Source organism: Bos indicus x Bos taurus, chromosome 2, assembly GCF_003369695.1.
Source record: "Bos indicus x Bos taurus breed Angus x Brahman F1 hybrid chromosome 2, Bos_hybrid_MaternalHap_v2.0, whole genome shotgun sequence".
Lineage (NCBI taxonomy): Eukaryota > Metazoa > Chordata > Mammalia > Artiodactyla > Bovidae > Bos > Bos indicus x Bos taurus.
This window is the reverse complement of record NC_040077.1, coordinates 19,419,682-19,563,860: the sequence shown is the minus strand read 5'-3', so window position 1 is coordinate 19,563,860 and position 144,179 is coordinate 19,419,682. Positions and strand designations below refer to the sequence as shown.

General features: G+C 41.3%; 2 protein-coding genes, 1 long non-coding RNA gene and 1 pseudogene across 7 annotated transcripts; 2 read left to right on the top strand and 2 right to left on the bottom strand.

The window, feature by feature from the left end:
- The first annotated feature begins 66,864 nt into the window (after nucleotides 1-66,864).
- HNRNPA3 (heterogeneous nuclear ribonucleoprotein A3) lies at nucleotides 66,865-76,506 on the top strand. 3 transcript variants are annotated; one of them, XM_027557039.1, is made up of 11 exons: nucleotides 66,865-66,959; nucleotides 69,007-69,129; nucleotides 69,218-69,364; nucleotides 69,445-69,655; nucleotides 69,981-70,070; nucleotides 70,154-70,249; nucleotides 70,338-70,418; nucleotides 70,874-71,017; nucleotides 71,837-71,959; nucleotides 72,055-72,124; nucleotides 72,219-76,504. In XM_027557039.1, exons 1-10 carry the CDS (start codon nucleotides 66,954-66,956, stop codon nucleotides 72,105-72,107), a joined length of 1,074 nt encoding a protein of 357 aa, XP_027412840.1. In that variant the 5' UTR covers nucleotides 66,865-66,953; the 3' UTR covers nucleotides 72,108-72,124; nucleotides 72,219-76,504. The 3 variants fall into 3 exon arrangements, with proteins under 3 accessions (XP_027412840.1, XP_027412834.1, XP_027412824.1); XM_027557033.1 differs by having other exon boundaries at nucleotides 66,885-67,025; nucleotides 74,924-76,506; XM_027557023.1 differs by having other exon boundaries at nucleotides 66,885-67,025.
- Nucleotides 76,507-80,837: 4,331 nt separating this feature from the next.
- NFE2L2 (nuclear factor, erythroid 2 like 2) lies at nucleotides 80,838-113,581 on the bottom strand. Of its 3 annotated transcripts, none has more exons than XM_027556983.1 (5): nucleotides 113,303-113,581; nucleotides 84,681-84,947; nucleotides 84,024-84,113; nucleotides 82,981-83,169; nucleotides 80,838-82,569 (listed from the first exon to the last, which is right to left on the bottom strand). In XM_027556983.1, the coding sequence occupies exons 1-5, from the start codon at nucleotides 113,345-113,347 to the stop codon at nucleotides 81,337-81,339; spliced, it is 1,824 nt and encodes a 607-aa protein (XP_027412784.1). In that variant the 5' UTR covers nucleotides 113,348-113,581; the 3' UTR covers nucleotides 80,838-81,336. The 3 variants fall into 3 exon arrangements, with proteins under 3 accessions (XP_027412784.1, XP_027412795.1, XP_027412802.1); XM_027556994.1 differs by lacking the exon at nucleotides 113,303-113,581 and adding an exon at nucleotides 112,128-112,318; XM_027557001.1 differs by lacking the exon at nucleotides 113,303-113,581 and adding an exon at nucleotides 91,327-91,425.
- Nucleotides 91,758-93,315, bottom strand: LOC113901928. Its single transcript, XR_003513598.1, has 2 exons — nucleotides 92,203-93,315; nucleotides 91,758-91,807 (listed from the first exon to the last, which is right to left on the bottom strand). It is a non-coding gene; the product is annotated as an uncharacterized LOC113901928 (long non-coding RNA).
- A 6,768-nt stretch (nucleotides 113,582-120,349) lies between the features above and the next one.
- On the top strand, nucleotides 120,350-121,197 carry LOC113880655 (annotated as a pseudogene).
- Nucleotides 121,198-144,179: the final 22,982 nt, after the last annotated feature.

Here is a 144,179-nt window from a genome sequence, read left to right as displayed (position 1 = left end):
ATAGTTTAAGCCGATCCAAAATGGAATTGAATCCTTACTTTTCCTACTACCTAGGGCTTCCCTGCTGAGTCAGTGATAAAGAATCCGCCTGCCAATACAGGAGCCCTGGGTCGGGAAGATCCCCTGGAGAAGGGAATGGCAACCCACTCCAGTATTCTTGCCTGGGAAATCCCATGGACAGAGGAGCCTGGTAGGCTACAGTCCATGCGGTTACAAAGAGTGGGACATGACTTAGCGACTAAACAACAACAAATATATACCTGAATCTTAAAGCTGCTGCTTATAAAATATTCCACCAAGTATTTTTCCCTTCTTCACCCAACATTACATATTACTAATACCTCAGAAAAGTAGTCTTACTCTTTCTCTGTTCTTTGCACTCACATATTTTCTAGATGAAGGAACTTCAGCTTTCTCTTTGGCAAAGTTATGTCTACTACTCAGTGTAATATCAGCTTCAAAATACAAGGCTTGGAAAGTTGTACTCCTGACTGATCCATAATCACTTCCTACTTCATGTTTTCAAGTGTATTTTATTTAGGGTTGCCACTTGTCTCTGATTTCCTAATGCTTATCTCCACAAACCATTCTTTTGTGTAACCCACAGCCTCTAGTACAGTAGAAGAGCCTATTCAGTGTTGAATAATTGCTATGACATAAGTAGATGACTATCTGGCAAGATCTGCTCATAAATCTTCTGGTTATTCTGCCCTTTTTGATGGGTTAAATGTACCAACAGAATCTAACATTTATTGAACACTGCTTAAGTAGACACTGTGTTAAGTACTTACACATTTTCTTATTGGGTGCTCACAACAGCCCTGTGAAATAAATACCGCTCCTGTCCTTATTTATCAGCTTCTTCATCCTGTTCATATCAGCTTATTTATCCTGTCCTTATCAGCTCAGGATAGCTGAGTCTGAAAAGTTGAGAAATTCACCCAGATGACATAGGGAATAAACCTAGAATCTGATCTCAGTCTGTCTCAGAGCCTGTACTCTGAACCACTATCATACTTTGTCTATATTGTTATTTTGTTATTTGTCTATGTTATTAAGTATACAATACACTGTGATCTTATTACCAGTTGTATTATATTTCGATGATTCATTTTACAAAAATTAAATAATTATGCAAAATCAGTTATTCCAGATAGTCAACTAAAATCAGTTATTTTAGATGGTCACTAAAAATTATTCAAGTTGTTCATTTTTTTTTTTTTTTTTACCATGTTTGTTCTTCAAAGAATGAGCTTGCTATAATTAAAAGATCTGTACAGAGGAAGGAAAAGAAATTACTTTGCTGATCAAAGGACTGATGTAGGAAAATATGTAAGCTGACTGCCTTTAGCTAAGATCGCAACAATGAAGTGGAAGAGCTAGGGGAAATGGGAGATCTGGTAACAACTGTTTCTTTGTTTTTTCAGTTCACCTGACCTCTTCAAACATTTTAATTTAGAAACGCCCCCTCATAGTCCTCAAGCTTGGCCTCATGAGTAAGCAGATCAGGAACCTCACAGGAACCACCTGTGGGGTTTCAGTTCCAGAAGATTGGAAAGGGCTCCCAACCTCCTAAAATATTTTTAAATGTTTAAAAGCACTTAGAGTTTCTCGCCTTCAATTTAATTTTAAAAAGGACAACATTGGTCTTAATCGCTCAAAACTAGGAAGAACTCACATGTCCCTAAACAATAAAATGGACAAATAACATGGTATATTCATACAATGAAATATTATTCAGCATTGAAAATAAATGCAATAATGCCACACACACCATGGATGAATCTTATGATTTTGAGCAACTGAAGCAAGACACAGAAGAACACACATAATTTCATTTACCTAAAGTGCCAAAACAGTTCAAACTAAACTATGTTGTTTAGGGATACATAACTTAGATGAGAAAACTATGGAGAAACACCCAGGAAATAATGTCACAAAAGTCAGGCTAGGGGTTGCCTCTGGGAGGTGGGTAGTGAGATAGGGAGGGAGACTGAGAAATTTCTGGAGGTTTGGCAATACTTAATCAAATTATACAGTCATGTTTTGTTCCCTCTCCTGTTTGTACATTTCCTACAACATATTAAATGAAACATTAAAATTATACAACAAAAATATAAAATCAGCATATCCAATGATCATTCCAAAAATGCATTAAAAAAAAAAGAACATATTAGGCTTTATCCATCATTTGTGCTTTTGTGAGAATGAGTTTATTAACTCTATGAGTGCAAGCAGACTTGGGAGGAGGCCAAGTACAAAGACGCTAAATTCTAGACGAATGCAGTGGCTAGAGTGTCAGCTCTGGAATGAGACCCGAACTTGGCCTGGAGCCTTCCTACTTGCCAACTGTGGGCCTTGGGCTGATGAACAAACCTCTCACATCCTCCACTCTCTGCCTACAAAATGAAGACCATACTTCCACCATAGGGCAAGTCACTGGAAGGCTTACACAATATACTGGTTTTCAATAATTGCCCAGGAAGTTTTTTTTTTTTTCCTTTCCCTGGATTGGAAGCAAAGGAAGAAATCAGCACAGGGAGTAGAAAAGGAGAAAGTTCATTGTACTTCCCACTCATCCGTGGTCACTTAGCCCCACTAGCTTCTTCCTGAACCACTCACCAAGACTGCTCTAGCAAATCACCAGGAACCTACCTTCCAGTTACTTAACCCAATGAACAGCTTTTCTCTACATTGTTTGACACTGTTGACTTTTCCTTGCTCCTTCAAATTCTTCTCTTGGTTTCTTCAATACCCTGAGATATCATCTTCTTCCCAACGCCCACCATCAGGAGGTCATTTCTCTCCCATCCTCCAACCACCTACTAACTCGTCCTTTCTAGTGTGATGCCTCCCCAAATCTTTCCCCACACTTTAGCCGGACTGGTGTCCTAACGTATAAATCCTACTATGCTTCTTCTCCAGAGCCTTCATATGGACCTCCAGGATCCCAAGCCCTGGAGGACCTGGTCTGTATGTCTGTCTTCAGGCTCATCCATTGCCCTGCTAACCTACCCAAAGTCATTCGGACTATCTTGCCTTTTACATTAGGCTTCCCTGGTGGCTCAGACAGTGAAGAATCTGCCTGCAATGCAGCAGACCTGTGTTCAATCCCTGAGTTGGGTTAGGAACCTTTTGGAGAAGGAAATAGCAACCCACTCCAGTATTCTTGCCTGGAGAATTCCATGGACAGAGGCGGTTTACAGTCCATGGGGTCGCAAAGAGTCAGACACGACTGAGCACACAGGCAGTCTTTATATTAGCTGCTCTCTCTGCCTGGAAGGACCTACCCTCCTGCCTCACACTTCACCATTTTGCCTGCCTCACAAATATCTTCAAAATTCAGGACAAGTCTCCTTCCCACAAACCACCCACCCCTTTCTAGATTACTTACCTTCCTTTGTAATCTGTACAATCCCTGACAGTTCTTAAACCGCCGCACCATTTGTGTGATGGTCTATGTCCTCAGAAGACTGTAAACTCCTTAAAGGTAGGCATTATTGCTTACTCACCTTTGCATACCACCACCCAACACAGGGAACAACAAACAGCTAGGTAAGTGAACTAATGAATTGGGCAAATAATTGAAGGTTCCTTCACAGTTCTACAGGACTACCATTGCAATCTCTTCTACTCTGTCTCACTCCTTCCGAAGGGGAAAAGTGTTATGTGTCATATACTTGTTCCTCAAACCCTGCCTTCTAACATTTCTTGGCTTATCATAATTATTATATTTTTAACATCATATTAACTAACCAAAAATTTTGCAGGTAAATTAAACCTCTCTCTCTGTTCAATATACTCTGTGTATCTAACTGGACAACCGTAGGTTTCAAGCCCAGCTCTACCACTAACAGCTGTGGGAACTTGAATAAGTCACTCAACCCCAAATTTGTTTCCTCACCTATTAAATGAAGGTAAAAGTAACTAACCGGTGGCTTTCTTGTGAGGCTAAATGAACTAATATACCTAAAGCACTTAGCGTACTGCCTAGCACAAATTAGTATACAATAAATATCAGCTATTATTATTATGCACAATTAAGACACTCTATAATTTATCATTAATTATAATGCTCTGTACTTTTCAAAACTAAGGGTTACCTTGTATTTAAGATTATGGCCTCAATAATGAGAGAAATAGATTTTTAAAATATATAATATATATAGATAAAAGCTAAAACATACAATTGTATTATATACTTTAACTGTTGAACTACCTTGCTTATTTTATAACTGAAAAATAACTGAACTAGAATACATTAACTGAAAATATAAGTAGATTCCAGTCAGTAAATGTTTGACAGTAGCATTTGACAGTGGAATCCACATCTTTTACTAAATACACATTGATCATTCATGACATTCACTGGTAAAACATGCTTTCAGTATATAACTTGAAAAATCTGACACTGCAGAAATTAACCTTTGATATTCCTATTTTCTGTGCTTACTACTGCAATTCAAATTTTATTAAATTTAATATTATGGTTTTGAAGACTGCAAGAAGAGCAGGAAAAAAGTAGTGAAAGGAAATAGAACTATTTAGAACTATATGAGGACACCCATACGGTCTTTGTAAATGTGAGGAAAGGTCTTTAGAAGACATTGCTCATCTTTAATTTATAATATAAATATTTTTGTATTTTAAATATCATTACTCTAAAAGTAAAGGGTCTGTTTCTTTTAGCTACAAAACTTACTTTCCCTCTCTTAATTGCCCTCGAAAAAAGAAAACACCAAACATAAATCACTTTATTCAAGAAGGAGAATCTCTTGACAATAGGATTATTATGACAAGCATTTTCCACACTTTATTCTTCATGCCCAGAATGACATTGGTAAGATAAGACATTTTAAAAGTCAATAGCATTTATTCTGAAGTTTAAACTATCATGTTAAAAAAAAAAAAAAGTCATTTCCTTAAACAGGAAATGTATTAATAATGGCACAAAAGACAGTACAAGTCTTACTATAGAGTACAATGTTCCCCTTCAAAAAGAAAATATCCTAATCCTCAAAGGGTAGTAACTCTTTAAGTAGTTGTTTAAACAATAAATGCTGGAGAGGAAATATCTTGGCACCCTTTACCTCATATTTGCATATATTTTGCTTAGTTCTGATCAAGATTTAAACAGACTAAATCTTTAGAAATTTAAAGTTTCCTCAATATTCTCTGGTTCTCACCAGTCAAACAAGTTCTATTTGCTTTATATTGAAAATATCTATTTTTTACACCAATATCTCCCAAACTATCATCTTTTTGCAGGTGATCCATTCTGGAAAGCATCATACCCCAGGAAACTCTGCAAAGAATGACTTATTAAAAAAATGTTTGTTGTTGTTTAGTTGCTTTAGTCATATCTGACTCTTTGTGACCCCAGCATGGTAAGCCTATAGCCCATCAGGCTCCTCTGCCCATGGGATTTCCCAGGCAAGAATACTGGAGTGGGTTACCATTTCCTTCTCCAGGGGATCTTTCAGACCAGGAATTGAACCTGTGTCTCCGGCACCCCACTCCAGTACTCTTGCCTGGAAAATCCCATGGACGGAGGAGCCTGGTAGGCTGCAGTCCATGGGGTCACTAAGAGTCGGGCACGACTAAGCGACTTCACTTTCACTTTTCACTTTCATGCATTGGAGAAGGAAATGGCAACCCACTCCAGTGTTCTTGCCTGGAGAATCCCAGGGACGGGGGAGCCTGGTTGGCCGCCGTCTATGGGGTAGCACAGAGTCGGACACAACTGAAGCGACTTAGCAACAGCAGTTCCTGCATTGGCAGGCGGATTCTTTACCACTGAGCCATCAGGGAAGCCCCTAAGACACATTTTTACAGACTTGTTAAAGTTTTTAGACTTACTTATAGATCAAGATTTTAAGTTGGAAGCAGTTTAGGCATTATTTAATTTGTATTTTATTTGCAATGACTTTGGATTAGATAGTATGGGAGGATTCCAAGTAATGTATTGTACCTGGATTCAAAGTCCTGAGGTGTCATAAACAATACATTTTAATTACCTATTAGTTAAAAATACATAACCTTATATTCTGTTTCAATTCAGTGCGTAACTCACTCATTCTACCATCAGGCCTGATTTTCCCATTGTTATCTAGAAAAAATCTCCCCATTTGATTAAAACTTTAGTTTTAGTGTAGCCTATTGACTGAGAGAGTGTGTGTGTGTGTGTGTGTGTGTGTGTGTGCGCGCGCTCATGTGTATGGGGGTATGTGTGTGCTTAGCCCCTCGTGTGTTGAGCAGCTACTGGTCAATCAAAGGCATTGTCAAACCCATCCTGAAATACAATAAACAAGACTGTGTCTGTCCACTTCAAGAAATCCAGCTAGATACATCAAAATTAAGGAACTTCGGTCAAACATTCCCAACTCTTATTTCCAAAGTAGCCGACAAACAGATTTCCTGGAGCTAACAGAGGCTAGCTAGTGTGGCTACTGTCTCCATGGAATGAGTCAGTTCAAAGTGTCAGCATGATTGTGAGTAAATGGTTACTTGAAGACGTGAACCCAATGGAAGTTCCTGATTTTCCAGGCTTAGGTTATAAATGTTTCCATTTGTCTCTGGAAACAAATGGTTCTCTACTTCCTTCAACTAACTTTCTAAGATGGGACATTCCCAGGTCTCCAGACTTGTCATTTCACTTTTGAATCAGCACCCTCAGGATCCAGGATGTAGATTATTCCCTTGAAAATAACTTTTTACTAACAACTGATTTAAGCAGTGATTCAGAAATGCTTCTTTTTAAAGTCTCATTTTTATGAGCAAAGAGGATCTGTGTTGACTGGGTAACAGAAAGAGCAAAGATGTACTTTTTATTTTTCCATAAAGCAGAAGGTTGCATAAATACATCAACATGAAAGGCACATCTTTTTTAATGTGAATTACCTAAAAATGTGATTTTAACCAAATGATGAGTAAGAGAAAGCATGGTAACATCAAACCCACCTATCTACTAGACCTGGATTCATTTGAGTTGAGTAGGAGGAAAAAAATCACTCCATTAAGTTGATTTAGTAAAAATCAAGAAATAAGCCCTGAGCAGAATGTGGGTGTAAGGATGATTCAGTCTTCCACTGCTTCTTGAACTGTTTCAAGGGCAAAGATGCTTGTTGTGATTGACAGGGATTTAAGGAATCTAGGCATTCCTCATTCATTTAAAAAACAAATACAGCCCCCAAAAAGAATTTTTCCTGTCCCCAAACATCTACCTTACTAATGTGTGAAATTTCACCACTATATTAAAGTAAATGAAAGAGTAAGCCTACGCTGTAAGGAGACAAAAGGCCCATCTTCCAGTTCCATCCCAGGACGAGATCAGTACCTGGCACAGAGGCTGATTCATAAATACCTGTTGAATGAACACAGTTCCTGATATTTTTATGCAAAGAAGAGTTTTTTAAAGTTGTTTTTTACTTAAAAAAAAAACCAATTCTCTTCCAAATACGCAAATTAGATTTATGCTTAGAATAAACAGAAATTATTGAAAAGCTAAAAAAGAGGGAACTTCAGGGTAAACAAAGTATACTTATTATTTCTACATAAGAGAGATGAGGGCAAATTTCCCATTTGTAATATTTTTTTGGCCAGTTTGGTTGCAATCTAATAAATAACAGGTAGAGAATGTGTTCTCTTGCAATACATGAATTTGGTTACTTAATAATGGAGCACATTCTTTGTCATCAAAATTTTGTGATCCAAAAATCAGTGGGTGGCAGTGTGTCCTTGTCTTTATAAGTTCCTATAAATCCTAATTCTAACCTTATTTAATTGAGCTGTTAGCGTGGGAGTGGTGGGTAAACTGACAAAAAATTAATCTAGCACACAGATTTTCACTATCCCTCCATATTAGCAGATTTCATAGTAATAATGTTTATTATTGGCATTGAGCACTAATACACTAAAGAAGGACAAATAAGTAACGCCAGAGACAGAGTTTAATCTTTATGAAAATTATTACAAGAATAAAGGTTTTTTTCACCCCAGGGTCCTGTGGGCCTGTGTTAATTTGCACCATTTGTAACCTAAAAGTCTGAATGAGGCGTTAGAATAAGTCAAATGGAGAGCTGTGTACTGTAGTATTATGCCAATGATTAGATTACCTTTTACAGAGGGAAAAAATATATGGCAGGTTTCATTTCAACACTTGAAGGGAAAGGCAGCAGGATTATGTTAAACTCAGGAAGGAAAATTGTTTAGTTGCATCTTTGTTAACAATTTGAAAGTATCCATTGTATTACTTCTGTAATGATATTGAGCTAGTTTTATTAAGGCAAATTTATAGCAATGTTAGAAATTAATACCACTCTTATTTCCTCCACAGCCTGACTTTATTGAATGCCATGGGGCATATTAATCAGTAAAGCCAAGTAGTGCATGAAATAAAAGTATAAATTAACCTGTAACACGAATGTAAAAAGGGCTTAATAAAATAGAAATAAATAACACTTTAATGATAATCAACCTGCCCTGTCTGAGCCAAGCGAAAATTGTGATAATGCCAAATACAGGGTCTAAAGAGCCCTATATGATTTTATAAAGTTAGATGGAAGTACACATGGACATAGACGTCAAAGATGACAATTACAGCTGTATAAACCAGAAATAATGTGTCGCTTGAATTGTGGTGCTATTGGTTCAATGGATAAACATATGTATCGCATTGAAAGAGTTTGAATAGTAAGCACAGCTAATTATTCTAAATTCCCATTTTGTCAAATGGTTTCGAAGAAAATGATTGTCTTATTGGACTTTCCTCCTCACCCCCAAACATATTCAGATACTTTTAAAAGTATAGTATGTGCATGCTAAGTCACTTCAGTGGTATCCAACTCTTTGCAACCCTATGGACTGTACACTCCCAGGCCTCTCTGTCCACAGGATTCTCCAGGCGAGAATACTGGAGTGGGTTGTCAAGCCCTCCTTCAGGGGATCTTCCTGACCCAGGGATCAAACCAGCTTCTCGTATATCTCCTGCATTAGTAGGTGGGTTCTTGACCACTAGTGCCACCTGGGAAGCCCTTAAAAGTATAGTATGCAGCCCTTTAATTTACTGATATAAACTATGTTTTATATCAGTTTTTTTAAGTTTTAAAATCTGTTACCGCTGCTGCTGCTAAGTTGCTTCAGTCATGTCCAACTCTGTGCGACCCCATGGACTGCAGCCCACCAGGCCCCTCCGTCCATCTCTTCTCTGTCTGTAATTAGGATTCCCTTTAGCTTCTTTCTTCTTATTGTACCTTACCTTTCTGGACAAAGTAAAATATACTGTTAATATTGATATTAATGTAGTATGTCTATAAATTACCAGTTTTTTAGAAAAAGGAAAGACAATACTGAAAACACTTACATGTAACTGGATGACACATCTATTTTCCTCCAAAAAGTGTGTTTCCTGCGAGGATATATAATTGAATCAACTGTAATACTGTAAGACGCCTACAAAAAGTGTAAGACGCCTACAAAATGAAACTCCAAGCTTACTTAAAATAAATATCCATAGAACAATACTCTGAACTCCTGACAGAAAAACTGAAATAGCTATAAGATTCGACAGTCTAATCTATAAATCTATAATTACATATGCAATCAAAAGGAAATCATGGAGGTAAAGGGAGGGGCTTATAAGCCTGTTATTTTTATAAGTATCTGTTAACCTTACCAGGTTGATGGAAGAACAAAACAAAATAATATGTTAGCATTTGGGACAATAAAATAGGCTCCCCAAATGCACAATGTGTTATTATTAATATTGAAGGAACAAAAAATCTCTTTCACAGCTCTACTCATATTTGTTCTCCTAGACTTTAGCATTGACTATATTAGTCAAGGGAGATGACATAAAAACACTTTAAATCATATTCTAAAATTATGTGAACAGTGGCTTTTACGTTCTTTATTTTGCTTTCTAATGCTGATGCTAAATCATTTTGATTAAATCTTCAAGGATCCTGTACCCTGTCATCAAATTAATCTTCCTGGAATATTATTCCTATTATGTCTCTCTCTCTAAAACCCTCCTTGGCTCCCTCTGCCTCCAGAATAAAACCATAACTACTTAGCTAGACATTAAAACTTGATAGAGAGCCTCCCATTCCCCTTAGTTACCCGAAGTTCCTATGTCCTGGTCTAACCAGGGCCCCTTTGTTTATGCTCTTCTTTCTGCCTGAAGTACTTTTCTCTCTCATCACTACTATAGCCCTACCACTAACCCCATAAAGTTCTTCCAACTTCAAAGCTTTGTTCAAATACTACTCCTTCCTAAAGTCTTCTGAGCACTCTGAGGTTGTATATTTTAATTTCAATGCAGGGGGAACCAGAAATGCGATCCACAGAATTGTCAGTCCATCATAGATTTTTGTTGTTGTTGTTGGTCACACACTGGGCATCTTGCAGGATCTTAGTTCCCCAACCAGGGATTGAACTCTGGCTAGCCAAAGAAGCAAGTCCTAACCACTGGACTGCTAGGGAACTCCCATCATAAAATGTTAAGCCTTCTACTGTGTTACAAAAAAAAAAAATTAATTCTTTCTTCATTTACAAGGGATTGTATGTGTTGTACCAACATTCCATACCCTTGAAAATGTCAAGTTGATGCTTAGTATTAAGCTATTTCTTATGAAATTCAAAAAGTATTCAATAGATATTGTTTAAATTTAGAAAACACTTCTTAGCATAATTATAGCCTCACATTAAGAGGTGATTTTTCTGACAGTATGGGCAAAATCACCAATTCAAATATGAGAGTATTAGTCTTGAGTTCCTTCCCCTCCAATAGAGCAGAATAATCTAGAATGGGCTGCAATATATAAAATGTATGCCCAGAGACATTACAATGGCTGTTTACAGAGTAAAAAGTCATTCAGATATTGTGAATTATTTTATATAGTGAAAACCTACTGACCCAAGGACCTCATCAAGCATAAGAAAACAATATTAAAGGCCACTGGGCTTTTGCATTTTATTAACTTCCTGAACTGAACTGAAGTGAAAATTAAATCTGAGTCATATTAGAACACACATTGATTGTGTGTTCTCACCATCACAATCTCAAATATATGTCAGATGGTATATTTTAACTTACATGCTTTATTTGGGGTGGTGGGGGGAGGCTGTAAAGGCCAGAGAAGAGCCACGGAGACTACATAAAGATTTTAGCTGATTTCATTTTTCAAGAAATAAAAGAATTCTAAAAAATTTTTCCCTGGATTAAAGAGAGAAAATAAAACTCTCACTGTCAAATTCTTGCCTATCAATTATTCCTGCTGCTGCTGCTGCTGCTAAGTCGCTTCAGTCGTGTCCGACTCTGTTCGACCCCATAGACAGCAGCCCACCAGGCTTCCCCGTCCCTGGGATTCTCCAGGCAAGAACACTGGAGTGGGTTGCCATTTCCTTCTCCAAGGCATGAAAGTGAAAAGTGAAAGTGAAGTCGCTCAGTTGTGTCCGACTCCTAGCGACCCCATGGACTGCAGCCCACCAGGCTCCTCCGTCCATGGGATTTTCCAGGCAAGAGTACTGGAGTGAGGTTCCATTGCCTTCTCCAATCAATTATTCCTAGCAGTATCCTAATAATTCCATATAATTAAAGAATAAAATTGGACCCTCTGGGACTTAAAATTGTAATAGTCCAGCACATGGAGATTTTCTGTATTCTAACTATGTTATAAATGCATATGGACTGTAAACATCTTTGTTATAAATGTAAAACAACAACTATAATAATTATTATAATAATAATCCAGCCAGAGAAACTGCAGAGCATAAAACACTATGGGCTCCCCCTGCTGTTTCTACTGCTAAACTTAACTAACATTTCCGGATGCCAGAGCTTGGTGCCCCGATTTTAAGGTTGATTCATAAACAAAGAGTAAACAAAACAAAATTAAAATGCCATTATGTCAATAAATCAGTGGGTCGAGGGGAAGAGAAGAAAAGAGACTGTTGATGCATTGAGTGTAATAAGTAAGCAGGTACATGAAGGTGAGCATTGCCTGGAATTCCAAAAGCTACTCATGAGCTTCTGGGGAGCAGCAAGACTGTCCTGCCACTGAGTTTAGATGAAGAAGTATTCCAGATCTGACTTGCTGTGTGGAGATTTGTCAAATCTGAAAATTGTATAATGCCCTTTGGCGAATTGGCCACAGTGCCACAGTCTCAAATCTCTGCAAGTGAGACGCGTAGACCAGCTCAAGCCCAACAGGGCATACTAAGGAGAGTATTTCGGGGAAACCATAATGACATTGAACAGGAGGCTAGCTTATCATCTTTTCCAAGAGAGATCCCAAGCCTCCTCCGTGATGGCTGCTTGGAGTTCTGTAGGCTAATGAGGAGAACCATCTGTATAGCACTTTGCTGGCAGATGTGTCCCCCTTTACTGTGCCAGAATCTCCTAACAGGGAGGTCTGTAGAGCGCTCCAGTGTTGTTCTGTGAGGGGAGTTTGTGCTGTTCAGCAACCGTGTAATCTGGAAGCCAAACCAACATTTAACTATTCATAAATATGCATTTTAGTATACCTTGTCTTTTCAAATATGAATATCCAAATGAGGTGTGAGTGCACTTACTTGTAAATTTGTTTTCATGTTGTCACATTCAGGGAAACCAATGACTAAAAATGATATCCAACATGTATTACTTTTGTAAAAATTTTGTAGACTATTTCAAAATGAAAGGAGGAACCAAATTGAGTGAACTGGCTATTTGTTGATATGATTACAGAGTCATCAGAGAAATCTCTAAAGAGGAAAAAAAAAAAAAAAATATATATATATATATATATATATATGTACATCCAGGTATGTTTTCCTTCCTTTCTTCAAATGCATTCATTTTGCAATATAGAGTTAATTTCTACTTTTATAATATCAAAAAGTAGTAAGAAATTAAATTCAAATGCTAAATCTTAAAATCTGTATGAATAAATTTCAAATTATGATGGAATAACATTTCAAAGCATTTACTTGGCACCATATGGGAAGTTACATAAGGATTATAGTAAGCATCAAAATATTTTAAGGCAACCATTAACAGTTCTTAAGATAGACCTAATCACAAACTCAGCATTTAAAATAAGTACATACATACTCACATACTATGAAGACGTTTTAAGAGCACATAAACTATTTTATCTTGTTGTAACTCTCAAAATTTTATGACAATTAAATTCTATCATTCTTTTCAGTTTCAATTAATCTACTGTCATTGAAGGCTGCTCTGCTGCTCAGTCGTGTCCAACTCTTTGCAACTCTATGGAACGCAGCCCTCCAGACTCCTATGTACACGAGTGCATGAGATTCTCCAGGCAAGAATACTAGAGTGGGTTGCCATGCCCTCCTCCAGAGGACCTTTCCAACCTAGGGACCGAACCTGGGTCTCCTGTGTCTCCTGAATTGCAGGTGGATTCTTTACCACTGAGCCACCGGGGTAATAATAGCCACCTATCATTAAAAGAGCCTTGTTTATGTTAATTTTCTTTTACAAATCCTTTTCAGGTACTGATTTGAAGTGAAAGGCGCTCAGTCGTGTCCAATTCTTTACAACCCCATGGGCTATGCAGTCCATGGAATTCTCCAGGCCAGAATACTGGAGTGGGTAGCTATTCCCTTCTCCAGGCAATCTTCCCAACTCAGGAATCAAACCCAGGTCTCCCACATTGCAGGCGGATTCTTTATCAGCTGAGCCACCAGGGAAGCCCACTGATTTGAAACTCTTATTCAATTATATAAACTCAACTTCCAGCTCAAGAAAAAGATAAAAGAGACACAAAGGAGACCAGATAAACTAAAGATTTTAAGATTTTTAACCAGGGTCTTATTATTCATTAAAAGTTACAAGATGCTTAAAATCAAAGAGAATACATCTACACTTTAACTTGACTAACAAGGTTAGGTGAATTTTTAATATGAAATATGCAGCTTTTAGCAAAAGTGTAAAATAAGCTTAAAATAGTAGCTTATGTAAATTTCACAGAGCAAAACCATGACCAGCTATTTTACCATCTATCTCACATAGAGAAGATTTTAAGTATATCTCCCTAAAAGCAGGGTAACATAAATTAGACTCCCAGGTAAGAGTGACAATTCTTCCTGCCTGAAACTTCCTCTAAATTGTTTCTGCCTTCCAAAAATATTATCACAAAAAAATTGCAGATCAGATTATTATCTATAACTGATACAGATACAGACATACAAATGACATCTAAACAGGAAAGTTCTTCCAAAGCTTCAACTTGTTTTCATAGTAAATTTCACATCGAATATTAGTACTAGTAATTGATTTTAGCAATCATAGAGTTATAAACAGCTTCTGCTATTTAATGAAAGAAATGTCTCAGCTTTAGACTTTATTTATTAGCATTTAAAGTCCCTCCATAACCCTAGTAAGATCAGTTATGGCTTAATTAAATGAGAAAAATGGCCTGCCAAAGATTCTTTGTTCTTAAAATAAATACTGCATGTTTTCAGTTTTCTTGCAAATCATCAGAACCTATTTCAATTGAAGAGCAGACTGGGCATCAAGACTAAATTTACTTCATGCAACCCAAATAAAGTGTATTTTGCCTGGAATTTTTATATTTTCTTCATAGTGTACCAGCTACAAATATCATCTTAAGAGGTTTCTGCTTTATTAACCGTTTGAGAGTTTTTCATCTTTGAGTTGTACCAGTATGAAGGTAGCAGAGCCTATTCACAGTAGAAATTTTTGCTACTAAAAAATGAACACAAATTTAGACTTACAACGTGTCTGTCCTCAGTTCTGTGTTTGTGGTGATACTCCATAGTTATTACGAGTTCTAATTATATAGTCATATATACATACAAACGAAAAACAAAAGGCTAAACATCCAGTGGCAAAAGACTGAGCTGCTGCATCAACCTGGCAAGAGCACTTCAAATAAATGATCGCTTCTCAAATCCTTTGGAAAAACGATTGCATTAATCTGGCTTTTCCTCTCTGGGCCCCTGCTCACCACTTTCCTCTCCTTTCATCTATAGTCTGGTCTGCCCCTCTCTGGCCACATTGCAATGATCCCGTTATACTGACGGGCGGCGGGAGCGGGGGGCGGGGCGGGCGGCTAGGGAATGCGGAAGAACGATGGTTAAGGTGAGACTAGATGACAGCCGCTTTCTCCAATTTGGGAGCGAACCACGCGTCTCCCCTCTTCTACCACTAGCTGGCGCCAGAGCTCTAAAGATACATAGATGCATTGCGTCATAGCTTGCTAATCAACAAAGACGTTTTCAAACTGACCAGAGCTTTCCCAGGAAAATAGGAAGTGATTTTAACTGTGAAAAGCAGTAGCATAGGAGCTGCGATTCCGATTAAAATAACCCAATTTTATGCCTCCAAGCTATTGTCTTCAAAAAAGAAAGATGCCTCATTAAACAATTGGTGGGTTGCTTTTTTTTCCCCCCAATTTATTCCAAACAATAAACAGAGGGGAAGTCGTCTTTTCCTTCACAAACTATTCACTATACACATAAAACTGTAAAATTTTCCGGTTATATAATGCTCTGTTAATCTAAGTAAAGTGGCTTTTTTTTTTTTTCTTTTACTATGCCTTTAGTCTAAAAGAGAAATGTCTGATACATCAAGGTCACACACAGAAAGGGACTTTACAGCTTTAGCTCCTAATTAACTCCTACATCTTCCTCTCTTGTAACTAGCTTCAAATGTCCACTTCCTGGCTCCAAGAGACCAGCTTTCAGTTACCTCATCCTGTGCTTCCAGACACTTCCATGGCTGCAGATCTGTGGGAAGGAACTGATCAGCCATCTAAACACACACAATTGCTCATTTTAGGAAAACCAGCCCCTGGACAAAAGAACAGGAAACAGTATATTTGTTTGGTTCAGGACAGAAACTATAGATATGCAAATAACACACGCTGAGATGTAGCTCTGGGTGGGATAAGTACTTGGAAAATTCAAAATATATGCTGCCTTGGAAAATTTTTTTTTCATTTGGAATGTTTCATATTCATATATATATTCATTTTTGCAATTAGAAAAATGACAGACACCACTTATTTTGGCAAGAGAAGTTGAATTCAGACAAAACTACAGTGAAATGATGCAATTTCAAAAAGATATATAGTTTGACTTGTAAACATTTCACATAGATAATATTCATTCAGGGATTCCCTGATAGCTCAGATGGTAAAGAATCTGCCGACAGTGCAGGAGACCTGGGTTCGATTCCTGGGTCAGGAAGATCCCCTAAAGAAGGGAATGGCAACCCACCCCAGTATTCTTGCCTGGAGAATTACATGGACAGAGAAGCCTGGTAGGCTACAGTCCATGGGGTGGCAAAGAGTTGGACATGAATGAGCAACTATCAATCACTCACTCTGTACTTTTAAGCGAGTCCTTCCCCCAATCAAACATATACACATGGCACCTCACAGGGCCACAGACATAAATCCTTTCCTGAGCTGAGTTTTCCCTTATGATACCAGTGAATCATTGACCTTTAGTCTCCCAATAAGGTCGCAGAAATGAAACAGGACAGAATGTGGTCTCTAACACCAACCAATATTTGTGCTAATGACGTTTCCGTTTTCCAGTTGAAATCTTCATGAATGTTTTTCAAAGGACACCTGGCTGACTTTGAGGCAGAAGGGAACATTCAGAAGGTGAAAATAAACTTTGAGGGACATGTCAGAAATTCTGTATAGCATGGGACTTCTGTTCTGGTTCAGTGGCGAAGACCCCACCTTCCCAATGCCGGGAGCTGGGATTTGATCCCTGGTCAGGGAACTAGATCCCACATGCCACAGCTAAAATCTGGCACAGCCAAATAAATAAATAAATATTTTCTTTTAATTCTGTATAGCAAACACAATGGAAGAACTCAGTGTGTCTACAGTGTAATGCAGGGTCAGATTTAATCCTTTGTCACTAGTATCATGTTGCTGGGCCCATCCAAGAGGCATAATGACAAGGGAACTTTATTAACCATAATTTGAAATGCCCTGGCCTTCATGCTAACTACAGTTATCTTTTGTTACTTACTGGCCTTGACCTATATATAGATGGACTGCATCGGTTGCTACTGAAACCAGAAGGTTCCTCTCAAAAGCCCAGTGCAGGCCTGAGTTCAATGCACAGTTTAATTCATATTCCACTCAACATACCAATTTTATTTCCAGTGGAAATTGCTCATTTAATTGCACTGTAAGTTTTATGGGGTATGCCCCAGGCTGTGTTCTTTATGCTAGGCATTTCAGTATTTATGGGTAGAGCTATACCCAAAACTTCAAACATAAAGTAAAACCAGCAAAATATGCTCTCCTCCGGTTCCATAAATACTTTTCACCGGTTTCATTATTTTTTCCAATGAAATTAAATGAGTGTGTTAAACCCATAACTATACCTAGACTATTGCTTGGTATCTCTAGAGCTGGTTTTTGTCCTTCATATTCAAAACTGATACAGCTCTGCTTTCCTGCTAAAGAATGAGACTGCAAAAGAGCATGTATAGCCCATTCTGTGTACAGGCTAGCTCTCCAGTAACAAAAAAAAAAAAAAGACTTCCTATGTCAATAGTCTATAGAATTTTTATCCCTACAACTAACTTGATTTTTTTTTTTTTAATGAAGTAGGCCTGTTTCTAGGTGACAGCTACATATAGTAAACACTCTGAATTACAGAACTAATGCATATGTTGCAGAATAGGACTGATCTAAAGAAAAAAGTATTTCATGTCAGCCTTCAGCTACAGATGGTTTCTGTGTTTTGGGACAGGGAAAGATAAGATAGACATGTGATTTTACTTACAGCAGAACAGAACACATTACTAAACCTCTCAAATGCTAATGTGGTTCTATTGTGTTTTACTAAACCAATGATTGTTTTTCTCTATGACTATTATCTCACTGTATAAAATATATGAAAGCATGTTTCCAGGGAATTCCAGAGTTTTAGACAAACACTTCTTTTTTTTAGACAAAAAAGCTATCAGTGACTTTTTAGAACAGTTTCAGTGGAATGAAGCAAACAGAAGTCTTACTAAGGGCGGGGGGGGGGGGTGGTTCAGAAAAGGTGAACAGGGAGAGAATAAAGACAATAGCTATAAACAGCCCATTTGTCTATGTATTTAGAAGGTGTAGTAGGGTCAAGTGAAAATGATTACCAAGTTGAGGGAGGGAAGAACATATGTAGAGCAACTGGGAAAGATGTAGAACTCCAGGAGTTAGGTTTGAATATAGGAAAAAGGCAGAATTGAGCAAGAATAGACCTGTATTTTCAAAAAAATTGGAAACGTTTTCTAAGCCAAGAAGGATCTAGGGATGACAAGGTAAACTGCAGGAGTGGGAATTCTTAGAGATTTGTCATCAGTGTACTAGATCTTAACAATTCAAGGACGACTGTAAATGAGATGGGAGGAGGAGGTGTTTTTCCCAGAAAACCACAGGGAGAAAATGACCCTGCAAATCCTGCAGAGTCCAAGGGGGATCTTCAGCAACAATCTCTCTTACTGATGTGATCATTCCCATATCAGTTGGGATTCAGAAAAGTTGAACGTAACTAAAAACCCCAAATAATAATGGCTTGAACAAAATAGAAATTGCAGTAGTCATTAGGACAGTTCACATACTCTGGTTCTTCTCCCTTTGGGGCACACAATAGGCTGGTACTTCCGTACCCTCTGAGATTAGGTATGGTAATATGACTTGCATTAGACAAAAAAATGATGTGTGTGTTGTTTTCGGATGAAAGCTTTCAGTTCAGTTCAGTTCAGTTCAGTCGCTCAGTCGTGTCCGACTCTTTGCAACCCCATGAATTGCAGCACGCCAGGCCTCCCTGTCCATCACCAACTCCTGGAGTTCACTCAGACTCCCGTCCATCGAGTCCGTGATGCCATCCAGCCATCTCATCCTCTGTCGTCCCCTTCTCCTCCTGCCCCCAATCCCTCCCACCATCACAGTCTTTTCCAATGAGTCAGCTCTTCACATGAGGTGGCCAAAGTACTGGAGTTTCAGCTTTAGCATCATTCCTTCCAAAGAAATCCCAGGGCTGATCTCCTTCAGAATGGACTGGTTGGATCTCCTTGCAGTCCAAGGGACTCTCAAGAGTCTTCTCCAACACCACAGTTCAAAAGCATCAATTCTTCGGTGCTCAGCTTTTTTCACAGTCCAACTCTCACATCCATACATGACCATTGGAAAAACCATAGCCTTGACTAGACGGACCTTTGTTGGCAAAGTAATGTCTCTGCTTTTCAATATGCTGTCTAGGTTGGTCATAACTTTTCTTTCAAGGAGTAAATGTCTTTTAATTTCATGGCTGCATGAAAGCTTTAAGAGCGTACAATTTACTACATACACTCCCTTTGCCTGTCTCAGCCACGGTGGAAGCACTGATTGAGACGGAATGCTTCAGCCTGGGTCTCTGGTTACCACAATGACTGGTTCCTCCTGCTGACCAGCACTGGACAAGGTGATGTGATCAAGAAATAAGCCTGTGTGGTATTAAGCTACAGACCAAATTTCTTTCTCTCAGAAACATCTGGGTGGGAGGGCCGGAATTGACGCAGTAATGCACAGTTTTAGGGACCCGAGCTCCTCTGTCTTGCTGCTCGTGTGGGTGTGGCCCTGAGCTCAGTTTCTAGGATTCCAAGAGGCAGGAAGCAGAAGCTCCTGGAAGCAGACTTCCTTCCACTGAGGTTGCTCTGGACAGAACCTGGCCTCACGGCTGACCCAAGAGCTGCAAGGGAAGGGGAAAGGCTGGATGAGGTTCAGCCCAAAGATGGACTGTTTCACTACACAAGAGGACACAGGGTGTTGCCGCTCTGCTTCCAACTCTCGAAACTCCTTTTGTAAGTGAAGGCTGATGATAGGATTGCTCTGCACACCTCTATCACCATTTTTTATAAAAGTGAAGACATAGCTAGAATATAGATCAATATGGATGATGAGAGATTGTGTGTGTGCTCAGTCGCTCAGTCGTGTCCCACTTGGCAATCCCATGCACGCTAGCCTACCAGGCTCCTCTGTCCATGGGATTTCCCAGGCAAGAATACTTGAGTGGGTTGCCATTTTCTACTCCAGGGGATCTTCCCAAACCAGGAATTGAACCTGTGTCTCATGTCTCCTGCATTGGCGGATTCTTTATCACTGTGCTACCTGGGAAGCCCAATGAGAGACTGAGGCCACCTGAATTTAGTTTTTTGTTGGAGAGGGGTTTTTTCCCTCCCCCTCTGTTTCTAAGAGACTCTGAAATAACAGTCTTCATTATAACCTTCAACAAGATTTGAAATGACACTATTTTAATTACTTCCATGCACTTGCTTATTTGGCTACTTTAAAAAAGACACACACACACACACACACAAATCAAATTTATATTATCTGTTGAGATATCTCACTAACAGTCCCAGAAATATAAAATATAGGGATAGTGAGTTTGGCTATACATTAATTGTTTCTTACAAAGAGCAGAACTAAAGAAAAATCAATGAAGGTGATCAGTTTTAGCTTGGGAGCGTTGTTTTCCCACTGTCTGAGCTGGAGCTGGCAGCAGGAGTTGGTGCTGCCATCTTTAATGGTGCACTGATTCAGCTCCCAAGACGGCCGCTGAAGAGACACTGTGAAAGTGGTTCCAGCAGAACTATATATATCACACTGCACAAACAGCCTTGATCTTTTCACAATGCACTCAGTTCAAAGCAAAGAGAGGGTCATTAATATGGTCTAACCTCTGAGACTTTTGTGAATATTTTGGTCTAGTACATGCCTCCAGTCACTAAGTGAAAGACATCTGTTCGTTCTGTCTGCAGCGTTGGTCCTGGCATTGAAGGTAGCTTAAAGGAATGGCTCATCCCAATCATGCTCTATCCATGTGATTGAAAGGGCATATTTATAATTTCTGATGGACTTGGCTAATTGAGCTGCTCTTTTCTGTTGTTGTCATTTTAGTCTCATATCTATGTTCACTTTTGGTCACCACTCCTTGCATTAAAAAAAAAAAGAAAATTATTTTCAAAACTGATTCTTAAGTATTTTTGGTGAGCGCTACCCCTAGTCCAAGCTTCCCAGGGAGTGATATTGGTGCTCCTGCCAATGCAGGAGACATAAGAGATGAGGGTTTGTTCCTTGGGTGGGGAAGATCCCCTGGAGGAGGGCCTGGCAACCCACTCCGGTATTGTTGCCTGGAGAATTCCATGGACGGAGAAGATTGGTGGGCTGCAGTCTATAGGGTCGCAAAGAATCAGACACGGCTGAGGAACCGAGCACACACACAGGCACGCACACCTAGTCCAGGAGGGAGCCTGACCCACAAAGTATTTATGGCTCAAAAGGTAGAGAGAAGAAAGGCAGACCAGTGGGTGTACCACCATTTCTGTTCCAAATGAAACATCAAAATACAAATCAAAAGGGAACCTGAGGCAGACAGTGGCACAGAGTCATGCTCTCCTTTCGTTCGCCTTTCTTTGACCTCTGCTTCTTTTCCTACTTCCTTTTATTTACATAGTGAATATTGCATTTGCTGAGTTTCAGGCATGCCTGGGCATGTTTGTCAAGCTGACCTTGCTGCAGACTGATTTGCCTCTGGCCATGGACTCAGACTGGGTCTGCTACTTAAATTCAAACACATCCAGACAAGTCTGGCAAATGAGTAGGTGGAGGAGAAGGGGTTTGTGTGACATTCAGAAAAATCTCCCAACGAAAGAATTCATTCTCAGGGAAGAAAGGGAGCCTTATTTGTATGATACAAGGACTGATTTATTTTCCCCTTTCAAAAAATTTTTCTTGAGGTATAATTGACGTACAACATTATATTAGTTTCAGGTATAAAACATAATGATTTATGTGTATGTTGGAAAATGATCAGTGCAATATCTAGTTAACATTCATCACTGTACATAGTTTCAGAATTGTTTTCCTGTGATAGGAACTTTTCAGATCTACACTCTTAGCAATTTTCAAATATGCAGTTCAGTATTATTAACTATAGTCACTATTACATTTCATCTCCATGACTTACTTATTTTATAACTAGAAGTTTGTACCTTTTGACCACCTTCACTCAAAATAATTCTTATGATTGCTTTTCAGTCCTGGGATATTAGGACACATGGTCAGAATCTATGTCTCTAATGGAGTCATCACTGTTAGAGGCTCCAGTAGGTTTTGGTACCAGAACAAAAAAGCAGAACTGAAGGGTGTCTGTAAACATTGGATTTGTTGTTGTTGCTGTTTAGTGGTTTAGTCGTGTCTGACTCTTTGCAATCGCATGGACTGCAGCATGCCAGGATTTCCTATCTTTACTATCTTCTGGAGCTTGCTCAAACTCATGTCCATTGAATCAGTAATACCATCCAACCGTCTTATCCTCTATCGCCCCCTTCTCCTCCTGCCCTCAATCTTTCCCAGCATCAGGATCTTTTTCAATAAGTCAGCTCTTTACGTCAGGTGGCTGAAGTATTGGCGCTTCAGCATTAGATGCCCTGCATCAAACCTGGCTGAGGGACAGGCAGGGGCAGGTAACTTCGAGTGAAAACCAGACAGCCACTCATGGAGGCTCCCATTAAAATGATGTCTCTGTGTGTGTGCTCAGTCACTCTGTTGCTCTTTACAACTCCGTAGACTGTAGCCCACCAGGCTCTTCTGACCATGGATATTCATGCCATTAACCAGGAGACCCAAATTACCCAGCTCCTGCATGAGCCCAGCCACTCTCCCCACAGGTCCTGGGAAAGATATTTAGAAGCAATGAGAAATGAAAAATCAAAGGTCCATGTGCCCAAAGTCCCTGTGCAGAGCTCTCTGGTTAACAGGCCAAAACATGGTTTAGACCGAAAGGAAGTTCTGTCCCTCCTCTTCTGCCCAACTTGTGTTTTGGCCTCTTTCATCCCTTGAGCCAGCTAGCCTCATGGGACCAGAGACCAAAGTAAAAATAGCCCCAAAAATGACCTGACATTTGACCTAAGAAAGCCTGAGAAAGGAGCCACAGGAGGAGAGAGGGTGGAGACCTGGGGAGAATGATTTAACGCTTAAATCACCAACACTTGTGATAACATGATGGGCCATATTAGTTCTCAAAATACCATTTTAGGGAGCTACTTTAGCAAGCAGGAAAATGGGAAAAAGTTAGGGAGTCAAAAGTAACATGGGATAAATAAGCATGGTATTCCAATATATAACCCCTAAGAATCAGAAATGGTAACAAGAATTTAAATATTAACACTGTTCCATGGCATATAATGTGTAGAGGAATGGCATTTTTCTGGAACACATCCAGTTCTGTAATTACTTAACTGACTAATCCAATAAAGCCTAAATTGACTAAACTCCAAGCCCACAACCAAGGGTTTTTCTTTTCTTTGATGTATCTTAAAACATCGTAAAGTACTTTAAACTGTCATGTACGTGGATTTATTAGAAAGCTAATGGTATGTAATTCAACTGCTATAGTTTTAGAGACTACGAAAATCAATGCCATCTCTTAAAACAAATACCCAAGTAAATAGTAAAATGATTCATAGGTCTTCCAATTATAGTATTCACTAGGTATGTTACTCAGAAAACTGAGGCCTGGTTTTCAAGCTTCTTTGTGGCCATGAGACCTTTTTCAAAAGCTCTGTTTTACACAAACATTTCCTATAATTCACTCTTTTTATAACATAAACAGATCTGTGACAGGGGTGTGCTAGTAAATATTTAACAAGAAACACTTCAAGAAAAACTGATTTGGAAATTTGCTGCTTTTTATAGGGCAAATGCTCACCACGGCCATCACTGAAGGAAGACTTGGGAAGAAATGCACTTTATCTGTTCCTGTGAGCACCTCTACACCTTGGGAACCTCTGCACCACTCCCAGCTCTCATTCTCCTCCGCATCAATACCCCAAGGGTATCAGTCTGAAAACTAAAAGTAAGATAACTTTGTAACAGGGAATTTTTTGATGAAACTATTTTGATGGTTATCTAAGATTACTAAATTGCTGCTTATCAATACTTCGAAATCCTATTTTCCTAGTCTTATCATGTGATTCAATGACGGAGCTTTGAAAATGCTCAACAGAAATTTAGTAACCACCAGCTGCCAACTCCCCATCTCTACTTAAACGACCTTTTGACCTTTATCTTACGACATTCCCAGTGTATATTTTACATACATTTTGTCTCAGATTTGGTGTTATATGGAATTCTAAAGAGAGCACACAAGTTAATTCTTAAAAATATGCTCTGAAAATTATAAAAATCAAAGCACACAGACATCTAAGATCCACTTACCCTCCCTCTCCTTTTCCTTATCTCTTTCTCTGAAATTCCCTTTCATCTCTCCCGCCCATCCCTCCCTCTCCTTCACTATCTCACTTGGAAAGTTACAATAAATTTGGAGCCAGTCAGCCTGGTTGAAGGAGGAATTTGTACAGAATCCAGAGCATGTTCAATTCTTTACCTCTCAGAAGAGGCCTTCTGATCTGGGGGAGTCTCCTTTTAGTGCTTCAGTCTCAGACAGCCCAGCAAGTCAGAGCAGTCAGGCCTAGTCACTTGACTGACAAACGCCCTGATAGAGAATGCTGCCAGGGTGCATGACAGTCACCTGTGGATAAAGGATCAAGGGGGAACTGATCAGGAATCCCTCTTTGGGGACTTCCCGGCCAGTCCAGTGATTAGGACTCTGACCTTCCAGTGCAAGGATTTCAGATTTGATCCCTGGTTGGGAACTTAAGATCCCACATGCCCTGTGACCAAAAAAAAGAAAGAAATCTCACAGTTGCCATTTCTTAGCAATACCCATGTTTTCTCCTTTCCTTTCCTGAGTTTCCTTTCTTATTAGCAGATAACCATTCTTTTTTTCTTCTTCTTCTTCTTCTTCTTTTCACGGCTCTCTCTAGCCACCTTCTTCTTCTTTTTTTTTTTTTTCATTTTTATCAGAGCACAAGAAATATTTCCTCATGTATGTTGGGAATCTGCAGTGAAATACTTAGAGCTTTTTCCTCGGGCAGATCAAGATAACAACAGAAGAAGAGGTGGACCATAAAGAAGAATGAGCACTTAAGAATTGATGCTTTCAAATTGCGGTGACTGTGGTGCTAGAGAAGACTCTTGCGGGTCCCTTGGACTGCAAGCAGATCAAACCAGTCAATCCTAAAGGAAATCAACCGTAAATATTCATTGGGGGGACTGGTGCTAAGGCTGAAGCTCCAATACTTTGGCCACCTGATGCAAAGAACCCACTCACTGGAAAAGACTCTGATGCTGGGAAAGATTGAAGGCAGGAGGAGAAGGGGATGACAGAGGATGAGATGGTTGGATGGCATCGCTGACTCAACGGACATGAGTTTGAACAAACTCCAGGAGATAGTGAAGGGCAGGGAAGCCTGGTGTGCCGCAGTTCATGGGGTCACAAAGAGTCGGACACAACGTAGTGACCAAACAACAACAGAAAAAAAGGGTGGACAGAGTCCAGAGTGAAGTACAGACAGGAGCCCAGAAGGTTGTCCTTCCCAGACTGCAGCCTGGCTGACAGGCTGAGCCTGCTCAGGATTCCACACAGGTTTAAGGAGCCCCTACTATGCACTAGACACTTACTAGGTACAGAAGCTCTGGAAGTCAGTTCTACCTTCCAAGAGCCCCAGTTTGCCCTAATTTTAGTGTTTTAGTTGGTTGATTTTTTGTGGAGGCAGGCAGCTAGGTAGTCGGTTCTCATTCCTGGCAATATTTAAATACCTTGCATAAAACCCACAGGGACTTATTTAAGACTCTGAGCAAAAGTCCACTGGGAATGACGGTGCCCTCTGCCCCAGGGAGAGTGAGGGAAGGATGGTGGGGAAGGAGGCAGATGGGTCCTCTGGATCAAGATAGGTATATTGAGCTTGGGGAGAGGGGCTTGTGAAGAGCTGAAGACTTTCAAGAGAAACCAGAAGAGAGGCCCCTGCTGCTGCTGTTTAGTGGCTAAATCATGTCTGACTCTTGCGACCCCAAGGACTGTAGCCCGCCAGGTTTCTCTGTCCATGGGACTCTCCAGGCGAGAACACTGGAGTGGGTTGCCACTTCAGGCTCCGGGGATCTTCCTGACACAGGGATAGAACCCACACCCTTGCTTGGCAGGCGGATTCTTTACCATTGCACCACCTGGGAAGGCTAACAAACACCAAGCACAGACAAAAATAATAATAATAATAAATAAATTCTTTAAAAATCAATGGAGTAAAGCAAGTCTTAAATTAGTATATATTATTTAAGCCAAAAATAATAAATGTTTTAGAAACTACCCCAGATAAAATCCTAGATAAGACTTGTTTTGGGGGCCCCATTTTCTCTGTTTCAGCACCCCTTTCTACCAGACATTCAGTTCTTTGGGCTTCTCCTCTGTGCAGTCTCTTTACATTGTCCTATTCAGGCTTATCATTCCAACTTTATTTCTGACAGTCTCACCTATAAGCTTCCATTCTCACCAAAACCTTATTGTAATCTGTTTCTTTACAGGTAAAGGAAAGCTGAGGTCTTTGCTCCTTTCTCCTAATTTCCTTTCTGGTTTTTGCCCCAACTAACTCTGAAGGGGAAGCATTATTAATGATTGATCTGAGCCCAAGACATCAAATTAGGCCAAGATTATTTTTGGGCACATGAGTTTAAGAGTCATGTTCCCCTCTCTCTTTCCCACGAAACTACATCAATTGGGAGCCTGATTCAGGTTCCCAGCCACCTGTCTCTGATTATATTCTTTCATTTGGCCAATTAGATGATAAGATCTCACAGCAAGTTTGAGAACAGAATTGTCACAATCTAAGAGTCTAATACTCCTTAAGTTTTATTAGACCCTTAACCAGCAGTCTCAGGGGAAGTACCTAAAGCAAAATTAATGCAAAAGAAAGAAAAAAGAGCTATATTTTAGGTGTGATCCTGTTTGGTCAGGAGTGAGGTAGCCTACGGAAAACTGGATAAAGACAAAAAAAGGAGGGGAGGAGTTAATCTGAAAGGTCCGCCTTTTATGTTTTACCTAATAATAACAAGTCCAATATAGTCTAAGCTATGGTTTTTCCAGTAGTCATGTACAGATGTGAGAGTTGGACCATAAAGAAGATTGACTGCCAAAGAATTGTTGCTTTCAAATTGCGATGCTAGAGAAGACTCTGGAGAGCTCCTTGGATTGCAAGGAGATCAAACCAGTCAATCCTAAAGGAAATCAACCCGGAATATTCATTGGAAAGACTGATATTGAAGCTGAAGTTCTAATACTTTGGCTACTTGATGCAAAGAGCTGACTCATTGGAAAAGACACCAATGCTGGGAAAGACTGAGGGCAGGAGGAGAAAGGGGAAACAAAGGATGAGATGTTTACATAGCATTACTGACTCAATGAACATGTCCCAGAGCAAACTCTGGGACATAGTGAAGGACAGGGAAACCTGGTATGCTGCAGTCCATAGGATTGCAAAGAGTTGGACATGACTTAGTGACTGAACAATGAATAACAGCGACAAGTCCAATATTCACACACACACAAATATTTTTCTGTAAGAAAGGCTGAAAAGGTGTCTGGTTAATACTAGAAATTTGTCCTGGGATGGACTGAATACCATATATGAAAGTAAAAGTCACTCAGTTCAGTTCAGTTCAGTTCAGTCGCTCAGTCGTGTCTGACTCTTTGCGACCCCATGAATCGCAGCACGCCAGGCCTCCCTGCCCATCACCAACTCCCAGAGTTCACCCAGACTCATGTCCATCGAGTCAGTGATGCCATCCAGCCATCTCATCCTCTGTCGTCCCCTTCTCCTCCTGCCCCCAATCCCTCCCACCATCACAGTCTTTTCCAATGAGTCAACTCTTCATATGAGGTGGCCAAAGTACTGGAGTTTCAGCTTTAGCATCATTCCTTCCAAAGAAATCCCAGGGCTGATCTCCTTCAGAATGGACTGGTTGGATCTCCTTGCAGTCCAAGGGACTCTCACGATTCTTCTCCAACATGGCAGTTCAAAAGCATCAATTCTTCGGCGCTCAGCCTTCTTCACAGTCCAACTCTCACATCCATACATGACCACAGGAAAAACCATAGCCTTGACTAGACGGACCTTTGTTGGCAAAGTAATGTCTCTGCTTTTCAATATGCTATCTAGGTTGGTCATAACTTTCCTTCCAAGGAGTAAGCGTCTTTTAATTTCATGGCTGCAGTCACCATCTGCAGTGATTTGGGACCCCCCGAAAATAAAGTCTGACACTGTTTCCACTGTTTCCCCATCTATTTCCCATGAAGTGATGGGACCGGATGCCATGATCTTCGTTTTCTGAATGTTGAGCTTTAAGCCAACTTTTTCACTCTCCACTTTCACTTTCATCAAGAGGCTTTTGAGTTCCTCTTCACTTTCTGCCATAAGGGTGGTGTCATCTGCATATCTGAGGTTATTGATATTTCTCCTGGCAATCTTGATTCCAGCTTGTGTTTCTTCCAGTCCAGCGTTTCTCATGATGTACTCTGCATATAAGTTAAATAAGCAGGGTGACAATACACATCCTTGATGTACTCCTTTTCCTATTTGGAATCAGTCTGTTGTTCCATGTCCAGTTCTAACTGTTGCTTCCTGACCTGCATACAGATTTCTCAAGAGGCAGGTCAGGTGGTCTGGTATTCCCATCTCTTTCAGAATTTTCCACAGTTTATTGTGATCCACACAGTCCAAGGCTTTGGCATAGTCAATAAAGCAGAAATAGATGTTTTTCTGGAACTTTCTTGCTTTTTCCATGATCCAGTGGATGTTGGCAATTTGATCTCTTAAAAGTCACTCAGTCATGTCCAACACTTTGAGAACCCATAGACTATCTAGGCCATGGAATTCTCCAGGCCAGAATACTGGAGTGGGTAGCCATTCCCTTCTCCAGGGGATCTTCCCAACCCAGGGATCAAAACCAGGGATCAAACCCAGGGTCTCTCACATTGCAGGCAGATTCTTTACCCGCTGAGCCACCAGGGAAACCCAAGAATACTGGAGTGGGTAGGCTATCCCTTAAATACTCTAATGAAATATGTTTAGCCTAGAAGATATGAATTAATAAACTGAAGGGAAATAAACAGAGAGGATACTCTTACTGGAAGAACTTGGTGAAGGTGCAATAGGAAAATGCGGGAGCATGGTTCTAGTCTCAGTTACATGGAGCTCAGCTGAAAAACACTATTTGCAGGAATATACTACTGGTTCTTTCATGAATATGTTTTTATTATTTTATAACTGCTGTGGAGATTTTTTTTTAAGATCAAGCAAAAGGGATAAGGAGTAAAAAGATGCAGGTTTAACTTGGACTTTGCCCATGGTTAGTACCTAGACTTTGGTCAAATTACTCAACCTAAAATAAGGAGACAGCAATTTGACTGAGTTGGGAGGAAATGATAATAAATGGTTGTAAATCAGTCTTTTTACTAAATACCAAGAGGATCAAGATTTGGTAGTTTTTGTTTTTATGATTAAATGTAAATTAAATGCTTAACTTCTTAATCTTGAAAACATAACATTTTCTCAGTAAAGTTTCCTGAGTCTTCCTAAGGCTGCTATGCAGACAAACCCATTAAAAGGAAGTATATCTCTGAAAATATTAAGGTGTGGTTCCTATCAAAAAGGATTGTGGCATTTTATTTCGAGATAAATATTTGAAACATGTTCCTTGGGTGGAATATCCTTTAGATGCCTCAAAATCAACCCAACCAAACCATGCTGTTTACATCTTTCTTGATCTCTCCTAACCCCAATCTTATCTCTACATTCTCAGGAATTAGTGGTGCTATCATAAAGTATCTGCTTGCTAATGCAGGAGACCCAGGTTAGATTCCTGGGTCAGGAAGATCCCCTTTAGAAGAGAATGGCAAGCCACTCTGGCAACCTTGCCTGGAGAATTCTAAGGACAGAGAAGCCTGGTGGGCTACAATCCACGGGGTTGCAAAGAGTCAGACATTGCTGCTGCTGCTAAGTCGCTTCAGTCGTGTCCGACTCTGTGCGACCCCATAGACGGCAGCCCACCAGGCTCCCCCGTCCCTGGGATTCTCCAGGCAAGAACACTGGAGTGGGTTGCCATTTCCTTCTCCAATGCATGAAAGTGAAAAGTGAAAGTGAAGTCGCTCAGTCGTGTCTGACTCTTTGCGACCCCATGGACTGCAGCCTACCAGGCTCCTCTGTCCGTGGGATTTTCCAGGCAAGAGTACCGGAGTGGGGTGCCATTGCCTTCTCCGAGTCAGACATGACTGAATGACAAATACAACACTTTTCACTCATCTACTCAATTGCGGAAACTTCAACTTCTACCTCTTTAAGTCAGTTATTGACTCCTGTAAACTGTATTCAAAGTTGCTTATTTTCATTTCACCAAACAACTCTGTCCCATCACTCCTCCTGCCAAACCTATCCTTCCTCAGGTCTTACTCACCCCTAATAATAGGATATACTCAGATGAAACAATATAATGAATGTATATTTATAAACCCCTTGGAAAAGACAAAGAAAATTTAGATCTGATTCATCACTTGTCATCTACTAAAAATATACTGGATTTTATAAGAACTTTATACTATAAGAATTTCAAATACGTACAAAAGAGAAGGAATAATGGAGCTTCATGACCTACCAGCTATCCCATGATCCTCCTGTCTACTCCTCACCCAGTTTTTTTCCCTACAATATTTGGAGCAAATTCCTTCATCATTTCAGTTTATCAGCGTATACTTCATACACTGAACTTTTGAAATTTTAGTTACACTCAGGAAAAGAGAGAAAGGAGATAGCTGATAGTCGAGGAACACAATCTGTCTCCTTAACAAAGAGAAGTTTTCATAAAGTCTTTAGGAATTTTTCTTAATTTTCTGTTTTCCCTCCCTTCATAAAATGTCTTTAAGTATCATAATTATAATGAATTCAATTATTTAAATTCAAGTAGGGCTTTTTATGCTGAATTGTGAGTTCTCAACTAATAAGCTGTCCTCAATTCAATTGAATTGAATTTTGAATTTTACTCCCAGATCAACAAAAATTTACAGGACACATACTTGAATGTCTAGTTCAAGTAGACTGGACTGTCTTGTCAAAGAGTTCAATTCGCTTATTCCCAGAATATGATTCAATATTACTCTAAAGTGAATTGCTACCTGTTTTCACTTTTATGTAAACTATCCTATGAGTCTGACTATGCTGTTTAATATGTATTCATTTATTTACTCTTTGGCATCAAGGTTATCAAGAGAGTACCTTTCCATCAAAAATGTTTATTTTTATTAGTAAAATTTAATTGGCCCTTTTCAGAATTTATACCTGCTTGAAGACCCAGATTTGGAGTTTAAATTCAACGTCATTTTGTATCTTCTTGTTGTTATTAAGAAAATTGTCAAATCATGAATCCTTGTATATCACAGATTAGCCTGGGTTCCAGAGATGAGTTTAAGGGAGCCCATAACCCCCCAGGGATTCTGCTACCAAGAACACAGGAGTAGTGAGTGCATAGCAGGTGCTATATGCAGTCTGCATGCTTGAAATGCTCACCTCCTGGTCTCTGTCTCCCCTCTACCAAGTCAGATATTATCCATTCTTCAAAATGTTATTCAAGTTTCATCTCTATCATGAAACCTTCCTAGATACTTGAAACCTTTAATTATTTCCCTGTTTCTCTAAGGCACAGCACTTTAATCTACACCACACAAGTCAGTACTTGTGTATTATCTCCCTGACCTAACTATATATGAAGATAGAGGACAGATAAGAGTTCTTCCCAGGTGGCTCAGTAGTAAAGAATCTGCCTGCCAATGCAGGAGAGGTGGGAGGAGACACAGCTTCTATCCCTGGGTCAGGAAGATCCCCTGGAGGAGGAAATGGCAACCCATTCCAGCATTCTTGCCTGGAAAATTCCATAAACAGAGGAACCTGGTGGGCTACAGTCCATGGAGTCACAAAGTGTTGGACACGACCAAGTGACTGAGCACATACACACACAAACCCAGGGCAGTGAAAGTGAGAAAAAAGAGAGGCAAGACAAGAAAAATGGGAAGTTATGCATAGGAAGGCTGTGTGGATAAACTTTGCCATGGGGTAGTCAGTTAATGAAAAGGAGGGAGGGTAACAATTGATCTGCCACACTCTCCTATTTCTACTGATCAAAATTCATCCCGAGTGAGTTAACGTGCAGCCCGTTGCATTGCACCATCCAGATATTTTGGCAGCCATTTGGGAAGCCAGACACCATACTCTTTAGTGTTTCATCCAAGTAGAAAAGTGGTAGAGGAGCCAAAAACTCCAGATGATTACCCTAGCAGCAGCCAGGAAGAGCCAGCATAATAGACAAGTGACTGGTCAGCCCTAGGCAGTAGATTGCTGCAGTAGTCAGTGAGTAGTCAGTCACTGTGGTCATGGCTAAGACAAAGCAATGAGCTCTGCAGGGGCAGATGGAATCTGAGGAGGTGCATAAGATGTCCCTGACATAATCTATCATAAGGTTCAGAGGACAAGAATACCATCTTCCATTTTCTCTAAGAAGTCTTTCCCTGCATTCTCAGAAGCACATATGTTAATTACAGTAATCAAATGAAATGCCCCACCTATCATTTTGCTTGTGTAGCAAAAGAATCTTTGCTCACTTAAATAGAATAACATTCAGTTCAGTTCAGTCACTCAGTCGTGTCTGACTCTGTGACCCCATGAACTGAAGCACCTCAGGCCTCCCTGTCCATCAGCAACTCCTGGAGTTCACTCAAACTCATGTCCACCATCGAGTTGGTGATGCCATCCAGCCATTTCATCCTCTGTTGTCCCCTTCTCCTCCTGCCTCCAATCCCTCCCAGCATCAGAGTCTTTTCCAATGAGTCAACTCTTTGCATGAGGTGGCCAAAGTATTGGAGTTTCAGCTTTAGCATTAGTCCTTCCAATGAACACCCAGGACTGATCTCCTTTAGAATAGACTAGCTGGATCTCCTTGCAGTCCAAGGGACACTCAAGAGTCTTCTCCAACACCACAGTTTAAAAGCATCAATTCTTTGGTGCTCAGCTTTCTTCACAGTCCAACTCTCACATCCATACATGACCACAGGAAAAACCATAGCCTTGACTAGACGGACCTTTGTTGGCAAAGTAATGTCTCTGCTTTTCAATATGCTATCTAGGTTGGTCATAACTTTTCTTCCAAGGAGTAAGCGTCTTCTAATTTCATGGCTGCAGTCACCATCTGCAGTGATTTGGGACCCCCCGAAAATAAAGTCTGACACTGTTTCCACTGTTTCCCCATCTATTTCCCATGAAGTGATGGGACCGGATGCCATGATCTTTGTTTTCTGAATGTTGAGCTTTAAGCCAACTTTCAAGAAGCTTTTTAGTTCCTCTTCAATTTCTGCCATAAGGGTGGTGTCATCTACATATCTGAGGTTATTGATATTTCTCCTGGCAATCTTGATTCCAGCTTGTGCTTCTTCCAGCCCACCATTTCTCATGATGTACTCTGCATAAAAGTTAAATAAGCAGGGTGACAATATACAGCCTTGACGTACTCCTTTTCCTATTTGGAACCAGTCTGTTGTTCCGTGTCCAGTTCTAACTGTTGCTTCCTGACCTGCATACAGGTTTCTCAAGAGGCAGGTCAGGTGGTCTGGTATTCCCATCTCTTTTAGAATTTTCCACAGTTTCTTGTGATCCACACAGTCAAAGGCTTTGGCATAGTCAATAAAGCAGAAATAACATTATAGTCTGAGATAAACAGGCATACCTTCTGGCCAGCTACACCATATAAGGGTGAGCAGTGGGAATTGGCTTCTCTGTTTTCCATGTAATATATGATATATATAAATACATCTATCCAGAGCATGGCCCAGAAAGAGGGTTGCTCCCAGAAAAATCACAGAATTGCAAATCTTACTGTAAATAGTTGAAGGCAGTTAATAGGCCCTGATCTGTTTAGGCCTGAAGGCCTTCCCATAAGTTTCTAGGGGCAGTGTCAGGGCTGCTGGTTGACTGCAGATGACATACTGGCATTTGGGGGTGAGTGACTGCACATACTCCCGAGGAGAGATCAAAGTCTGTATTGTGCAGCAATTTTTGTTTTGTTATCCTATCATTTAATCTAGCCAAGGAATTGATTATTGACCTCCACTGTTTTATACTGCAGATTCTTTTGAGCAAAGAAGTATTAAAGCAGAATGGTGTGAAGAATTATGTGGTAAGGAATGGTTAGAAATTACATGGTGAGGACTTCCCTGGTGGTACAGTGGATAAGAATCTGCCTGCCAACTCAGGGGACGTAGGTTCAGTCCCTGGTCCAGGAAGATTCCACATGCTACAGAGCACGAAGCCCATGCACTACAAATACCGAGCCTGCACTCTCTGCCCTGCGAGCCACAATTACTGAGCCCAAGTGCTGACCTACTGAAGCCCTACTACTGCCTCAAACCTGTGCTCTGCAGCAAGAGAAGCCACCACAATGCAAAGCCTGTGCACAGAAATGAGGAGTAGCCCCCACTTACTACAACTAGAGAAAGCCCACATGCAGCAACGATGATCCAGTGCAACCATAAATAAATAAATGAAAAGAAATTACATGCTGAGAAGTTGCTTCGTGATAATTATAGCTTCACTTTAAAGTGTATATTGCACAATACCTGTTTTGTTTCTCTTGCGCATGAGGAAGTAGAGAGAATTTGAGGATTTAGCCAATTTCCCAGCCTAATTTCTCAGGGGGGCCCTTGGAAGTAATTCATTCTTCTGACATGATATAATATTGTACACTATTTTGCCTACAGTTTTTGAGATTTTGCTTTTCAATTTGAGAGATTTATTGTATCTTGCGAGAAAGCAGCTAGTGGCTTATTTTATACCCCTTAACTCACACATCTAATTAGGTGAGTAAAACAGAATTAGCATCTAAATTTCACACCACTTTGGAGGAAAAATATCTTTACCAAAAGCTGACTCTGAGTCTTAAGAAATGAATTGCCTGTTAATTGAGAGAACCAAACAGAGAAAGTTTTGAAAGCACACACACACACACACAAAGCCAGTAAGGCTTCTATGAGGAGGAGGAAGCGGCTTCTAGCGACCCAGGTGGCCCACATGACCCTGTAGCAGGAGCTAAACCAGCTCCACATGGAGAATTTTCACTGTAAAACTGCTAATAGAAGAAGGAATTCAATATTATTATACCTTGAATGTTTTACGACATTTTGCTTGAAGTATACTGGGCTGGTCAGGGCCTTTATTTCAAAAACATAAAGCTCCATGGGATGGCAGTTGCTTCCTTCCTGCACAGAGGCCCAGGGCTGCCTAAGCTGATACTACGGTACAGTTCACGTGGCAGGGCCAAGGAGAAAGACCGGGGTGAGCCGCCTATGGAGCGAGACGCTTCACGTGGCAGGGCCAAGGAGAAAGACCGGGGTGAGCCGCCTATGGAGCGAGACGCTTCACGTGGCAGGGCCAAGGAGAAAGACTGGGGTGAGCTGCCTACGGAGCGAGACGCTTCACGGCCTACACTGTTTCCAGTCAGACCTACTGTTCTCTTCCTGTCTTCCTCTTATTGGCCATATGATCTTAGGCAGATTACTCAGTTTCTCCAACCTACCTTCTCTCTAGTAGGTCTACCTAGAGAGATCTACTCTCTAAAATGGAGATAATAAACCTACTTATGGCCAATAAAAGGATTAATTGAAATAAGGCATGCAAGGACTTTTGGCAACTAGTAGGCTCTTCTTTTTTTAATTTATTTTTAACTGGAGGATAATTGCTTTATAATGTTCTGTTGATTTCTGCCATTTATCAACATGAATCAGCCCTAGGTATACACATATCCCCTTACTCTTGAACCTCCCTCTCACCTCCCACTTCATCCCACCCATCTAGGTTGTCAGCTTTTAAGCTATATAAGTTTCCAGTCACCTCTGAGCTTTTAAATATAGGTAGAAATGAGAAACCAACCTGTTCCTACCTTGTTATCTTTATTGCCTAAAAATTTAAGCTCCTGGTACAGGAAATGGCATGGAGTCTAAGGCTGAAACTGACTGAGAGCCAGGAATGGGGGAGATGGTTTTCTTATCTGAGAATTACTTAACTCTAATTATTTAACAGGTTCTCAAAGAAATGAGCAGAGTTTTTTTAAATTTTAGATATCTATTGTTAATTTTTTTTTTTTACTATTTAGGAATTTGACTTCATGAACACTTTTTAAAAACAATCTTTCTCCACACATTAAGGGATACTTCAATAACACCCTCAGACTTGGCTCATACTATCATGTAAAAAAAATGTGTTGGCTAGAATATGATGTTCTTGGCAACTAAAAATAGCATGGTGTCTGTCCTTTCCATCACTGTGCTAAAAGACTCTCTTCAGTTCTCAAAGGTGTACCATCACTAAAACAGGAAGAAAACTGAAGTATTTAACATGGAACCCTAGCTTGAGGACTTCAGAACACACATTCCTTTTAGCTGAGATGGTGTCTTGTTCATCAGAGCACTGCAGGATTAAGGATTATATTATAGAAATATGCTTCTTGTTATCAAAGACCATGAAGAATGTTCAAAGATTACAGTAAGACTTAAGCAAGTTTTTCATATTTATCTACATAAAGATACTCAAAATCAATGAAATGTTTAATATCTATGTATATTCAAGGCTCAACTAATTATGGAGGTAAGAGAATCACCTAAAAGTAACTTTTATTTGCTGCAATAGAAACTATAAGCATAACCATCTTCTTATTTCAGATCTGTGAATAGTATGATTTGAGTAATACAAATTAAAACAAAACTCTTTCATGTATAAATATTTGGTTAATAATTACGGTGTAAATGAATAACATTTAATCAATAAAATGAGGCCTCACTTGAGTTTCATTTCTTCTCCAAAAAGTGCCTCATTTTATGTAGTCCCTGATTTTTCCTGTTCTTTTTTTGCCACCACTGTAGGATGTTCTATCAATAATCAGAAGAACAAAATATGGTATAAGTTAACACAGGAGTTGGAAATTTATCTAATATTTTTCCAGACCTAATATTCTAATTTCTGCTATAATAAAAGTTCATAAATAATAGAGGAGAAAAATATCATAGCAACAATGAACTAATTGAAACACCTAAGGTATAGAATCTTTTCTGTAATCCAATCAGGCAGTTCTTTTTGGGTGAGTTTGAATATACATGGAACTTCATTATTACAAAGTGAATTACAGTAACTCCAAAGAACTGAGGTCCCTAGAGAGTAAGTAACACACTCCTGGCTACATGTGAATCCAATGCAAATTTGTTTAAATCATCAAATATCAAGAGAGAGAAATTTTCTGGTAAAGAATCTGCCTGTAATGTAGGAGACCTGGATTTGATCCCTGGGTTGGGAAGGTCCCCTGGAGAAGGGAAAATCTACCTACTCTAGTATTCTGGCCTAGAGAATTCCATGGACTATATAGTCCATGGCTCACAAAGAGTCAGACACAACTGAGTGACTTTCAATAACATTATTAACATTCAGGTTGCTATGTCAAACACCAGAGACTGGTGGTTGAGGCTCAGAGCAGGTTGCCCCAAAATATGCCAATGTAGCATACTGGGTTTTTATATTTTTGGAGTTACTAATTTTTGGCATTTTATATATTTTGGTTCTTACTTTTGGCATGCAGGATCCTCATTGTGGCATGTGGGATCTTTAACTGTGGCATGTGGGATCTAGTTCCCTGACCAGGGATCAAACCTAGGCCCTCTGCATTGAAAGCACAGAGTCTTAACCACTGGACAACTCCATACTGGTTATTTGAATTAAAGTTACTTAAGCGACAGCCAATACCAGAAGGACATCTTGACCCTCTGAAACAGATAATAAATCTCCCATGTGAAAGGTTCACTCCCTGCATCTGGAGGTAGAGAGACATTCTTATCACCAGAGACAGGGAATTCAGGCCAAGAAGCCTGTATAAACAAACCTTGTGTCTTCTTTACTAATTTACTACCCCAAGCGCAAACTCGGATTCTTCACTAATTAAACATTCAGCCCACATCTCTTTGCCTTGTCAATTCTTTACAAATTTATTGCTTCTTTATTGAATAAGTCTAAAAGCTGCCTGTTTTTATACTTTTGGGGGATCCTATTTCTATGAGACCTCCATACATACACATTAATATTTTTTCCTCCTGTCAGTCAGTCTTGTGTCAATTTAATTATTAGACCAGCCAAAAAAACTCAAGAAGGGTAAGGCTGAGGCTAAAATCACTGGGAATACACCCCAGTGACTTTCTCTAGGGCTGGCTTGATCTATGACAGGAGGTCAGTAGGACTGACCAGCAGGACCAGTCCAGCAGGACTGGAAAGGACTTCATAGGCCACCCAAGGTCTTGGTTTACAAGGCTCTATGGTGCAAGTTTACTGGAAACAATGAGTAAGTACCTAGCCTGGTGTTAATTAACCCAAAGTGCTTCCTGAAAGCAGACTGGAGACCCAGGGAGACTGGGGGTCTGATTCAGTGGAGCAGTGAGCACCCACCAGAGAGATGTAATTACCAACCCCCATCAGCTATATCATGGAACACTGTTTTATCTGCCAGTAAATGGCAAAACTCATTGTAGGAGAGTCAGTTTTTTACATTTTAGAAACTTGAGTTAGATTAATTACCTGATACAATTCTAACTTTAGTTCTTATACCAGTATGTGCCCAGTTTGTCTCTGTTACTTATTATAAGGTCTACACTAAAGAATGTGTAATTTCAAGACTGAGAAACCAAGGTCATTTTTTAATCAAAAGAAGAAAACTTCACAATTATTTCAAATTGGAGGACCAAAATTTGTGATAATTCTTCCTCAGATACATGGAATCAAGTGTTCTGAACATGTTAGCACATTTTGAGGTATTTAATGCTAAATGATTTTTTTTAATTAGGCTGTTTTGAGTCACTGCTTAGGTGTATTTGAACCTTCCCTCCTCCCTTACTCCCAAATATTTTTATTGCTCTATTATTTTAAAACAATACTTTATGCTTTTTAAATTGTCTTATAACTAATAGTATTGGTTAATACTTAATATAAATCCAAACTTAAAATAATATTACTGAAGTAATAAATTTTATTTCCAGAACTCATTAAAAACTGCTTTAAATTTTAATCACAATATGTTAGAATATTTATAATTATTCTTTTCATATGATTCATATGATATTATCTGATTTAAGGGACATCCTACCAAAACATAATTAACCTGTTAGGAAAAAGTGCAATAGGAACATAATTATAATATGTAGATAATTAAAGTAATAAAAATTGAAGAAATCTGAGATAAATATTGAACAGATTTGGCTTTATTAGTATATCTAATAGATAGTGTTTAAAATACTCTAAATACAACTTTAAAAGATCATGGTAATATTTAGACTGAACAGAATTCACAATTGGTTTTATAAGCCTGAGGGTAAACACACAGCACATACTTAGCACACTCTGAATAAGTTACAGGATGTAAACAAGATCAAAGATGTAGTGTCATTGTAGGTTCAAGATGGCTGCTGCTACTGCTGCTGCTAAGTCACTTCAGTAGTGTCCGACTCTGTGCGACCCCATAGACGGCAGCCCACCAGGCTCCCCTGTCCCTGGGATTCTCCAGGCAAGAACACTGGAGTGGGTTGCCATTTCCTTCTCCAATGCATGAAAGTGAAAAGTGAAAGTGACGTCACTCAGTCGTGTCCAACTCTCAGTGATCCCATGGACTGCAGCCTACCAGGCTCCTCCTAGCCCTACCCAATGGAGACTGCCTGCATCTTGCAAAAAGCAAACGAGAGAGAGAGAGACAGAGACAGAGACAATTGAAGGTTCCTTCTACTTGGTCCCAATAGTTCTTTACATTGTCTCTTTTACTGTGTCAGATTTCTTCTTAGTGGTCTTGCTTTGTTCTCTTACATCTACTCCCAAGAAGAATCTGAAATGCACTTTGTTATCTATTTGTAGTTTTATGGTTGTCATAATTGCTGCAATGGACTAACCAAAAGCATAGATTTGTTATATAAACAGCAGAATAACATTACTTGGATTTAATATTGCTCAACTGTAAAAATACTTCCTGATGTTCAAGGTGGTTTTAGAAAAGGCAGAGGAACCAGAGATCAAATTGCCAACATCCGCTGGATCATGGAAAAAGCAAGAGAGCTCCAGAAAAACATCTATTTCTGCTTTATTGACTATGCCAAAACCTTGGACTGTGTGGATCACAATAAACTGTGGAAAATTCTGAAAGAGATGGGAATACCAGACCACCTGACCTGCCTCTTGAGAAATCTGTATGCAGGTCAGGAAGCAACAGTTAGAACTGGACATGGAACAACAGACTGGTTCCAAATAGGAAAAGGAGTACGTCAAGGCTGTATATTGTCACCCTGCTTATTCAACTTCTATGCAGAGTACATCATGAGAAACGCTGGACTGGAAGAAACACAAGCTGGAATCAAGATTGCCAGGAGAAATATCAATAACCTCAGATATGCAGATGACACCACCCTTATGGCAGAAAGTGAAGAGGAACTCAAAAGCCTCTTGATGAAAGTGAAAAGAGGAGAATGAAAAAGTTGGCTTAAAGCTCAACATTCAGAAAACAAAGATCATGGCATCCGGTCCCATCACTTCATGGGAAATAGATGGGGAAACAGTGGAAACAGTGTCAGACTTTACTTTTTGGGCTCCAAAATCACTGCAGATGGTGACTGCAGCCATGAAATTAAAAGATGCTTACTCCTTGGAAGAAAAGTTATGACCAATCTAGATAGCATATTGAAAAGCAGAGACGTTACTTTGCCAACAAAGGTTCATCTAGTCAAGGCTATGGTTTTTCCTGTGGTCATGTATGGATGTGAGAGTTGGACTGCGAAGAAGGCTGAGTGCTCAAGAATTGATGCTTTTGAACTGTGGTGTTGGAGAAGACTCTTGCGAGTCCCTTGGACTACAAGGAGATCCAACCAGTCCATTCTGAAGGAGATCAGTCCTGGGATTTCTTTGGAAGGAATGATGCTAAAGCTGAAACTCCAGTTCTTTGGCCACCTCATGCAAAGAGTTGACTCATCAGAAAAGACTCTGATGCTGGGAGGGATTGGGGGCAAGAGGAGAAGGGGACGACAGAGGATGAGATGGCTGGATGGCATCACTGACTCGCTGGACGTGAGTCTGAGTGAACTCTGGGAGTTGGTGATGGACAGGGAGGCCTAGCATGCTGTGATTCATGGGGTCGCAAAGAGTCGGACACGACTGAGTGACTGAACTAAACTGAACTGAAAAATACTTCATTGACTCAGCTTTCATCCCATTTGTCTATCATTTTCTATGGCTTTAAGATTTTTTCCTTTGTATGAACTGATAACACAACTGAAAGTGTATTTATTCATCAATTAACTTTTAAAGGATTGTGTAAGTTATCACCATCTACATCATGCTACATCAACATCTATTAAGAATCAATAAACACCTATTTTCTATGCCCAATCAGACTCCTTAGAGTTTCATTTTTTCAGCCATTTTCCATTTTGTCCTATGAGTCATAAATATATACTAACTTTTTAAGTTTTTCTATATCATGTTTTAATTAATTTAATCCTTATTTTAAAACCTTGAAAAAAAAACACAAAACAACACTATTAGTAAGAAATCTGACATAATAGGAGACATGTTACTCAAAGCTGTAGGGACAAAGTAGATAGAATCCCAAAAGTTTTTTTTTTTTTTTTTTTGTAAGATACAGGCAAACAATTCCATTTGGTAGGACCAACCATATTGAACTTTATAACACAAAATTTATTTCTGGTCTTGTTTACATCCTGTCATCATGGAGTATGAGGCAGGTGCATATTATTATTTTCTCTTTTCATGTTAAGAGTGATGAAGTAAACTGTCCCAGGTTACAGAGATAGTAAGGGGTTGTGTTAGGGTTCAAATCTGGACAGTCTGACTCACATGTGTCATAAATTGAAGGCCTGAGCAAAGCAGTCTCCTCTGAAACTGAAGTCATCAGAAGTACCACATCTCAAAGGACACACCTTCACCTACTGCTGCTCCCAAGAGACAGCTCGCTCAGCAGGCCACAGGTTCACGTCCTGAATCGGAGGTTCTGCTGAAGGCCTTCCTGCTCCCCTTATCCCTGTCTCCAGGCTCTTCAGGCAGCATGATGAAGAGATATCCATCATGCTCCCTCCTGGGACTCATTTTCTGAAGGAAGAAGCCATTTTACATATCGTGGTCAAGACAGGATAGGACCAGTCTTAGCCAAGATTATAAGATCAAGGATACCTCTCTGTTACATTTTCAGCTAGCAAGACCCATTTACAGCCTCTTGACATACTCAGAACTAACCTTCCTTTCCTGACATTCAGTAACCCACCATGGAATGCCCTTGGGCTGTCCAGAGCCCTCAGCCATGACCTTCTACTCAGTACTCCCCTCCATCTTAAAGTCTCATTCTTCAAAACATCTCTCTTTCTGTGGTAGAAAGTGCTAATTATCCCAATACCTGAATGTCCCTCTTTCCATAATGACAGAGCTCCCATCTTCTGGCCCTCTCGCAGTTAGTTATGGCCATGTGACTAAAGTTTGCCCATGGAATATGAACACACATTGTGTGTGAAACTTATGGGAAGCATCCTGAAAGGAAAGTGATGTATCCTTCTTTCCCCCCTTTCTTCCTGTCTGCTGGCTGCAATGTAGATTTATTTTCTGACGTGAAGCATAGAAATAGCTAGACAGAGCAGACTAAGTCTCAAGTCTCAGGGAATGTCGTGCCAGACTCGAACTGACAATCCTGTGAACTAAAAAGACATCGGGAATATGATAAAGGAACAGAATTCTCCCTTGTCTACTATTATCTGAAGTATTTTTGTTAACTTGTGGCAACCCTTAACCTAACTATTCCCCCTCTTTCTGGTACTGAGCAGCAAGTCTTGTGGATTTGTTAATACAAACAGAAGAGTATCCTCTCTATACACCAGAACTTTGAGCTGGTACCTCCTGGTTTGGTGAATATTAAAGAAATATGGAAAAATCCTCTCTTAGGATAAAAATTTCAGCTTGCAAATCTACAGACAAGCATAATACTATTTTTGCTTTCAGAGGCTTTAAGAAGTGAGTATTCTGTTGCTTTTTCTTTATGGGTCCTTTCCATCTCAAACCCTCTCAGTTCTGCCAGGTAGATCAACACCTCTGCCAAGTAGAGCCAAGAATGCTGCTGCTGCTGCTGCTGCTAAGTCACTTCAGTCGTGTCCGACTCTTAGCGACCCCATGGACTGTAGCCTACCAGGCTCCTCCGTCCATGGGATTTCCCAGGCAAGAGTACTGGAGTGGGTTGCCATTGCCTTCTCCAGAGCAAAGAATATGTCCTGAAAAAAGCAAAAGAGAAAGTAACAATAAGGGTTTTCAAAACATCCCATTAAATTACCTGAAGAAAAAGAGCTAATTCTTCTTCTTGTGCTTCCTTAAACCATTTCCCAATCTACATAGTCACCAAAGTTCATCTTTTTAAAATAACAGATAAATTCACAGACAAAAAATAGATTAGAGGTTACCAGGGCTGAGGGGAGAAGGAAGGGGGAGTCATTGTTTGGTAGGTATAGAGTTCTGCCTGCAGTAATACAAACTTTTTGGAAATAGAGCAGTGATGTACACAACATTGTGAACATAAGTAATGTCACTGACTTGTGTTTTGAAAACAGTTAAAATGCCCTATTTTGTGTTATATATACTTTACCACAATAAAAATAAACTAATAAATAAATAAAATGCCATAAAAGTGTCCATTAAGGGAGTAGAGCGTCATCAGTTCAGTTCAGTTCAGTCGCTCAATCACGTCTGACTCTTTGTGACCCCATGGACTGCAGCATGCCAGGCCTCCCTGTCCATCACCAATGCACAGAGCCTATTCAAACTCATGTCCATTGAGTTGGTGATGCCATCCAACCATCTCATCCTCTGTCGTCCCCTTCTCCTCCCGCCTTCAATCTTTCCCAGCATCAGGGTCTTTACAAATGAGTCAGTTTTTCCCATCAGGTGGCCAAAATATTGGCGTTTGACTTCAGCATCAGTCCTTCCAATGAATATTTAGGACTGATTTCCTTTAGAATTTAGTTGGATTTCCTTGCTGTCCAAGGGACTCTCAAAAGTCTTCTCCAACACCACAGTCCAAAAGCATCAATTCTTCAGTGCTCAGCTTTCTTTATAGTCCAACTCTCACATCCATACATGACCACTGGAAAAAACCTAGCTTTGACTAGACAGACCTTTGTTGGCAAAGTAATGTCTCTGCTTTGTATTATGTTGTCTAGGTTGGTCACAGCTTTTCTTCTAAGGAGCGTCTTTTAATTTCATGGCTGCACTCACCATCTGCAATGATTTGGGAGCCCCCAAAATTAGTCTCTCACTGTTTCCATTGTTTCCCCATCTATTTGCCATGAAGTGATGGGACTAGATGCCATGATCTTAGTTTTCTGAAAGTTGAGTTTTAAGCTAACTTTTTCACTCTCCTTTCATCAAGAGGCTCTTTATAGTTCTTCTTCACTTCTGCCATAAGGGTGGTGTCATCTGCTTATCTGAGGTTACTGATATTTCTCCCAGCAATCTTGATTCCAGCTTATGCTTCATCCAGCCCAGCATTTCACATGACGTACTCTGCATATAAGTTAAATAAGCAGGGTGACAATATACAGCCTTGACATACTCCTTTTCCTATTTGGAACCAGTCTGTTGTTCCATGTTCAGTTCTAACTGTTGCCTCTTGACCTGCATACAGATTTCTCAGGAGGCAGGTAAGGTGGTCTGGTATTCCCATCTCTTTAATAATTTCCTGTCATGCCCACCCCTAAACCCTCATTTGTCTCTTCCTACACCACTTGTTTTGTTTTCTGATTTTTATATATGCTTTTGGAGGTTAAAGAATGTGTCTCAGACATGCTGCAGTGGAAACCAGCATGTTTTGTTTGCTTAGCTGAATAATTGCAAATAAAAGCACTTTTCTTAATACATGGTTTCTTCCATTTATATTTAATAACATGGAGGCAGGAGAAGTGACTTAGTCATTCACACCAAGATTCCTTTCACAGAGAGGGACTTTATTTGAGCAGAGCCCTGAGATGAAAGAGAACCTGAGCTGAGAAAGGCACCATTTCAGCTACTCCATACAGCAAAGGAGAGAGAGGGAAACTCTGATTTACATTTAAGCCTGTCAAACCCACCCCCTTGGTAAATTTACGAAGTATTTTCCTCTAAGATTTATATAATTCTATATAGTTGTAGGATTAGAAGAATCTAATCTCCTTCATATTTTTGTCTCCTGGAAAGACTTATCTCAATCAGGAGACCCAAAGCTCTTTATTTAGGAGAACTAGTTTGTTTCATGATGGTGTCCACTATAAAATACAGTCACAATCTGAAAGTAAGAGTTATTTTATTTGGTGTGAATGTGTAGGACTCTGAGTCCGGGAGACAGCATCTGAGAAAACTGCTCCAAGGAGGCAGGAGAGGAAGTCAGGCTATATACAAGTTTGCAACAAGGGGAGCAGGCAGTCTGAACAGCAAAGAACAGGTGTCAAGTTAAGGAATTTAGCATTCTGTGTTTGGGAAGATGCGAGGCTCCGGGCTCGCTGGATTCATGCCTTTCACACGCACCACAGCTCTCTGGAGCCAATGCTGTTTCCCTGTTCACCTGGCTTCGTGCATTCCCCCAGCTTCTCAGCAATCACAGACGGGGGGTGGAAACATCCACTGGATCACAGTTTGGGGGGCCCTCATTCACATTTGGAGGCCAGAAATCACTCATGGCTGTGATGTATTTTGTCTGTTGATATGGCTGGAGATCTTTTCATTTTACAATGGTAAGCAAATGACAACTATATCCCAAGATAGTAACCAAGGCAATGATGGTAGAAGGACCAGATAAACCAGAAGAAAGGGAAATATTAGGAAATTAAAAGCAACAAATAAAGTAAACACATTCTAAAATCTAAGTGTGGGTCTAAGCAAATAGAATGTAAAGAGGTTGGGGACTATTGAAAAGCAACTGCTAATCCTGAATGACTTTTCTATTCTTTAAGTATTCAGAGAGAGTCATTTAAATATCCTATCAGCAGTGTCTTGAGCATTACTATATTCACAGCAACATGAAATTATTGTCCTTGTATCTACAAGGAAGGATATTTCATAACTGCCACTCAGGGTAATTGAATCGTCTCTACCTTTTACATGTTTAGCACATGTGACAAGTGATAAGACATAAGTGATAAGTGATAGGACTGTAGCCAGGGCCAGAGATAGGTAGCAGGATGCTCAGTAGCTCAGTCATGTCTGACTCTTTGTGACCCTATAGACTGAAGCCCACCAGGCTCCTCTGTCCATGGGCTTTTCCCAGCAAGAATACTGGAGTGGGTTGCCAAGCCCTCCTCCAGCGGATCTTCCCAACCCAGGGATTGAACCTGCTTCTCCCAAGTCTCCTGAATTGCAAGCAGATTCTTTTATTGCTCAGCCAATGGGGAATCCTTTTGATACTTAAATGAAGTATAACCTTTAAAAATTGTGAATCACTATATTGCACATCTGTAACTTATATAATATTGTCATCAACCATACTTCAATAAAAAATAAAATAAAATAAATAAATAAATTGCCCCCAATTTGGCATCTATGTCTTTTTTGTCATGCTCCTATTAGTCTTAAAGAGTTTACTCTCTCTCAAGTACATTTGAATTTTATTAATCAAAGCAAACTCTATAATGGAATTTTAGCCAATAAGTGGAAAAGATTTGGGGAAGAGGAGAGAAAGTGGCCTCTGTGTAGGTAGACCAGTGTGATTGTCCTTTAAGTCAGTCAGCCTAGGCTTATCTTGACCCACGCGGTCTTCTCTTCCTTACACCAGAGCCCAAGATTCAGCAAAAGCTCCACAGCTTTTCAGAATGTATTGGAAGTGAGAGGCCGAAATTACTTTATGAATGTTTTGCTTGTTTGTAAATTAAGGGAGAAGTGTCATGATATTTGCAATATATTTCCATACAGATACATAAATAATAAATGACAAATGGTTACCAATTGTGGGACCTAGTTGCTGGGTATAAAGGTGAATCCTGTAAAATTCTTTCAACTTCTCTGTATTTTAGGGTTTTTTTTCTATAATAAAAAGATTGAGGGAAAGTAGCCCTGAGAAAAATTAAAGGTCTGTTGTAGTGAAAAGGAAAGAAAGTGAAAGTGATAGTCGATCAGCCCTGTGTGACCCTGCGCCCTCTGCTGCTGCTGCTGCTGCTAAGTCGATTCAGTCGTGTCCGACTCTGTGCAATCCCATAGATGGCAGCCCACTAGGCTCCCCCATCCCTGGGATTCTCCAGGCAAGAACACTGGAGTGGGTTGCCATTTCCTTCTCCAATGCATGAAAGTGAAAAGTGAAAGTGCTTGACTGTAAACTTAAGTCCTTTGTTCAGCTCATGCCCACCTGTGAATAGAAGACAGTAACACACCCCTTTCCAAAAGCTGGCCATTCCCTTGCAGATGTTTTGCAAGACAGAAGAACTTTTCACTTTACTTTCCCACTGCCTCTCCTGCTCTCTTCTTCCTTTTGACTTCAGTTCCTCGTTGCTTCTTTCTCTCTGATCTATAAAAGGACATGGCATCCAGGCCCCAATAAGATGGTTATTTTGAGGTGTTAGCCTGCCATCTTCTCAGTCAGCTGGCTTTCTGAATAAGGCCATTTTCCTCACCTCACCACCTCCTCTCCTGGATTCATTGGCCTGTCGTGCAGTGAGCAGAGCAAGAAGCTTGGACTCGGTAACACTGTCAATTTGGGAGTTAATTTCATTTATTTCAGTCAGATGACTTTCTTGCGATAGCTCAGACCTACTATACTGACGACAACTCCCACCAAATTCTTTTTTTTACATTCTTATACTTTGTGTTATTTTCATTGTGTGTGTGCAATGACCTTTCTCAGCCACAAAGAAGCCACATTGCTGCATGATATTACAATTAAATAAATCAGAATTAGGGTGGTAGGGGTAGTGATGGTATTGGCAAGGTGGAAAAATAAAGATAAAACTGAGGGCTGGCCAGTGATAGCTACCAAGATATCACAGTGAGAAAAGTCAGATCCCAACTGTTACCTGGGGCACCCCCAGTCGCATGAAAGTAATACTGTGCTGTGGAACCTGTTCATTAAAATTAAGTCTATTTCCTTTCTGGGGTTCCCATCTCCTTCCTCTTACTCCATCTGCCTAGTTCCTCCATTTGCCCAAAAGATGTTTTCTCACTTCCTTAGGTTAATTGAAGATGTGGCACAGTTTTCTTATCTACTCTAAGCCCAGCTCTCATCAGGGATAAATTCAATGTCCTTATCCAACTAACCTAACACTATAGTTTCACATTTCCCCAACCCCCTCACTCAAGAAGGCAGCATCTCCCCTCCAATTCAGCTGCCCACTTCCATGGACTTTGTCATCACAGAGGACTCCTCCACCTCTGATATATATCCCACCTGATCACAACCTTTGATCCTTCTAGCTGTCTTGACCAGTTAGTTCCACACTTCTTTTTAATTTGATTGCTTAATTTTCTCCCAATCTGTCACAGTCTTCACCTCTTTTATCTTGTCATTACCTCTGACCTCAACCACTCTTCAGTCAATATTCTCAACTTGTTTCCCAAGGCCTCCTATTCCACTCCTCAGTCTGAACCAAACTGACTGGCTGATTGCTTTGTTCCTAGTCACAGTCTATTGAGACCTACTGGAAAAAATTATCCAGCTAAGGAGATTGAAGCCACCCCAGTTCAAACTTGTTTTCTGAAGGTCCTAAGAAGTTCTTTCACAACATCTGTACAGATTTCACTATCCTCTGTTGCAGGGAGGGGGACCCCTCCCAGGGCCCAAAAGCGGGCTCTTATCTAACACTCAGAAATGAATTGTCCAAGGAGACACATGCGCTGACAAACTGGGAAAGGGCATCCAGATGGAGACCAGGAGGGTAAGGGAACCCAGGAGAACTGCTCTGCCACATGGCTCGCAGTCTAAGGTTTTATGGTGATAGGAATAGTTTCTGGGTTGTCTTTGGCCAATCATCCCGATTCAGAGTCCTTCCTGGTGGCACACGCGTTGCTCAGCCAAGATGGATGCCAGTGAGAAGGATTCTGGGATATGGTTGGACATGTGGTTTCAACTTTTGACCTTTCCTGAACTCTTCAGTTGGTGCTGGCTTATAAGTTCTGTGTTCCTTACCAGAACCTCTTGTCGTAAAACAACTTGTGCGAATGGTAGCTACGGTGCCTGGCCAGGGTGGGCAGTTTCTGTCAGGGTGCTTCCCCTAACAACTCCACCACCCTAACTATCACAGCAGATAACCTTGCTTCTTACTCATGAGGGAGAGAACTGAGGCCACACTTCAACGTCCTGAAGTTCTACCTACAGTCTTACTTCGTACTGTATCCATCCTTCAGTGGGACAACTGACTCCATAGTCTAGGCTAAGCCCTCCCTCTGTGTCCCAGAGCCCATCTGCTCCCACCTCTAAGATCTCATTCCATCCATCAATTTTCTTTTCTCTTACATTTTCAAATGCTCTGCTCTGCTGCCTCCTCCTGTAAACACGCTCAAGTCCCTGACTGGGACATAATCCATGTTCCATGTTCTGGATGAAAAGGCTTCTTATTGCAAAGAGGTTAATTTTCTTGAAACCTACAATTTTATAGCACATTTTTGAGAATTTGTTTTGGGAAGCAGACAAAGTGGTTCTAATGTTTATCTAGAAGACTAAATGGGAGGAAATAACTAAAATATTTAGAAGTTAAAGATTTTGTTAAACAGAGTCTGTCTTTATATTATTTTTCCTGCTAAATTGCTTGTACTTTGCTTTATGTATTGAGGTTTTTAGCTGTGGTCATGAAAGTCTTTGTGAAACTTGGTGCAGGTATAATGGAGTTGGGGCGAGGGCCATTCTCCTAGCCTGTCACCACCAAACCACAGCCCAGAGTGCACCCTCAGGGCTGGGGGTGGCCCCTCAGAGGACTGCAGTGCTATGTGGATGACGTTCTCATGGAGGTGGCTGGCAGCAGAGGCAAGGCAAGGTGCCATGGTAAGGAAGATATAAGGCAGATTTATTTGAGACACTCCTCGGGGAATCTCTAAGATAACCAGACGGACTTGGGAAGGGAATTGTTCCGCTGCTCTTTTCTCCCTTCAGCTCTGCAAACTACATGACCCTGTGTCCTTCTATCCACAGGTTTCAGGTTCTTTGTCTGTCTTGGCTAAAATAAAGAACTCTTCAAATGAAAAGGTAGACTTAAGAAAGGCTTCTGTAGGCCCTGGTGGTCTCTCACCCTTTCTTTGTCAAGGCACTTTAGCACCTGGGGCAGAGGGTGAGGCTCTTTATCCTCTGAGGAGGAGTAAAGCCTCATTGTCTTGATGCTTCACTTTTCACTGGAGAGATATGTATCCTCGCTCTATTCCTGGGGTATATTAGTTGGGGCTGTCAACTAAAAAGATGAACAATGTGAGAGTTGCGAGTTAAGTTTTATTTGGTGCAAAATGAGGACTGCAGCCCAAGAGACAGCACCTCAGAGAGCTTTGAGAGAATGCTCCATAGAGGTAGCGGGGGAAGGTCAATATATAAGATTTTGGTGAAGGGGGAGTTCAATGCAATCAAGTGCTTACTTTACAAGAGGTTTTCTGCTAGTCACAGGAGCTGAGGTCATCGTGAAGAGATTTAGTGCTTTTCTAGATTTGAAGCAATGCAAAGATTGGGATCATGGAACCAGTTCCTAAAAATATCTACCCATCTAAAGACCTGTTCCATCAGTTTCTCTGGGGCACTGAGTGCCCCATTCTCCACCCTGAACTTCCTCAGGGCATGTTGAAGGTCAACAGCTGCAATAGCACAGGGTTCAATCTCTGCAGAGGCAGAAGACAAATGCCCTGGGCAAATGCCAGTTTGTAGTTGACAGGGCTCTTTTGCCCCAAGTAACAGAAACCCAAGCCAACTGTTTAAGTACAAAAAGAACGTGGGCTCTCATAACTGAAATGTTCTGGGCCAGATCCTGGCTTGAGCCTACCTGGATCAAGGAGTGTAAATAATGTCATCAGGACTTGGTCTTGTGCGTGTGATCTATTGGCCCTGCTTCCCTCCACAGTTGGCTTCATTCACGGGCTAGCATTTTCCTCATGGTGACGTGAGGCAAAAAGAAACTACGGACTTTCAGACTTCCTCCCTTCATTTCGGCAACCACATTGAAGAAAAGTCTCCAACTGTTTAAATATTCAGATTTTAGACTCATTATTTCTATCTTTCAGTGTATTAACTCATTAACTCCTTGACTACTTTCTTTTACATGCATGTTCAATCTGACAGGAAATCCTGTTGGCTTTACCATCAAAATATATCAGGAATTTAACCATTTCTCATCAGTTCAGTTCAGTTGCTCAGTTGTGTCCGACTCTTTGTGACACCATGAACCACAGCACTCCAGGCCTCCCTGTCCATCACCAACTCCCATAGTTTACCCAAACTCATGTCCATTGAGTTGGTGAAGCCATCCAACCATCTCATCCTCTGTTGTCCCCTTCTCCTCCTGCCCTCAATCTTTCCCAGCATCAGGGTCTTTTCAAACGAGTCACCTCTTTGCATAAGGTGGCCAAAGTTTCAGCTTTTGGAGTTTCAGCTTCATCATCAGTCCTTCCAATGAACACCCAGGACTGATCTCCTTTAGGATGGACTGATTGGATCTCCTTGCAGTCCAAGGAACTCTCAAGAGTCTTCTCCAACACCACAGTTCAAAAGCATCAATCTTCTGTCCTCAGCTTTCTTTATAGTCCAATTCTCACATCTATACACGAATATTGGAAAAACCATAACCTTGACTAGATGGACTTTGTTGACAAAGTAATGTCTCTGCTTTTGAATATGCTATCTAGGTTGGTCATAACTTTCCTTCCAAGGAGTAAGCATCTTTTAATTTCATGGCTGCAGTCACCATGTGCAGTAATTTGGGAGCCCCAAAAAATAAAGTCAGTCACTGTTTCCACATCTATTTGCCATGAAGTGATGCGACCAGATGCCATGATCTTAGTTTTCTGAATGTTGAGATTTAAGCCAACTTTTTCACTCTCCACTTTCACTTTCATCAAGAGCCTCTTAGTTCTTCACTTTCTGCCATAAGGGTGGTGTCATCTGCATATCTGAGGTTATTGATATTTCTCCTGGCAATCTTGATTCCAGCTTATGCGTCTTCCAGTCCAACGTTTCTCATGATGTACTCTGCATAGAAGTTAAATATGCAGGGTGACAATATACAGCCTTGACGTACTCCTTTTCCTATTTGGAACCAGTCTGTTGTTCCGTGTCCAGTTCTAACTGTTGCTTCCTGACCTGCATATAGGTTTCTCAAGAGGCAGGTCAGGTGGTCTGGTATTCCTATCTCTTTCAGAATTTTCCACAGTTTATTGTGATCCACACAGTCCAAGGCTTTGGCATAGTCAATAAAGCAGAAATAGATGTTTTTCTGGAACTCTCTTGCTTTTTCCATGATCCAGCGGATGTTGGCAATTTGATCTCTGGTTCCTCTGCCTTTTCTAAAACCACCTTGAACATCAGGAAGTTCACGTTTCGCGTATTGCTGAAGCCTGGCTTGGAGAATTTTGAGCATTACTTTACTAGCATGTGAGATGAAAGCAATTGTGTGGTAGTTTGAGCATTCTTTGGCATTGCCCTTCTTTGGGATTGGAATGAAAACTGACCTTTTCCAGTCCTGTGGCCACTGCTGAGTTTTCCAAATTTGCTGGCATATTGAATGTTGACACTTTCACAGCGTCATCTTTCAGGATTTGAAAGAGCTCAACTGGAAATCCATCACTTCCACTAGCTTTGTTCGTAGTGATGCTTTATAAGGCCCACTTGACTTCACATTCCAGGATGTTTGGGTCTAGGTGAGTGATCACACCATCATGATTATGATTATCTGGGCCATGAAGATCTTTTTTGTACAGTTCTTCTGTGTATTCTTGCCACCTCTCCTTAATATCTTCTGCTTCTGTTAGGTCCATACCATTTCTGTCCTTTATTGAGCCCATCTTTGCATGAAATATTCCCTTGGTATCTCTAATTTTCTTGAATTTCTCTTCAACTTCTCACCTATCCCCCAGTCTAAGATACCATCATATCTAAACCAAATTACTCAGGACTTCCCTTGTAGTCCACTGGCTAAGACATCATGCTCCCAAAGCAGGGGCCCTGGTCAAAACTAGATCCCACATACTCCAACTAAGAGTTCCAAAGCCTCAACTAAGAGTTCAAATGTAGCAACTGAAAATTCTGACTGTCGCAACTAAGATTCTGTGTGCTGCAACTAAAAGATTCCACGTGCCACAACTAATATCCAGTGCAGCCAAATAAATATTTTAAAAATAAACTGAATTACTCTAATAATCTTCTAAGAGTATCCCTACTTCTATTCTTACCCCTTAAAATCCATTCTCAGCAAGCAACTAGAGTGATCCTGGAAAGTGCAACAAACAGTTCTTAACCAGTTATCCTCCCAGGGCTCAGGGCAGGAATAAATAGAAATGCCCATTCCCCACACTTTCCCTGAAAGAGGCTCATGTACATAAGCTTTAAGAGCTGCTGCCCATTGGTCCACCATCCAATCAGTCTGCATCTAGGGGATGACTGAAACCCTCCCCTTTGGGACACTGACAAGTCTTGGCACACCCAACCACTAAGGACTTCCCTCACAGCTCAGTCAGTAAAGAATCTGCCTGCAATGCAGGAGACCCAAGTTCAATTCCTGGGTTGGGAAGATCCTCTGGAGAAGGAAATGGCAACCCACTCCAGTATTTTCACCTGGAGAATCCCATGGACAGAGGAGCCTGGCAGGCTACAGTCCATGGGATTTCAAAAGTTGGACATGACTAACATGACTAAACCACCACCAACCACTAATAACAAAGTAGCCTACCTGGACAATCACCAAGGAAAATCGCCAAGGCAGGCTGAACAATAAGATTCATTTCCTAAACAAGACGACTCCTTCAAGAGTAGGAGAGGTGACTGTTCTATCTGGTACACAGAAACCAACACAGAGAGTCACAGAAAATGAAGCAACAGAGAAATATGTTCCAAATGAACTGCTATTGCTACTGCTATGTCACTTCAGTTGTGTCCGACTCTGTGTAACCCCCTAGACAGCAGCCCACCAGGTTCCCCCGTCCCCGGGATTCTCCAGGCAAGAACACTGGAGTGGGTTGCCATTTCCTTCTCCAATGCATGAAAGTGAAAAGTGAAAGTGAAGTCGCTCAGTCGTGTCTGACTCTTTGCGACCCCATGGACTGCAGCCTACCAGGCTCCTCCGTCCGTGGGATTTTCCAGGCAAGAGTACTGGAGTGGGGTGCCATTGCCTTCTCCAGTTCCAAATGTAAGAACAAACTAAATCCCAGAGACAGACCTTAGTGAAACAGAGATAAGTGATTCATCTGACAAAGAGTTCAGGATGATCCTCTAATAATTTAAGGCTCAAAACTATCCAGGGGTTTTTCCTGTCACAGTGAAATCCAAAATTCTTGCAAAGAATTGTAAGATCACATCTCCTACTACTTCTGACCTTATTACAATTCTCTTAACCTTTCACTCACTCTGCCTCTAGCAAACTGGCTTTCTTGCTCATATATTTCAGACGCGAATCTGCCTCAGGGTTACTGCACTCTCTTCCTTATTCTTTATTCCCTGTTCCCCCAAATATCCAATGTTCAATCCCTCATCTCCTTCTAGTCTTTGCTCAAACATCAACATTCTCAATTAGCCATCTTGGATCATCTAAATGCATTTTCTCCTTCCTCTCCTATCACTCCCTACCAACTTCCCTATTTTGTTTTGCTCTATGACATCATCTAACACCTTGTAATGTCCTATGTTTCCTATTGATTTATCTCCCTCAAGTTGAAGGTAAGTTCCATGAAGGAAAGAACTTTTGTCATTCCCGCCCCCCGGTGATGTAGCCCTAGCTATCTAAAACATTACCAGGCATGTGGCTGGTACTTAATAAATATTTGTTGAGTGAATAAATGAATCAATGAATAATAAGACACTTGTCAGTTTTGAACCAATTACTGAACTAGAGGACACAATGTAGATTGGTTAGTTATAAGTCAAATGCTGCCCCTGTGATCAGGAGTGGAATCAGCTCCCCCTGAACCCTATAGTCTAAGAATGAGAAGCAGGTGGTTCCATAAGAAAGTCAGAATGCTACTACTAGAAGGAAATTAGATGCTACACAGACAAAATTACAGATATCCATCCCAAAAGATGTGACAAGAGAAATACAGGGAAGTCATTTATAAAGGACTTTTTAAAAACATTTTAGCCTTTCAAATTTCCAAGTTGGGACTTGTCTGAAAGACAGCATAGTCACTGTACAATTGTATGATTCAAGAAGGACAAGCTAGAATCAAGATTGCCAGAAGAAATATCAATAACCTCAGATAAGCAGATGGCACCACACTTAAGGCAGAAAGCGAAAAGGAACTAAAGAGCCTATTGATGAAATTGAAAGAGCAGAGTAAAAAGCCTGCCTTAAAATTCAACATTCAAAAAACTAAGGTCATGGCATCCGGTCCCATCAGTTCAGTTCAGTCGCTCAGTCATGTCCGACTCTTTGCAACCCCATGAATCACAGCACGCCAGGCCTCCCTGTCCATCACCAACTCCCGGATTTCACCCAGACTCACGTCCATCGAGTCAGTGATGCCATCCAGCCATCTCATCCTCTGTCGTCCCCTTCTCCTCCTGCTCCCAATCCCTCCCAGCATCACAGTCTTTTCCAATGAGTCAACTCTTCACATGAGGTGGCCACAGTACTGGAGTTTCAGCTTTAGCATCATTCCTTCCAAAGAAATCCCAGGGCTGATCTCCTTCAGAATGGACTGGTTGGATCTCCTTGCAGTCCAAGGGACTCTCAAGAGTCTTCTCCAACACCACAGTTCAAAAGCATCAATTCTTCGGCGCTCAGCCTTCTTCACAGTCCAACTCTCACATCCATACATGACCACAGGAAAAACCATAGCCTTGACTAGACGAACCTGTGTTGGCAAAGTAATGTCTCTGCTTTTCAATATGCTATCTAGGTTGGTCATAACTTTCATTCCAAGGAGTCAGCGTCTTTTAATTTCATGGCTGCAATCACCATCTTCAGTGATTTTGGAGCCCCAAAAAATAAAGTTTGACACTGTTTCCACTGTTTCCCCATCTATTTCCCGTGAAGTGATGGGACCGGATGCCATGATCTTCGTTTTCTGACTGTTGCGCTTTAAGCCAACTTTTTCACTCTCCTCTTTCACTTTCATCAAGAGGCTTTTGAGTTCCTCTTCACTTTCTGCCGTAAGGGTGGTGTCATCTGCATATCTGAGGTTATTGATATTTCTCCTGGCAATCTTGATTCCAGCTTATGCGTCTTCCAGTCCAGCGTTTCTCATGATGTACTCTGCATAGAAGTTAAATAAGCAGGATGACAATATACAGCCTTGACGTACTCCTTTTCCTATTTGGAACCAGTCTGTTGTTCCATGTCCTGTTCTAACTCTTGCTTCCTGACCTGCATACAGATTTCTCAAGAGGCAGGTCAGGTGGTCTGGTATTCCTATCTCTTTCAGAATTTTCCACAGTTTATTGTGATCCACACAGTCAAAGGCTCTGGCATAGTCAATAAAGCAGAAATAGATGTTTTTCTGGAACTCTCTTGCTTTTACAATGATCCAGCGGATGTTGGCAATTTGATCTCTGGTTCCTCTGCCTTTTCTAAAACCACCTTGAACATCAGGAAGTTCACGGTTCACATATTGCTGAAGCCTGGCTTGGAGAATTTTGAGCATTACTTTACTAACGTGTGAGATGAATGCAATTGTGCGGTAGTTTGAGCATTCTTTGGCATTGCCTTTCTTTGGGATTGGAATGAAAACTGACCTTTTCCAGTCCTGTGGCCATGGCTGAGTTTTCCAAATTTGCTGGCATATTGAATATAGCACTTTCACAGCATCATCTTTCAGGATTTGGAATAGGTCAACTGGAATTCCATCACTTCCACTAGCTTTGTTCGTAGTGATGCTTTATAAGGCCCACTTGACTTCACATTCCAGAATGTCTGGCTCTAGGTCAGTGATCACACCATCGTGATTATGAAGATCTGGGTCATGAAGATCTTTTTTGTACAGTTCTTCTGTGTATTGTTGCCATCTCTTCTTAATATCTTCTGCTTCTGTTAGGTCCATACCATCTCTGTCCTTTATCGAGCCCATTTTTGCACAAAATGTTCCCTTGGTATCTCTAATTTTCTTGAAGAGATATCTAGTCTTTCCCATTCTGTTGTTTTCCTCTATTTCTTTGCATTGATCACTGAGGAAGGCTTTCTTATCTCTTCTTGCTATTCTTTGGAACTCTGCATTCAGATGCTTATACCTTTCCTTTGCTCCTTTGCTTTTCACTTCTCTTCTTTTCACAGCTATTTTTAAGGCCTCCCCAGACAACCATTTTGCTTTTTTGCATTTCTTTTCCATGGGGATGGTCTTGATCCCTGTCTCCTGTACAATGTCATGAACCTCAGTCCATAGTTCATCAGGCACTCTATCTATCAGATCTAGGCCCTTAAATCTATTTCTCACTTCCACTGTATAGTCACAAGGGATTTGATTTAGGTCATACCTGTATGGTCTAGTGGTTTTCCCTACTTTCTTCAATTTAAGTCTGAATTTGGCAATAAAGAGTTCATGATCTGAGCCACAGTCAGCTTCTGGTCTTGTTTTTGCTGACTGTACAGAGCTTCTCCATCTTTGGCTGCAAAGAATATAATCAATCTGATTTCGATGTTGACCATCTGGTGATGTCCATATGTAGAGTCTTCTCTTGTGTTGTTGGAAGAGGGTGTTTGTTATGATCAGTGCATTTTCTTGGCAAAACTCTAGTCTTTGCCCTGCTTCATTCCATATTCCAAGGCCAAATTTGCCTGTCACTCCAGGAGTTTCTTGACTTCCTACTTTTGCATTCCAGTCCCCTATAATGAAAAGCACATTTTTTTTGGGTGTTAGTTCTAAAAGGTCTTGTAGGTCTTCATAGAACCATTCAACTTCAGCTTCTTCAGCGTTACTGGTTGGGGCATAGACTTGGATTACTGTGATATTGAATGGTCTGCCTTGGAAATGAACAGAGATCATTCCGTCATTTTTGAGAGTGCATCCAAGTACTGCATTTCAGACTCTTTTGTTGACCATGATGCCTACTCCATTTCTTCTGAGGGATTCCAGCCCGCAGTAGTAGATATAATGGTCATCTGAGTTAAAGTCACCCATTTAAGTCCATTTTAGTTCGCTGATTCCTAGAATGTTGACATGCACTCTTGCCATCTCGTTTGACCACTTCCAATTTGCCTTGATTCATGGACCTGACATTCCAGGTGCCTATGCAATATTGCTCTTTACAGCATCGGACCTTGCTTCTATCACAAGTCACATCCACAGCTGGGTATTCTTTTTGCTTTGGCTCCATCCCTTCATTCTTTCTGGAGTTATTTCTCCACTGATCTCCAGTAGCATGTTGGGCATCTACTGACCTGGGGAGTTCCTCTTTCAGTATCCTATCATTTTGCCTTTTCATACTGTTCATGGGGTTCTCAAGGCAAGAATACTGAAGTGGTTTGCCATTCCCTTCTCCAGTGGACCACATTCTGTCAGATCTCTCCACCATGACCCGCCCATCTCGGGTTGCCCCACGGGCATGGCTTAGTTTCACTGAGTTAGACAAGGCTGTGGTCCTAGTGTGATTAGATTTACCAGTTTTCTGTGAGTATGGTTTCAATGTGTCTGCCCTCTGATGCCCTCTTGCAACACCTACCATCTTTTCTCTTACCTTGGGCGTGGGGTATCTCTTCACGGCTACTCCAGCAAAGCGCAGCCGCTGCTCCTTTACCTTGGAGGGCTATCTCCTCACCGCCTCCCTTCCTGACCTTCAACGTGGGATAGCTCCTCTAGACCCTCCTGTGCCCACGCAGCCACAATCCTTGAACGCGGGGTAGCTCCTCTTGGCTGCTGCCCTTCAGGCATGGGGTCCTCCCGGCTTCTGCCCCTGACCTCAGACGTGGGATAGGTCCTCTTGGTCGTGCTTAGTGCGCCGGTCGTCGCAGCCGCCTGCGCTCACTTCATGCCAAATAAATGGGAAAACACTGGAAACCGAGACAGACTTTATTTTCTTGGGCTCCAAAATCACTGAAGATGGTGACTATAGCCAGGAAATTAAAAGATACTTGCTCTCTGGAAGAAAAGCTGTGCCCAACCTAGACAGCATATTAAAAAGCAGAGACATTACTTTGCCAACAAAGGCCCATCTAGTCAAAGCTATGGTTTTTCCAGTAGTCATATATGGTTGTGAGAGTTGGACCATAAAGAAGGCTGAGCAGCAAAGAATTGATGCTTTTGAATTGTGGTGTTGGAGAAGACTCTTGAGAGTCCCTTGGACTGCAAGAAGATCAAACTAGTCATTCCTAAAGGAAATCAGTCCTGAATATTCATTGGAAGGACTGATGCTGAAGCTGAAGATCCAATACTTTGACCACCTTATGTGATGAGCTGACTCATTTTCTAATGAAAGAAAAATCTTTTCTAAGACCCTGATGCTGGGAAAGATTGAAGGCAGGAGGAGAATGGGATGACAGAGGATGAGACGGTTGGATGGCATCACTGACTCTATGCACAGGAGTTTCAACAAGTTCCAGGAGTTGGGGATGGACAGAGAAGCCTGGTGTGCTGCAGTCCATGGGGTCGGAAAGAGTCAGACACAACTGAGCAACTGAACTGAACACTGATACTAGGGAAATTAATTTCATACCTAGACAGTCATTTGTGACTTTGGGAAAAAAAATTCCATAGCCTGGGGCAGAAATTAGATTATGAACACATAAGAAAGGAGTGGCTAATGGGGAAGTGGAGGTAGATCACAAAATGAAATATGAATAAATCATCCAAAAAAGACTGACAACCTACTTCAGACAGAGTACTACACTAGGCGTCAGGGCCAGCATCAGAGTCATACAAGGCCATGTTCAGAGGGGTCCTGACTTGGTTTAATGCTCAGATGTCACCATCTTAAAATTGTTAATAATTTTTGAGCAAGAGGCTCTACATTTTAATTTTGCACTATGCCCACAAATTACGCTGTAGGTTCTGTAGAGCACTGCAGGGAACCCAAAATATTTCATTCATTGTTCAGTCACTTACTTATTCAACAACAAATAAATGAATTCCTTACCATGAGCCATCCAGTCTCTGGAGACATGATGAAAAAGGTAGAGCAGGTGACAAATGGATGACAGAAAATTTTTTAACAAAATATTGTTACTTCCAAGAATAATAAAATGTTAAATATAGCTATTACATGACATTCTACCTCAGCTCCCTAGTTGTAGAGGCTATATGACCCTGGTCAATTTATTCAACTGCCGAAGTCCTAGTATACCCACCTAAAAAAATGACAATAATAGGGCACACTCCTAAGGTTGTTAGAGGAATTAAATGCACTCAGGAACATAAGATGCTTACAACAGTGCAAGGTACGTTGTAAGTGTTCAGTAATGTGAGGGACTGATGAATTTCCAGTACCTAGCACAGAGGAGTTCAATAAATGACTGGTTTAGTAAGAAGGGGGTAAAAAGGAAATTTCAGATCAACCTGGACAGTTTTATATGTTCTTTATAATGAAACAGATATGGCTATATGTGTGCTTGCTAAGTCACTTTAGTTGTGTCGGACTCTGCGCCACCCTGTGGGCCACAGCCCACAAGGCTCCTGTCTATTGAATTCTCCAGGGAAGAATACTGGAGTGGGTTGCCATGCCCTCCTCCAGGGGATCTTCCCAACCCAGGTCTCAGACCCACATCTCTTATGTCTCCTGCATTGGCAGGTTGGTTCTTTACCTCTAGCACCTCCTGGGAAGCCCATATGGCAATATATGTTGTTGTTTAGTCTCTAAGTCATGTCCAACTCATTTGCATCCATAGCCTGCCAGGCTCCTCTGTCCAGGGCATTTCCTAGGTAAGAATACTGGAGTGGGTGGCCCATTTCCTTCTTCAGGGGATCTTCCGGACCCAGGGATAGAACCTGCATCTCCTGCATTGGCAGGCGGATTCTTTACCACTGAGCCACCTGGGAAGCCTAATCAAATCTTTGAAAGTTAAAGTGTTAGTTGCTCAGTTGTGTCCAGTTCTTTGGGACCCCATGGACTGTAGCACACATGGAATTCTCCAGGCAAGAATACTGGAGTGGGTCGCCATTCCCTTCTTCAGGGGATTTGCCCAACCCAGGGATCGAACCTAGGTCTCCTGCATTGCATGCAGATTCTTTACAATCTGAACCACCAGGAAAGGCCCTTAATCAAAGCTTTAAGTATATGTAAATGTGTATATATGGCCGTAGGGCTTCCCTGGTGACTCGGTGGTAAAGAATCCACCTGTCAGTTCAGGAGATGCTTGGGTCAGGAAGATCCCCTGGAGAAGTCCAATATTCTTGCCTGGAAAATTCCTTGGACAGAAGAGCCTGATGGGCTACAGTCTATGGGGTCACAAGCAGTTCGACACAACTCATCATGCACACGGCTCAAAGCTTTAAACAGGCCTAGAAGAAAATGTAAAAGAATATATATACTAAGGTATGTTGAGTGTCATTTATATGCAGAGTACATCATGAGAAATGCTGGGCTGGAAGAAGCACAAGCTGGAATCAAGACTGCCAGGAGAAATATCAATAACCTCAGATATGCAGATGACACCACCCTTATGGCAGAAAGTGAAGAGGAACTCAAAAGCCTCTCGATGAAAGTGAAAGTGGAGAGTGAAAAAGTTGGCTTAAAGCGCAACATTCAGAAAACGAAGATCATGGCATCCGGTCCCATCACTTCATGGGAAATAAATGGGGAAACAGTGGAAACACTGTCAGAGTTTATTTTTGAGGGCTCCAAAATCACTGCAGATGGTGACTGCAGCCATGAAATAAAAGACGCTTACTCCTTGGAAGGAAAGTTATGACCAACCTAGATAGCATATTGAAAAGCAGAGACATTACTTTGCCAATAAAGGTCCGTCTAGTCAAGGCTATGGTTTTTCCTGTGGCCATGTATGGATGTGAGAGTTGGACTGTGAAGAAGGCTGAGCACCGAAGAAATGATGCTTTTGAACTGTGGTGTTGGAGAAGACTCTTGAGAGTCCCTTGGACTGCAAGGAGATCCAACCAGTCCATTCTGAAGGAGATCAGCCCTGGGATTTCTTTGGAAGGAATGATGCTAAAGCTGAAACTCCAGTACTCTGGCCACCTCATGTGAAGAGTTGACTCATTGGAAAAGACTGTGATGCTGGGAGGGATTGGGGGCAGGAGGAGAAGGGGACGACAGAGGATGAGATGGCTGGATGGCATCACTGACTCGATGGACATGAGTCTGGGTGAACTCTGGGAGTTGGTGATGGACAGGGAGGCCTGGCGTGCTGCGATTCATGGGGTGGCAAAGAGTCGGACACGACTGAGTGACTGAACTGAACTGAAATGAACAATGGGGCAGTTGAGATGGGTCATGGGCTGCTGGAGCCCTGTGGGCTAGTACCGCTGGCCATGGGCAGCCTTGTTTGGGTCTCCTCAGGCACCTGTGCAGAGCAGTCTGAGGTGTATGCCAAAGAAACAACCAACACTTACAGTTCTGCTGTTTGCATGTGGCCAAGGAGATGCCTGCCACATTGGTATCTGTCTGCCAAGCACCCCTCATGAATCAGGGATCCTGGAGCCAATGCAGAAGACTCATGGGGCACAGCACACAGCCTCAGGGATAATCAGTCAGGGTATAAGAGAGGAGCCTTGGCAGAGTATAGTTTCTAACAGGCTCAGCTCCAGGCAATGTCTTTAATATCTATCTGAACATATATAACATATATCTCCTTGCAGCAGTGCACTCTTAAAATAGTGCCCAGGCTAGCTCTTGACAACCCATGCACATTCTGAAAACTGAAGTTTCAGATGTAAAAATGTACTATTGGGGCTGAAATTCATTTGTATTATCATATGAAATTGCAATATTATATTTGTCAGTGAAAAAAGAGAGTTGTAAGAGTTGTTTTTCTTTACATATAATTACGATTATACATTTTATACAATTGTGTAACATGATTTTAAATATTTTGTGATCAGAGTCCCTCGCTTATAATTACTATTCAGAATATGAGTTTATCACTAAAAGTCTAGATCAGTAAATTAATAAATCCATTTTAACCATAAAACATAATATAAAATATATTTACAGAAACAAATTCAAGTCAGCTATTTAAAAATGTGGAAAATTTTTATTTGAAAGTTTTATCCAAATTCAATGTGTAATATATCCTCTAATACACTGTTATTTTATCATTATTCAGTTTAAAGAAAATGTTATAAATTTTTTTTTTACCATCATTCAGATGCCTCTAAATTTCTTCATTTATGTAACCGAATGCTGTACACAAAAAATTAGCATTTTTCTCTATGTGTTGTGATATGAAAGACATTGAGCAGTTTGATAAAACTCATTTATAAAGTCAGTCTTCCAACCCATCCAACCCTAGGACACTTGTCCCCTGATCCCTACTCCAAACACACCCTATCTCTCCCAAAGACATTTCAAAGACAACCAGGGCTACAAGGACAGAAAGCAGCTAAGTTTTGAGTTTGTCCAACAGGGTCAATGGCACCCCACTCCAGTACTCTTGCCTGGAAAATCCCATGGATGGAGGAGCCTGGAAGGCTGCAGTCCATGGGGTCGCTGAGGGTAGGACACGACTGAGCGACTTCACTTTCACTTTTCACTTTCCTGTATTGGAGAAGGAAATGGCAACCCACTCCAGTGTTCTTGCCTGGAGAATCCCAGGGACAGGGGAGCCTGGTGGGCTGCCGTCTATGGGGTCGCACAGAGTCGGACATGACTGAAGTGACAGCAGCAGTAGCAGCAACAGGGTCAAGAACTCCAACAAGGATATTTGTAGAAGACACCATGTGGCCCTGGAGTTGGAGGGGAAACTTAGACAAAAGCATAACAAATAGCTAATGTCTTAAAAAACCATGGAATCTGGATGAACAACTAAAGTAGAAGAAATCCACAATTTACTCTAGGCCAAAAGACCTGAATAAGCAGACTGACATAGCATTTTCTTGGATGGAAATACTTATCACCCAACATTTCTCAAATTAATATGAAAGTTTAATACAATTTAAAGAAAGAATAACAAGTTATTGATTAGAAATAAATTGGTTAGAAAACACCATGCAAACATATGCCAAAGTGAAGCCAAGGGGTCAGTCAGACCCTTGCAGTGTCTCATAGGTATTGAGGTATGAATGCCATCTCCCTAAGGTCTTTAACTTCAAGTTTTTCTGCATACTCAGAACTGACCAAGTTATTCTTGACTATTTCATATATAGTCTTATGAAATAATCTTACTATTTGTATTCAAACTCACAAAGTTTTTATATATTAACAAAACACTAAGGGTATAAACTGAAAGCGAAGTGAAGTCGCTCAGTAGCGTCTGACTCTTTGCGACCCCATAGACTATAGCCTACCAGGTTCCTCCGTTCATGGGATTTTCCAGGCCAGAGTTCTGGAGTGGGTTGCGATTTCCTTCTCCAGGAGCTCTTCCTGACCCAGGGATTGAATCCTGGTCTCCCACACTGTAGGCAGATGCTTTACCATCTCAGCCACCGGGGAAGTTCATTGATTGGTATAAACCCCTGACAGGGTTTCTGCCATAAGCCGTATGAGGTCACCGCAGAACCACAGAGCAGGGCTCCTCACTCGCTTTGCACAGGGCGAGTCATTCATTTCACACAAGCACACTATGGAGTTAGTAAAGTACTGCAGAAAACATGTTTGCTAGGAGAACAAAGAACTAGAGTTCCACGAATCCTTACCTTGTCCTGAAGAATCCCGGATGAGCCCCCAATATGAAAGGTTGCTGCTGAACTACAAAAGGGGTTGGGATTCTTGGCCTCCAGAGGAGAAGAATTCAATCCGGGGCCAGTGACGAAGCTTGATTGCTCAGAGCTTTTATGTAATAAAGTTTTATAAAAAGTATAAAAGACATAGAGAAAACTTCTGACACAAATATCAGAGAAGGACAGAAAACTTTTCCAATTATCTCAAGGACTACTGTTGGCTAACAGGAGTACCTAATAAACAGAATATGTAATAATTTGCTTGTAATAATAGAATCAGAGCAACCCGAGGAGGTTTGGAAGTTTGTTTCATCCAAGTTACATTAAGGCCTAGTGACTGGTTTCTGCCCCAGAACAGAGTACATTTAGTTCATGTCTCCCAAATCAAACACTGTTCCACTTGGGCAATGCTACATAAACACCAACAGATTGTTATTACTTGTGCCCCATTTTCCCCCAAACTCCAAGCTGGTCATTCCCCATTGGTTAACAAACTGCGTTTCAAACAACTTAGAATATAACTGATTAGATTTCTAATCTTTCTAAGGAAGAGCATGGTCAATTCTAAAGGAGATGTTCATATGCATTGCTACATTAAAATATATAGCATATCTTAGTATGGTAGGGAGACCTGTCAATCCTAGTCATTTTATCAGCACCTTTGCTTAAATAGGGAGTCCACAGATTATTAATTTATAGCTGTCATGGGTGTTGACGATCACTAAATCTTATCCCCATTTTCATTAAAAAAAAAAAAACAAAAACACCCACAAAACTGAAACTAGAGCTCAGTGAGGGCAAATGAGTTAGTCATTTGGTAGGCCAGGAAAGAATTAGACCGACTCTCTGATTTTGTTTGTATAGTCCACAAGTGAAAACAATTAGGTAAAAATCATTCTCCGAGTGTATCTTCTAATCCTACTTTTAGCAATCTTGTAAATCATTACTTAAATCTGGCGCCTCAGCTCTTTGCACAGCAACTAGTAGTTTAAGAAAATAATGCCAACAAGTTTCTTGAGATGAGTGAGTACCTAATTAACTGACTTCGACCAACTGGAAAGGAAATGGCAACCCAGTCCAGTATTCTTGCCAGGAGAATTAATTCCATGGACAGAGGAGCCTGGCGGGCTACAGACGGCACATATATATCATCTTCTTTTTAACACTCTTTTTTAAAATAGTTTTTTTTTTTTAAAGCTTTCCTCCTCATTTTCACTTTATTTATTTAATCTTTCGGTCTCACCGCTGGGCATGTGGGTGGAATCTTAGTTCTCCAACCAGGGATGGACCCCGTCCCCCGCCCCCTGCGGTGTAAGTACAAAGTCCTAACTACCAGACCATCAGCGAAGTCACCCTCCACCAGGCTTGCTTCTGCTGTTTAAGGGTGAAATTCCACGGTGTCAACCGCGTTTTGTAGCCTTTCCAAGATGTCCGTGAATCACGTGTGTTCGTGTGACAGGGATTTTCAGTGCGGGCCCGCACAGTGGGCGTGGCAGTCATGGACACCAGGCCTTGGCACTTGGAAACGTGCGAGGAGACGCCGAGGGGCGGGGAGGGCTTTCTTACAACTCTAAATTACAAGAAGGAAAAACGTGGTTTTAGTTAAGCACGGGAATGAAATGAATTTGGTAATAGAGACCTAAAAGGCCCATGTGGGGGAGGGGAAAGGGGCGCGAGAAGAAAGGGAAACAGGCCTTTTTCTCCAGTGACGCGCGGTCACGAGGTGTTCTCCCGACGTGGGCGCATGCCATTGGCCAAACCCCAGCTGACGTCCTCGTAGCCGCCCGGGCGCGAACAGTGGCAAGGGCGGTGCCGCACTGGAAGTTGGCGAGGCGAGCGCGCTCCCGGGGCCTGCCACGCCTCCACCCTCTGCCCGCCAATCCAATCTTCTAGTCCCTCTTCGCGCCCAGGTGGCCACGCCCCTTCCTAATTCGCCCCTCCCCCACCAAGCCGGCGGCGCGCGGAAAGTGCGTCACGTGACGGCTAGCTCCGCCTCTTCCTCTCGGTCCCATATTGAACTCGAGTTGGAAGAGGCGAGTCCGGTCTCAAAATGGAGGTAAAACCGCCGCCCGGTCGCCCCCAGCCCGACTCCGGCCGTCGCCGCCGCCGCCGGGGGGAGGAGGTATTAGGGGGAGAGCGGGGGGTTGCTGGGTAGTGGCCGGCAAGATGGGGGGCCTGGCTCGGTGGGAGCGGGGAGGCCGGGTGGACCGGGTCGGCCGTCCCGCGCTCTGCGTGGAGACGGGCGCTGGGAGGGGGAGGGGAGCGGGCCTCGGAGCCCTCCTCGGGGCTTCTCGACAGCCTTGCCGGCTCCCTGGGCTGCACGAATGGTCCCTTGGAGATGCGGTGTGGCTGGGGAGACTTCGGGAGCGGAGCTGGCCCGCTGGCCGCGCGGCCTCGGATCCGAGGCCGAGGGCGGCATGGCGGGCCTCGGCGAGAGCGGTTGGGAGGAGGCGGTGGGGGAGGGGAGGGGACGAGCAGGCACATCCGGGCGAGCGAGCAGGCGGGCGGCGGCCACACTGACATTGATCCGCCGCCGCGTTACGAAATGGCGCATTGGCACGCAATGGCCGCCGCCTGGCTCCGCCGCGGGAGAGAGCGTGGGATTGGAAGGAAGAGGGAGGAGGCGGCCCAGCAGAGAATGCCGCAAATGGCCTCGAAGCTTGCGGCCTGGTGCTCTCGGTGATGTTCTCCCGACGCGTTTCTGGGCCTTAGAGATCTCTCAATGGAGAATTTTATGTCTTGTTCTGTACCTTGCAGCACTCGGTTCAAAACATGAATTTTTTTTTTCCTGAAGTTTACTGTTTTAAAGTATTTTTTGAGCTGCCATTTTTGCTAAAGTACTTAACAGTGTTAACACGTAACTAAGCGCCATGTGGGTGAAGTATTCTATCTCGAAATTTGAGTGTGGTTGTAACATATGAATTTGAAAATTTTCTCATCTTTTTTTTATTCTCTGATGGGTAGGCTCTGGTTGTAGTTCCTTGGAAATTTATTTTCCAGGCCTGCAACCAGAGTCGAATTTTTCATTTGTTTGAGAAAATTCCATGTGGGTTGTAGTTGTTTTCTTATGTCAACTTTGCGTTGTCGTCGATTAGATTCATTTAACTGGGCCTTGAAAGATGAAATTAAGTGAATTAATGCTTTAGGCTATTAATCGTTTAACATTTTTTCCTAGCATGTGACAACCTCTTCATATTAAATGCCTTAGCGTCTCTACTTTTAGAAGACACAGGAAGACCTTAGAATGTAATGTATTTAAGCACTTTTGATGAACGATATCTTAATGCATATGTGTATTAAGTGGCTGTTCGTGTAATTTATTAAAGACGTAGTTGAAGTATAAAACAATTCAGGCCATATGTTGATTTTCTGTAAATCTCAAATTTTTGTTTTGTTGGGCTCCTTGTCAAACTATATCGAATACTGTACTTAACGTAAGTCCAAAACTGGTGTTGTGTGACCTAGTAAAGTGTTGGTTTTGATATTTTGGGTATGTGGTAGGAGTGCAAATAGGAAATTTTTATGTGGTAGACTTTTTTCCCCCCACAGGTTTTTTGGTGAGGGGGAATGCTGGTTTCCTCTTTCATTGAGAAATATTTATTTCAACATCTTTATTTGCTTGAAAGTGGTAAATTTCCCTTTAAGTTTGTCACTCGTAACATAAGTTGTGTTTCACGATTTTGTGGTTTAAAATTAAATGCTTTGGGAGGTGTAGAGTCAGGAGGGAAGTTAGGAAGAGAAATGGTATAGATAAAATACTGAATTCACAACACTAATTTCTTAGAAAGTGGTTTCTCAGTAGCCACTTCAAAAATAATCTACCCTCAGGAATTTGTTGTTTTAGCTCAAAATTATGGGACTTCTGAATCTGGAATTCTCTTGGGCTTCAGTTTAGTTTAGAAGTGATGTTGGCATTTCAGAGTTTGGTTATAGGTTTTGGTGTTTGGATTCCTTTAATCAGTTGATATGTATGATTCTACTCTAGTGTTTTAACTGGACAAAGTGATAATGGTACAGGAATTTGTTGTTATTTGTAGGGGATTAAAAGTCTTGTGGATTTTTCACTACTAAACAAAATAAAATGTATTGGTTTCTTTCCTCAGGGTCATGATCCCAAGGAACCAGAGCAGTTGAGAAAGCTGTTTATTGGTGGTCTGAGCTTTGAAACTACAGATGATAGCTTAAGAGAACATTTTGAGAAATGGGGCACACTTACAGATTGTGTGGTAAGTTATTAAAATAATAAAGTTTCTCAAAAGAGGGCAGAGGACCTGTGGAGGTGTGTTTCAGTGCTTTAAAATTTTTATTTTGTAGGTGATGAGAGACCCCCAAACAAAACGTTCCAGGGGCTTTGGTTTTGTGACTTATTCTTGTGTTGAAGAAGTGGATGCAGCGATGTGTGCTCGACCGCACAAGGTTGATGGGCGAGTAGTGGAACCAAAGAGAGCTGTTTCTAGAGAGGTATTTTAATAATACCATGTTGTATGATGTGAAATTGTAAAAATTTGAGGTTTTTTTACTTACATATTTTTTATTTGTAGGATTCTGTAAAGCCTGGTGCCCATCTAACAGTGAAGAAAATTTTTGTTGGTGGTATTAAAGAAGATACAGAAGAATATAATTTGAGAGACTACTTTGAAAAGTATGGCAAGATTGAAACCATAGAAGTTATGGAAGACAGGCAGAGTGGGAAAAAGAGAGGATTTGCTTTTGTAACTTTTGATGATCATGATACAGTTGATAAAATTGTTGGTAAGTAGCCATTTGAATGGAAGAGCTTGAATGAGAAAGCAGAAATGATTTGTTTGCTTTGTTCTAAACTTGCTAAATTGCTTATAAGTTTGTATTATGTATAAAATAGCATAGAAAAGTGTATGGTTTAGTTTTCATGAAGTGGCTGCACGTGTAACCAGCATCTGAATCAATAAATGTGATTCACATCCCACTCAACCCCACTCCGAAGTCACTACGATTTTGATGATGTTTTAATAAGTTGTTTAGCAGTAAAGGATAACATGTGCTTTCCCAAAAACATCAAATAACTTTTCTTTGTTTGTTTGATTAAAAAAATTTTTAGTTCAGAAATACCACACTATTAATGGGCATAATTGTGAAGTGAAAAAGGCCCTTTCTAAACAAGAGATGCAATCTGCTGGATCACAAAGAGGTGAGTAATATCATATATGCATACGAAATAGACATAAGTTATGATGGTAAGTTTCTTAAAGATCTTTCTTGCCTGTGTTCAAGGTCGTGGAGGTGGATCTGGCAACTTTATGGGTCGTGGAGGAAACTTTGGAGGTGGTGGAGGAAACTTTGGCCGTGGTGGAAACTTTGGTGGAAGAGGTAGGACATTATCTTACTTCTGAGAACATGTCTACCTGAAATTTATTAGTAAATTGAATATACATTTAATCCACACCTTTTTTTTAAGGAGGCTATGGTGGTGGAGGTGGTGGCAGCAGAGGGAGCTATGGAGGAGGCGATGGTGGATATAATGGATTTGGAGGGGATGGTAAGTTTTGTAATGGTTTTCGACTTGATATTTTCTATATTTTTGTGTGACTTGACTATTAAAGTATGCTTCTAAATTAATACTATAGAAGACAAGACCTTTTTTCCCCTTAAGATTTAATGTTATCTTGTTTTTTTTGGCGGATAAGATTTATTGTACGGCTAACTGAGGTGGAATTATTTTTCTCAGAGGAGACTGTTTACTGTTCTTAGATTTTTTAATACTGTTCTTCTTAGATTTTTTAAAAAATGGAACAGTTTTTTAATATCAAAAGATTTACGCTTTCATGTTAGTGGTTAATAGCCCAGATTGTAGCTGCTCTATTAACCAGGTATTACCAAGTTTTAGTGTGTTAATTGGCCTGTTTTTCCTGGGGTTTAAAAGCACAGTAAACTGGCATTCTATAACTTGACTGTACATTTGTTTTTGTCTAAAAACTCAATTTGTTTTTCTAGGTGGCAACTATGGCGGTGGTCCTGGTTATAGTAGTAGAGGAGGTTACGGTGGTGGTGGACCAGGAGGATATGGAAACCAAGGTGGTGGCTATGGTGGTGGTGGTGGAGGATATGATGGTTACAATGAAGGAGGAAATTTTGGAGGTGGTAGACTTTCACTTGTTTTAAGTATTCAATATTGTTTTTATAGTTCACTACATGCATTTTAGAAAAATGTTACAAACAGGTCAAATTTCACGTTTTATAATAGAATATCCTCAAATAGTGGAAAGTTAAACTGAATTTTCTTACATTGCTGCGATTTAGTCAATTTGCAAAATGTATTCACATGTTCTCCATATTCAAATGGGACATTTAACAGTAATGTTTGTTGCCCGGATTTTTACTTTAGGCACTTTTAAGCTGGATAGATGGTAACTATAAATTGAATATGCAGACGTGTTGAATAGGTGTTATCAGGATTTAGATGACTAAAAATATATGTCAGCAGTGTTTCAGACTCTTAGTCTGCATCATTACTCCATACTCCATGATACTTTAAAGAACTTTATTATTGAATGTATTCAATTTTGAATTGTATTGCTGTATCAACAACAGGTTTTTCCTAATGGTCAATTTGAAATGCTTTTTATCAATGACTTAGAAGTTATACTGTATCAGCTACAGTGAATCTCTCAGATTTTATGGTGTTGAGTGTTGTGAAGAGAATGTGCCAGAGCCATCTAATATGAAGGCTATGGTAGCTGTCTAGTCTCTTTAGCCAACTTTGACTTTCTATTCCTCTGCTGTGTATGTCTGAGATTTTTGTGGTGGAAAGAGTTTGATAGTTCTGTGAAATCTCAAAGGATTGTGTGTGTCAGGATGGTGCTGTGATTGTCGAAAGATAATGCAATGCATGTATGTATTAAAAACAGGAAAATAACTTCTGTAGGTCAGCCACAAATAAAATCTTTGTAATTTCAGGTAACTATGGTGGTGGTGGAAACTATAATGATTTTGGAAATTATAGTGGACAACAGCAGTCAAATTATGGACCCATGAAAGGGGGTAGTTTTGGTGGAAGAAGCTCGGGCAGTCCCTATGGTGGTAAATAATTTTTTTTTCCTAGTAAAATCCTGTATTGTCATTTAAGTTAAAAATGTATGTATATTTCTTTATAATCTTTTTATGTGTATTTCCAGGTGGTTATGGATCTGGTGGTGGAAGTGGTGGATATGGTAGCAGAAGGTTCTAAAAACTCAGAAGAAAAGGGTAGGTATCTTTTAAGTTTCTGTAATGATGATAAACGAATATGTGGAATTGTTCACTGAGTGTAATAATTTTTTTATCCTGTATTATTCAACAGGCTACAGTTCTTAGCAGGAGAGAGAGCGAGGAGTTGTCAGGAAAGCTGCAGGTTACTTTGAGACAGTCGTCCCAAATGCGTTAGAGGAACTGTAAAAATCTGCCACAGAAGGAACGATGATCCATAGTCAGAAAAGTTACTGCAGCTTAAACAGGAAACCCTTCTTGTTCAGGACTGTCATAGCCACAGTTTGCAAAAAGTGCAGCTATTGATTAATGCAATGTAGTGTCAATTAGATGTACATTCCTGAGGTCTTTTATCTGTTGTAGCTTTGTCTTTTTCTTTTTCTTTTCATTACATCAGGTATATTGCCCTGTAAATTGTGGTAGTGGTACCAGGAATAAAAAATTAAGGAATTTTTAACTTTTCAATATTTGTGTAGTTCAGTTTTTCTACATTTTAGTACAGAAACTTTAACAAAATGCAGTTTTGAAGGTGTTTCCTTGTGAGTTAACAAGTAAAGAAGATCATTGTTAATTACTATTTTGTATGAATTTTGCTAAAGTTAACTGTAAAGAAACACCTGCTGACTTGCAGTTTAAGGGGAATCTATTCTCCCCATTTCCAAACCATGAAATGAATGGCTCTGACATGTGGAGAGAATAGATATTTGTATGTTTGCAATGTGTGTTTTAGATAATAGAATTGGGTATTTAAATTAGCATATTTGTGAATTTAATAGCATTAAGATTTACCTTCAAATGAAAAATCTCAAAATTTATATTTGGTTTTTGTGCATTTTCTTTCAAAATGTAATCATGATTTTAGTGTATTAGCTTTGCTGAGAGTCCTAGCTGTGTTTAGAACATCTCCATTCTACATTCACCTTGGTCACAAGTGATCTGCTGCCATAGTTTTATTTGGGTGTAAAGAATGTCTACTGCCCTCTGTTTAAATTCTGGGAAGGGGTAGTGAATGATTCCCCTTTTCTCCTACCTTAGGAAACATTCTTAAAATGTTGAAAATACAAGACCACTAAGCCTGCTGTATCTGAGCAAATTAGTGGCTATCTTTTTTTCCTTTTTAAAGCACAAGAGGCCCGTAAATCTTCAGTTATTTTCCTTGGTTTAATATATATTTTTTTGATACAAGCTCTCAGAGCAAGGGAATAAAAATCATGCATTGTTGAACCCTTAACTGGCTGGCATGCTTTCCTGTTTGTACCCTCTGCATTTTACTGGGTGAAAACCAAGGATAGTCTAGATGGAAATCATCTCAGATACTTAACTGCAGTAGACTTGCAGCACAGTTGCTTAGTACAGAAAAGCTTTTCACTTCCCCGAGACCTGGATTCAAATTTGAATAGTCAGCTTGTACTCACTTAAAATCCCAAAGAACACACTGTTATTCATGTGTATGCTTGAACCTAAATCATGTTGGTATGAGTTTACAATTTGTTTGGAAGATCCTTGTTGAGAAGAGTTTTAGATAACAAGGTCACATATATATATATATATATAAAAATCAATGTCTACTGTTTTGCGCCAGCTAGTGTTTACAATTTCATTCAAGCCCTGAGTATGTGCCCTGTTGTTATTGTTTCTTTGGCAGTTGAACGTTGAATTCGAGTTTCTTATTTTTGTTCTAAGAAGTACTAAGCAAAACAAGCAATAAAGGGGGGATGGGGCGTGCTAGTGTTTGACTATGCTCTCGTTGCTCTAATTCTGTGCCTCTGTGCATTAATATTTGGATGCATGCCAGCATGGAAATTGGTCTTCACAGACACTGCAGTTTTTCAGAAAACACTCACAAACCAATAAATGTAACAGACAACATTCCATTTGTTAATGGACATATGTGAATAAGCAGTGTAGAAAATAGGCTAATTATCAGCAAATGGTTAAGTCTTTAACAACTTAAAAGTGTGGTTATATAAATGGACACTGTCAATGTTCATAACTTAAATCTGGGTACCTGGTCAAAATAATGCTTGGGAAACATTTATTAAAATTAAGCTAAATTGTCTCAAGGTTTTTTTTATTCCTATAATAAAGGTTGAAGGAATGGGGGAGGTTAACATTTCCTGTTTCTATGTTTGTGAAATTGTTTTGACACAACCTTGACAGTATCCTTTAATGACATATGAGGTTAATTGTACTGTTAACAAAACTTTCTGTGTTCTGGAACTAGTTTAATAGTGAAAATACTGTCAGTTAAGTTGATGTTTGCAACCTATAAGCAGGTGAAATCTGTGTATGTGACCTGTTTATAAGTTGTATTGTTAGCTTAGTTCTTGTGAACAGTGTGGAAAAGTTAAGCCATGAGGAGAGCGATTTAACCAGCTTTAAAGGACCTAAGAGGTGCTTTTTAAGCACGATGTGGATCAAACGAGACTCACTAAGACAGGACTTCAGCAGCATTTTGAGTATGGACAAGTCAGCATAAATAAAGAATGACAAGGCAGCAGCAAGAGCTTCAACTACAGAGAAGTGAAGGCATAAAATACTATGGTGATAGTGAGCAACTTTCCAAAAGCTAGTTAAATCTGCTTATTACAACTGAAATATCGAAGAAGGTCTAGCAGGAAGGAGCTCTTCGCCTTTTGGAACACCAATGAGAGATAGTTGGCCACAGTCACTAGGTCTAGCATTTAGACCTGCGAGGAAGGGCAATAAGCATTAGGTAAGGTTTGAATTTGAATTTTTTCACTAATTAAAGAGTAATTTTTTGTAAAGCAAGGTAAGAGTAATTTTTTTGATTTGCAGGTTGAATGAGAACCCTACTTGCCTAAATGAGGAATGTCTTTCCTACCATCTTAAATACGAAGGTTTCTGGCTGGGTAAGGTTTGTAGCTCACAGTAAAGCCTGATGACACCATTTGTTTCCCCATAAATTTACAGTACATATTTTAAAACTATTAGATACATTGGCACACTTTTTCAGCTGAAAGCTTTGTCTTGAGGAATCACATCCAGCACATTTTAAACAGTTTTAAGATTTTCTCTGCAAAAACCATGAGTGTTGATCTTGAGTCAGATATAAACAATTCATTGTTGGTGTCCTTAGGATAAAGTCAATTTTTGAAAAGAGAGTGACCAGATTTTTTTAAAGGATTTTTGTAACAAGCATGACTTGTAACAGAAGCATTACACTTCCAATCCTCATTCTAGGGGAAAAAAAAACACATCTGGAATGAACTTTCAAAACTGTCAGATCATACAGATCTAAAAATGGTCTTCATTCAAGTGGCCTCATACATAAGTAAGTTCTCTTGCATATGACTTCAGGGAATTATTTGGACTAATAGGATAAACTTTTGGTTCTCTTTTGGTTTTGTTGTTGACCTGTTAACCAGAAGTAGTGGGGCCCTACATAAACTAAAGCTCCTTTCTAAAAGACAACCTTTCCCAAAGAAGAGTTAAAAAATACTCCATTGCTACACAAAGTCAGATGCTAACTGTTCATAAGGGCTATTATTGCTGCCCCAAAAGGGCTCGTTAAAATTTGAGATTTGGTGTTAATTCACTTTTTAAAATAACATGAGGGGAAGGGGACAGATGGTTAAAACTAGTTTCTAAATTATAAGTCAAGTTCTTATATATAAACAAGAGTAGTTAGTTTGCCACATTTATTTTCAGAGAATGGCTGGTTGGGTCTCTGACTAAATCAGGGCTGAGTTTCTACACCTAATAAGTGTTAAATAAGGTAAATAGCCTTTTTAATAATTTTCTTTACAACATGGTTTTTAATGACGCAGATTTCCTAAGATAGTGAAACATTTTCTTTTTTAAAGGCAAGACATTGTTCTTTTCCAGTCCATCGATTTTATGAAATAAAGTGATTTTATTTAAATGTAGTTCCACTGTCATTTCTGAAAAATATGATGCTCTTAACACCGGTAAACGAAGTTATACAAGAGATGGTCAAGGCAAACCTTTCGTCAAAACTCCTAGGTTATAGCCTCCCACACATTTCTTTTTTAAAAAATCAATTTACACTCATGTCCTAAAGAAGAAAATTTGGTAAAAAGGACCATTTGTTGAACAGTTGAAATAAAATTGGTTTTAAGAGTTCTAAATATGTAAGTCACAATTTGAAATATTTCTAATGCCAGTATCTCTTGGAATTCCAATAATTGTCACAAAGTAGTGAGTAAGCATGCTAATGTGCAGGGGAACGTAAGGATTGTTAGCCTATATCAAGTATTCAAGATTTCTTTCCAATCAATGTTTTACTCTGATTTATAAGACTTTAAGAGGTGGTCTGTAATGGATTCAAATGTTTTATTTGTAGTATAATGAAATGTTTACAGAAAGAACTTTTTCATTAAAATATTTTTAGAAATGTGTGTGTTGTTTTGTCACTTCACAATGTTCATGTGACTTCAATGGTGAATAGGTGGAAGTAAAAAAGGAAACCTGGAATGAGCCTTCACATTATCAGTTAAAGGTAGTAAACATCACATGAGGGATAGGTGTGGGAAATTTTACCTCCACTTAAGGATTTTGAGTGATAATTCAGGTGATTGGTGAGGAGTGAATCAACTTTCCTTGGATAAAAATTTTAGTAAAGCAGTTACGTGAATAAGCAATTCAGAGGGAAGGGGATTCCAAATGTTAGAAGGTACTCAAGTATTTGGGTTTTTTATTTTTGGCTGTGCCAAGTCTTGTGTAGTGGGTATTCTTGAGTTGCGCTGAGTGGGGCTAGCTACTCTAGTGATATGAGGGCTTGTCATCTTGAGAAACAGGCTCTAAAGGGCTCAGTAGTTGTGGCACACAGGCTTAGTTTCTCTGGCATGTGGGATCTTAACCAGGGATCCAACCTGTGTGTCCCTCCTCCCCCCAGTGCAAGGCAGATTCTTAACCACTGGACTGCCAGGGAAGCCAAAAGTATTTGGTTTCTTAACTTCAAGAAAGGCAATTGAGCATTTTAAGGGTTGGGAAAAGATAACACTTCAGGCTCTTTGCATTGATAGCTATTAACATGTTAAATTCTTTGTGAATTGACACAGTCTTGAGGATTTTTGGCTGTTAACAGGATTTTGATACATTTTGCTTTTATTCAATACTGCTTTCATAGAATAATGGCAGTGGTTTTCTATGAAGCTGTAGGTTATAAATTGAGTTTAATGCTTGAGTAAAAGTAAGCTATTTTTTCAGAATGAAAATGCAAAATGTTCAGTCAAGACAAATTGGAGTCTCCCGTGTACTAGAATTAAAAGTGGGATCCAGGTTTAATTGAACTTGGGACTGAGTATGAAGTCCCAAGGGTTGGGGGAAGAGTAAAGTAGGTATAAAATGCCAGTTTCGTTTACTGCTTTTTCAGTCAGGTAGGGGCAAGGGTGCATTAATCTGTTTGCCTGGCACGACACTGAAAGCTGCTTGGGAAATAACGAATTTATCTGTACTGTTTTTAAATTTATTGATAATGTGAATAATGTTAATGTACAAGGATGTGGACAGCTTACTGAGAAATGGTAAAATTTCAGCACATCCATGTGTATAGACATGGGCTTATCACAAGGATTACAGATTCTATCGGATGTTCGTTGTATCTGAAAAGTAGGATGCATGTAATTTTCATTTAAAAAGTACATTGTTGAATTAGTCCATTCTGCTAAAAATTTTGAGTTAACTGCATCAGAAGTACTCTTGACAGGTTATTTGCATTTAACCTCAGTTGTCTTAACACCCTTTATTCATTAAGTATTGGAAAATATACAATCAGGAGTTTTCAAAGAGTTTTGTGACCATGATCAAGTTATTACGGGTTTCTTTATATGCCATGCTCCCTTTGGCAGTTTGGTGATGGTAGCGGTCCCCTTAGAATGTTTTTATATGCATCAACTATGTAGAATTAAATCTTACTTTGAAAATGGTTATCAAGAATTAGTTTGACTCAGCAGTATGTACGCTAGGCATCAAATAAGCCTAGTGCTGTTTAACCTTGAAGTTGTGGATAAGTGGCATTTTGAGATATTTGGCAACAGTAATCTAGTGATCTAGTAAGTCTGAAGGTTAAATCTGACAGGATTTAAAAAGCTAAAGCTAGTACCTGTTCCATGGTTCCTAAAGATAGTATTTTTATTAGAGGGGGACAAAGTTCATGCTAATGGGAGGTTTTTTCCCTCCATGTAGAATCAAAGTTCTTGTCTAAATTTTCCCCAGTTCTCAAGAGTGTTAAAAAGCTGGAATTGACCTAGTAATATCTTTGAGAATATTTTGTGTATGTTCTGAGACTTAGAAGAATGGGTAAGTAAGTTTAAGGTACTTTGAAGGGCCACGCCCGGAGAAGGCGATGGCACCCAACTCCAGTACTCTTGCCTAGAAAATCCCATGGACGGAGGAGCCTGGTAGGCTGCAGTCCATGGGGTCGCTAGGAGTCAGACACAACTGAACAACTTCACTTTGACTTTTCACTTTCATGCATTGGAGAAGGAAATGGCAACCCACTCCAGTGTTCTTGCCTAGAGAATCCCAGGGACGGGGGAGCCTGGTGGGCTGCTGTCTATGGGGTTGCACAGAGTCGAACGCGACTTAGCGGCAGCAGCAGAGGAACCATGCACAGGCTTCAGGAGAAATCTTGTAAGAGTTCTATACAGCAAATGGATTATCATGAAATTATTTGTAATAGAATGCTTGCTATACCTTGATGTGAAGGGCATTGGTAGCCATTTTGAAATTCGGAGCTGAGTTTAAGGTTTAGCAATCGGATAGCAAAGTTTAAAAATCTGAGGAGTTAGTGATAAATACATTTCAAATTTTGATCAAGAGATGAAATCTACTTTTAGTCACGGGTCAGAATTTGTTAGATTTTAAAATTCTGGTTTTGTGTAATGTAGTATGTATAGTACTTCAGAATAATTCTTAGGTACTGAGATGTGATTGGTTGTCTTAAAGTATTTCCAGATATGAGTAACTCAATGAATGGGAGTGAAAGTATTTGCTGTCATGCTAGTAGGGTGTTCCTCCTCTGTGTTGGGGGGTGTGTGTGTGTGGGGGGGAGGGGGAGGTTAATATATGCTAAAGTGAATTCCAGGTGCTCCAGATGGTGGCTGCTGATAAGATTGTTGCCATTACCCTCAGCCAATATTTTATTTAAGAGTACTTTATTCAAGATGAGATTGTCTTGAGGTTGAGAAAGGGGTTTCTTCCAGGGATCTATCTCAATACCATTGTGGGAAGGAATTTTTGGTCACATAGTCACGAAGTTGTGTTGACTTTTTTGTGACCCCATGGACTACACCCCACGAGGCTCCTGTTCATAGGTATTTCCAGGCAAGGGTACTGGAGTGAGTAGTCAGTCCCTTCTCCAGGGGATCCTTCCTGACCCAGATTGAACCCCGAGTGTCTCACATTGCAGGTGGATTCTTCACCATCTGGGCTGCCAGGGAAATCCCCAGCAGAGTCTACACTTGAATGCCTAGATTAATCCTTAGTCGTTTTCCATCTCTGAACTTTCCTGTCGTCATCTCAGTCAAATTCTTACTAATTCAAGCAGTTCCTTTCTCTTGCTAATGGAGGGCCAAAGAAAATATCATTTATATCTCAGTCAAATTCTTACTAATTCAAGCAGTTCCTTTCTCTTGCTAATGGAGGGCCAAAGAAAATATCATTTATAGAGTGCTTGCTATTAGCTAGGCTCTGTATTTATTTTTTGGAGTAATTCACTGCATATTTATCCCTGATTTACAGATGAGTAAGCAGCGTGCTTTGCCTCACTGGAAGTCATTCTTGGAAAATGGCAGCAGCCCACGCAACCGGGCTCTAGGGCATGCAGACCTGTCTTGCTCCCAGCGGATTGATAGGACTCTGAATAACCTTTAAACATGCTTAACCCTCAGATAACTTCTATTTTCCCACTTGAATTTAAACATGACATGAGTCAGACATTTGATTAGATGAAGTGATGAGTGCTGTGAATGGTTTTGTGTGGGTGGCCTGCAGATTCTCAAGTTTTAAAGGGCCTTAATTTTGTACTTGCTATTTATGTATTTAATCATAGGATGTGTCCCACAGTGAACTGATTTTCCCACCTAGACCTCTTAGCCAGTCTCAACCGTGTCTGGGCAATTCTGTTCTTTCCGATGTTCAAGTACTTGAGTCTCCTTCACCCTGCATCCATTCTATTGGAAAATCCTTTTAGCTCTACCTTAGAAATGTGCAGAATCCACTGCCTTCTCACTGCTGTAACCCCAGATGGAGACACCATGGCCCATGCGAGCACTTCAGAGCCTCCCCATTGGTCTGTTCCGACCTTTCTTTGCTCTTGAGACTATTAAAACATACAAGGCAGAGGAGACTTGAACTCTGATGTTACTCCTGCTTAATACCTCCAGTGGTTCTCTAGTAGGCAAAGGCCAAGGTCATGAAGGCTTTACAAGGATCTGTGCTGTGTCCTATTTTACCAACCTACTCCTTTCCTCCCACTCCACGTTCAGCCATATAGTTCCTCAAACAGGCCCCCAGCCTTACAACTTCCTGCGTCTAATACTCTGCTAATAGAATGGTTCTCCTTCAAATATGAATAAAAGAACCAGTGTTTTCCTGTCAAGGTATATACAGCATTTTTCTTGGTTGAAATATACTTGAATAGAAAAATTTTTCTGATATACACCAGCGCCAGTTTAGTGTGATGCTAGATACTGTCATGTAAGATTGTAAATGAACTTCAAGGAAATAATAGAACGGTCCTGATATTCCTTTATTAGTACCAGCTTTTCAACTAAATTGTCTTTTGCCAGAGCTAAACAATTTAATATAAAAAAATGCCATTTTTTTTTTTTGTTCATACGGTATTTATAAAAAAGTACATAGTGGTTAGTTTTGCAACAATTTGCTTTTTTAGCCAGATGTATCATATAAATGTATGAACGTAACAAATGAGATAAGAACAGTATAAATAAGGAGTTTTTGTAGTATTTACAGTATATAGAAACTAGCCCAAATGGTGTTCTAAGAAATTTTAAGTTTACAAAGTTAAAGTGAAACTACTGATTCAGCATACTGATAACTTATTTTAATGCTTTTTAAAGTTTTATATTTTCTACATTAGTTGAGTATAATTTTGCATAGAATTACTTATAAAGTATATTTCTGCATTTCACATCACAGTAGGAGCTTTTTTAGTATAACAGTACAAAAAAACCCAAAATCACTAGATCAGAAAAGGTCAAAATCTAGTTTTTCTTAATATCTGGCCTCTTACTTTTGGGAACAAGGAATACATTGCCATCGCTTGTTTGCTGCAAGGAGTATTCACTCGGAGAGTAAGGCTTTCCATTTTCATCACGTAGCATGCTGAAGACTTCAAGATACAAGGTGCTGAGTTGTTTTTTCAGTAGATGGAGGCTTTTGTCATTTTCTCCTCTTTCTTTGAGCAATTTTTCTTTTTCATCTTTTAAATGATCTAAATCTTGCTCCAGTTCCACTATATTTTCCAGTTTTCTTTTTCTGCAATTCTGAGCAGCCACTTTATTCTTACCCCTCCTACGTATGTCTCTAATTAATGCAAGTTGAGCCTCGTTGAATTGCTCCTTGGACATCATTTCATTGAAGTCCTCAACTGGGAGGTTAATGATCTTTTCTACAGGGAATGGGATATGGAGAGCTTTTGCCCGTAGCTCATCTCTTGTGAGGTGAGCCTCCAAGCGGCTTGAATGTTTGTCTTTTGTGAATGGCGTTTTTCGATGACCCGGACTTACAGGCACTTCTTTCTTTGGTGCGTTTTCACACTGGGAATCACGTGCTGCAGCGCTGTTCCCCTGTGATGACGACAAAGGTTGGACTGGGTCCCCAGGAGGCCACACTGACGGTGTTTTGGGACCCTTCTGTTTGACATTTCCAGGGGTACTATCTATCTCTTCCATTTCAGAATCACTGAAGCCAAGCAATGTGTCTCCATAGATGGAAGATTCCACTGAGTGGTCTGGTGATGCCATGCTTGGACTTGTTGTGTTCAGTGAAATGCCAGAGTCAGAATCATTGAATTCTGCTGTTGTGCTTTCAGGGTGGTTTTGATTGAAGGCTTTACAAAGTGACAGATCAGAGAGATCAATGGGCCCGTTTAGAAGTTCAGAGAGTGACTGGCTTAAAGTAGCAGAGGAGGGCATGCCGTTGCTGGTACTGGGCTCTGCTATAAAAGCAGAATAAAATTCATCACCAAAATCTGTATTTACTGTGGCACTTGAATTTAATGAGTTCACTGTCAACTGGCTGGAGTCTTCAGTGGAAAGGATGCTGTTGAAGGAATCCTCAAAAGCGTTGAGAAAATGTGGGCTGCAGTTACCTACTTCTTTATCCAGTGAGGGCATTGATGAATAGAAATGATAATTGTCAATTTCTGTCAGTTTGGTTTCTGGACTTGGAACTGTACTAGTCTCAGCCAGCTTGTCATTTTGAATATTAAGACACTGTGTGGAAAAGAAGTTCATACTATGTAAATCAAGGTTGAGCTGTTTTTAATAGGTGATAATCCGTATCTGATGGTTCTCTCCCCACCCTGATTTCTCACCAAGCTCCTCCAGAATTCAGAGATAATTCCCATTTCCAACAGATAGTTAACGTCTAAGCATATGTAACATTTTCAGAGTTCCCAGATCAGAACTTACATAACCTGATCTATCCTCAGGACATCCAGTCCATTTAACAAAAGTTCACTGAAGTAAGCATGGTGCCCAGGCTATCCTGACTAATTTAAAAGCACCTTCCAATTCTTCCTATAAGTAGGTGGCATATAAGTAATAAACAACTGGAATGACTAATTTAAAGGGACTGAATATAAAATAGCATCTTTGGTACTCATTATACTAGGTCTTAATTACCTGTAATTCTGGAATGGATAATAGTTCTTCCCAAACTTGCTCAATGTCCTGCATGTCGTCTAAAACAGCAGTGGCTACCTGAACGATCAGAGTTTCAGGTGACTGAGCCTGAGGAGGAGCAGTGAAGACTGGGCTCTCGATGTGGCTGGGAATATCAGGAACAAGTGATTGAAACGTAGCCGAAGAAACCTAAAATTGAGAAGGCATTTGTATATGAATCTGCCACCAACAGTGGGTGGGTGTGCTCCATCTGAAGTTGGAATTGGCTGCAGTTCCCTATTTGTCGTAACTGTTAGTTCTATATGATCAAACAAACCTTTTTTGTCTCGCCCAACTGACTCCAAGTTTATTCCTTAGCTTAACTGCTTTACCCTGTGCATTTGAAGGTAAATTTCAAAATGCCTAAGAACAATCTTTAGAATTGAATTTCTATCTCTGTAACACCTAGTATAGTGATTCAGAAAATAAATTATTAAAATTGTTAACCAAACAAGTCTTGGTTTTGCTACCCAGCTTTCTTTCTACTCACAGAAATCTAAGTACCTGAAACAAATGAGTTATTTGCTTCCATGGTTTTGCTGATGCATGCATGCTTCTGACTATGCAGGAGTAAACATTTTTTGTGGTTCTTTTGTGTGTATGTGTGTGTGTGTGGTTCTGCATTATATGGCCAGAGGAAGATTGGGTTTTTTCCTTCCAAATTGTTACCTATAGGCTGAGGTTTCCGTGATAAATACTTGCTCCTAAAATGCTGTTTTATGTTTTTAATGGAGATTCATCAAGGCAGGAGTCCCCAACCTCTGGGATCTAATGCCTGATGATCTGAGGTAGAACTGATGTAATAAGAGAAATAAAGTGCACATAAATGTAATGCCCTTGAAATCATCTTGGAACCGTCCCCACCTCACCAGTCCGTGGAAAAATTGTCTTCCACAAAACTGGTCCCTGGTGCCAAAAAGGCTGGGGACCACTGCACCGATGGGACCAATATAGGGTATATTAGATACAGCTGTGGAGATCTGCTGTTAATCAGATGTTAGTACCTCATTGTCATCTACAAACGGGAATGTCTCTGCCAAAAGCTGCATGCAGTCATCGAAGTACAAATCATCTGCTTTGGGAATGGGGGCTACCTGCACAAAAGGGAAAGACACAGAAGAAGAAAATTGTTCAGTGTTCATAAAATGTTTACAATCTAATCAAATATCTCTCTTCAGAAGTCAATTTAGTAAAGAGCACAGAATCAAAGCAGACTCGCTGGTTTCAAATCGTGGCCCCCTCAGTTTATTGCCCAGTTTCTGGGCAAGGTATTTAACCTGCAGGTGCTCATCTGTAAAATAGGATAATGTAATTCATATAATTGTGTTGATTAATCAATATTAAAACAGTACTTGTCCCAGTACCATGAGTAATCCTACTACCACAGTTCTGCTACTGTCAGTACTGTTGCAGCTGCTTGATGCATACAATAACAATGCTTTTTATAGCTTATAAAGAGATCTTCCTTGTAATATATATGTCCTAATTGTTACACTCTGAGGTGAGGTCAGGCATTGAACTCATCAGGAGGCTGAGGTTGGGAGGTTGACTTTTGATAAGGCCTTGAAGTAAAAGGCAAAGCTCAAACTCAGATTAACCCCTGGGTCCATGTTCTTTGGGTCCTGCCCCACACCTTCCCAAGAACTGGGTGCGCCCTGTACCTGGGAGTAGTTGGCAGACCCACTGGTTTCTGATGGTATGTGTTGTGCTGGCTGAATGGGGAGGAATTCGCCGGTCTCTTCATCTAGTTGTAACTGAGCAAAAAAGGCTTTCTCTTGCTCCTTTTGGAGTTGTTCTTGTCTTTCCTTTTCAAGTTTTTTCTGTTTTTCCAGCTCATGCTCCTTCTGTCGTTGACTGAAGTCAAATACCTCTCGACTTACCCCAAGATCTATATCTTGCCTCCAAAGTATGTCAATCAAATCCATGTCCTGCGTTTAAAACAAAAAAGGAAGGGGAGAGACCATGGTTAAAATGGTTTTAAAACAATAGATAACACATAATTTAGACCACTGCTGATAATAGGGGGGTAGGGAGATTACAAATAAAATCTGAATGGGAACATAAATCCAGTGTTCTGGAAGGGCACAGTAATTGTATCTAGTGTCTGCATGTATTCATTTTTCTTAAAAAAATCACCTTCAAACATAGCTATCCATTCTTATCATTTATCACTTGGATTATTAATGAATTGGGTGATGGTAGAGGTCACTAAAAGTAAAAAGTAACAGATGTTGCATGTTAATGTTCTTGAATCAAAAGAAATCCCACATTTGTTTGATGGAACAGAAAATTTAGAGCAAGCACCCTGAGCCAGTGGTTTATCATGAGAAATGGAGTTTGAAGAACATGACTGAATATGTGGAATTTCTTCCTAAACTTGCTTAGCAAATGCCAGTTTACAGAGGGGGAAAAAACTGCAAGTTAAACTGTCGATCTTGCAGTTGTGAGAAACCACTTTTCTTTTGGTCTTTGCCTACAGTGGATTATCTTTTGCTTAGCATTTCTTGCTACATTTGTCTTCATGGTTACTTATTAAAAACAATTTCCTCTTGATCTGAGTTTTAGTTCCTGAGGTATGATCACGTTGGTAAGGTCAAGTCCTAGGGACTGTTAATCTTGTGATGTGCGGTAAAGCAACAGGCTGTCAGAAGAATTGCGAAAGGGGTAGTGCCCACTAGGCTCACTCCTGATAAATAACCCTCTTAATAACACATGCCCAAAAAACATGGCTCCAGGAAACAATGGAAGGTGATGCACTCTAACATAAGGGGAGAATCTTATAATGAGGGATTGGTTATTCTGATTTATATAACAAGCCTAGGCTTAGGTACCATGGTCACATTTTCTAACTATAAATGTCAAAAACAATTTTTTTTCTGATTTAAAATTTAAGTTTTTGTTAAATTCTGAATGGGAAATTTAAATATTTCTATTCAATAGATCATTTATATTTAAAACAATGAGATGGAGGTTGGAAAAATCAAGACAGAGAAAGGGAATTGGGGCCGAAGGCCAGTAGATTCAGTGTGCAAACGTCGAACTTTGTATTGCAGTTCGGACAACGGCCAGCAGCACTGGGCTGCCCAGTGCATTTACAGCTCTATTATCTTCAGCCTCCAAAGGGCAGGAACAACGTGGTAATTACTTAGCTGAGCAGTCAGGTATTTCACACAACCGAGTACAAGCACAGATCGCCCGACCTAGAGGTAGCCCAGCTAGCTGGAGAGTAGAGGCCACTTCTAGCCTTGACTGAAAGTTGGTGTTCGAATCTTAAAAGCTATGAAATCCTACCCATGAGATAAGTTATCCTAGCTTTAAACAGTATAACTTAAGAGTACAAAGCACACACAGCAGCAGGTATAGTTAAAGCAGTATCTGTAGCTCTTGAGAACTGGCTAGAGTATACCTGTTTTTTAAGGCAACATCTATTAAGATCTTTCTATATGGGCCAAACATTGTTTTAAATACTTCAGATATATACAAACCAAGTCTCAAAACCACATGAAGAAAACATGTATCCCTATTTTACAGGTAAGTATACTGAGGCTTAGATACTACTGGAAAGTACCAGGACAGAGATAGGTTGGGGGCTTTCCATGTGGTGTTCGTGGTACAGAACCCACCTGCCGATGCAGGACATATAAGAGACATGGGTTCGATCCCTGAGTTGGGAAGATCCTCTGCAGGAAGAAATGGCAAGCCACCCCAGTGTTACCTGGAGAATCCCATGGACAGTAGAGCTTGGTGAGCTACAGTCCATGGGGTTGCAAAGAGTTGGACACAACTGAGCCACTCTTTCTTTTCATCTGGATTATGTTCCTGGCCACAAGCAACAAAATAGAAATCGTGGAGCATTCAGTCATACATGACTTTTCTCAGGAGGCTCCCCACTAAAACATGAGAATAATTTCCATTTTAAAAACTTTTGCCTTCAATGGACATGTCTACACAAAGGCCATGTTAAAGAGAAAGGCCCGAGGTACACAGAAACCCACACTAAAATTCTAATTAGGTTGGGCCGTATCTTCTTGGGGAAATCTAAATACAGCTGAGTATCCTGTCTGGGCCATTCTCCAAACCGGAGCTAACAAGGTGCTAAGTAAGGAGATGGTTGGCATGTTCACTCCTACTAAAGGCTCGTTCTAAAAATCAAAGAATTGTGTACTCATACAGTTTCAAATGAGCTTTATTTTCCTACCCTTCTCAAGAACGGGACATGGAAAGCGCATTGAACTCTTCAGAAGATTCACAACAGAGAAACCCCAATACTTGTCTCTGCACCTGGGGGCCACGGACCACATCCCTCCCTCACGTTCCTCAGCCTGCCTGGGCCTGCGGCTTCCTTGTTAAGAGATCCCAGGATAAAAACCAGTACCCGGTTTTGGCTTTCCCACAAAAGAGCACTGAAGAATTTATTTTGGAAATACCTCACAAATATGATGAGTCCAAAGTATCCCTAGAACCCAGAACTATGGGCAGGAGGAAAATTTCTAGTTTATTCTAAAACTATCAGTGGCAATCACACCAAGAGTTGATATAACTCTTCTTTCCCTTTCCCTGCTCTCCTCATCAGATGAGATGTCTTGAGTGGGTTCAGATAGTTAAGCTATAAATTATAACTATTCCATCCTACCCCTATAATACAGATTTTGGTGGATCAAATGAAACGTGGAGGAACTTTCTCTCTAAATGTATATGCAAGTACTGATATGCCTCCCAATGGGGATGGGTCCTTCTGCTTGCTATAAGTGACACCAAACTCCAGGCCAAAGGAGAAGAATGAAGTTGCAGCCCTCATCGGAGTGGAAGCCTTGAAACAACACTCGGTCTTGAAGCTACTTGGTTCCTTCTCAAAGAAGGTCGGAAACTCACCACTGGGCATGTGCAATGGGTGTTGTAAATAAATGTAAACAACACACACTTTTATGTAAACTTTCATGTACCCAAGTAACACCCTCTGAATTGCTACTCAACTTCTGATATGACTGCCCTTCAATGCACAGCTCCAAACCAATTCAGTGTTTTAAAACTCCCCATAACATAATTAGGCAAGGGCACCTTGATAGAGCCTTTATCAACAAACAGGAAACATAAAACACAAAATGTCATTTCATGACAACATCAAATTGCTCAATGCAGGCTGGGCAGCCTTCATGGAGATTACCACAGACCAAAACAGGTTTCAAAGTGTTCTCAGAGGTTTTGCTCTGTATTTTTTAAGTTTATATATTTATTCTTGCCATGAGAGCTCTCTAAAAGAAAACATCTGCTTGAAAAAAAAAAGCTGAGTTTTAACCACTATGAATTCCTAAAACAAGTGTTCTGATCAAATTCAGAATGCAGCAACAAAGGGTTGCTTGTCATAGCCTTGATATATCATACATTGTATTACTCAGATCTTCACCTGAGTTTCAGAAGAAAAAAATCCGTGGCCATTTGTTGTACGAAATATTCAAATATTTAAGAACAGCAGAAGTTTGTCCACGCACATCTAGTGCAGGGAGCCCCGCAGCCCCAGGACTGTAGTAAGCTGTCTTGAAGGAGCCCTGTGACTGGGCACGTGACTTACTCCACAAATGACCCATCTCTCTGCAGAGCTCTCAGACTATCTAAGGGGAAATAGTTGGGATGGTTCCTGTAACAAACAAGAGCATGACAATGGACAGGGTGGAAGGAAAATGGCCAAGGAAGAATGAAACTGCTCTTGCACACTTCACCCTGAGGCACTGAGGAAGCACCGCTGCCCTGCAACAGGGCAGAGAAGAAAGGTCTGGGGAGGGAGGGGGAATGTATGGCTTTTCAACAGGCATCTCCTTAAGCTTCAGAGTTCCTGAGGGCAGTGCAGTACTGGGTATGAGCCTTCACGTGCCACACTTGGTGTCTGAATTATTGTTGCTGTTGTTCTTTCGTGACCCCTGAGTTATGTTGCTAGCTTGGCTTCAACAAAATAAGACAATGTATTAATACTAAGAAATGTTTGACAGTTCACATTAAATCGCCATCTGGCCCAGTGGAAATAGTCATAACTGGAAAATATATATATCATCGTTTGCCATCTGGGTAATCTGTTACTCGTTTCATGGGAAATCTGAAATTGGACTATTAACTTGGACCACTTTAAAACAAATATCTTTGTTCCAGGATAAACAAAGAAGAAAGCCCTTGAACACAGAATCCCAGAATAATGTCTTTTGCAAGCTAATTTTAGTGCTCTGAATAAACTAGCATTTTATCATGCTCAGATGATTCCCCCCAAATCAGAAAAGATAAAGCAAAGGAATTGTGAACTACTAAATTAAAGCAATTCAGTAAGCTAAGGCTTTAGAAAAGTATCTAAAATGAAATGGTTTCTATCACATACATTCACTGTATAAATGAAACCAGTACCCCCAAGCCTTTCCCTCTCTCCCCTCTCCCATCCTCTCTTTTGTCCAGAGGATGAAGGGAAGGTGACGGGGGGTTTCCTTCTAAACATAAGTTTCTCTAATAAAGTGTTTTTAAAAAATTGCAAGGATAATTCTGTAAACAATAAAAAACTGATCCTCACTTCCAGTCACACGGTGTAAGTGTTAAGACAATGTCCCAGGTGATTCCTTCTTAAAATCACGTATTTCGACTAAGAAAACAGTAAATCTTTTAAAGTTTGTTCTCCTGATACTGATCTCTCCACCCAAATATTAACAACTAGCATTCAGAGTCTAAATTACACCCAGTAATACTTTCCTTACAGACATTTCAGTCTTTATATCACGCCCAGACAGTTATATTAACCTAAAAGTGAAATCCGGTTTAATATTTTTTTCCATAGAAGCTGCACAAATATTTCTGGGCAAAACCAGGTGGAACATGAATCACATCCTACCGTCCCTTAAGAACACAGGTCAAATCAACAGCTATGCTGCTGCTAAGTCGCTTCAGTCGTGTCCGACTCTGTGCGACCCCATAGACGGCAGCCCACCAGGCGCCCCCGTCCCTGGGATTCTCCAGGCAAGAACACTGGAGTGGGTTGCCATTTCCTTCTCCAATGCAGGAAAGTGAAAAGTGAGAGTGAAGTCGCTCAGTCATGTCTGACTCTTAGCGACCCCACGGACTGGACTGCAGCCTACCAGGCTCCTCCGTCCATGGGATTTTCCAGGCAAGAGTACTGGAGTGGGTTGCCGTTGCCTTCTCCTCAACAGCTATAGGAAGGTACAAAAGCAAGCGAGGGGACGCTCAAACCCTGAAGGACTGATTAAACAACATAAACGACCTCCTTGATTTATAAGCTCTACCCTGCAGCAGGGCTCCTTACCACTAAGGCAAAGTGATACCAAGCGGGTGTGTGTGTGAAATACATCTCGCTGATGACTGTTCTATTTCATAATATTTATCTGCCTATTTACTTCTCTCTCGCTTCATTACAAGAAGATACACAAGACAAGGTCAATAGTTCTCAGAATTCTAGAGAAAGCAGATGACTGGTTATTCTTTATAGTCTGCCCACATTCAGGTACTTCTGATTCTACTGATCTGACTTGCATATTTCTGAACATATTGCTACAATAATTGTTAAGTAGGTGGTTAAAAACAAAGGTCAAAAAAAAAAACATTTATACAGAATCATAGAATGTTACAGGTGGAAGAGGCCTTACAGACACTGAGGTCAAGTGTAAATGTCACTGGGTTAATTTCTGTGTAACTACAGCTCTATTTTAAAAAATAACTGGCCTTGCAACCAGTTTATATGTCAGCAGAGACCCCTAATAGGCAATAATAGTTACCTCCAATCCAAGTTTTCCTTCTAAACTTACTAAGGATTATTTCCCCAGTCTTCAATAACTAGCAGTTTTTAACAGCATTAAAAAAAAATCTCAAACACACCAAAACATGAATTATTCAATGAGTTAAAATACTAGATCACAAATTTGCTACTCCCTGGGTTGCAGACACATCCTCCTACCCTTGTGTCTTTCAGCTAGAAAATGGTCCCATTTCCTCACAGTCCAGCTTGTTACTGTGTACATTTTCATGTGCTGCTTCCTGCTCACTCGTTTCTCAGCAGTGACTCAATCTGAGAAACATGATCCAGCCAGTTTACTGGAACTTTCATCTATTACACTTGTCTGTACACTGCAAAGCGTGATGCAAAGATAAAGCAAAGCCTGAAAGTGAACAGAGTAAGAATTTGGACTGTTTATTTTCCTAAGAGGCATATATGTGTTTGGCCAAAAAGAAACCAGAAAGGACAGTTACTTTCCAAAACAGCAGGTGATCCCACTGCTACTGATTTCAAAAGTGAATCTGATTTTTCCATGGGAAATTTCATACCTGGATGCCAGCAGAGTTAATTTCTGCTCGTTTGTAGTATTTTTGCAGGACGCTGCTGTTGGGCCTCCGTAGAAGGCAGTGGCACCCCACTCCAGTACTCTTGTCTGGAAAATCCCATGGGCAGAGGAGCCTGGTAGGCTGCAGTCCATGGGGTTGCCAAGAGTCGGACACGACTGAGCGACTTCACTTTCACTTTTCACTTTCATGCATTAGAGAAGGAAATGGCAACCCACTCCAGTGTTCTTGCCTGGAGAATCCCAGGGATGGGGGAGCCTCGTGAGCTGCCGTCTATGGGGTCGCACAGAGTCGGACACGACTGAAGTGACTTAGCAGCAGCAGCAGCTGTTGGGCCTCAAATGGCTTATCCAAGGGTAAGTCACTATGTTGAGTGGCTTTGTTTGATAAGCAAATTTCAGGACCCATTTTTTTCACCTCCATTTTTGAACAAGCCATGAAGGTATTCAGCTCTGGATGGTGCACTCTACACATAAAAGTAACTTTGTGAATAGGTCTGTTATCACTACTAGAATGATTCTATAGGAAAACATACACACCCTTTCTTACCAACAGAACCTGCAGAAGCACTGGCTCTAACTCTCTAACTTCACTCAACACACGCTGACATTAACTGAATGTGAACTAACCAGGTCACCACCCACCTTGGGGTCAAACAACCCTGCTTGCTCAGTCTCCTGCCCCTGCCCCCCACCCCCATGAGGGAGGGCAGTGCCCCAGCATGCTTGAACCCCTGGAACTCTTAGCTACTCCTGCCACTTCTAAACCCCCTTAATAATCCTTCACCCTCTTTGGATTCTGCATTTGTAAACAAATTATTTATTTTAATCTTAAAGCTCCTTTTCAGGTTTAACTGCTTACAGGTAGCTTTAAAAGGTAAGAAGTGGGCCAGCGATTCAGGCCTCCTGTTTCTTGCTGCCAGCTCAAGACCTGCGTGCCTGTGGAAGGGACAGTGATGAATCTTAGATACGCATATACTGGAATGTACAGAGGCTATCTACAATACTTACCTTTTTTTGGTACATCCTGTTAAAACAACATTACAAAGGGCAGGGGGGGTCTGTTTAATTATTTTTTAGTGTTAACTTTATTCAGTATGAAATATTTCTCAAAATAAGCTACTAATGGCTAAAATGTCACTTTACCAGAATGGTGATAGTTATAATAAAGGTGGTAGTCAAGATTAATAAGATTAGCATACATAAATGGATCATTAATCCAGCAATCCATCGAATACAAACACACAGCTCACCTCTCAGGGACCTGGAACTATGCTAGGTGCTGGGGACACAGAGGTCAACAGAGGACAGTCTCTGATCTCAGTTTCGAGACGTGAGGAGAAAAGCATGTAGCGGCCAAGACAGCACAGAGGAAGCGTAACCAAACTGCAGAGACCTCACACAGGAGCCACAAAGCTCACCGGCCACAGCACATGGACGTCCCACCCACTTAAGCAAGGGGTAAGCTGGGGTTTTCCAAACGTCTAGTCTGTATGAATACTCGAAATCAAAGGAGGTTTTGGAGGTGGAGAAGACAACCCATCTCCACTCACCCTGCCTTTCTGGTCTCCCCTCTTCGTGGCAGCAATCCTGCCCCCACCCCCAGTTTCTCCCCAGAAGCTCAGATTCTTCAGCACAAGGAAAATTCTCAGAGACTTCCTCCTTGCATGTGGACCTTTCAGTCAGTATGACTCATCTCAGATGAGATGGGAATTACTGCTAATGCCACACTGTCACGGGACGTGGGGACTGGAGGGGCCCAGAGGACGCACGCAGCCCCTTTCATTTTCAAACAGGGAAACTGGTCTAAAGGGTGAAATGACTGTCCCGAGATCAAAGGTCAAGGATTCCAAAACTACTATTCTAATTTAGTGGGTCTACTTTTCTAATTTAACATCTAATTTTATGACTCCTGCCCAGTTATTTGGCAGAGGGGAGGAAAACATACATTTTCACTTCGCTCTAATTTTTAAATTTGTACCTCTGGTCCCAGCTTGCCAGTCAGCAGATTCCTTGCAGCTTCTATCTCCACTGGTGTTTGCAAAACACTTCATGGTTTGCAGGAGTGGTCACAGCACAGCATGAGGGAGGTGGCTTATCTTCATCTATGGATGAGCACAATTAGGCTCTGGGTCTCCAGCATCCCTGCCCCAAGTTGGCAAGTGGCAGAGCCAGAACCCCAATCCAGATCTGATGTACAGCCTGTGGGCACTTCCCACCACCGCAGGACAAAGGCTGCAAACTGCTTCATCCCCGTGCCCTCTGCCCGGTGGGATACTAAGGCTGAAAGCCAGCTCACTGATGCTCAGACCCGCCAGTCCTGACAACTAGGCAAATCTAGTCAACTGCACAAGCAGAGGTTAGCATTTAAACCAATCTTCCCATAAAGCCAATATTCACCCCCAGTACTTTCTCTGTATATCTTATCTGGGCTTTGTTACAATGGCCCAACTAAACTGCAGACTCCTTCAGGGCATGACAATGTCTTTTTTGATAGATGGCATCTGTATACAGGATACATTTAAAAGCTACAAAAGTAATCTCCCAGTTACCTTTGCCCAAGGCAACCATTGGCATCAGTTTTTTGTGTCCTTAGGAAGATACTCTATTAAATACACACCCACAGGCACATATTTCCCAGGTGGTGCTAGTGGTAAAGAATTTGCCCGCAATGAAGGAGACCTAGGTTCGATCCCTGGGTTGGGACGATCTCCTGGAGAAGGGGATGGCTACCCACTTCAGTATTCTTGCCTGGAGAACTCCATAGATAAAGGAGCCTGGTGGGCTACAGTCCACGGGTTGCAAAGAGTTGGACACGACTGAGGGACTGACACATTTCACAGACACACACACAAGTAGGATATAATCATAACATTCCACACTTAATCTAATTAATCAGTCCCTCATTGGGCTTTTAAATTATTCCTAATCTTTTGCTAGGGCAAATGATGCTACAATGGCTATCTTTGTGCATAAATCATTTCAACAATGTGTAAGGATTACCTATGAGATACTCAGAACTGCTGATCAAGGAGTATATACATTTTAATTTATTATACAATGAGAAATGCCCATTTTCCCCACTCTTTTTCCCCAATCATGTGTCCTTCACACCTTGCAGCACATTGGCACATGGTACTCATCCAATAAATACATAGTAATTGTTGATATAAGGTCTCCTATATTAATTTCAGACTCATTTCAAAACCAGCCCTCTCAGTATTTTTAAATTAAGACCATAAAATTGAGACTAAAGAGAATGTACTGTACATAGTTGTCCAGCAAACACTTCTTTAATCACCAGTCTATGTCCAGCCAAGGGAACCTTGGTTGGTGCCTTTGGAGCTGGTACAACAATCTGCAGGGGCAAGAAACATAAAGGCCACAGTACACACAGGTAGAGGTTAGGGAGTCCCGACAGGTCAAACAAGCAAAACGGGCAACCTCAGTCCTTCTACCAGACAAGGTCAATTCCCAAGAAAAAAACAAGTCAAATACAAATGGAACTACCATATGATCCAGCAATTCCACAGCTGGGTATACATCTGAAGGAAACAAAAACCATTCGAAATAATTTGGAAAGAAAGATATGCACCCGTGTCCACCACAGCATTGTTTACAACAGCCAAGACATGGAAGCAACTGATGGTCCACGAGGAGATGAATGGACGCAGAAGAGACGCTGTCAGTGTACACAATGGAACACCACTCAGCCAAAAAACGAGAAAATCCTGCCATTTGCAACAACATGGATGGACCTGGAAGGTATTATGCTTGGTGAAATACGTCAAGTAGAGGAAGACAAATTCTGTTTTCACCTCTATATGAACTCGAAAAAAATAAAACACACAACTGAATATAACAAAACACAGATACAGGGAACAAACTAATGGTTTCCAGTGAAAAGAGGGTTGGAAAGGAGGGGCAAGAAGGGGAAGAGGAGTAAGAGGTACAAACTACGAGTGGTGTAAAGTAAATAAGATACAAAGACGCCGTGCACAGCACCAGCAGTACCAGCAATATTCTGCAATAACTTTAAGTGGAGTATCAGCTGTAAAAGAGAAAGCAAGTCCAAGCAGGCTGACTATATCTACTAGCTCTTTGAAGGCCAGGAAAAGGTATTCTGTCTAGGGAAGTGTCTAAGTTGGCTATTAAATTACACTGAACACACAAGTAACTAAGAAGAGAAGACAGTGATCTTGCGGAACACAGACCAAACACTAAGTTTATAAATGAATATCCCAAAGTCCAGAGATACTAAATGGGTAGCTGACACTAGGTCCCATCTGACTGAGCTGAACCCAGGAAGGGTCATCTGGTCAACTCACAGAAATTAGATTTCAAACTAGACTTTCCAATTGCAATTTCTAGTCCTTAAATTTCTGAAATGCTAGGAATTACTTTGAAAACAGAGGTGTACACAACTGTTGTGTGGCATTTGATCCTGCAACCAAATAGAACCCTGGCCTACAGAACCTTGTCATCTGACCAAAGTTTGCCCTGCATTTTTCTGCAGAGAACTTTCCTTTCCCTACTCCTAATCTCTAAATCCTCCATCGTATCTAAAAACTATGCCCATACTCAACACAATAGGACTAAAGGGCTTCCAGTTCTAACCCTGACTTCAGGCAGAGCATCTCTGCTACCAAGAGCAAGAAGTGCTTTAAATTAACGTGGAAGCCTGAGAAGTCCCAAATCATGGGGTCAAGGCCATGGGCCCACTGAATACACATTCCAAACTTGACTGACTCATCCAAGCGCTCACCAAGACCAAGGGTGACCCCAGAAATAGTTCTACATCTTCTTGGAGAAAGGAAGCCCTTCAAGACAGCTCTTCCATGTGTAATGCTTTCAGAGCACAAACCACTTTCACTTGCATGACCGTGTCAATTAATCCTCACACTACTCTGTGTGAAGATTAGCGAGATGAAGAAATAGGTTCAGAAGGGTTAAATACCAAAGGTCATCTGACTTGTCAACTGCGTCTATAGCGGAAGCAGCCCTCTCAAAACCGGATGGACAGACCTATAAATTAAATCACCATTTAGTGACTCATGCCTCCCTTTCCTCCTCGGTTCCTCAAAAGAGACAAAAAATTCTGGTTTGCTCTCAGGCTGTTCATTTTAGTTGTTGGTGGCTTCTTCCTTAAGTCAGTTTTACCAATAAGCAAACAATACCATAAAACGGGCCTAAATTTTTACCAATGATCTCAGGCTACTTACCTAAATAATGAACACATGAAGTCAAGCTCTCAGTCTTCTTCTCAAGGACAAAAGCTGTGGGTCTGGTTTAAAATCTCTCGTTTTGGGAAAAGAACTCCTTAAATGAAAATATGAAAGCCAGATGTATGGAGTTTTCCAAAGTGCGTGCTTGCACAAAGTGTGGGAATTATTTGTACCTTATTACTACTGTTCCCCATGGATGTATCATTATACTGCCCAACAAAAATGTATGTGTCAAAGATGGAATCGATCATCCTGTCCACGGGAGATACAATACAAAAATTCTCTCATTGCCTAAAATAATTGCTTTTAAAATCCTTCTATCTGGAACTGGTGGAAGTTCTTTGCAGCTCTGACGCCCATCATGCTTCCAATGCCAAGGAAGCCCAGGACGCAAAGCAACAGGCTGTAAAGCACATTAGGCTCCACACCCATCCACGGTCAAGGCGTGCCGTGCTACGGTAACTGTGAACCTCAGTTTCTCCATCTGCGGAAGGACAGGGTTGGGTTAGGTGAGTCCAAAGAGTCCTTCACCTAAACACCTCTGATTCCATAAAGTCAAAAATTTAAGCCTGGAACCTACTTTTGAACTTTAGAACAAGCTAATTTCAGCAACTTGTAATAGATGCTCTAAGGCAGTACTTTCCAGTATACATCTAATGCAAGCCATACATGTGATTTAAACAATTTTAGAGAAAAGGGAAAGTGTTAGTCACTCAGTCACGTCGGACTCTGCGACCCTGTGGCCTAGAGCTCATGAGGTGCCTCTGTCCATGAAATTCTCCAGGCAAGAATACTGGAGTGGGTTACCATTCCCTTCTCCAGGGGATCTTCCCAACCCAGGATCAAACCCAGGTTTCCTAAACTGCAGGAGGATTCTTTACTGCCTGAGTCACCAGGGAAGCCCAATACGATTTTCGTAGCCTTACAAAAAATGAAAAAAGTTAATTTGATTTAAACAATATTATTTATTTCACCCAATATATCAAAACATCATTTTACTTTGTAACCAAAAAATGTAAATTATTAATGAGCAGTGACAAAGCACTCAATGAACATAACAAAGATCAAATGACAGGATCCCATGAAATGTGGTCCCACCAAAATAGTTTTATTCAACAGAAAAATATCTTATCCTACTTCTGTTTTAAATTTTAAATCATAATTCATTAAAATTAAAAAATGCACACCCTCAGTTACACGAGTCCCATTTCAAGTGCTCAAAAGTGACCGGTAGCAAGCAGCAAGTGGCACCTACCGGGCGGGCCCTCCACATTTCTTAGCGGGCGAATTCTAAAGAGCCAGACTCCTCTGTACTGCAGATTATTTTCTGAGAATACAATGGGAACAGTAACCCTTCCAAAGGATGCTAGGTAGTATTTATATTGCTAACCATTGTTTGCAAAAAGCTACTTCAACAATCTGAGAGTGCAAATCTGTGAGTTACTAACAGAGCTCATAATACTACATGGATCACCTTGAGATTAAAGAGCAACGTTATGGTCCAGAGGCCACATGATTACCAGATTACTGCAAAGGTCATCCGGAAGAATGGGTAGAAATTAGGGGTTTGTTGCCTTGAAAAAGAGGGGGAAAAAAAGGAGTTAGTTTTTTAATTTCCCTTTCCCAGAGAGCAAAGAAGATAATAGAGACCAGTGGGCAGGCCTGCTCATCTCTAGTTTTGTTTGAACTGCTCCTAACTCTGCATGTCTGTAACTAAGCTTGCTTTCCCTCCCCCTAACTTTGCAGGAGCTACACTTCCGCACCTATTTTCCTTTGACTCTATATGCTAAATACATCCTGCATCTGGTGTTTACCCTTGGAACACCCTTCCCCTAGCAGTTACGTATCAGAAAGAAGGCAGAGCCACTGAACTGCCAGACTCAATTACTGGGTTACTGACGCCAGCCCGACCATTTGACAAGTCATACATCTTTGTTACTCATCACCGACTCCTGACTGCGAGGCCTCATCTTATACAAGGCCCTGGACTCCTCACAGAGAGGGCACAGTTCTTGGGGCATGAACCTACTGTGTGCCCCTCTCTGCTGGCTGAGAATTAAAGCCACCTTTCCATTTCCTCCGAACTCTCTCTCCGTACTTTTTAATCGGCTTTAGTGGACAAAGAAAGCCAAGATTTTGGCCAGCAACACTATCTGTTCCAGCCAAGGATATGAATTAGTCCTGAGTTTGGAAATTCCATTTCAACTGCTTCCAATGTACACATTTGAACATGCACAAAACCCACTGTTGTCAACGGCCAGGCAGTAATCTGGGCCTCTTAAAAAGGAAATGATAATTAGTACATATGTCCCATTTCATTCTCTTAAAATCAGTACAGGAGTCTTTAACTTTAAATCTTTACAGTTAACTTGCTAAATAAATACGTAAGGACATCGGTGACCTAGTGAGCCTTCACATTAGGATTTGAGAAGGAAAGATCACAGTGTCAGGATAATAAAGCTAGGCAACAGTAAGTGCATTTATCGTGCACTTTCTATGTGTTCGGTACTTTCCAAGCACTCATCTCCATGAGCTCACTTGTACTCAAACCAATTGGCAAGGAAGGTGGTATTATTATCATCTCCTTTTGGGGCAAGGAAACTGAAGCATGGAGAGGTTAAGTGAACTTGCCTGAAGACCCACCTCTAAGAACTCGTCACAGCGAGATCCACCCCCGTTTGTGCTACAGGATCACTCACAGAACAGAGGCCCTTACTCAGCATACCCAAGGCCTCTTCAAGGAGGCCGCACACAGCCATTGTGCCGGGCCGAACTGTACAGGGAGCTCTAAGAAAACCCAGACTAACACCTGTCCTCACAGAACTTTTCCATGTGGGGAAAAGGTATGTGAGTGCCCCTTAAAAATACAGGGGACATGTCAGGGGTGAAGCAGTAATGCTCCCAGTACAGTCAACTGCTGCTGCACGGGTCAAATGAACACGGGCGGGGCTCAGCCGCTCAGTGGAATCAGATTGAGACCCTTTAGACTGTAGCCCACCAGGCTCCTGTCCATGGGATGCGATTTCCCAGGCGAGAATACTGGAGTGGGTTTTCATTTTCTCCTCCAGGGGATCTTCCTAACCCAGGGATCGAACCCATGTCTCCTGCTTGGCAGGCGGTTTCTTTACCCGCTGAACCATCAGGGAAGCCCAAATGAACCTAAGAAGCATGTAATTTTGAGGCTTCTGGGTCTAATCACTATATGAAAAATAGAAGGTGAGCTCCAAACTTATTTACATATCACAAATAAGCTTTTATTTATGATAAAAAGTATCATAAAAAGGATTACAAATCACATAGCAACAATGAAGGGCAGTAGGTGCAGAAGTTTTCAGCCATGTTATCTCCCTCATGGGAAGGTGTTTCCCTTTACCATTTCACCTTTTTAAAGAGTTACTTGGCAGCAGTTACTACAAAAGATGTATTTTAATCTTTGAAGACTAAAAGATGGGTTGGGGCTGGGAAGAGGGCAAGGCCACAGGGGTCGGCTCAGTTCACAGCTGGGTTTTGTTGTTCAGTTGCCAAGTCGTGTCTGACTCTTTGTGACCCTCTGGTCTATAGCCTGCCAGGCTCCTCTGTCAGTGGGATTTTCCAGGCAAGAATACTGGAGTGTGTTGCCACGCCCTCTTCCAGGGGATCTTCCTGATCCAGGGATCAAACCCCAGCCTCCTGGATTACAGTGGGATTCTTTACCACTGAGCCACCAGGAAGCCCCACAGCTGGGTTTAACCTTCCACTTCTGCACTCCTACCCACCAACTCTTTCTGTTTGTACAACTTGCCTGTGGACACTGCTCCATTTCTAGGCTCAGAACCCCAGGGTAAGAAGTTCTACAACCTGCGATGAAGTTCACAGAGATGGCTTATCAGTCCACATAAGCAGGACATCCGATGGACAGGCTAGAGGGCCCCACCGAGGAGACAGGGCAGCGTGTGCCCCTCTGTGTCCCAGGGCACGCGTAAGGCCTTGCCACGGACTGGTCTTCTGTCTCTGCAACAATCAGGCCCTGACGCGAGACCAGGACAAGCCATAGGGGAATGAGACGCTTACAGCAAAGAATGACAAGGGGCGTGGATTCAGGGAGGGATATTTTTTTCAAGTTGGGCCAAGGAAATCTCAGATCCCATACACTCAAACATCCCTGATGAAGGTGTACATTTTTGATAACAATCCTCAGAGCTGCCGTGTGTATCCTGTGTGCCAGATCTCATGCCCAGGTCAAGTCTTACTTAATTCTACACTGTACATAGGTTCGTCCACATGTAATGATGATGAAACTGAGGCAATCCCACTGTACTATCGCTCAAGCTCTCTGGACCCTGGTTCTCTCCCTACAAATCAGGGATAAGGCTCCGTACCTCACACGGTGGAGTAAGGAGTCCACAGGACAAAATTAGTATGTGAAAGCACACAGCACCTGGCTGGTGGTGGAATAGCCCCAGAAACTGCAGCTGCCTTCGCCAACATTGCAAGATGCCCACCTCTCTTAGCTCAGGGGGGCACAGAAGCAAAGCCCATGGAAAAGAAAAGACAGGATATTGTCTGTGTTTTCATTCTTGGGTGAATACTGCTAATCCCTAGGGCTGGAAGGCAAGGATGACGCTCTTCCCTCTCAATGAAGATGGTGAGAGCAAGTGGATCGTGGGAAAGGGCAAGAAGAGAGAAACTCCCCTCTGTGTCACCAGGGAAGAAAACAATCCATCCTAAAGGCGACCCGGCAACTTCTGACTCCTTCCTCTCCTTTCATCAGGGGAGTGATGGATACGTTGGCGATGAGTTTCTGTTAAAACCCAGGAACTGCAGGGTGTGCACACTTGAGCACAGATGGTTTCATGATGGAGCTAATGTTAAGAGAAAACTCTACTCCCTCCTTTAAAATGAGGCGGGGGGGGGGGGGATTAACAAATTTCTCCTTAAAAGGCTAACAAAGGAGGCACAAACTGGAGTATTAATTACAGATCCTTAGTACTGGGCTGATGCCAAGGCATCAGCATTTCTCCACCCCTAACCTGCCCCAGCAGAGGCCATAATAAACTCCCTGTCCACATCCAGCTCATGTGTCTTACCCTTTCCAAAGCCTCCGGTGATTTCCAGATGCCTCATATACATTTGAAACACCACACTTGGGCACCGAAGGCCCCCTCCAGCCCGAAGGCCCCCTCCAGCCCGTTCACCTTTGTAGCCCTACTGCCCAACACACTGACGCAGGCCGGCTCACGCCTGCACGCTTCCCCCGGCTTCCAACTGCAGTTTGAACCAAAACAAATCTTACCGGCTAAAAAAAAGAACAAAAAACAAAGTAGATATACCGCTACCTCCTCCAGGATGTTCTCTCTGAGCATCTCAGGTGGAAGCGACATTTTCTCCTCTGTCCTTTCATCTACCACAGATTAAAAACACCAAGTTCCGAGAGGGCAGTAACAGACATGGTCTCACATTTGCTGAGCAACTACTATTAAATACCCGGGCATGGTGCCAGCCACCAGTTACAAAAATGACTGTGACACAATCCCTACCCTACAGGAGGTCATACCTGAATCAGGAGAGATTGAGATTAATTTATAACTCATTAAGTACTGAAACATCCCCTGCCCTAAAATCCAGGTGTACAAAGAACAAAGGGACTGATTAATGAGGAGGAGGGGCAGTTTGGGAAGCAAATGTCCTCCAAGGAGGACAATATATTTGCTGCATTATCTTGGAAGATTACAACTTCATGCCCTGCAAGTTCCCTAGGGCGTGTTACCACCTAATACATATTTGTGGAATGAGTAAGTTAGAGTTAGGCTTAGAATTCAGCATTTTCATTGTGTATCTAAGGTGTCTGGGGTTAAAGAATTACTTAACAAAGGTTTCATATTTAACATCTCTATGACCACAGCTACTAGTCGCAGAAAAATCAACTTCAAATTATTCTTTGGGTACTTGATTAAAAACAAAAATATTATGCCTCAAGAATCTGAAAAACACATTCCTTTAAGTTCACAATAAAACTGATTTTGAGAGAACAGATACAAAAGTATTCTCCAATATGCATTAAGGAATTTTCTAACTTGGATAATATAACAATTAATTCAATATAAATGCAGATTAAGTGTATTTTCTTAGAGGACACTAAGCTGTTTTCCCTCAAGCTGATGGTCAGGAAAAGGATAAGAAAGTGGGCAACCCTGCCTCCTTCCCTATTCTAGACTTTGTTTCTAAACCATCAGTCTATCACCACAATAGCTCAACCTCTTCAGCTGTTCTATAGCTTCCTTTACTATCTTCCCAAACTACTTCAGAAAGTACTGGGCAGAAAAGACAGTCAAGACCCAGAGAGATGGCATATGACCTTTAATGTCACCTTGAAATTTTTAAAAACGTTTAGCTTATCTTTTAGGACCAGTCCCCTGCAGCCATGGGCTGGAGAAAGGGTAAATAGCAGTGCTAACCATCAATGGCTCAAATAAAACTGTTCTGTTTTAAAGGAGCTGGTACAGACACTGAGTAAATCAAATATACTTGGTCCCTCTGGTTTCTAGAACTTTCATCACTTTCTGCATTCTCTCTAACCCCTTCCAGCTCAGAAAAGGAGATGCGAACAGCCTGCCATCTGAGGAGGCAGTGGGCCTCCCTGCAAAGAACAAGGAATATCCTGAGGTTTCCTGAGAACAAACTAATGAATCTTTGTTAAGCAGCCCCTCATGCTTTAGCACCTAACAAAACACCCAGAATCATGAGACACGGGAGGAAAGAAAGAAAGGAGGGATGGCAGTGATTACACTTGCTAAATCCCTGTCCTGCCAGACAGAGTAGCATGCCCTTGGACAAGTTCCCTTACCTCTTTGAATAGGTTTCCTTGTCTGTAAAAAAGGGGTTAATAGCCGCCATCGACACAGATTTATCGTCAAGACCAGGTAAGAGAGACCGTGACCAGGCCCTAGTACAGTACTAACAGCTGTTCAGTAAACGTTCATTTGTTTTCTCCTTTTCTTCCTCCTGAAATTGCCAGTTGCCTATATTCCGATGTCTTCAAACATCTAAAGGCGGGTTCTCTTGACAACGTTGCAAGTGCATTGTCACTTGAAGGGTGAAAGACTGTCCCCTGAGTCTCCATTATCATCCTGGCCAGCACCCACACCGTCACTGCAGCTTGGAGGCACAACGTGTGGTTATCAAGTGAACTCTGGAAGCCCCAGCACAGGGCAAGCGCCACGCCCTGCGGGCCAGAGTCCCACGGGGCAGAGGAAAGGGGACCACATCCACCCACACCTCTCTGGGGAGAAAAGGCTTCATTTATCCCGAGCAAAGCAAGAGATGCGAGGTTCCCTCTGCTCTTAGATACTTTCCCTCTTTTCTGAACCTCCTCCCCCCAAGTTCAAGACCCAGAGGCCCAAGTCTTTCAGCAACACCAAAAACTTGTATATATAATCAATCCCGCTGTGGCATCTTGGAGGCACCTCGTGGCGGGAGGGGCACAGAAACAGCAATGGTGGGATGCTTGTCGAGTCTGGGAACTCCCCGACTGGAGCCTCCATCTGTGTGCTCTTAAGAGGAGTTCCTAACATTCCATTTTTTTGAGTGGCTCTGTGGTCACACGTGGTGCGCTCCACTCACCAGAAGGAATACACAGCACAAATGCGCTGTGGAAGTCAGAATACAGAAGGCACTGCGGTCTATGGGATGCCCATGCCACTTGCCCCTAAGCAGGTATGACAAGTGCCCCAAAGGCAAAGCACTAGATGATTTGGAGAGAAGTCCAAGGACTTTGATGGCAAAGAATGTTCCCATCCTGGCTCCGGTTCTTACCAGCTATGTGATTGCTTTGGTCATTTGCCTAATGGCAACCCACTCCAGTATTCTTGCCTGGAGAATTCCATGGACAGAAGAGCCTGCTGGGCTACGGATCCATGGGGTCACAAAGAGTAGGACATGACTGACCGACTAACACTTTCCGGATCCCTTCCCCATCCTGCCCCTGCTCCGTCCCCGGGCTCCCTTCCCAGCTACAATCCACCAAGACTCTGGGAGAGGGAGAGAGGCTGAGGATGGGAGGCAGAGCCCCTCTCTCCATGGTCCCAGCTCCTTGAATTCCGCCTGTTCTCTCTGCCCCTCCAGCCCCAGGACTGGGAGGTGGCTTCCTGAGGCTGGCTGGCTGGTTTCTCGGCTCACCTATATAATTAATTTCTTATATAAAATCCTTCTGCTTGAAATACTTGTGCTTTCTAGTTCTTAAACCAAGCTCTGGACTGCTGCTTAGCATCTCCAAAGAATTTTCTCAGTAACAACAAACCTACCTCAACAGGGTGGTTTAAAGAACTAAAGACAGTGAGCGTAAACAGCACAAGTAAATACCCCAAATGCTTCCCCTTTTCTCACGTGAGGGACCCAAGCACGAGGTGCACGCTGAGGAGCAAATCAAAGAGCTACCGAAGAGACCAAAGAGGCGTATCCCTCCTGGGTTCATTACAAGGAATCTTTTAAACCAATTTTCCTCCCAACCTCTCCCCTTTACTTCCAGAACTTTTTTTCCAAGTGAAAAGTAACCTGGAATCCACACTGCCCTAAGGATCCTCCCAAACATGCAGCCTGGTAAAGAAGTTTCTAGCACATGGTGAACCTTTGTCTCTGCAGGAAAAGAAAGAACCTGATCCCACAGTTTGGTTCTTACTCTCGGCCTGGTCTCAGCTTGGGAGCCAAAGGAGGAAGAACACAGGAGCTGGGGGTGGGAGAGGAGCCCGGCTAGCACGAAATTCACTGCCCCGGCTCTTGTCCTCTGGAGTTGGTTTCTCAATGGACATTTTAATCATGTCTCACTGAGAAGCCCCAAGAACAAAATGATGTCTTCAAAAACTGACAGTTTTTCCTAGTGCAAGAAAAAAAATGACAGTTTTCATTTTTGGTGGTTTTCATTACCAGGATTGTAATGATTAAAATAATTTTGGGAGGGCTAGGTCAAAAACATTCAGGGTTCTTCAATACTCTCTAGCCACAGTAGCAAGACTCCCTTGCTCTAGGACTGTAAAACCAAGCAGCAAAACGCTCATGTTCTTAAGCAGACCCTCCGACACTGGGACACACCTCTTCCTATTCTGTTCACAGGAGGCCACAGAACCGGATCTACCCTTGCTCCCTGCAGTTCTGCAGGAATTCTGCAATCCAGAATTCCCTGGGGATAGGCTGGGCTCTGCCTCCAGGGGTGATACTACAATTCTGTGCTGAAGCCGAGCAGACAAAAGGCCGGCAAATCTGAAGTAAAGCAAACGCCTATACTGTTTATCAGCAGGCCGCTCCATACACGCTCAACAGTGCCCGTGCTTCCCACACAAACACGAGGGTGGGGTGGCATTACCCGCCCCGGACATCGGCTCTGTCCTGCAAAGGGCGGAAAGGGCATTTAATAGGAAGGATCACTCACTGAAATACAAGTCTGCACTGCATACAGCCTGCGTGTTAACACCAAAATTCTTCTGTTTTAAGGTATCAATACTTTAAACACATATGTATATCATTCAGCATAAAATAAATGAAAGAATAGTACTGCTTTTTAAATCTTAAAGCAATAATAGGAGGGACATAGTAAAAGAATTTCAAACTACTGATGACTAGAGTTAGAAAAGCAGACAGCTCTCAAAGGAAGACTAAATGTACCCCTCCAGTGGGTGATGGCTCGGGAAAGACTGGATCTGGGCCGCACAAAAGAGGAGCCTAAAGACTGAAAAAAATGGGTGCCGGCTTGGAGCACCCACTCCCTGCTGGGCCTGTTCCCACGCTGCCTCAAGGCAGGGCTGAGACAGTTCCAGAAGGTCCTGAACCATACCCTCCAGTGTGATGCACAACACACACACACACACAAACTCGCAAACAATTCAGAAGTTAGCCCTGGTTTCCAAATGTGTAAACCAGAAACCACCCAGGTAAGTACAAATGGTAGCCAAGGGGGTCAGAATATAAAATTGACTTTACGAAGCATATACAGAGAATCAAAAAGCTGAGTTGCTAAAAGTGGCCTTGTAGATTGCAGTTTTTGTTTTTAAATATTTATTGGGCCACGCTGGGTCTTAGTTCTGAAACAGAGAAATCTTCTAGCTGTAGCACGCAGGTTCTTAGTTGTGGCAGGTGAGCTCTAGCCCCCTGACCGAGGACTAAGCCCAGGCCCCTGCACTGGGAGCTTGGAGCCTTTGCCTCTGGACTGCCAGGGGAGTCCCAGATCGAAGGTTTTGTTTTTTACTGGAGGAAGATAAGGAGGCCCAGGGATGCAGAGCTTGGAGCTTCGTGGGGGGAGGCAGTATCGCACCCCAGCTTCCAGGCTCTCCATCCTCCCCAGTGCCTCACACTGGTCCTCACTGCCTTCTCTACATGACTCCCAAATAATCTACACTGCAGGTTATCAGTCACCACACTCCTGACCAAACAGAGGAATTCTACTAAAATCATCACCCAAATCTCCATGAGGGATTACAGAGAGCAAGTTATATTTACTGAATTTCAAACATTCACCAGGTGCCTTAAACACAGTTCTCAGATGTAGGTTATTAATCTCAAGGCTGTGAAGGTCAGTGATCAAACATAAAAACACTTCCTTTCATGAATTAAGCAACATCCTAACCAGATTTTCTAAATCCCTACAGACATACCTTCCACAGGTACCAAGCACCGTGCCAACTCCTCCAGAACACTGGTTCTCAATCTACTTGCATGATGGAATTCCTTCAGAGGTTTGAAAAAGATACTGATGCTCCACCCACAGAGATTTTAATTTAACGAGACATGTGGCCTGGGCATCAGTATTTGAAATATGGGTGGCGACTCTAACATAAAGCACATTTTAAGAACCACTGCTATCAGGAGCAAATATATATATCAAGTAGAAACAACCCAAATGGCCATGAACTGAGGAGGGGACAAATAATATGTAGTGTATCCATATAATGGAATAGTATTCAGCAATAAAATGTACAAAGTCCTGATATATGATACAATATGGTCAAACTATGTAAACATGTTAAGTTAAAGAAGCCAGCCACACAGAACCACCCAGGCTATGATTCCATTTATATGAAATATCCAGGAGACAAATCCATAGAGATAAGAGTATAATGAGTGGTTACTAGGAACTAAGAGAGCTGAAGGGAAATGGAGGGTGGCTGCTAATGGGTCTGGGGTTTCTCCCTGGAGTGATGAAAATGTTCTAAAACTGACTGTGCTGATGACGGTACACTCTGAATACACTCGGTCACCTAACTGCCCACTTTAAATGGGTGGGCTGTATGGGGCTTACATCTCCTAAATCTATTTAAAGAACAGACAAAATAAATTCTCTGCCCAGCTCTCAAGGAACTTATAATCGAACTGTTAAGAACAGATACATGTATAAGACAGGTATCGGAGATTTAAAAAAGTGATTGAGAACTGCCTAATGCAGAAAATAAACTCTTAAGTTTGGAAGAAGGCTTCAAAGCCAAAATCATCTGACAGTTTTCTTTTCTTACCCAATTATTCTTCTCTGATTTGAAGAAAAGCAACGGAGAGGCTGGATCTCATCAGTATGCTGTCGATGTCACAGGGCTGGGAGTCTCAATTATCCAAGTTTGTGAGAAAAAGAATGACTGATTAACGCTGCCAGGGCATTTTTTTTAATCCTTCAGGATACAGGCTGTTGGGAATTCCCTGGTGGCCCAAGTGGTTAGGATTCAGGGCTTTCGCTGCTGGCCTGGGTTCAATCTCTGGTCAGGGAAGATCCCCGCAAGCCATCCAGAGCTCCGAAACACCCAAACGACAATAACAACAGCAAAAGCAAAATACAGGCTGCTGATGAATGATAGTGACTTTCAATAATCAACAAGGTCTTTGAAGGATGGATTTGGTACTCTAAGTATCTCTTATGTCCTGGCTTTGTCTTCACTTCTACCGCAGTTTGGGCCAAATAAACTTAGATGCTCACGCGCAGGGAAAGATTGTATAAGGCTCTGAAGGTGTTATATGCCAGGACATATGCCAGGAAGCTCAGCCTGGTGCTCTATGATGACCTAGGGGTGAGATGGGAGGGAGGTCCCAGACGGAGGGGACATACGTATACTTATAGCCGCTTCGCACTGTTGTTCAGCAGAAACTAACACAATACTGTAAGGCAATTATACTCCAATTTTTAAAAAAGTGCTTCCAATCCTCAATGTTCCTAAAATTCTTTATAATAATAGTTAAAAAGTGTTTACTGTGGCAGGGGCTGACACAGAGAAAACCCCAACTTTAGGCAAGATAGGATTTTGTTTAGCAATCTTGCTTTGTCTTGGCGAGCAAAGTTAGTATAAGAACACTTGTATTTTTCTAATACTTTTTGGGAATGTTATACACTTGAATGTATTTTTTGCTCTCATTTCCAGAAAACATACCATTATCAATGAAAGATGCCTTGGTCTGTATCTTAGAGCCCTTTTAATAAATGTTTGTTAGAGCATATTTAAAAGCAGCTGGTAATTACATTTTTAAAACTCACAGATATCTTATTATCAGAATATAAACTCTATTCTCCATTCTACAGTAAACTTAAACATATAGCCATTGGTGAAGGAAGCTGGTTGAATATCGCCTTTAGTACATTTATCCTCCTACACCCTGCTATCTGGGCTTCCCCGGTGGCTCAGTGGTAAAGAATGTGCCTGCCATGCAAGAGACAGGGGTTCGATCCCTGACTCAAGAAGATCCCCTGGAGAAGGAAATGGCAACCCAGTTCAGTATTCTTGCCTGGGAAATCCCATGGAGAGAGGACTCCGCGGGGCTACAGTCCATGGGGTCGCAAAGTCGGACACAACTTAGCAACTAAACAACAACAACCCTGCTGTGCAACAACAGAGTCCAGCAAACTTTCAGAAGTGGCTGGGCCAGGCTTTTAAATGTGCAGGGAGTTGTCAGATTAATTTTTAGGCAAATTATCCACGGAATCCTAAAAACCCTGCAGTATCCTTAACAAAGACAAACAAAACAATAATAATTCTGAGAACAATCTGTTTAAAGATAAGGACTAAGAAATATTTAATTTTGAAATGTACTAGTCACAAAACCCCAAGAAGGCTTCAATTTGAGCCCTTATGCCTGCTTCAATTCAGAAATGCCGAAACAGGAGATGAGTGTTTAATTTGAACCAACAGGTTTCCACTAGTTGTGTTCAACTCAAATTCTCCCCATTCTCTCCACTTTCCTTCAACCAGGATTAACCCTGTCTGTCCCACTCTTCACCATATTCACTACCAAACATCTTCATTACCAAACTTATTTTTGACCACTATTTCCAGATAAAAAGAGCCAATGGAACAGGAGAATGTACCAACTAACAAGGCAAATAAAATTAAAGTCACCAGGAGCTAAGAGATTTGAAAAACAGTCCCTGAAAAATGTAAGGCAGAATCTCAGATACTGCTGAAATATCAGAAATTTTAAAAACTATTATTAAATTAAGAAATGGTCCTGCCTCTCTAAATCAAACCCCGGTAGGCCTCTTAGTCTTCCTTAAAAGTTTCCCATGCGATAGGTCCAATGACTGGTTGTATTTACTTTCACTGTATTCAAGGTTGACCTCACCCCTCACAAACAGTTATTAAATTTCTTGGTAACTGGAAAAGGTGCAAAGATTACTTTTTAAAATTCCTACCTGTCCTTCTTGTAGTTTTTCTCGATTTGTCCATTTTTTCAAGCGTAAGAGTTTCCTTCTGTTTAAAGTTAACTAGTCTTGGTCCACTTCGGAAGTGGAGTCCTTCTACCAGGGTTTGAATCCCACCTCTGCCACTCAATAGTTGAGTCACTTTAAGCAGGACCCAGGCCCCTGGCTGCTTTATGCCTCTTTCCTCACCTAGAAACTGGAGACAGTATTTCCTACAGGGTGACTGTGAAATTATACATGTGAAGCAATTATCATACTGCCTGGCACACAAGTGTCCAATAACTCATCTACGATTATCTTAGTACCAAACTCCTCCTGAATCTGAGAATTTGCACTGACGCGTTAACCCCAGATGAAGGAAAAATCAAAGAAGAAATATTATTTACACAAAACCCCCTTTAAATGTGTTCCACCAGTAGAGAGGAAATTCCCAGGGGGAAAATAAGTGCTTCTAGCCCACAGAGGCTTTTTTTTTCTCATGCAGCTCTGTAAGTATAATTCGTCCTGAATAAAAATAAAGACAAATAATGTATTTGGCTTTCAATTCTTCCCGGTTATCCTAAAGAAAGTCAGATTTTGGGGTTTCCCCTCCCAGCACTGTTTATAAAAACCCAAGTTGACAAGAAAGAGTCCAAAATGACCCAAGCTACTTTTAATGCAGAAAGACTCAGTTACATTTTTAATCCTCCTACGATCTTTCACAATCTCTCAAGAGGTTTTTTTCCAAATATCTAAAAAGTCAAGTTGTTCTTTGCTCAATCTTCTGGAGATGAGAGGGATGCCCTATTTTTCTTTAAAAGTTACCTTATCTAGTCCAAGATCAACTTCATTCCTCATATGCAAAAATACTTTCTCCAAGACAGCTTTGAAAAGGGTAATGGATGATTCCTTCCAGAAGCTAATGGAAATTCAGAATGTAAAACTCTACTGCTCTTCATCAACACCTTCTCTGCACAAAGCGGGGAGAACTTTCACCCCTGTACCACCTCGCACCTGGTGTTTCTTTGACAAAAGGTTAGAATCCACTTATGACTCTGTCCAAATCTTCCTGGACTACAAGGATGTAATATGAATCTTAGTTACAGACATGACATTAACTCTTTTATTCCATTTTCTTTTATAGTCTTCACATATGCAAGCTGAGGTCTGATTACAAAGGGTGGAAAGGGAGTTACCTTAACAAACATAACTGGAAAGTTCACATTTAAAAGAAAGAGCAGTAAAGATGTTTTACCCACCTTTGCATACAGAATGTTAAATTATATAGTTAAGAAAGAAATAAAACTTCAGTAATATAACACTCTAGGCTACATTCCTGAATCTAGGAAAACTAAAGTCTATTAGCATCATATATCCTTTGGTCATACAGATTATTAAAGAAATGGCTATAGGGATTGAACAGCAGCTAAATCGGAAAGCACAATTTACTTCTTCATATCGTGGGGAGGAAGGAATACAATCTTATTCATTACTGGGGGAAAGTTCAAGACAAACAGCTTCAAGGGGAAAAAAGGCACAATCAGTACATTGTCAATAACTCAAAACCTTACTTCAGGATTAGTCTAAAGCTTGATGTTTAAGAGCTTCAATATATTTACCGTTCCTATTAGGTTACACATTTCCTTGAACTAAATATTTTTCCAAAGAACGCATTCACACACACAAATTGGAAATTATCTACTCCTTTAAAAAGTCCCTACAAAATATATACAGAAACTTGTTTCCACATTTGCGACATTTACAGAACTTGTTAGCAAAGCTTTATGAGACACAGCTGTCCCACCCTCTGCCCTCTCAAAAGAAGTAACATACTAGGAAAGCAACTGAGGCAAAGCACGCAAAAGAGAAACAATGTATGAAAGCACAAAATTTAGTAACAGCCTAAAAACAACAGAAATGCTAATCTACACTCGAAATTCTTACCCTTGACAGCAGAGAACAGAATATCCTGCCTTAAACATTTTGGAATTGTAATTCCGAAACGCTAAATCCAAAGACAAAGCCGCCCTGGGGAAAATAACAATTGCGCAACAGATCAACAGCTCCAACTTGTCCCTTGGCCTCGGCGCGGCAAGGTTTGCACGCTACAAAGCAGGAAAGGGCCCACTGAGGGCCGCCGTGACAGCCAACCGGCCACTGTCACGGCGCCGGGACCACGCTCGCGGCGTGCGCCATCGGGAGACACAGCGCCGGGATCGAGAAGCCACGGGGAGCTGTAGGGAGAAGGGGAGCGAAGCCGCGTCGGACTTCAGAGTCCACCGCCCCGCCCGCCCTTGCCGGGGTATTGCTAGTGGCCGACTCAAGAGTTCTACGAGCCCGAACCTTTCCCTCCGGGCGAGGCAGCGCGTAGGGCAGGGTTCGATCGCCGTACGTCGGGGAAACCGAGTGCGCTGGGCGCTTGGTGACCTCCGCCCGCCCCCACCCTGGGAGCTGGGCATTTTCGCCAAGTGACCTAAGGGCGATCGCAAGGCTGGACTGATTGATCACTCTGCCTAGGAGAACCCTCAGCAGGGTAACAGCGCCGCGGCTCGCGCCCTCGGAGGTCTTGGGCAGAGGGGCAGCGGCAGAGGAGGGGTTCCAGGTCCCAGCCCGGAGACCTCAGTTCCCCCGAGAGCGGCCCCGTGACTAGGCACATTTTTGCCGGCTCCGAGGCGGGGGAGCGGCGCAGCCCCGGAAGGGCCGGGCCGCGCCGGCTCAGACCGCCAGCGTCCGCCCTCTCCTACCCGGTTGCCTCCCGGCCGCTCAAACTCGGAAAGGGGGCCGGCCGCGGCTCCAGCGTCTCGGCTCCGGCGATCCGGGACGCGGTTAGAGACGCCCTTCGCCCCCACGCGCGCTGGCGTAGCCCCCCAACCCCAACCCTATCGCCCTCGGGGGCTGCGGGGGCGTTGTCAGTCACACCATTCGGCCGCGCCCCCCATACCCCTCGCCACCCTTGGGGTCGCCACTCCCCTCCCCCGGCCCCAGCTCAAGCGCGGCGGCTCTGGTGCGCGCGCGGCCGCTGCAGTCCGAGCTCCGGCCACAGACGGGGAAAGAGGCCGATGCGGCTGTCCCTCCCGGGCCGCGGCTCCCTCGAGCCCCTGCTCCCGTCCTGGCACCACCTGCTGGGACGGCAGTCCCGGCGGCGGCAGCTCCAAGTCCATCATGCTGAGCTGAGGACGGTGCTTTGAGGCTCCCCGACGACGGCCCTGTTCCGGCTGCCGAGGCTTGGAGCGGACACGGCGGTACTGGTGGCGGCGGCGGCGGCGGCTCCTGGGGGATCCTAGGAACTCGCTTCTCCCTGACTTGGCCGGAGTCGCCGACCGGGCTCTTGCCCCGCTCCGCCTCCCGCCCCCCGAGGGCGGGGCAAGAGCCCAGGCCCTTCCTTCCCCAGCCGGCCGAGCGGGCCGAGCTTCCGAAAATCCCCCACCCTCACCGGGGCTGACGCAAGAAGCTGGCCGTCCTGGGGCGGGAAAGAGTTGCGGGCGGGGGTCTCAGGGGCGGCTGCGGGCTGGCAGAGCGCCTGGAGGAGGGCCCCCGTAGCTCCCCGGGCTCCACTCTCAGTTTGCCCTTCCGGCGAATGCAGCCATCGCTCCCCGCCCGCGGGATTAGGAGTTGTTTGCCGAAGGTCGCTGGGGTTCGGGTGCTTTGAAACAGTTTAAACAGTTGAAACAAACACGCTTGGAGACTCGGCAAAGGCGATGGTATCGGAGCTGCGCCTCCCTGCTTTGGATTTGCAGAACCTTGCCCGGCTTTATCTCTCCCCACCGCCCGAGAGTGGCGCCAGCCCCGGGGGTGGGGGCCGGAAGCCGGGACCTGGGCCCAGCGCCCCGCGAGCTGCCCTTTCGCTCCGGTTCAGCCAGTGAGACTGGCCTGGGGGAGAAGTGGACCGCGCGGGGAGCTCGTGCTCGCAGTCACCCTGATCGCCCTCCACTTACTCCCACGCCTTGCACTCTCGCCAGGCTTCAGTCGCCGAGGGCAAACGGAGAAGTCTCTTTGGATCGGAGAGTGGTCGATGTTGCCCACCCGGAGCATTCTCTTCCCACCAGAGTGCACTCGCCACACCACAGATGGAGATTTTTAACCCCGTTCGATATGACAAACGTGTCATAACCTCTAGAAGTTTTCATGTACTCAAGATACGATTTTAAAAACAAAAACGCAAAAAAACAAGTTATAAAACTGTGTAGTGTGGACCCGTTCTGTGAAAGCATATACCTAGAAAAAAAAAAGTTCTTCAAAATATTACTAGTAATATTAATAGTTGCAGGACCTTGAATGATTTTTATTTTTCTCTTTGTTACTTTAAGTATGTTTTAAATCTACAATGAATGTGTATTATTCACTGCACATTAAAAACAATTATTTAAAAAGTAGTCGGTGCCCAGAGCAAACTTCAAGTACTTGAAAACAGGAATATTGTGAAATCTTATGATTTAAAAAAGAATAGAGAAATGATTTAGTTTTGTTTTCTCTTATGCAACAGCACTCTTTCTAGCTCTTTAACAAGCCTGGTTTTCAGTTTCTGACTTCTTCGAATTATGCAAAACCAGGTGGAGTAGACAGTGTCTGGCACTGGTTTTACTATTTCATTCAAAAACCTGAGGCCAAAAAAAAAGAAAACCATAAAAAAGCCTGACTACAGTAGACCAACGCCCCCAAAGCTGCAAAGAACTTACTTTCTCTCAGTTGCATAATTTGACACTCCCAGGACTTACCTGTTGATTTATATGTTCGAATATTTCTTAAGGTAAGTGAAGCCTAAAGTAATTGCTTGTAACTGAAGTAAGTTTCTTCACTTTGAATTAAACTTTCAGCTGTTAAGTGAGAAGCCCGAAAAATGATCTGCGCACTAACAAGTTCAGAAGTGATTTACAGTGAACCTGACATGGAATATGCAGAGACATTATGAAATGACATTTCTGCGTCAAAGAATGGCACCAGAGTATATTGCTAACAATTCAAGTTACTTATTAAAATTAGTACATGGAGAAGGTAGACAGAAAGCCCAGAAGGCAGGCGATAACAAAGTCATATACGACATGATGGCTGCCGTCCAGTGGCTTATAAAATTTGGTATTTCCTTGTTGGGCAACAAATTTCCGTTGAGTTTAGACTGAATAAAATAAACTTTACTTTTGCAAAACTGCAGTTACTGGGAGTATATTATTTCAGGCACCTGCAGAGTACATATTTTCAAAGGGAGGAGGACAATAGGATAACAGTCTGAACATGTTTAAGAAAAATTAAGGAAACAAAGCTGTTTGGCATTAAATGGGGATTCAGCACAAGAGGAGGAAACCCCAGTCTCGGACCACCCACATCAAGGAGGTTCCTGGTCTTTGCAGAACTCTGATGCAAGATATATCCATGTGAGAAACGAGGCCTTGCCCTCTAAACTTAAATGTAGTGCCATGAAGGCACAGATACTGTGCACCAAGGAGTTCCAGGTTGCTGGTTTTTCTCTCCTGACCTGTTGCCATGGGAGTTATTTTACCGTCAGCTCTCCTTGCTATTTTATTTTCCCCCTCAATTGGCTTCACATTCTACTAACCTGTGTATGTTTCTATCTGAATTCTTTGCCATCCTTAGAAAGGGAACCCTCCAGGTACGCTTGAGATGCGTGACCAAGTTTTAACACTTAGTTCCGGAACTGTCATAAAAAACAAGCATCATCAGGTAAGCCTTCCAAGTATGCAAAGTTTGGATAACAGTGATGCAATGACCCATTTATTTCACCTTCTCCGTGATCTAATCTGCCAAATTTGCAAAACCCAAGAAAGTACCTACTGTTTTCAAAGTCCTCCGTCACCTTAAGGCTTCTTCCCTCTGCTTATTCCTTTTCATTGTACTCCATGTTTCACCAAGAAAGTATCCAAACTCCGTTGGCATTATTGTTAAAATTCTAAATTTGTACAGCCTCCAGTGGGAGCAGATCCAGTAGCTAGTTTGCCCAGATGGCACTGAGTGAACTGCCCCTCCTGGTGTGTTGCTGTGCTTGTGTAGTCCCTCACATTGCACCAAGGCTGGCCCGGAGACTTGCTGTAACTTACGGGAGGCCGGAAGTGACACTATGCCAAGTCTCCACTAAGCTTTAAAAGGGCCTGACAGCTTTGAATTTTACAGTCTTAGAAGTCAGCCATCATGTAAGAAGTCTGACTATCTTTGTGGGAAGAGAGGCTGTGGGGAAAAGCCCTGGGGGGTGAGACTTCAAGTAGAAGGAGCAGCTATGTGAACCAAGGCACCAGACATATGAGTGAAGAAACCAGACTAGCTCATCTAGCCACCCAGTTGAACCCCAGGAGACCTCAGCCCCAGCTGCTATCTGACTGCAATCGTATATAAGAGACTCCAAGCAAGACCAGCAGAAGACTGCCTGGGTGAGCCCAGTCAGCCCAGAGAATTGTGAGAGATTATAATAAATTGTTTTTAGCCACTACATTTTGGGTCTGTTTCACAGCAATAGATAACCAAACAGCATATATTGAATATCAAAGACACGTTTTCTCCTGGCTGCTTTTTGTTTGTTAACAATTATTGGCATCACATATAGGGATGGTACTTTGCAGTTTAACAAGAGTCTCAAACCCTCAGGAGGAATTGACCACCCTGTGAATGAAGAAGGTATTTTTCCTATGTTATACCCTCTTCACTGCTACATACAAAGTAAATCACCTCATCACAGTAGGTATCAGTATCACACCATTAGACAGATGATGGTGAGATAGTCTCTTTATGCAAATACACTTAAGGAACACAGATATTCCATCAGTTAAGTGGATTGAGGTATAAATGCATACAGAGATTTTGGCCCTAACATGACCTCATTTATCCCAGTTATGTAACATCCTTGCTGGATATCTGCTGAGGGAATTTGAACTTCAGGAGCATCATGCCCAGTGGATAAACTAAACTCCAGTACAGTAGTGTTCAAAATAATAGGCGTATTAGTTTAAAAACACACCCATAACATTGGTTCCTTGGTGAGCGCACACCTCACTGTGCAAACTACTAATACAAAGAGTTGTATATTACCAAAGCCAGCTTTAACTCTTGTAGTTTCCTGCTCATAATAGAATGAGTGCCCTACAGGAACTGCAATGCAGTGTGTGAAGAGAAAAACCTGGAAGTTTAAAAGAGTGCTTTTGAATTATGTATGTTGACACCAACATAAAAATATATGCATAGGAAAAAAAAGACACACATTCCAAAATGTTAACCACAATTATTCTGATTAGGTTACAAATGCTTTTTATTTTTTCTCATTTTCGCCTGCCTGCATTTTCCTTAAAAAAGCATATATTACTTTTATAGTAATAAGCAGGAAAAAAAAGTTGTGTTGGGGTACAGAGGTAAAGGAGGAACCCTTGCTTTTCTCCCAAGACACTGGGTCCATTTCATTTTCATATTGAATTTTAACCACAAGATTTACAAATATTTCCATTCTGCGTTTACTAGAGAGGAGCCTGGAGAATTTGACCACATCTTTAAGCATAGTTGTAGTAAGGGTCTAAAGATCTTTTGCTCTTTCAATCTGCTGCTATATTTGCAAAGTTTCGCTCTGCAGAATAGGAGCCCCCAGATAAAGATGGCATGTTAAGAGTACATAGAGAAGTGCAGGATCCAAGTGATGTGCAAAGTTGTTCATACATAATGTTGCTGTATGGGGAAATTAGAGTACAGGAAAACACGCCTAGACCTATGACTGCAAGACTGGTTACCAAATATTAATAATGGATTTTGAATATCAGATACTTCTCACTTTCATCCTTGTACTGTTCTGGATTGTTCAAAGATTTACAGTATGTATTTTCAGAATTTGGGGGAAATCCACTAACCTGTTTTCATTTTGGACAAATAAAAGGCAAAATGCAATAATGTAAGAGCAGAATATCCTCATGGACAGGCCTTGCAAAGTCTTTAACATTCAGAGGCTGGAATGTGAAAAGGGAAGTAAGATTTGCCAACATACTTCTTTCTGGAGCAGACTCTCATTTTGACCTTTGAGTAATATTGGAATTAAAAGAACCCTTAGAGATACTCTGTCTCAAAGATGGCAAGTATGTTTTATTTTGGTTGCTAACTCTAAATGATGGGTAGTGACTGCCTAGGATGTTTTGCTGAGAGGAATTCAGAAGCAGCTTCCTAATTTGGGTAGAAAAATTTCAGTGATTGACTAACAATGTCTGCCAGGGGCACAGACAGATAGGAATGTCAGTATATGTCATGTGTTTTCCCTCCCTGATCTAATCCAGCTCTCTACTTTTACGTTTGAAGAAATTGAGGGGGTGAAGTGGTTACCAGTGAGCACAGAACTAGGTTTTGGCAGAGCCAGGAGTAGAAGAACACTTATGTTCTGCCAGTAAGATGAATTGATTTGGACTCTGCAGGCATATCTAGCACTGGACCAGAACTAAAGCCTCAGATACAGATGTTATTTACATGTCAGCACCTTATTTTTGGAAGAGGTTAATAACCTAGTTTATTAATCATAATTATTCCATATATTTTATAAACATTCCCTATAAATCATGACTATGTGATTAGTCCCCATATTATAAATCAAAAGACTGCAAAACAATGAAATGAATTGCTCAAGGCTCAAGAAAATTATTTTATTTCAAACCGGCTGGACCTAAAGCCCAGAACTCTGTCCACTCTAGGTTACATCTCTGCAGAGTCCCTTAGCTGTGCTGTATTTACTGAGAGTACCCACAGCAGAGGTCCCTGAAGATTACATTTTTCCACATTTCGTTTAATTAATTCCCCATAGGCTGAATGATAAAGTATTTTTCACTAGAGAGAAAGCTTGCAAACAAATATGATAACAGGATTTCCACATATTAGAACCTCAAAGTGAAGTGTAAGAAGAAACTAAATGGGCTATTTGGAACTTCATCCCCTCTGTGTAACGACAAGGCTTTACTTTTTCTGTTTTAATGAAAAGGTCTAAGAACAAGGTATAAAATGTACTGCCAAGACTGCAAGCTATTGTGCCCTTCTACTTTGTCCAACAAATGAAATTTCTCTGGTTGTACGCTTCTTAAAAAGCCTAACGTGCAGGTAACTTTAATGTGTTTAGAGCTATCTCTCCTCAAAAGACTCAGGTACTAGTTCATTACATTTTCTTTCTTCTGATGAAAAATAAATTATTTCAGTATTTGGAGTTTATAAACTTTCAAAAGTCTGTGATGGCAAATGTACGAATTCACTTGCCTTTTTGGGTTTACACTGTGGGCCATGCACTTTATATGGACTGTTTAATTTAATCCTTTCAGAAAACCAGTGACATAGGTGCATTATTGTGCTCATGCTCAGTCCTATCCGACTCTTCGATCCCATGGACTATAGCCCACCAGGCTCCTTTGTCCACAGGCTTTTACAAGCAAGAATACTGGAGTGGGTTGTCATTTCCTCCTCCAGAGGATCTTCTGTACCCAGGGACCCAACGTGTGTCTCCTGCATTCGCAGGTGGATTCTTTACCACTGAGCCACCTGAGAAGCCCATAGGTATATTACTACCCTCTTTAGAAGTGAGGAAAATGAGGCTTAGAGAGGCTAGCTAATTTTATTTATGGTCAAACAGTTAGCAAGTAGCTGAGCAGGTCACTCTGGCTCTAAAGTTTTTAAGCATGCAGATTTGCTATCTGATGGATGTTTAAAAGAATGGCAAGGGTTAATTAGGGAACTCAGGAAAAAATGTTTTCTGAGATGTTTTGCCAAACGTTATCCAGATAATTCATTCATTTAAAAAATAACAGTTGATGAAGGGCACCATGCTGTGGGTTAGAGGGAAGACCGAGATGAGTTAAACTTGGATTCTACTCTCAAAGCCCTTATAGTCCAGTAATAAAACTTTACAATTGACCATAGCCAGTAAGTGGTGAATGCCACAAAAGGGTAGTCTATCCAACTTAATGGCAGAGGTCATGGTTGATTCTTCCTTTTTAAGAAAAATCAGGACTTAGGCGCTTCCGCTGCTGCCCTACAGTGACCGCCGCCACCCCTGCCCTGCTGCACCTGCCCTGCCACCTGCCGCAGCCTCGGGACTGGCTGTATGATTAGGCCACAATTTTTAACGAGCAGATATATTCCTCAGTTCTGTGGTGTTCTCGGTCACACATTTATGAAGTTTTTGAAGGGCAGTGGAGATTACTGCCAGGCACAGCATGACCTCTGTGCAGACAGGTGAACTGCAGAAATTCATTACTGCTCCACCACGAAGCTCCCAGAAGACTGGTTAACCTGGACACAGAGGTGTTGAGTTGAAATCCACAGAGCATTTTTTACAAGTGTTTTGACCTGGATGGGGTACACCTCAGTACTCTTCCTTTCTATTGCCTCAGTATTACTGGATTGAAGAATTGCTGCTTCTTGTTAAGAGGTTCATTCATTCATTACTCCCAATTTCATACTCAAAAGCACTGAGAATTTCAAGTGGAGTATATTGAAGGTGACTCAGTTTCTTCGCATCATTTCTGTATTCAATTTTTTAAGTTGTTTCACATCCCTATTGAGTTAACTAAATTAACCCCCAGCTCCTGTAGAAGTTACATACACATGAGATTTCTTATTACACACAACCCAACTAATGCGACCTTAAACAAATTTATAGAGGAACTTAAGAAGTTCCACTATAGTAAGAGTATGTGAAGCAACTTGTGACACTACTCCTTGTGGAGAAAGAAGGCATCCGTGTTCTCAGTTGGCCTTTTGATGATGGCGCACCACCATCTAACCAGACTGTTGATGATTGGTCACGTCTTGTGAAAATTAAGTTTCGTGAAGACCGTGGTTGTGGTATTGCTGTTCATTGTGTTGTGGGCCTTGGCAGAGCTCCAGTCACCCTAGCACTAACTGAAGGTGGAATGAAACATGAAGATGAGTACAGTTCATAAGAAAGTGGCGAGGAGCTTTTAACGGCAAGCAACTTTTGAATTTGGAGAAGTATCATCCTAAAATGCAGCTGCGCTTCAAAGACTCCATTGGGCATAGAAACAACTGTTGCAGTCAATAAAACCAGGGTGTGTGATGCCATTGCTTAGAAGTGGAACCTGAGACAGGATGGAATTTGTTGTACATAGTAGATAGCCTGTTGGCTTGGTGAATAAGTCTACTGAAGCTCCAGAGGACTGTTGAAGAGCAGTTTTACCAGGCCACAAGCCTGGCAGAATTGCAGACTCTGTTCAGGTTATGATCAACCTATTTGGATACTAGTAAAGAACTCATGCTGTTCAGCATTTAAAATGTGCTTATAATTTGTACCAGTTGACCCTTCCTGAAATCATGCAGTATTGAGTCACATCTTTAAATCTGTTTCCATGCCAGAATCTTATCAATATGTAAGAAATTTAGAAAGACTAGGTGCCAAAATACCCAGCACAATACTTGTATATTTTTAGTATCATATAGAACAAATCCCAGGAACTATGAGCACTCTGGACCTTACGTGGTTTATTCCTTGCATCATTTCAAACACAGAAAGTAGGGCCTATGAGGTTTGCTCACAATATATTTCCATCTCCCACACTCACACCAGGATACATCAGATTTGCTCCCTTTTTAATTAACCAAGTCTTACAGTGATTATTTAATATCTTCCTATAAATCTCATTTTGTGTTGTAGAAGGCCTCCATTTTGAAAATCTACATTGTACAGAAGCACATGTCTTTAATGTCTCTAGACAAAAGCCTTACAGTTCATTTTAATGTTTGCACTTTGGGGTGCAGCTTCCAGGGAGGGCCTGAAAACAGAATGGGAGGGAGCTATTAAGTATTTTTAGTAAAACATTGCCTTTGTCTTGTGCAGAACATGTAGAATATGCACTTTAATTTAGTAAGTATTTCTTAAAAGGTACAAATACTTTGTTATTGTAACTAAAACAATTCTTAGTCAAAATTTCTGAAATTCTTGTAATTTTTTCCATACTTACCTGAAGTTGTTTACCAACTTGGTTTTGTTTGAAGTGTGATTCCCAGCTTCTCTTGCAAAAAAAAAAAGTGGGTTTCTGCTAATGAATTAAATAGACATTTAATATTTTATATACCTTTTGAGCTGTGTAACTTAATATTTGGATACTTGACAATTTGTTTTATTATGTAATTGATGAAATGGTGATGTGTATTAACGTTAGCTCAACTATTTATTTATATTGTCCAGGAACATGTGGTTATAGTACTGTGAAGAAATAATTTGTCAGTGTTCACCAGCTTGTAAAAATCTAGTGCAAGAGCTTAAACATTAAATAAATAATGAAATGCAAAAAAAAAAAAAAAAGAAAAATCAACACAATGATTTTTCTGTAAGACAGTTTTATTGAGGTATAATCAACATGTAGTAAGTGGCATAAATTTCAAGTATACAACTTGATAAGTTTTGATATATATATATATATATATATATATATATATGAAGCCATCAACACAATTAAAATAATGAATGTAAGTATTATCCCCCCAAATTTGCTCATGTCTCCTTTAATTCCTGCTTCTCTCTGTTCCCCCATCCCATCTCTAGGCAACCAGTCATCTACTTTCTGCATCTATTATAGTTTGCATGTTCTAGAATATTATCAGTGAGCTTGTCCAATATGTACTCTTTTTAAATCTAGCTTACTTTGCTCTGCATAATTGAGGTTCATATATGTTATTGCATGTATCCATAGCTAGTTCCTTTTTATTGTAGAGTAATATTCATTGTGAGGGTATACTTCTGTTTGTTTATCCACTCACATGTTGATAATATATTGGGTTGTTTGCATTTTTAAACTTGTGAAACATGCATGTGTAAGATATATATTTCATTTCTTTTGGGTAGATACTTAGGAGTAGAATAGCTGGGTCATATGGTAGGAGCATGATTAACTTTTATAAGAAACGCTAGACCTTTTCCTAAGTGTTTATACCATTTTACATTTCCACTGACAACCTAATAAGAATTTCAATTCCTTCATATCCCTTCCAAGATTACTTGATATTATTAATATATATTATAATTAATATTTAATATATAGTATATTTATATATACACACATGTATATGTGACACATGTAATTATTAATAAATATGTGCATATGTATATACTCTTCATTGAATTTACATCTCCCAATGACTAAAGATGATGACTATCTTTTCATGGCACAGCAATTTTAATGTGTAATATAATGTTTTTTATATGTTGACTGAAAGGAAGGGATGTATCCCTACAATATACTTCATTATTAGAAACTTTACTGTTAGGTAAATCAAAGAGCTATGGTAAAGAAATATCTTGACTGTTGATTTACATGACATATAAAATCCAGAAAATATAAAATATGCACCTTAGTGCAAATTTGGGTTATTAAAAAAAAATTACAGAACACTGAGATTTTACTTTCAGCTGGTGCCTCTGAATTTCTTCCACTCACCATGCATTGTTGGACCCACTTGTGGTTCCTGCACCATACTGAGAAGCAACAAGTATTATCTATCTCTTTTTTTCCTCTCCTTTTGAAACCCTAGTTGTTACCAGGTACAATTTTAATCAAATTGGTTAAAATCATCTATTAACTACTCTTCTGAAAAGGCACTACAATTTTATTGTTTTTTTAAATGGGGTCCTAAACACCAAATAAATAGATTTTTTGTGAAAATACTGATTTATAAAATAGAGGAAGTTTTTTCTGCACACTATAGAATTCTCCATAAAGGAACATTACAGAGACATTTCTTGTTAAAGTGTGCCCATTCTAGTATCTTGGGGAAGTAATTACTGTACAGTCAGCAGCAAAAAATAGGTCCTTTCAATTTCAATTGTCCACTCCAGGAAGAAGGTCATATAATACCAACATTTAATCTCCTAATAGTCTATTCAATTTAATAAAAAAAATCAATGGCTGTACTGTTCAAGGTGCGCCATGTGAGACTTGACTGAGCACATACTATGTATGAGGCTCTGCTTCCAGACACCTCACATGTTTTATTTCTAATCTTTACAACAACCATTTTACAGGGGATAAATCTGAGCACAATCTAGTATAGTAACTTGGCCAAGACACACAGTTCAGTAACTTGGCTAAGATTCCGCACCAGAGTTAAGGTGAAATCCTAGGAGTTTTTTTGTTTGTTTTGGTTTGGTTTTTTTGGCCACTCCACAAGGCATGAGGACCTTAGCTTCCCAATCAGGGATCGAAGCCCTGTCTCCTGCAGTGGAAGCACGGAATCCTAACCACTGGCCTATCAGGGGATTCCCTGAAATCCTAGGTTTAATTCATTCCAAAACCTTTGTTTTTTCACTAAGCCAAGCTAGTTCCAAGACACCAACCAATTCTTTGTAAATAATTAAACAATATAGGAACTCTGAGCTATCCTATAATTTTTGCCATGCACCTCATTTAACTTTGAAGGGTGAACCATAATTTTATGCTATTGGGATATATTAAAGCCTTGCCATAATTTTCACATTGAAATTCAATTTAATATTTTCCCTGTATTTGTTTTTCTTTCTTGATTGTTGTTTATCAACCCTCTACTATTGATCTAAATCTATAAATACATAAAAAAGAAATTATAAGGGTCCCTAGAAACCTGTATTTGATTGTTAGTGGCTCATAGGTGAATTTGAAGAATATTACTCTAAGGAATACAATTCAGATTTCATGGCCCAAGATCTTCAAAGCAAACTGCCAATCAATGTCAGATTTGATCACTGGGCTTTATCAAAAGTATCATTTTTCCAACAGATCACCATTATGATTTCAACAGTCTATACCCTGTTCTGAGTGAGTTATGCATTAATCACTTACTATAGTGTGAATCTGTTATCTCTTAGAAAGTTTAATTTGACGAGAGTAGGTATGAGGAAGAGATTGACATCAACATGGCTAACAGAAGAGAAGTCAGATACCTCTTAATAAATGTAATAATCAGATCAGATCATATCAGTTCAGTCGCTCAGTCGTGTCCGACTCTTTGCAACCCCATGAATCGCAGCACGCCAGGCCTCCCTGTCCATCACCAACTCCCGGAGTGCACTCAGACTCACGTCCATCGAGTCAGTGATGCCATCCAGCCATCTCATCCTCTGTCGTCCACTTCTCCTCCTGCCCCCAATCCCTCCCAGCATCAGAGTCTTTTCCAATGAGTTAACTCTTCGCATGAGGTGGCCAAAGTACTGGAGTTTCAGCTTTAGCATCATTGCTTCCAAAGAAATCCCAGGGCTGATCTCCTTCAGAATGGACTGGTTGGATCTCCTTGCAGTCCAAGGGACTCTCAAGAGTCTTCTCCAACACCACAGTTCAAAAGTATCAATTCTTCGGCGCTCAGCCTTCTTCACAGTCCAACTCTCACATCCATACATGACCACAGGAAAAACCATAGCCTTGACTAGACGGACCTTTGTTGGCAAAGTAATGTCTCTGCTTTTGAATATGCTATCTAGGTTAGTCATAACTTTCCTTCCAAGGAGTAAGCGTCTTTTAATTTCATGGCTGCAGTCACCATCTGCAGCGATTCTGATACTGTTTCCACTGTTTCCCCATCTATTTCCCATGAAGTGATGGGACCGGATGCCATGATCTTCGTTTTCTGAATGTTGAGCTTTAAGCCAACTTTTTCACTCTCCACTTTCACCTTCATCAAGAGGCTTTTGAGTTCCTCTTCACTTTCTGCCATAAGGGTGGTGTCATCTGCATATCTGAGGTTATTGATATTTCTCCCAGCAATCTTGATTCCAGCTTGTGTTTCTTCCAGTCCAGAGTTTCTTATGATGTACTCTGCATAGAAGTTAAATAAACAGGGTGATAATATACAGCCTTGACGTACTCCTTTTCCTATTTGGAACCAGTCTGTTGTTCCATGTCCAGTTCTAACTGTTGCTTCCTGACCTGCATACAAATTTCTCAAGAGGCAGATCAGGTGGTCTGGTATTCCCATCTCTTTCAGAATTTTCCACAGTTTATTGTGATCCACACAGTCCAAGGCTTTGGCATAGTCAATAAAGCAGAAATAGATGTTTTTCTGGAACTCTCTTGCTTTTTCCATGATCCAGCGATGTTGGCAATTTGATCTCTGGTTCCTCTTCCTTTTCTAAAACCAGCTTGAACATCAGGAAGTTCATGGTTCACATATTGCTGAAGCCTGGCTTGGAGAATTTTAAGCATTACTTTACTAGTGTGTGAGATCAGTGCAATTGTGCAGTAGTTTGAGCATTCTTTGGCATTGCCTTTCTTTGGGATTGGAATAAAAACTGACCTTTTCCAGTCCTGTGGCCACTGCTGAGTATTCCAAATTTGCTGGCATATTGAGTGCAGCACTTTCAGAGCATCATCTTTCAGGATTTGGAATAGCTCAACTGGAATTCTATCACCTCCACGAGCTTTGTTCATAGTGATAATAATATAATATAAAAATATTATAAGATCGTTAAAGATATAGTAGATTTCATATGGGCATTCAAAAGATGGAGAGAAGAGCAATTCAAATAAATGAAAGATAAAGTTATAGGAAAGTTCAAGGATTAAAAGGTAAAAGGATATGAAGACATGCCTAGTGGTCCAGTGGTTAAGAATCCTTCCAATGCAGGGCATGTGAGTTCAGTCCCTGGTGGGGGAACTAAGATTCCACATGTTGTGGGACAACTAAGCCTGAATATCACAACAAAGACCCAGTGCAGCCAAACAAACAAGCAAACAAAAACAAGGTAAAGGAATATAATAGGAAAGGACTAACTTTATTTAAACATTGATCATTTTAATGCTGAGTATTATAACAACTAAAACTAACAATGATGCAGGGTAATTTTATGGTCCTCAGACGCTCAGAAGTACATTGTGTTTACCATTATACAGTACTTTTTCTCAAGAAATTATATATAAAGCATCAGAGAATTTAAAAATTAAATAACATTGTGTACTTTTTTAAAAAAATTGAAATATAGTAGATATACAATATTATATGTTACAGGTATACAATATAGTGATTCTCAATTTTTAAAGGTTATAGTCTATAAGTGAAAGTGTTTGTTAGTTATTCAGTTGTGTCCAACTGTTTGCAACCCCATGGACTGTAGCCCGCCAGGCTCCTCTGTCCATGGAATTCTCCAGGTAAGAATACTGGAGTGGGTTGCCATTCCCTTCTCCAGAGGATCTTCGTGACCCAGGGATTAAACCTGGGTCTCCTGCATTGCAGGCAGATTCTTTGCCCTTTGAGGCACCAGTCCATAAATATAGCTATTACCGTTACAAATATTGACTATATCCATAGTGTTGTACAATATACCTTGAAGCTTATTTCCTACATAACAGTTTGTACCTAATCCCTTACCCCTATTTAGCCCCTCCCATTCCCTGTCCCTGATGATAACTCGTAGTTTGTTCTCTATATCTGTGAGTCTGCTTCCTTTTTTGTTATATTCACTAGTTTGTTGTATTTCTCAGATTATACATATTGGTGATAGCATATAGTATTTGTCTTCTCTGACTTATTTCACTTAGCATGATACCATCCAGGTCCATCCATGTTGCTGCAAATGACAAAATTTTCATTTTTTGTGGCTGAGTAGTATTCCATTGTGGGTATATGTATATGTGTGTGTGTGTGTATTTAATATATATATTTCTAGTTGTTCAGTTGCTTACTCTTTGCCACCCCACGGACAGCAGCACACCAGGATTCCCTGTCCTTTATTATCTCCTGGACTTTGCTCAAACTCATGTCCATTGAGTTGGTGATACCATTCAACCATCTCATCCTCTGTTACACCCTTCTCCTCCTGCTCTCAATCTTTCCCAGCATTAGGATCTTTTCTAATTAGTCAACTCTTTGCATCAGGGGGCCAAAGTATTGGGGCTTCAGCTTCAGTATCAGTCCTTCTGATGACTATTCAGGGTTGATTTCCTTTAGGATTGACTGGTTGGATGTTCTTGCTGCCCAAGTGACTCTCAAGAGTCTTCTTCAAAACCCGAGCTCGAAAGCATCAATTCTTCAGTGCTCAGCCTTCTTTATGGTCCAATTTTCACATCCATACATGACTGGAAAAACCATAGCTTTGACTATATGGACATTTGTAGGCAAAGTGATATCTCTGTTGTTTTAAATCTGTCTAGGTTCATCATAGCTTTTCTTCCAAGGAGCAAGTGTCTTTTAATTTCATGGCTGCAGTCAACATCCCCAGTGATTTTGAAGTCCAAGAAAATAGCCTGTCACTGTTTCCATTGTTTCTCCATCTATTTGCCATGAAGTGATGGGACTGTATGCAATATCTTGGTTTTATGAATGTTGAGTTTTAACAGTCATATGCTCTGAAAGCATTAGGACTTGTAATGCTTTCTCTAGAATTTAAAAAATTCTCCTGGGTACTGTGACAGAGGCAATATAAGCACAGATAGATCTGGGTTCATTTACTTAACTTGCTGTGTGATTCTGGGAAAGCTGATTTATCTTACTGAATCCATTTTTCTCATCTGTGAAATGAAGGTTGTTGTGAAGTTAACTGGCATAATGTATATATTTAAAGTTACTTGTGAAGATGAAATGATAACCCTAAACCAAAAAATTAGGATGTGAAAAACACTGAAGTAATAATAGATCACTGCCAATTTATAAACATAAACTATTAAGTTCTTTTCATAAATATTTGATATTTGGGCATAATAAAAAAGAACTGGTCTAAACTTGGAAGACCTAGAGATTCTTCTAAAGGAAGAATCTTAGACTTAAGATTCTTAGCTTAGACTTAAGCTTATACTTAAGCTCTTCAAAGGCTAGAGACTTTGCTATTTTGGTTTATCCCTAGTGTATTTTATTTCACTTGATATGGGAGACTCTTCATAAATATTTGTTAAATGAATGAATGATTACATGAATAGACTTATTGATTTCTAAATTTTCTTCCAACATCAAAGCACTGCTTTTATAGGAAGATGACAGGAAAGAGAGTACATTGTACAAGAGTATTTTGTAGAAAATATTTTGTTGTGTTGTATTGGAGCACATGAATTAAAAATATCAGCTGCTGGTTTGGCTAAGACCTTGGTATTTATGTTGAAATAGGGAGGCTGTATTTTTGTACATTTTTTTGTTACATACTTGTAACATTCATTTTCTACTCATCATGGAATTTTCTGAGTCAAACGAACATGACCTTGAAGGAGACTCTGTAACATGAGATTTGCTTTATTATAAGGGAATGTCAGAATCCAGTTAGAAAATATTATAAATAATTTTTAATAATGGCAGTGGAAAATAAGGAATAATTCTTAGTGTTCTTTGCAACTCTTTATGTTTGTAACTTAGGAGTCCTTGCTGGCTAAATTCTCTGTTACTACTGCCAAGAATTTGAAGACTGCATAAACATTTTCATTTGCTGAAATACTAATGTCTTAATTTCAAAACAACATAACACTTGGTCCAATAGCTAATGATCTCTATCATTTACTTTTACATTGCCCTTAATTCAGAAATATTTTCCAACCTCGATTCTACATATGGGATTGAATACGCTATGTAAGGCCAGTGGCTCACTACGAGCCTGTAAAAGGAGATCAGTATTGATCTTAGCTACTTGTATTTGCTATAAGCAGAGCTGGCACTGTCACAACTACATGATTTCAGGGACTCAAACAATAATGCTTTCCTTGGTTAATACGTGCTTTTAAAAACACTTTCCTACATGTTTCTCAATGACTATATTGTTGGCACTGGCTTTTCTCTGAGTGGTAGGTGTAGGAGTAGGGGAATGTTTACTTCCTACCTTGTGTATTTCTGAATTGTTTGATATTTTTAAGCAAGCACCGCATGCTCAGTTGCTTTAGCCGTGTCCAACTCTCTGTGACACCATGGACAGTAGCCTGCCAGGCTCCTCTGTCCATGGGATTTCCCAGGCAAGAAAACTGGAGTGGTTGCCATGCCCTCCTCCAGGGGATCTTCCCAACCCAGGGATCAAACCCACGTCTTTTGTGTCCCCTGCATTGGCAGGCAAGTTTTTTACCACTGCGTCACCACAGGAAAGGCTTATTTACATATTAATATTTGAATAAGTAATATATACCCATAATTAAAATATTTAAAAACTATAAATGTGAAAGTCTCTTCCTTTCCTATCTCCCATTCATTAGATCTCCTCCCCTTTTCTCCTCCCAATCTACTGTTACTGGTCTCTTGGATATTATTTCACAGTAGCTTATGTATATATAAGCATATACTTAAATGCATTTTTTTCTTTTTATCACACAAAATGTAGCAGATCGTGCATACTGCTCTGTATCTTGCATTTTTTCTTAAATATATCTTGGAGGTTTTTCTGTATCAGTACAATATAGAGCACATCCTCATTGTCTTTTTTATTTCTATCTTTTTATAGCTGTATAATTTTCCATTAATATGGTGTGCTTAATCACTCAGTCGTGTCCGACTCTTTGCGACCTCATGGACTGTAGCCCACTAGGCTCCTCTGCCCATGGGGATTCTCCAGGCAAAAATTCTGGAGTGAGTGGCCATGCCCTCCTCCAGGGGATCTTCCCAAACCAGAGATCGAACCCAGGTCTACCACACTGCAGGTGGATTCTTTACCATCTGAACCACCAAGGAAGCCCAAGAAGACTGGAGCAGGTAGCCTATCCCTTCTCCAGGAGATCTTCCTGACCCAGAAACTGAACCAGGGTCTCCCGCATTGCAGGTGGATCTTTACCAGCTGCTACCAGGAAGTCACTTAGTATACTGAGTACTAAGTGACTCTTTATGATCCCATAGATTGTAGCCTGCCAGGCTCTTCTGTCTATGGGATTTCCCAGGCAAAAATGTTGGAGTGGGTTGCCATTTCCTTCTCCAGGAGAACTTCCTGACCCAGGGATTGAACTTGAGTCTCCTATATTGGCAGGTGGGCTCTTTACCACTAGCACCACCTGGGAAGCCCTTATTCTGGGTGGTCAAAAAGTTCATTCAGATTTTCCTATAACATCTTATGGAAAGAAAACTGAGCAAAATTTTTTGCCAACTCAAGACATGAATGCATCATGATTTATTTAACAGGTATTGTATTGATGGTCATTGGACTGTTTCTAATCTTGATATTACAAGTAATGCTTCAATTAATAACCTGTACCTACATCATTTTAGGTGTCAAATCTATTCATAGAATATATTTGATTAGAAGGGATTGTTGAGTCAAAGGGTATATGTGCTTGGAAGACTGGTTGATCTTGCCAAATTAACCTCCATGGACTTGTTACAATTTATAATCATACAAAGACAATCAGACTTAGATTTTTGAAAATCTGATATGTGAAAAATTATATATCAGCATAGCTTTAATTTGCATTTATCTTGTGTAAGAATTTGAATATCTTTTCATATATTTATGAATTTCTCTATGAGTTACGGTATTGTGATTTATAATAAGAAATATATATTTGTTTTTCTGGCACAGAGCTCCTAAAACCCTTGGAATTCCCTAAGTGGTGATAGCAGTAAATGTGTATCATGTTATGTTAACAAGACAACTTTTAGAAAGCACGAAAGATTGAGGGCTGGTTGACAGGGGAGCCAATGATGTGATTAGAGGGCTGGAACTTGTTTCTCCATGTCCTAGGAGGGGAAAGGGGCTGGAGATCGAGTTCAATCACCAATGGAAAATAATTTAGTCAATCATGTCCCTGTAATGAACCCTTTGTACAAAACCAAAAGAAGAGATTCAGAGATCTTTTGGGATTGGTGACACATGGAGATTTAGGGAGAGTAGTGAGTCTAGAGAGGGCTTGGAAGCTCCTCAACCTTTCCCCATACTTTACGTTATGCATCGCTTCCATCTGGCTGTTCCTGAGTTATCTTCTTTTACAGTGAACCAGTAATCCAATAAGTAATCCAATTTATCTGAACTCTGTAAGCTACTCTACCAAATGAATCAAATCCAAAGAGGGGAACATTGGAAATTCCAATCTATAGCCCTGGTTTTGAAGCACAAGTGAAAACTTGGACTTGCTACTGATCTCTGAAGTGGAAAATGGACCATCTTGGATTAAACCCTTAACCAGCTGGATCTAATGTTACCTCTGGGCAGGTAGTGTCAGAAGTGAGCTGAATTGTAGGACAGTCAGTTTGTTGATATAAGAATCCGCCTGCTACACACGCACACACACATACACACACACTGGAATTGGTACCAGAACCCTTTAGTTCTTTATTGATTTCCATTCCCCATGTTTCTATTAGGTTGTCAATTTTTTTGTTCTTATTTATTTCTAGTAGTGCTCTGTATATAAGGGATATTAGTATTTTGTAATATGACTTGAAAATACTTTTTCCTGGTTTAATTATGGTGCTATATATATATATATCCACACAGAATTTTTAAAAATTTTTTACATAATTGAGTTTATAAATTTTTAAATGGCTTCTGGATTTTGAGTCACATTTATAAAGACCTTCCAAGGTTATAAAGAAATTCTTTCATAGTTTTCTTTTAGTAATTTTAGTATGATTTTTTTTACACTGAAATATATGATTTCTTTGTATTTTATTATACAGTGTGAAGTGTGGATCTAGTTTTATTCCAGATGACTATTCAGTTATACCAATACCGTTTATTGAACAGTTGCTCTTTTTCCTGGTGATTTATCATATACTAATTCCTTTATCTATCTGGGTCTGTATTAGAACACTCTTGGGGCTTCCCAGGTGGCACTAGTGGTAAAGAACCCGCCTATCAATGCAGGAGACATAAGAGACGTGGATTTGATCTTTGGACCAGGAAGATCCACTGGAGGAGGTCATGCAACCCACTCCAGTATACTTGCCTAGACCATCCCCATGGACAGAGGAGCCTGGTGGGCTACAGTCCATAGAGTCATACAGGGTCGGACACTACGGAAGCAACTTAGCATGCATGCATGCCGAACACTCTCATCTTTTCCACTCATCTGTATATTCATTTATGGACTAGTCTCACAGTGTTTTAATTACTGAGGCTTTATAATGTGTTTTAATATCTGACCTTTTCTCACACACAGATGTACATATTTCTCTTCTTTTCAGAATTTTCCTGGTTATTCTACCCCTGTCTCCAATATAAATTTGAAGATTATTTTGTCAACTTCAAAAAGAAAAAAAATTGGCATTTTAGTGGACTTGTGTTAAAATTTTAAAGTAGCTCTGAGATAAATAACACTTTAACAATTTTTTATTTTCCTATCCAGTTATATCTTCTACTTGTTCGAATCTTTTTTTTGGAGTCCCCCCTCCCTTTTTTTCCTTTTAAGTTTTCTTAAAAGGTCTTGTGCATATTTGTTAAATTTATTTCTAGGTATTTTCTCTTTTTTGTTGCTACTTTAAATAATGTCCTTTATCCTTCTATCTTCTAATAGGTTATTGTTTGTATATGTGAGATCAGTTGGTTTCTATATATTAATTTTGCATCCTTCTAATTTACTGAATTATCTTATTATTTATAATAGTTTTTATTGGGCTTATCAAGATAAAATCTTATCATCTGCACATAGCGAGTATTTTCTTTTTCTTTCCCAGTTTTTTATATTTGAAGTCTTTACTTTGTCTATGATTGCCAGTATCTTATGGAAAATTTTAACTAATAATGGTTGTAGCAAGCACTTCTGTCTTATTCCTACCTCTAGCATTTCCCTATAAAGCAGAATGCTTATCTTGGGAATGACATAGATATATTCTATCATATTAAAGAAATATTCATCTCTTCTTATTTCAAGTGCTTTTTATCAAGTGGTTGAAATCATGAGCATTTTAATAAACCCTAACTACAAAAAAGCTATTCTTCTGACCATCTATCCTCCAACCTCCAATCTCCTGCTGATGTCTTCCCCTTGGCTGGTCCTAAAAGAAGACAGAAGGGGAGGGAGTCCTCAGGGTCAGCCTCCGAGACCACAGAGCAGGGTAGAGAAGAAGGATTGAGGTTAGGTCTGGAAGACCAGACAGTGTATATCCTGTACAGAAACCAACAGTGGATAACAAAACAGCCTCTCTCTTCATTAACTGAAGATGTTTATAGGTGGCTAAAGCAATTTTCTTGAAGCTAGTAGCATCACCTTTGCTTATTAAAAAAAGTTAAAAGGGGCTTCCCTGGTGGACCAGTGCTTAAACTCTGAGCTCCCAAAGGAGGGGGCCTGGGTTTGATCCCTGGTCAGGGAACTAAGATCCCACATGCCACATGGCACAGCCTAAAACAAAAAGGGTGGGGGTCTCAGTCTTAGGCAATTTTACGTGGAAAGCTGCTGGTACTAACCTTTTCTAGATCTAACATTAGCAAGCCCAGGGTCTGCATTTCATCATCAGGACTGATTGAGCTTCTCTCTCTTTTTTTTTTTTTCCACATTTACTTTTAGGATTGAGCTTCTTGAATACAGTTCCCCCCTATATCTAGTACCTTATTTTTAAAACCTTGTCACTCCTTCCCCAGATCTAAAAATAATATTCTAGTGTGATGGGGATCAGATGGGTCAGTTGTCAGCACCGGAACCAGACACTGTATCTTCTGGGAAGGACCCAGCAGAACACGCCCTTTTTTTACCGGCACCTTGGCCAGTCTCCAGGGCTATTCCGTTCAGGCCTACCTCAGATGCCCCACACATCAGCAGGCCTGGCACTGGGGGCAGCAATCTCACCTGACTGTGCCACATGATGCCCTCTCTGACAGGCTGCTTCCCTTCTGCCAGACGTTTGGAAACTGTTCCAAACTCTGCAGCAATCCTGGCCTCCTACTGCACAGGCTGCATGTTCAGGAGACTTTGTGGCTCAGATGGTTGCCAGATACTAGACAAGGCACCCAGTTAAATTTGAATTTCAGATAAACAGTGAATAATTTTTAGTATATCATAAATATCACAAGGGACGTCCTTATACTGAAAAATTATTCTCTGTTTATGTGAAATTCAGACTCAGCTGGACACCCTGTATTTTGCTCTACTAAATCTGGCAACTCTCATCACAGCTAATCCTCCACTTGTGCTTCCCCTTCTCCTCTAGTATTCTTGCCTGGAGAATCCCATGACAGAGGAGCCTGGGTGGGCCACAGTCCATGGAGTCGCAAAGAGTCGGAAACGACTGAGCAATAAAAGCAACAACAGTGCTTCCCATCCTCTCCCCCAATTTCAAAATCCCTCCACTGGCATCAAGTTCACTAAAGTGTTGCTGCTGCTGCTGCTGCTGCTGCTGCTGCTAAGTTGCTTCAGTTGTGTCTGACTCTGTGTGACCCCAGAGACGGCAGCCCACCAGGCTCCCCTGTCCCTGGGATTCTCCAGGAAAGAACACTGGAGTGGGCCGCCATTTCCTTCTCCAATGCATGAAAGTGAAAAGTCAAAGTGAAGTCACTCAGTCATGTCCAACTCCTAGCGACCCCATGGACTGCAGCCTACCAGATTCCTCCGTCCATGGGATTTTCCAGGCAAGAGTACTGGAGTGGGGTGCTATTGCCTTCTCCAAACTGAGCCACTCAGGAAGCCAAATATTTTTTAAGAAAGGCAAGAGGCCCACAGACAGAAAGAGAAGAGTGGCCCCACTTGCCAAGAACGTCTGTCCCTCATCTGGCATGGCTTAGTCCCAGTCCAGGAGAGTGTGCGGAACAGGCTATCTACTTGGGAACAGCCTAAAGGCCTCAGAATTTTAAAGAAAAGGATAAATGAGGTTTCACACACAGAATTGACCCATGGCCACTTTAAACTGGACTTTGCCTGTTTATTTGGGAAAAGGCCTTACCATTATCAGGGATTCTTAAGCTTGAGCCTGCACGGGAATCACCTGAGAGCTCTTTAACACAGTTTGTTGAGCCCCACTTCTAGAATTCACTTTAACATGGCTGGGGTGGACCTGAGAATTTGTATAACCAGTCCCCAAGTGATGTCAATGCTGCTGGTCTAGCACTAAGCTTTGAGAATCACTCAAAGCATATTTCTAAATATGCTTTCTAAATATGCTTTATTAAGAGGAAGGCTTAACACTAAAGTGTTAAGACAACTCAAGAGGGGTATTTACTATACAGGTCATAGTTAGGAGTCACTTTTGTGGCCTTGGCCTCTGACTTCAACTTCCATTAACAGTGACTAGTTTTTCCTATCGGTAAATCTGTTCTTTGCCACCAAGAAAGACATTTTAGTGGCACTGGAGAACAAGAGTGGAGCATAAAAAAAGAAGATCTCAGCAGGTGTCTGTAGGAATTGGGGGGAGGTGGGTATCCAGGAGTAACTTAAAGGAAAGCCTGCAGGACAGAGAATGTTGACGCTAACTTGGACCATCTAACAATTTTGCCTGACTTGGATCTGTGCCTTACTCCTTCCTTGGGTCCCCGTTTCCTTCTCCTCTTTGTCTAACATGCACTCACCGCCAGGTGCTCTGACAGTAAAGAATCTGCCTGCAATGTGGGAGGTCCAGGTTCAATCCCTGGGTGGGAAAGATCCCCTAGAGGAGGTCATGGCACCCCACTCCAGTATTCTTGCCTGGAGAATCCCATGGATTGAGGAGCCTGGCAGGCTACAGTCCATGGGGTCACAAAACATGGGACAGGACTGAGCGACTTTCACTCACATCCTCAGGTGCAGGGCATGAGCTGTGTGCCAGCAGAACAGAAAGCAGGAGACCTGGTAAAGGAAAGAGCTAGCAAGCAACCAAGGGCTGGGGGCAAAATAGGCCAGGAGAAGTAAGACCAAGAAATATTTAAAAATTAGGGGCTTGACATTTAAGGAAAAAGTCCAAAGTTAGCCAAGAATAACTGCTTATTGCAGGATTCAAAACCTCTGAGTGACAAAACTTCTGAAAGAGGAAGTGGTGGCAGCACGGGGCACCCTGCTGACCCATCTCCCATCCCCGAGCACTTCTGCATCCCCCCTCCAGCCAGCACACAGAGCAGAGACGAAATCTAGTGGCCTTCTCCCTGCAGGCGCTGTGCCCCGCAAGGCTGTGGCTGACCCAGAGGCCCTCGCTATGAAGTCGATAAACTGGACCGCAGCCTTATTTTCTGAGACTGACTCAACCCGACCAGCCTTCCCAAATGCAGTGGCCCAGGAGGTTAAGAGTTCAGTCAGTCATGAGGCAGACACCACCTTACCTCACAGGACTGTTTCCATGTGGTGTCCAAGCTCATGGAGGCAGGACACTGACTACTCAGGGGAGCCAGCCTGGGCTAAACTGTGCCCTGTGAGTTTGTGTTGGCTGTCTTTACCCCCACCCCAGGGGTTTTGAGCTGGACCAGGCAACTGTGGAACCCTTACTGTAAGGCCCTGTGCACATCTGACTTGCCCAGAGAAGCTGAAGAGTTTGGGGCTTCCAAGTGAGTAGAGTGGCCCATCTCATCATGGTTTGTCCAGGACTTGCCCTGTTTAAGCACAGCAAGTCTCATGTTCCAGGAAACCCCTCAGTCTGAGGCAAAATGTGGTCATTCTGCAATCAAGACCGCCAAAGTGTGGGTACCTGTATATCAGTTACCATGGCTGTAAAAGGCTGGGGTTGGCCAATACAGCTTCTAATGTTTCCATTGCATCTAATAGTCCATGATTCACCCTCAGGCTCCTGACCTTACCCATCAGCTCCAAACAAAAGTTACTTGATCCAAGCCCTGAGTTCATGTAATCTGAAGACAAACTAGTCATCAGTGTGTTACGGCTCTAGGAGGAAGGCATATGGTCGGAGCTGAGAGGTTCTAATGGTGGGAGTTCAGCTTGGGAAATGGGATATCCCGCTCTGTGCCATCCTGAGAGGAAGATATATTTAGGCAGGTAGTTTGGAGGCGCCGGCCTGACAGAGTTGGCCTGACAGGCTGATTTCAGCTTCACAGTAGGAACAATAGCCACAGGCAGGCCTGTCTTGTCTGTCTCCAGCTAACTTTCACACTACGACATGAATACAGTCAGTAGTTGAGACCGCAGACCCGAGAAGAAAGGAGATAGTCTACTGATAGACTATTTTTGAATGCATCTGCTCAGAGCCCCTTTCTGCCATCTGAAATACAGATATGCAGCTATAATTTGGGGGATAGGTAAGAGTTCAAACTCTGGGATCACAGCCTACTAACTAGGCAAGTATTAGGCTGAATCATATGAAGTTGCTGATAGTAGACCTTTTTTGATCTGCAAAAACAGGGATTCCATGTGGTTCAGGTAATAACTTATCATCTCTTTTTCTTGGTTTCCTCGTGTGTGAAATGCAGAGGCACCAACCTTGAGGGATTGCAGAGAGAAGACAGGGAGGTGTTCAGACAGCCCCTTCCGAGAGATGCCCACTCTATGGCTCCACCACCTCCACCTCTGCCACTACTGGTGAAAAAGCATGCAAGGCCCGTCAGCTGAGCCCCGGGAGACCCGGCCTGCTTCCAGGACACCTGACACCAACAAACCAAAGCAGACTGATCACTTTAGCTCAATGTAAAACTTCACTCTCATCCCAGGGTTCAGAAAGAAGAATATGGTTCATACCATAGATTTTTCAGGTCATTCCGAGAACTGAAGGTTTTGCTTTTTCTCCCACTACAGAACAATCAGTTCCAAAGCCTAGCAAAGGGCTTCAATGATGGGGTTTTGCTGTAATAAAACTGGGCCCCACCTTTAGCCTTACATCTGTGTTTGTAGCAACCACATAAGGCAGTCACCTATTCAGTTTAGTTATATACGCACACAAACGCGGACATTGGGAAGTGTATGCGAAACAAATGAAATAGTCTTATCATTATCAGAGTACAAAAAAAGTTACCCTGAATTTCTTCTCTCAATAACTAACAGGAAGCAATAAAAAGAGAGGAAACATAAAACATTTTGCTGTGGTATTATCGTCATAATTAAATAAAATTTATTAACTTAAGCAAATTCACTTGGCTTTTTATAGCTTCAGGAACCTAGGAAATAGCTTCCTTACATATAATGAGGAAGTGCATCCCTAGGCCTCTTAATATGTTCCTTCCCTATACCACTCCTGTGTTTTATCTGTTTTTTTTTTTTTTTCCAAGTTCATTCCCTTGACGTAAAGCAATCTCTTCACACAAGAATAGAGAATACTATTAATCCTAAGGTCAAATCACAGCTAGGGGAGACTTTGGCCTCCAAAGCCAGCATTTCCCTACTGTCTTGATCCCATAGACACAAAATCACAAATCTAAAACACAAAACAACCGTGTGCCTGGCTTGGTTTAAATTCTCTCTCAAGCAGGCCTCTTAACTGTGAGAAAGTTCAAATTCTCAACATGTATTAACAAAAGGTGTTCACAACATAATGCCTGGTTGTGCCCAATAATGGCTTTGCTCTGTGAATTAATTGTTTCTTCGTGACAAAGGCTGAGCTCTGGAACTTCTGGGTATGGCTTGGCAGGGCATTTTTACTTGGCGTGGCTCTCTTAAGTGGGTAGAAAAGGCTTGGTTGGGCACCTGGTATTCTGTAGCCAGTAATTATACTACAATTGTTACTGTGTATCACCGAAACTTCAGCTTTTGACCACAAGCCAAGTGTACTCTAAAACAAACATCTTTTGAAAGCCTAGTGTGTTTTGAAATGATTTTAAAATCCACTTTGCAAATAATATTTGGTACAAGTCAGATTTTTTTTTTAATGATGCTTTGCTTTCAGGCAGCATTTCTTTGCCTGTCAGTTGATCTGACTTCTGCAGCTCTTACAAGTGATCCTTCCACTTAAGTCATCTTCATGCTTCCTTTAGCTTCATCATTGAGGACATACTGTACAATGACATGTCCTCCCGGGAGGAGGACAGATTTACTCTAGGGTGCGTGCTCATAACTGAGGTAGGGGAAGTGAAGTGATAAACATTTAAACACACAGAGAAACATCACCTTTGCCACATTTAGAAGGCTAGAGAATCATCTATAGACAACCCAGCTATGGGTCTTACTCTGAGAAGGCCCTCAATTCTTAAGTGAAAACTTGATCACCAAGATCGCTGGATCAATCTTTTGAGGGTAGATTCATAGGGGATGAGGTAGAGGAAGGGAAATGGTACATTTAAAGACCAGTCAGGCAGGAAGGGGTTTAACCTGCTAGTTCCCAAATATAACAACTTTCATCAGTGCCTCTTCCCCTCAATGTTAGTTTCAGGAAAATGACACAGAACTTCACCTCACAAGGACCTGGTGAAGTTACACGTGATACACATGTGATAGTGAAGTGGTTTCTTTCTTGGTATTCCCCTGTCCCCACCTCCATGCCTTGGACAGCAGGTTCTTTGTTTCATTGCCTCAAGGTAAGAGAATGATGTGACAACATAAAAAGCAAAATAAGAATGAAAAACTTCTCTGAGTTATGCTTTGTGTTATAAAAGCCCTCAGAGGACTGGAGAGGACCAGGCGCGCAGCCAAAGTGATTCAGAAGAAAAAGGCCTGGGGAGATTGGGGTTTCTCTGGAAGATGAGAAATACTTCCCTTCACTGGGTGGGAGGAGAGATGGATGAAAAGTGAGACAGCAAAGGCCTGGTGGATCCATCCCTCCTCCCTTCCCCGCTTTCCTCAGAAAGGCACAAGCCTGGGGAGATATCAGCTATGGGGTGTGGGCTCTCAAAGCTTGCCAGACCCTGGAGTGACCCCAAAGTAGCAGGGAGCTGCTGGGCATGCATGGGCTGTGTGGACAGGAAGGAGGGGCCGATGCATCTTTATTAGTAGGGAGACTAGCAGGAACTGTAGTCATCTGGATTTACGCCTTCTCCAAAAGCTGACTTGAGGAACAAATAGATCCCCCAGTACCTTGGCACTAAGCCCTGCATCCTGCCACGTCCCAACCCAAACCTGGACACACCTTCAAAGACAGAGAGATACTAAAATGATTGGACTCATTGCTGACACCTTCCAAGACAGAGCAGGGGCTTAAAGAATAAATTAGGCTGCTTTATAGTAAAATTAAAATGTATTTTCTGCTCACTTAATCCTGTGCCTCATCTAGTGTGAGCTGCTGGGGTAGATGGGATGGTGTAGAGGAGAGACCTCTGACCTGAGAGCTGACCTGAAAGTGAGCTCTGTCCCAGTTGTTGTTCAGACCCTCAGTCATGTCTAACCCTTTGCGACCCAGTGGACTGTAGCACGCCAGGCTTCCCCGTCCTTCACTATCTCCTGGAGTGAACTCAGACTCATGTCCATTGAGTTGACAATGCCATCCAACCATCTCATCCTCTGTCACCCTCTTCTTCTGTCCTCAAGTAGGATATACATTGGACAAGTCATGTGACTATTCTGGCTCTTGAGGTCCTCGGTCTATAAAACGTGTATGATAACACCTGTCCTGACAACTCACAGTGCCATTGTGAGAAATGGGATGCTGCCCAGAGGTGTCACAAAGGTGTCGCATAGAACCGTGCCAAGCAAGGAGGCAGACTAAATGGTGTCGAATGCAAACCACAATTAGAAGAAAAACACTATGTAACTCACCTTGGAGAAACTTGCAGGGAAGACTGGCTAGATAGTCATCAATTTCATTTTCTCTTCCTGGCACACAAAAGACAACATTTCCCGGCTCCCTTGCAGTTAGGATGGGACCCTGTGGTTGGATTCTGCCAGTAGGATGTGACAGAAGTCGTGGCCAGTGCTTGTAGACCTAGTGACAATCTTTAGCGTACTCTCTTCTCCCTTGGGGGCAACTGTTGGGGCCAAATGTCAAAGCTGATGGCATTTTAAGATGAAAGGAACCTGAATCACCACTTAGATTTCTCTAAGTGGTGGGGACCTCTGTAAGATGTAAACTTTTATCATGTTAAGTCAATAAAATGTTGAGCTTCCCAGATGACACTAGTGTTAAAGAACCCTAATGCCTGCCAATGCAGGAGACATAAGAGACTGGGATTTGATTTCTCGGTTGGAAAGATACCCTGGAGGAGGGCATGGCAATCCAGTCCAGTATTCTTGCCTGGAGAACCACAAAGACAGAGGAGCCTGGTGGTCTACAGTCGACAGGGTCACAAAGAGCTAGACACGACTGAAGTGACTTGGCACACATGCCATAATATTCTGGGTTGTGTATTACTGCAGCCTATCTAGCCTCTCCTGACTGGCATAGTAATAGAATAATACGATAATAATATAATATAATCAGTATTATGCTGCTAAGTCGCTTCAGTCGTGTCTGACTCTGTGCGACCCCAGAGACGGCAGCCCACCAGGCTCCCCCATCCCTGGGATTCTCCAGGCAAGAACACTGGAGTGGGCTGCCATTTCCTTCTCCAGTGCATGAAAGTGAAAACTGAAAGTGAAGTCGCTCAGTCGTGTCCAACTCTGTGCAACCCCATGGACTGCAGCCCACCAGGCTCCTCCATCCATGGGATTTTCCAGGCAAGAGTACTGGAGTGGGGTGCCATTGCCTTCTCCAAATCAGTATTATACATACACACATATCACATATATATTATGAGATGTCTCAAGTCATGAAGAAGTAGCTCAGTCTGTATCTTCCCTTCCATATTGCACAGAACAGAAAAGTTCAGTCTGTGCTGTTCTTGGGCAAAAATGTCACAAGTTACATTACAGTCTATCACTTTCTCAGTGGAAGCTGATTCACCTGTAAACCTGCAGGAAAGCTCCCACCTGGAATTGATCGACCCTAGGCCCTCTGCACCTCCTCATTACAGCTGCTAAGGTTTTACCTTGCATGACAGCTGCCTGGTCTTAGCTGGGAGACAGTCCCCCTCCTTCCTCAGCTCATATTCTCCATGGACACTCAGCATTCTAACCAGAAGGACCCAGGAGATGCTCTTGGATCCAGGCAAGGAGGAAATCTGTTCTATAGGGAGCACAGCTGTTACAAAACATCTCAAAGCAGTAGGTTTTATTTGTTTGCTTATTGTTATCTCCATTCCCCAAACACTTCCAGCAGGCACACATTTGCAGCTTACCTTAACTTTGGTGACTTTGGTGCTCAAGTCACCAAAGCAGGAGGTGCTGTCAACTGTACTCAGAGACTAAAACTTCACTGCAGCCCTGGAGAATGTCCCACAGTAAACAGTGGGACAGTGATACTTTCCCCAGAAACCACACTCTCTTTGTCCAGGGCTGGCAAGAGAGCCCCGTTATCCTGGAAGGTCCTGGGCTCCAAATTTCCTCTGTCTCAGGCCTGACTGCCACCTCCTTTTTTGGTAAGGCTTTCTTCTAATGCCTTTGACCAGTGGGAAGGATCTTTAGGGAGGGCTGGGGCCTTCATTCCTTAACAAAGACTATAATCCTTTGGACCAGTTAGTTGGCTTTGACCCATGTCAGAGAATTCTGCCCAGTGGGCGTGTAGACTTGGGCCATCGGTCATACAGGGTGAATGAGGAACCATGAATACAATGAGAAATTAGTCAGCACAATTGAAGGAAATCTCAAAGCTCCTGTCCTATTGAAGGCAGGTAAGTGCAGGTGTATCATCATCTTTGAATAAATGGTACTGATCTTCAGAAAAAGAAAGCATTAATACACTTTTTCTAGGTATTATTGTTATTATTATTGATCTACTATGAATTGGTAACCTGAAGAGTAAAGATACTTTGCATGCGTGCGAGCTAAGTCACTTCAGTTGCGTTGGACTCTGCGATGCTACGGACCATAGCCCGCCAGGCCCCTCTGTCCATGGGATTCTCCAGGCAGAATACTGGAGTGGGTTGCCATGCCCTCCTCCAGGGGATCTTCCCAACCCAGGGATCGAAGCCACATCTCTTATGTCTCCTGCGTTGGCAGGCACACTAGTGGCACCTGGGAAAGATATTTTAACTTTCGAATTTTTGCTTTCTATAATAAACACTTTAAAAATAATATGCACTTATTGTGGTAAATTTGTTAAATACAGAAAGGTATACGAAATGTTTTAATAACATCTCTCAGCATCTGCCTTGGGATATAGTGAGTCATGTACATGTCTATCTCCTTTCAACACTGTATATTTCTTGAGGGAAGAAATCATAGACAGCATTTCTTCATCTTTGTGTAACCCATAACATCTCACCCCAGGGCCTTTAATTCCATAGAATACAATAAATGTTTGTGGAATGAGTGTCATTCAGTGAATTTGGGAAAATTGGTGTTCTCACTTACTTTTGTAGACCAGAGTTTC

What these genes read in the sequence shown, in the direction of transcription:
- HNRNPA3 (XM_027557033.1), top strand. Translation starts at nt 66,954, where the DNA reads ATGGAGGTAAAACCGCCGCCCGGTCGCCCCCAGCCCGACTCCGGCCGT. An exon ending in GCACACTTACAGATTGTGTG is followed by an intron (nt 69,130 to 69,217) that starts GTAAGTTATTAA and finishes TTTATTTTGTAG; the next exon opens with GTGATGAGAGACCCCCAAAC. An exon ending in TAATGGATTTGGAGGGGATG is followed by an intron (nt 70,419 to 70,873) that starts GTAAGTTTTGTA and finishes TTGTTTTTCTAG; the next exon opens with GTGGCAACTATGGCGGTGGT.
- NFE2L2 (XM_027556983.1), bottom strand. Translation starts at nt 113,347, where the DNA reads ATGATGGACTTGGAGCTGCCGCCGCCGGGACTGCCGTCCCAGCAG. An exon ending in CGGGACTGCCGTCCCAGCAG is followed by an intron (nt 84,948 to 113,302) that starts GTGGTGCCAGGA and finishes TTTTAAACGCAG; the next exon opens with GACATGGATTTGATTGACAT. An exon ending in GGTCTGCCAACTACTCCCAG is followed by an intron (nt 84,114 to 84,680) that starts GTACAGGGCGCA and finishes CCTTTTGTGCAG; the next exon opens with GTAGCCCCCATTCCCAAAGC.